Here is a 121,896-nt window from a genome sequence, read left to right as displayed (position 1 = left end):
TTGAGAATTTTAGGCACAATTTTTTGTTAAAGAGATCAATCATCAGCCTAAATTTTTTTTATAATGTTGTATTGTTTATGTGGCCCACTTTTGCACACTACCTTGTAGAATATCTTTGCTTTTTGGCACCAAACCCTATGCTATAATACCAGCAATGTGAGGTTTATGGACAAAACACCAAATTTGACCTATTCTGAATTTGACCTTTGATTTGGGTCCTTCAAAAAAAATGGAGACATGTTTTTTTTTTACTCTTAAGAACCCCTAGAACAAAGATATAATACTCTCCAAAAATTAACATGCGAATCCCACAAGCCCCCAAATTAGACACATAGGCCCCCCTACTAAAAGATCCCTAATTCTCTGGTAAACAGTTGTAAAAACTAAAGCCTACATTAAGCCTAGTCAATGCTTTTGGCCTATTGCCAGCAAGATGGAACATCGCCTGTAATTTGTAATAATAATGTGAGTACAGTGTCGGCGATCAATAATGAAAGTAAACAAGTCAAAGACTGTATGAACAAGTAGTCTACTATAAGTATACAAATCATAAATCTTAAGAATTAATGAAGTTGTAAAAAAGTAAAAGACATTATTCTTTTGATTCTCTCTCAAAAATTAAAGTGTCAATTTTGTTGCCCAAAATTTCTACAGTTGGAGAATTTCTCATGCCATTGACTCTGATGGCAGTAGCTGACACGTATCCAACGAAAACACATCTTTGTCCACTTTCTGCACCTAGAACTTTTACTTTGAATTAGCGAGGATTTCCCCCGGAAACATTAATGTAAGTCACACATGTGTTGGATTCGATATGTTATGATAGTAATTTGAACAGCAGTAGAGGCATAAAGGAGTAGGCTGACTGACGAAATAAACTCACGGAATTATGCTTTTACTATGCCTACTCTCCACAGACTGCTCTTTTAGATGACTGCTGTCCTGTCAGATGGGATAGGCAGTAGCAATTAGCTTTTATTTCCTGAACGTATCAACTCAAGTCATTCGGCAACTGTTCAGTGTTGGTCATGTTCACCGCTCTCTCCACGCAGAGATATCTGAAACACATGCGCTCTCATCGTTATCTGTATTACATTTTGTTGGGAAATTGTAGACGCTGGCCTCTAACCTACTCGCAGTTTGATAACGCAACAATGGCAACAAGCGCAACCAAGCGTTGCCTCTCGACTTCGCCCATCCGTGAGCCTAGCGTCGGCCAAATGGACGTGGGTAGCCGGATCAAGCGTGTGTCCATAGAGGGAAACATTGGTAAATAAAGTTCTACTTCCGGCTCTTATGTGATTGTATAAGTAAATTGTATATTGACAGCGCAACGTCATCTTGTGAAATTGTAAGTGCCACATTTTTACCGGTACACCCATTTAGTACTTGTGACTGATTTTTTCTAAAGCAGTGGGGAAATCCACGTTTGCACGGCTGCTACAAAAGGCAGGCCAGGACTGGGAGGTGATCCCTGAACCAGTCAGCAAATGGCAGAATGTTGAGGGCACGTCACAGGTGAGCCATATAATTTCTGCCAAACGTTTAGGCTAAGTTTAGTTTAAAAAGCAGTTGTACATAAACAGTGCATGTTTACAAGGCATAAAAAACAAAATTCTTGGGTTCCGGTTTCCGACCGACCCTGTCAATTTATGTGCGACCCAAATTTATTTTATGAGCTTGGGGAAGAAATAACACTAAATAGTCTAGGCTACATTAAATAAATCCACAAATAAAAGGCGAACAAAAATTACATTAACTAGATGTACCGCATAGCGGTACAAAATATGACCGCCGCTCAGTCCTGTACATCCGTTCCGCGAAAATAAATCACACTTCAATTTGTCTCCATATTTTACTCCATCCCCCACTCTTGAAACTTTTGTGTATGCTTGTTTGGCATGCCTGAGTGTGTGTGTGCGACTGCACAGAAAGTAGCCTACTGGTGCTGAAAAGGTGAATAGATTGTAGAATAGCCAAAGAAGATGTAGCATTGTTATAAAACCTAAAATCTCTAAACAATCACAAGTAGGGCAGTTCATCACAGTTCATCCATTGCAGCTGGATTGATGAAAGGTCACTTACACCTGTAGGCTACATTGTATTTGGGAAAAGCAAAAGGTATCAGCATAATGTTATTTATTTATTTATTTATTTTTTGTGAATGTTTCTTCTACATAAGATTTTAGTCATCTTTAGTTCATGTAATACTTTATTGTCAATGCACAACTTAAGTAACAGTAGTCTGAAACGTTATTGTTAATGCACAAATTAAGTAACAGTAGTCTGAAACGAAATGCTGTTTTACATCTAACCAGTGGTGCAAATAACTGACATGTCCAAATGGGCCTTGATGAAATGCGTCGCTAGACTGTTCATACACATTTTAACGGGCCAAAGTTGAAGAGCTTTTGTCCGTTATTGTTCGTGCAAATATAGGCTGATTCATGTTCCCTTGCATTGTGTAACTGAGGTCCATGGCTAGTCTGGCTTTCATCAGACCAAGCTCAATCTTTTAAGAAATCAAAAAATAAATAGCGGGCAGATCAGGCTGGGTTCACCCAGCCTAGTCCATAGGCACCCGATATTGTTTAATTTTCCGATTGAGATATACACGCTCTGGCTATTCTAAATGCAAAAATGCATCAGGGAGTTATGACAAAACGGTAGCTAACAAACTAGATCCTAATAGAAAGCTGTTAGCTTCCCTAAGCTACAGGTAGGATTATAAGGTAGGCCTATTTACAACATAAATTGTCAATAGGCTATGCTGGCGACACAAATAAAATCTCCTTTGGAAACCAATGGCTCATAATTACCCCTTGCGTTATGTATAGGGATGAGCGTATTCTCTCTTTTACAAAGTAGCCTATGCACAGCTCACAGTTCACGAAGACGATTGTTTTCGTCACTTACCAAGGCACTCGCAATTTTGTCCAATCACCGCAACTTTTTCGCAAATTTGACCAATCATCGTAGTTTCACTGTGAAATTTCACCTACCACAACAGTCCCTCGCGCAGAATATTGAGCCAGATGGCACACTTACTTCTGCACCTTCTGCATATGACACCAAGGACTGCCCTAACGTGTTCGTTCCTCTGCAGTTTTGATGACAATAAATAGAAGGCTAACGTTAATGATCTGCTTACTTGCATCTCTCAACCTGGTGTTGCTAACCTACCTAGGCTATGAAAGTAAGTTAATTAAGGCCTACTTGGTTTACTGACATTTGAGTAGGCTATGCAACCCATTGGCAAACGTTTACCTGGATATGTCCTTTTAGCTTATGTCATGTTTGCTAGCTTGTGGGCTTAGTTTGAGTAGTGCTACCAAAATCATAGAAATTAATAAAATTACAAGACATTTACAGTACCTCTATGATCCAAGAATGATTTCATTCGAGTTGTTTTTTTTTACATTTATTTTAACTAATGACATAGAAGACATTCCCAATTGCATCCACATATCGTAATGCACTATGCAAAATGTGATTTACACTCCTAGCCGAACACAGTGAGATGCAAGCCTTCCAATCCACTCAGAAATGTAATTAGGCTACTCTCACGTCCTTAAAGGGGCAGGCAGTCAATTAGACGATCCATTTGACTACACTTCTGTTTAATGTCATTACATTAGTCCAATGTAATGACATTAAACAGAAGTGTAGTCAAATAGTTTACATCAATATGAAATTACTAGATACTTACTTGGCTATTAGTAATTATGCAGGCCACAGACTATGAATTATTAAAAAGATATGAACCTAATATGAATTACAAAATATATGAATGTATTGAAACATATGACATGATGCCATCTCTTTAGGTGACTGTCTTTTTTGGACAGTTCTACGAAAGGTTATACTGCTTTGTGAATTACCTCAGTCAAAGCATTTTCACAAATAAAGTAGGCCTACTTTGATTTTCTGTAATCCTTACTGTTTACCTTTGATTATCCTTTTTTAATAAGCATCAAGATTATCAGTGTGATTTTGGTCAATTGCCCTAAATTAAAAAATAAAAAAAAATCGCAACTATTTTTGCAATTTTCACTTCCTCCCGCAATTTCTCCACAAGAAACAGCTAAAAACACTGCAACTTCCATCCAGGCATTTTAGGTCGAAACAGTCTCAAAAAACCTCGTGAAATCTTGGAGGGACTGATTTTCTACCTATCCCTTACTGCCACTGGGGAAAAAAAAAAAAAAAAATTCCCTACCGACCCATGGCCTCAACTGACAACCAACAGGAACCAAACCTTTTTTTTTTTTTTATGCCTAAGTGTCAAATTGCACAATATGACCTGAACTCCTTGAACATTTTGAAATGTTTGATTAAATGCAGCAACACTGTGGATGCTTTTTGTTACAATGGGAAGTGGCTTAGTTGCAAAGATCTTATTATATGTTATCCTTCGGATGAGACGTTAAACCGAGGTCCTGACTCACTGTGGTCATTAAAGATCCCATGGCACTTATCGTAAAGAGTAGGGGGTTCCCCGGTGTCCTGGCTAAATTCCCAATCTGGCTCATTCAATCTGGCCCCCTAATCATTCCCCACTGTAATTGGCTCATTCACTCCCTCACTCTCCACCTCAAGCTGGTGTGTGGTGAGCGTTCTGGCGCATAATGGCTGCCGTGCATCACCCAGGTGGGTGCTACACATTGGTGGTGGTTACTAGTGAGGACCCCTAACCCCCTCATTGTAAAGCGACCATGGGTATCTTGAAAGGCGCTATATAAATTTAAATTATTATTATTATTATTATTATTGTTATTATATGATATGTTCCAAGCTCCCATAGGGTGCCTGTCCTCTCCCTCACCGTGACTTAAACACCTCTGTCATTAAAGCTGTTCTTCTGCTGAATTTCTCCTCTTTTTTTAACCCTGGCTTGTTGTGTGGTGAATCTGCTTCTTTACTCTGTTAGTGTGCAGTGCTGTTGTACTGTAGCCTCGTTGACACCAGACCCTTCTCAATTGAGATTGAGAGTGGGTCTTGCAGAGGTTCATTGACATATGACTTCCAGCAGGGGCGTAATTAGCAGTGATTAAACTCTCATTTCGAAAGTGCAGCAGTCTTGTAAACGAAGGTTTTAAACCCAGTTGTTGACGAATTCTTGGCCAGACGAACCTGCAGAGCAAATCCCAAATTTGCCAAAGGTTCGAATGGGTAGGCTATTCCCAGGCTAGTTGTAATGGACTTTTTCTATGCATTTTCCAAAGGAAGAGTTTGCGACCATCATCTTTAGATAACTACAATTGCTTAGTCTTTAGTTTGCTCTTTTGTAAGTGTGATCTGAAGGTCCCTGAAAAAAACCCTGATTGATCTTTGAGTCTTGCCTCCCCTGTTTGTCCAAGCAGACTTCAGCGAGTAACCTGCTGGACATGATGTATGCGGACACACCACGTTGGTCCTACACATTCCAGACGTTCAGCCTCCTGAGCCGCCTGCGCACTCAGCTCCAGCCACCCCCTGCACAGCTGCTGCACTCCTCAGACACACCTGTGCAGGTGTATGAGCGCTCCGTTTACAGTGACCGGTCAGCACCAACTTTCATGTGTGACTGTTTTGTTTTGCTCATAGAATTACCACGCTCTGTATACACATTAGAGGTATCCAATGCAGTTTTGGTACTGGGCTCCTACAGTTCCTACAGTGGAAGAGGTTACGCTGTCAGTGATATGGGGCCCTATTTAGCTCAACCTGTGTACCGCCTTTTCACGTCTGTGCCCTGGGCCCCATTGGCTCATAATCTGTCTTGATGTGGGCCGATACAGTGCAATTCAATACACTGTTTCAGTGTTTTCATGTTTGGTTCAAAATATGTAGTGTAAAAAGCATAATTTGGTTATGGTGATTCTTGAGGTGTTTATGATGTTGTGTATGTGGTGTCATTGAAATCCTTGACCATCAAAACATAGGAGTAAACAGGGATGGGCAGAAATACATGAACATTTATTTTCAAATAAAATATAAAATACCCTAATTTTAAGTGTATGAAATTAAACTACAACTGTACAACTACAGTAGCCACGCCATGTATCAAAATAAAATACTGTAATTTTGTATTTTGAAAATACTAAAAAATAGGCTACTCTTAAAGGGAGCATGGAATCACTTTGACCTTATATATCTGTCTATTTAATCTGTTCCTTCATCACTGCACTGACTCTGTTGATAAAGTGGGCAGTGTTTGAGTGCAACTTCTTTTCTCTGCCTATGAAAAATGCCCTAAATCTGCAAACAGTCAACAGATCAAGTATGCTGACCTGCCTGTTAAAGCCTTCCTACTGTATTAGAGATGTACTCAAGAAGTCACAACTGAACTTGTCAAGTGGCACAGACTAACCACCGAATCTAGTGAGAGCCACAGAATATGGACTTAAAGCAACCCAATGCAGTTCTATTACCTTAAAATAATAGCTTCAAACTCATGGTACACTGACATATAATACAGAGAATGAAGTCTCTGACATCAATGAAGTCTGTCAATGCGAGTCACAATATTTTGAGACCCTCAATATTACTTTTTGTTGCATGTTTTTTTTCTGAAACTAGGGACTTTTATAAAACCAATGAGACTGTGGTACAAACTTTTAATGATTGAATCGTATTGAGAACATGTTTGTCTTCCATTCTACAAAGTTTGTTGAGGCTAGGGATAATACGTTTTAAGATATGAATGTCCAAACATGGCCTCCAAAATAAGGCCTTTTAGAGAGTGTAAACAATCAAGGGCAAAAAGTCTATGAAAACAATAGAATTGAACAAAAATATTTTGCAGGTTTTAGTTATGGAACCTAAACATTGTGCAGACAAACTTTAAGAAAAATCGGAGTCGGTGCTGCAACCGTTTTCCTGGATTTTGTCTAATTTGACACAGAATGACCCAATACACATACACACAATAGACATGCAGGCATACGTACACATGCACACACACAGACACACGCACAGACTCTCAAACACACATACACACAGGCCCGTACATAAGCACACACACGCCACACACAGACACACGCGCACAGACTCTCACACACACATACACACTATGGCGCGGGAATCGTGCCTAAAACCTTCCGACCGTCCATCTGATCAACCAACCGATCGACCAACCGAACGTCATACCACCCGCCTTACTTATGTTGGATTCACGATCGTTTTGCGTTGTGTTTTAGTTCTGATGTCTGTACTGAAGATGGTCAATAAAGCTTGACGGCTGGATCAGGATCGGTGATTAAAAGAATTTATTGTAGATGGTACAACACTCACTAACCGAGCACAGGCTAAGTCTCAAACAGTAAAACTGCACAGAGTCTAACAGGTGTGGTAGTTAGTAGAAGCGGGCTGCTGCTGAGCGTCTTGGCATAAGATGCTCCCCGAGTCGCTTCCTCGATCCGTCTCGAAGTCCAAACCTGAGACAAAGCCTGTTATACTAAAATCATATCAACGTAAATCATGCCAACGTGGAAGGTACCAGCCATAGCTCAAAAATAATAGGAAAAGTACTAGCCCTGAAAACAGAATAACAAGGTGATATCTCATTCTGCCCGTGCTATGACTACGGCCAGGAACATGGCAGTCTGACCTGTTGATGGTAAATCCTATGTGCAGACACAAACAATGGCATGTACCTCTCCACGTCTCTACTACACACAAAAAGTAACACAAAAGTAACATAGATGAACACATCAGAATACATACAGAAATACCCCAGATTTCTACAGTCCCCCCTCTTGATCAATTAAAAAACACAGATTTTTATAGATCATACAAAACAAATAAAAGGAGTCTGATGTGGTCTAAAGGACAGAGGACAAACCAAGACAAGATTACTTCTCTAGCACTTCGAAAAAGGAGGAAGTGCGGTGTCTTAAAAAGAAAAACATAATAACTGATTTCGTTCGAGGATTGTCTCACACATAAAAAAAAAAAAATTAAAAGGAAAGGAATCAAACCCACATCCTCGGTTCATCCCGAGGCTGGGCAGGAGGTACTCTAACAGGGGCCAATCTTGGATTGGTAGTGGTGGCACGCTTAATGATACACAACACCACTTGGATTGCTAAGTAGATGACAAAGATGGGAATGAGCAGGGGCATAATGAACTGGACAATCTGAGCAAACAGGGGCCCACCCCAGCTACTCAACCAACCTCCCAGGGACCAGCTACCATTATCCCTTAAGCTGCTGCTGCACGGGTAAATATCTTTGATGTAATTGGAGACATTACGGGTCGAAGTCAGGCACATAAGTACAGCATTCCTGTCCAATCAGAGCACAAGCACCTCCCTTACTGGCCAAAACCACGTCCAGGCAGAGTCTATTCTGAAGGGCAACCTGTCTTACTGCATACAGTTCTCGGTTAATGTCTGAAAGAGCACGTGCAGTGTCATTAGCTACTACATCAACAATGTGTACCAGATCTCTAATCTCATCAAAGCCACAGTTAGGCCATAAGCTGGAATTAAAGCGGCAAAGAATCTCTGTGTCGGGTTGCAACAGTACTGTGACCCCCCAAAAGCGTCCACGCTTTAGTCCTAGGGTGTATGGATGTTGACTCACCCACCAAATGTTCCCTCCCCACAATCCTCACAGCTGGAACAACATAAGATAAATAACAAGAGCCTTGCCAATTAGGGGAAGATAGGAATATGCATACTGTCCACACACAAACATGGAACCGTGCAGGGGCTAGTGCATTAGTGACGACCGTGCTTCCTGGCGCCCCACCTGGAACACGATCATCGGGGAAGGGGAATAAGGACCACTTCACCTGACTGTTCAATGGAAACCTCAGTCTGTCCAACCTGAACTTCATATGGGCAGATGCTCTGACCTACCACCGACCCGTCCACTCTTGTCGGCCACCCAACAGACCACACCACGTGGGGGCATAACTCAATTTAAGCTTAGTAGGGGGCCCTCTGGCCCATGGAGGATTGGGAAAGATGTCATCAGGGGAACCATTTGTAGTACTGTTAAAGGCTGCTACATACTCTGGGATGGTAAAGGGGATGGCTATGTAAGGATACACTTCAGAGGCAGATGGCATTAACCCGCATACCCAACACGAATGCTTACGCTTGGCCTGGGCTTACCCATGAGCCGTCTTCAGAAAAGTGTTGTCCTTGTGCACATCATGATGGCTGTCATACAGAGTATCAGTAACAAAAACCAGGTGACACAGGATAACAGCACAACAAAACAACATTCTCGGTGACATTTTTCAGTTGATAAAGAAGGCACACAACAACAGTTACACAACACAGAATTCAGTGAGCTGATCGCTGTTAGAGAACGATGGAGTTGAGGATTCCTTTGGGAAACAGAGTCTTTTTGGGGAGAAGTGAAGGAGACCGGCAGGCAACAGTTCAGTTCAAAGGCAAAAGTCTCTGTCCTGGATGATGTCCGTGGCTTCAAGCAACTTCATGGGTACATGTGGAGTGAAAGTAAAGAGCAGTATCAGTTGGAGGATAGTCATGGTTGCAGTGAGAACAATCATATAATGATTAAATGTAATATATAATCAAGTTATAGTATTGATTAACAATATAACATGCAAGCACATAATGATTAAACATTTCACAGGTATATGTAATCACTCCTGAATTAGATAATGGCTAATGCCAGTAATAAAAAAAACAGGTAAGACTTGTCCAAGTCTATCACCTTTCTGAGCATGAGTTTGTTTCACCAAGAGTCAACTAGCACAACACTCCAAGCAGGCTCGGTTTTACAGGGAAAGATTCTACACTGGTGTCCCTACCCTTTTCATTTTTTCCTCTGACCTCCCGTGAAAACAACAAATCCACCGTCAAAATGAAAGTCTTCCGTGAATCTTCCTCCCTGGTCTACACCCTATTTCTAAAAAGAAGACGGGCGGAAAATCAGATATAATTCGTACCCTGCTCGGCGTGTCATGTTTCCGGGCGGATCAACTAGTTTGCAGTGGCTGGCGTGTATCCATTTGGTTTTGCCCTGGACCTTTACTGCCGACTGTGTTATCAACAAGATCTGATACGCCCATCGCATTTCGCTTCTAGCTAACCTTTGGGGCTTGTGAATCATCACCCACTGACCTGGCACTAGAGAGTGCCCACCTTCCGGGGGGTCTCCCCAGGCCTCTTTCACTTGGTTAGCCGCTGTCTGGACCGCTTCTGTCAATTGCACACAGTAGTTCAGCATTGCATCTGATGTCAGGTGGATGTCGGCTTTCCTCAGATCGATCGTGCCTGGTGCTGAGAAAGGCCTGCCAGTCACGATCTCAAATGGGCTGAATCCTGTGTCCCTGTTGCTTGTAGCACGCATGCTACACAGGACTGTTGGTAAAAGGCGTCAACCCAAGGAATGCCTTCTTGATGTTTCTTGGCCAGTCGTTCCTTCAGCGTCCGGTTGGCTCTCTCCACCTGCCCAGAGGATTCTGGGTGGTAAGGGCAGTTCAGGGACCATTGCACATTCAGCATGCGGGCCACCTCTCCGCAGACTGCTCCAGTGAAGTGTGTTCCGTTGTCTGAGCAGATCTGTTCGGCAATCCGTATCGTGGAATGATGTCTTTCACGAGGACTTTGGCAGTGTGTAGTGCAGTTCCGGATCGTGCAGGGAACGCCTCGATCCACCTAGAGAACTTGCACAGGACAATCAGAACGTCGCGATAGCCTTTGCACTTTGGAAGGGTGATGTAATCTATCTGAAGAACTCTGAAAGGCCCTGGTGGAGCAGGTGTTTTCAATGTTGGCAGCTTGACCTTTCTGTCGTGGTTGTTTTGCCGACAGGTGGCACACCGCTTGACGATGTCCCTGGCCGTTGCTGTGAACTTTGGGGCCCACCAGACCTGTATGAATCTGTTCCTCATTTTTTCCACTCCCACGTGTCCAAGCGAATGAATTTGCGTCGCCAGGTATGGCAGAAGACTTTCTGGAGCCACTGTTCTTGTTCCAAACCTCCACAGGTTGTCGTCATGGAGCTTCGCCGCATTTTCAATCCAAGTCCACTTCTCTTCTCGGCTTGCGCTGTTCTGCATGTCTTTGATGTTGGCCAAACTTTCCCGTTTTCCCTCTTCAGAGGTTTCCTTGATCTTCTTGGTCACATTGTGTTTTAGTTCTGATGTCTGTACTGAAGATGGTCAATAAAGCTTGACGGCTGGATCAGGATCGGTGATTAAAAGAATTTATTGTAGATGGTACAACACTCACTAACCGAGCACAGGCTAAGTCTCAAACAGTAAAACTGCACAGAGTCTAACAGGTGTGGTAGTTAGTAGAAGCGGCTGCTGCTGAGCCGTCTTGGCATAAGATGCTCCCGGAAGCTCGCCTCGATCCGTCTCGAAGTCCAAACCTGAGACAAAGCCTGTTATACTAAAATCATATCAACGTAAATCATGCCAACGTGGAAGGTACCAGCCATAGCTCAAAAATAATAGGAAAAGTACTAGCCCTGAAAACAGAATAACAAGGTGATATCTCATTCTGCCCGTGCTATGACTACGGCCAGGAACATGGCAGTCTGACCTGTTGATGGTAAATCCTATGTGCAGACACAAACAATGGCATGTACCTCTCCACGTCTCTACTACACACAAAAAGTAACACAAAAGTAACACAGATGAACACATCAGAATACATACAGAAATACCCCAGATTTCTACACTTACATGTATCAGAATAATTTCCTTTTTATAAGCAGCCTACATGAACTTACACATATCCAACATGTGCCCAGAATTGTTGCAACATGTACTTATTCTGTTGGAACATGATGGATACATGTAGGCTTGTGTTGGAACATGAATACATGTAGGAACACTGCACAATGTTGAAACTTCATTAAATGAACATTCATTAGTCTATTTGTGTCGTTATTAGTGACAAGCTATTGCTATTGTTGCTCAAACTATTATGCTTTATAACCATCGGCAAAACTGGACAACCAATTATCTGCGAGATATGAGAAATGCCATAGGCTAGCCTTACCACATTTTCTCTTTCTTACATCAATACGTTATGGAAGCATATGAGCCCACTTCAAATCTCCAAATATGTGATTATGTATCCTAGCCTATAGGCTAAGTTTAACAACGTTTTATGGACAATATCCCTCGGACTAGCCCTCGGACTGCAATTTGAATAGATTTTGCTGTGCTTTACTCTAAAAGTAGACCTACGGCCATTTCTTAGAGTGGCTTGAGATTAACATAGCCTAAATACTGTAATGTTGACACTAATAAAGATACGTTTATAATAGGCTAACAAATGAAAAGTGTTTTCAGCTGGAATGGCATGAAGGCTATATGTGGACCGCCTGGACCTTTGAGCAAAACATCAGCAGACAGAGAAGCCCTCAGTGTAGCAATGCAGACTGTTCGGGGGACCTACTATCCAACTGTGGGTCGCCAGTCGAACTGACAGGCTTATCATAAATTCGCATTTATTTCAATTTGGCTATAGGCTACGATTAAAGTTCACAACTAGGCCTACTCAAGAATATGCTGTCGACAACTTCGACTAGTTAACCACAATTTGTAGCCCTATTGGTCATGTTAAGCATTACTTGCAATGTGAAACTAAAATCTAAGACAGTAGAAAATTATGTTTTTAATTTAATTAAGTCTTTAAACATAATTTTCTACTGTCTTAGATTTTAGACAAAATGCACCAAAAACAAAACCTCCGGAGAGGTAGCTTCACATTTGTTGTTGCATGAGAAAGCAATGAACGTGCTGGTAGGCGTTTGACATGACGTTTGATGGATCCACCGGATGGTAGGAAGGGAGGTTTTTGGCATCATTCCCGCGCTATAACACACAGGCCCGTACATAAGCACACACACGCCACGCACACACACATAAACACAAGCATGTACACGCATGCATGCACAGTAGAGTGTGGCTACCGGACAAATATTTAGAAATTGTCGGGTTCGGTCCGGGTTCGGACACATGGGGGCGATATGCATTGGAAGCTTTGCACGCATGCACAAACACACCCACACACGCTGACACACATGCACACACACATAAAAACACACACATGCAGGCAAACAGGCACACGTGCACACCCACACACATAAAAGCACACACATGCAGGCAAACAGGCACACACATGCATACACACACACACACACACACAGGCAAACATGCACACAAACACACACATGCAGGCAAACAGGCACACACATACATACACACACAGACACATAAAGCACACACACACATGCAGGCATGCAGACACACACACGAACACACACACACCCCATTAACTCACACACTCACAAGTGAAAACGCACACACAGAGAAGCACACCTACACAAAAGCAAGTGCACACATGCACACACTAATTTTAATACACAAAAATTGCAAGCGTAGGAGATGGAGACAAATTGACATGTGATTTATTTTTGCGGAGAGACGGTACATCTAGTTTGGTACATCTAGTTTGTATAATGTTAGCCTTAAAAAGTGTCTCAGCAAGTTTATTTGTTATCTTATTTGTTCAAACAAATTATTTGTATCTTATCATGCTTACTCTAGTAGGCTTTGCTAATAAGTGTCCCTAAGGCCTATGACATCTTTCAAAATGGCTGATAATTCAGGCTCTGAAATTGTCTTTGTTTAAAGGGCTGAACCATGTCCAAATAATAAAAATAAAAAAACTCATGTAGATTGCACACACCCAAATTATATTTTATGTGAAGAGTAGTCTTTATATGTAATTTGTATGATATTCTTCACTCCTTAAGCACCTTCCCCCTGGACACGCCACTGTGAAGAGCCTGTAAAAAGTATTCACCCCGTTGGATATTTTCCCCTTTTTTGCTTTTATAAATGGAATCTTGGTCAATTTAATTTAATAAAATCATTTTCAATGAAAACAGTCAAAAGTGAAAGCAGATTTCTGCTATTAATTAATTAAATTGGTTCTCTGTAGACTGTATCGCTGGGAAAGCGTACCATTCTTGCTATTTCAGGTTAATTTACCATCAAAATGGCTTTTAAACTGTTATATTAAAAAAACACTTGCATTAGGATGCCTTTAAGGTCTGTGTATGTCTGTGAGTGTCTATTGCACTTAGCTTGTTGCAGCAAATCCTTTTTATAGGCACACTTTACATCTAAGTTATGTCGGATGGTATTGAGTGGACGTAACTTTGTGTGTACTTGTGGGTCTGTGTCCCGGCAGGTACATTTTTGCGCTCACCATGTTCCAGTTGGGCTGCATCAATGCTACAGAGTGGGCGGTTTACCAGGACTGGCACTCTTTCCTTTTAGAGCAGTTTGGCAGGCTTGTACAGCTAGAGGGCATCATCTACCTCAGAGCTCCACCAGAGGTGCGTTCAAAACACACAGGAACACACATACTACGGAAATACACAAAGACTTGTTGGTGTGTAACTGGAAACACTACTACATACTGAAACACATCCACGTGTGCACCTACTAATGTGTGCTTTGTCTGTTCCAGACCTGTATGACACGGTTAGGGATGAGGGGGAGAGAGGAGGAAAAAGGGGTCAAGCTGGACTACTTACAGAAACTCCACTCGCAGCATGAGAGCTGGCTAATAGACAAGACTACTGTGTGAGTATGTGCGTGCTTATAGTGTGTCTTTGCGTATGTTATTCATTGTACATGCACAACTGGGGCCTGTACTATGAAGCAAGTTCATTATTCTTCTCATTAGCTAGTTGAACAAAACTTAACAACTGCAGTTGCAAGTCAACCCAGGTTTTCCTGAGCTGGTTGTGAGCGTGTTCACTTAAAAGGTACAGTGTTAGATTTTGTTGAAACCAGATGGCTAATCGCGAATAAGAGAGGTCTATTTCACAACAGAAAAACAAACGACAAATTACTTAAAAAATTAGGAATTTAAATTGGTAGTTCAGGCTGAGAGCACTACAGTGTTGCAATTCAAAGTCAGAGGAGAAAGTTGGCCATGGGCTGTGTCTTTCCTGTCTTCTAAAGACACCCTCCCACAATCTCCACACAGTGGGCCACCGGATCTTCTAAGCATGTAGTTTTAAGAAGACACTGTTTTCCTTGGAAATTATGCTTTATGTTTTGGTCTCTTTATCGAGCATAACCTGCTCCAGAGATTAAAAGAGAACCTCCTTTGTATTACTGAAAAACCAGGGTAAAACCTGATAGGTAGTTCAGCCCTCTAGATTTGCATTAGTTTCTTTTGTTTTGTTAAGTTTTGTGTGCACAGAAATGAAACACAACACCAATGAAACATGTTTCATGTGTGCACACTGAAACTTACTTAAAACCTGCTGTTCAATCTGGTCTGAGCCACTATGGTTCCCATTTACAGAGTCAAAGGGCTGTTGTACGAAGCAAGGTAACTGCCTTTTCCAGGTAACTTTTGGATAAAATTTGTGACGTCGTATGTAACTTCCTGATTAATTCAATAATACAAAAAGGTTTACCAGATGTATGCCATCATGGCGATTTACACAGCTTGTTTAAAAGCTCTAGCAGATTATCTTCATGTTTAACTTGATATATAATTACACTTTTGACCACAGTCTTACAGACCTAATTGACATTGATGATTAGATTATAACAGGCCCACTCAGCAAGGCGAGGGTGTTTTGGACTCCATCAAAATCCTTTAGCTTATCCCAATGGTGTTTTCAATGAAGGATATCAATTGTAATCTTGGGGGCAGCCGTGGCCTATTGGTTAGCGCTTCGGACTTGTAACCCCGACCAGTAGGTATGGCTGAAGTGCCCTTGAGCAAGGCACCCAACCCCTCACTGCTCCCCGAGCGCCTGTTGTAGCAGGCAGCTCACTGCGTCGGGATTAGTGTGTACTTCACCTCACTGTGGGCCAGATGTACTAACGCTTTTGCGCCCATTTCAGGCGTATTTGTTTCGCAATGTGCGTGTAAAATCATTGCGAGGTATGTACAAACAGGCCGCAATGATGTAAAAGTGCAAACTGCCTGTCGCGGGAGCTGAAAGTGGCAGATTGCGATTGTCATGTCATGCATATGCATTCATGGGAGGATCCAGGGGAAAGTGGGAGTTTAGCGTAAAAAGATGGGAGGGGAAGAGTAAAGAGCACCTAGTTATGTATTTCGCGGTATGTACAAAGACTGCTCCTGAAAGCGCACGTCTATTCTGCGCCTAAATACTTCCGCCTTGTAAAAGCAGGTGTTAATCCACATTGCAGTTCAATCGTCAATAAGAGAACCTTTCAAAGACAACAGAATCGCTATTTAGAACACCAGTTTTGTGGTGAAAGTATTTGTACTACCAAAAGCAACTTTAACTTTTCGTTGGCCTTTTCGATGTCTTACTTTCACTTTCACGTCATTCACTTAAACTTTCCTACTTGCTAGATTTGACCAATCTTCCATAGCCTACGTGCACAAGTAGTTTGAGTAGAACTACTGATCTTCATTATCTCCCTGCTTGTTGACATCTTATCATGTATGGTATTAGTTCATGATCGCTAAACATTTGATTCTTTTTAATGTTGTCATCAGTTAACTTCATTCAACTGCGCTTGTAGGCGCTGCCATTCAGTTGTGGATGTTCGTAAATTGCGTTTATGGGCGGAGAAGGGCAGAGAAAGGCGCAGTTTACACTAAGGATTGAACGATTGATAAATACGACGGAAACTTGGATCTGACAGCGTTCGCAATCTGCGGTGTGTCCATGGCGCTGATAACGCTACGTTCACAAATGTACGTACATCTGGCCCTGTGTGTTCACTGTGTGCTGAGTGTGTTTCACTAATTCACGGAGTGGGATAAATGCAGAGACCAAATTTCCCTCACGGGATCAAAAGAGTGTATATATACTATACTATCTGAGAATTCTCGAGAATTTAATTTCTTTGCCACTGCTAGGGGCACATGCCCCCAGTGCCACTGGCTGCAATGATCCACTCACAGCTACGCAAGAACACAAAGTGCTTTTCAGTTCATAAGGTGATACAAGGTTCTCATTGAAGTTTTGGATGTATTCGTTGTTTTCCCTGGTCATTTGAGCATTCAAAAGATAAAAACGTTTTTAATCCAATCACAGGTAATTCACAACATAAAAATACTCAGTCTGATATGCATAGGCAACGCCTATACAGTTCCAGCCATTTTTTGTATGGGGTAAGCCTATACCGCTCCACATTTGCCTTAGGAATCCCTAGGGTAATTGGTGTGATCGACTACACATATATCACCATTGGAACGCTGTCAGATGAGACCATAGATACATTGTTGTATGAGAGTGTGAAATATAGACAAAACTGACTAAATAGATCATATAGCCTAGCCTACAACAGGAAAACTTATCAACTTCGTTGATGTCAATGCACTGCCATCAAACGTCGCTGGCCTTTTTTGGTGTTATGGTGTTTATTTAGATCCATGAATGACCATAATGCATTTTGCTAGTATGCAAACTATTGTCATAACCGCAGCATCCACTGGGGAACATGCACAAACACAAGTTAGGTGAAACCAAGTCATAGTACTACTTTGGGCAATCGGAGTTTATCAATCCTAGATTTTCCTTGATAACCCTGAGTTAGTGAGTGGGTTGGACTCACCTAATAGGACAGCCCTCAGTACTGTGTGTACAGAGGAAGGCGGGAGGTTTTCTTCCTTTTTGACAGTTAGAATACTGAATATGTTCTTCTGCAAAGTCACAATGTTCTGTTCTGTTGTGTTGTTTTTCAGGCTTCATTCAGAGAAGCTGAAGCAGCTTCCTGTGTTGGTGCTTGATGCAGGGGTGGGGTTTGAGAAGGACCCAAAAGTCCAGGAAATGCTTATCACACAGGTGCGAACACACACACACACACACACACATTTAATTCCATTATTAGTCATTAGCATTTTATTATTCATACGATTAGCATTTTAAAATTTAAATGATTTGTTTCCTCATCTGTGTCGTTTGAGATGATTGTCTGAAGGGGTCTTTCAACTGTGGCAGCTCGCAAGCCGCATGCAGCTCTTTGCCTCCTCTTGTGCGGCTCGCGGCTGCTACTGTTACAATCAGGAAAACGTAGCCTAAAGCTAAGCACAAATCGAGGAACACAGGACATTCAAAAATTAACGGAACACGGGTTACATTGGCATCATATCAGTCGTAAATTGAAGCATTGCTCATGCTAATGTCATTCAGTTAGAGGGAGTTTGTGATGTGTCTCAGATATTTTTGTTGCTTGCTACTCATTCCTGAAAATGAATATTTGTAGCATCTGCTAAGTGTCTCACTTTAAATGAAAAGGAGAAGAGCTATTTAAACTGTAACCCTGTGTCTCATTAGGCGTAGGTCTATAAGTCACTGTTGCTGTTGTAGTGTTGGCATCTTTTTTGTTGTGCGGCTCTTTTGAGTGGTGTGGAATTTATTTTTGCCTCTTCATGCTGGTCTGGTTAGCCACCCCTGTTGTACACTGACAGATTTTTTTTTTCAGGTCAAGGGATTCTTCAAATCAATATGACCTCCCTCCAAAAAAAATGGTCCAGAATGGTTGAATTGTTATGCAGTGCTGAGAGCAAAAAGTGAACTTTCTCCTACCTCTAATACAAAGGCAGTGACAATAAAGCGGCTAGTTACACCGTGTCAAAGGCCACCGAGTCAAAGGCCATTACAAATGTGTGTTTTTAATGACATTGAGTATGTTTTTGTTCTACAATAATACTGTGTATTACTCACTGTTTCTGGCATTACATTGCTTGTAACAAGTCAGTAATTTGCATCTGGGACCTTTTGTAATGACTCAGTATCTGATAATCTGCATGTTGACTCTGGTAATGTGATTGTTTCTGTTTACATAGAGTACATAAAATGTGTATTCTATGTAATCTTCAATGTTTCACCATACACACATTGATAGAGCGTGACTAGACCATGACAAGAGCAAGACTAGACCATGTCTGTGTCATAACTAGGCCTGACTCCATACATGCACCAAAAATGGTTATTAATCATGTTGAGGTTTGGATTAAAGGGAGTTTGAATGCATGAAAAATAACTTGATAAAGGTCCAGTAATTGGTATGTGTTTTAGCAGATTTATATATTTATATTATACAGTTTTGTATAGTAATGATGACATTTACAGACTCTGTGTTCCATTTACATAGACAATGTTTTATTTATTTTAGGTCAAACTTTTCGTCTTGTATTATGCTTGAGTTCATCAAAATCAGATGTGCATCACACTTGAGAATTCCATTAAAAACGTTAATATAAACTGATGTTTCTTTTCCTCTCAAATGAAAATGGTTCCCTACAGAGAAATATTCTATTTAACTGAGATTTTTAGTGATTCTCTCAACTGTGGATAAACTTGAATACAGGTTTTAAACACATTGAGAATGCAAATGTGGGTGGTGTTAATTACCGGACAAAAAAAAAAAATCTTTGTCGACATGCAGTTATCTTGGTCAGATACAGTACTGCAGACAGAATGATGCTGACCTGTCAGTTTTAGCCAGTCCTGAAGACAAAGAAGGTAGCGTATTGGTTAAGGAGCTGGGCTAGCAGCAGTAGACTGAAAAGTTGTGGGTTCAATTCCCAGCTCCCACCGTTGTGCTCTTGAGCAAGGCACTTAACACCAAGTTGTTCCGGAAGTCCCTTGTAATAGCCTACAATTGACATGTAAGTCACTTTGGATGAAAAGTGTCTGCTAAATAAATAAATGTAAATGTAATGTAAATTGATAAGGGTTGAAAGAATTGAAGACCCTCCAGGCTGGTATAATGAAAGTGGTAGCCCTTTATTTTGCTTTGAGTGAGAGCAAGAGCTCATCCTCGGAAAAGAAAAGGATTGGGAGGAGGCTCTGGTGCACAACAGGTGCACTAGAGGGGCAACAATGAGACGACCCCCAAAACAGGAATGGTTTTACAGGTGGTGGCAACTGATAATTTTCGCATTTGGCTAGGGTCAGTGTCACTACTGGTAGCATAAGCCAGTACCTGGAGCCTACAAAAGTTGCACAGGTAGTCCAACTCTTCCAGAATGGCACACCAATACGTTCCATTGCCAGGACCTCTGTGTCTCCCAGCGCAGTCTCAAAAGGAGATTCCTAGAGACAGGCAGTTGCTCTAAGAGAGCTGGGCAGTGTGGTAGAAGACCTTTACCCAGCAGCAGAACCAGCTCCTTTGTGCAAGGAGAAACAGTAGGAGCCCTACAAAATGACCTCCAGCAGGCCACTGGTGTCAATTTCTGTGAACCACACTGTCAGAAACAGACTTCATGAGGATGGCCTAAGGGGCCCATTAGCCTCTGGAGAGATCTGTGCTCACTGCCCAGCACTGTGGAGCTCAATTGCCATTTGCCATAGAATACAAAATTGGCAGGTCCGCCATTGGCGCCCTGTGCTTTTCACAAATGAGAGCAGGTTCACCCTGAGCACATGTGACAGACGTGAAAGGGTCTGGACATGTGGAGAACGTTATGCTGCCTGCATTATCATTCAGCATGACCGATTTGGTGGTGGGTCAGTGATGGTCTGGGGAGACATACCCTTGGAGGGACGCACAGACCTGTATGGGCAAGACAACGGCACCCTCACTGCTCTTAGGTATCGGGATGAATCTTCAGACCCATTGTCTGACCCTGTACTGGTGCAGAGGCCCCTGGGTTCCCCCTGGTGCACAACAATGGCCGGCCACATGTGGCGAGAGTGTGCAGGCAGTTCCTGGAGGATGAAGGCATTGATACCATTGACTGTCCCCCACACTCCCCTGACTTAAATCCAGTAGAACACCTCTTGGACATTGTGTTTTGGTCCATCCAACACCGGCAGGTTGCACCACGGACTGTCAAGGAGCTCAATGATGGCCGTGTCCACATCTGGAAGCAGACCCCCAGGACACCATCCGCCGTCTCATTGTCAAGCATGTGGGGTCCATACGAACTACTGAGTACCATTTGGAGTTGCTACAATGAAATTTAGGCAAAATGGACTAGCTTGTCGCATCATGTTTTCACTTTTTTCATTGATTTTCGTGGGGGTCTTTGAATTCAACCCTCTCTAGGTTGATAATTTTCATTACCAAAAAATAATGTGGCATCCTTTACCCAGTACACATTACCCAGTGCATATCCAGATATAGATATCCAGCGTGAGTTTTTTTCCCATTGAGATCTGATGTTTTCAAAGTGTTCCTTTATTTTTTTGAGCAGTGTATTCAGCTCGTTCAGTTTAACATCTGCTCGTGGATGACATCTACTGGTGATGTTGAGCAGTCGTATTCTGTGTTCTTTTAGAAATCGGCATTTTGAACAGGTCTACAAACGTCAAAGCCCTCCTAGTTGGGTCGTCACAGTAGGCTACTCAAAAAGCCCCAGTAAATTTCACCTCCATACAGTTTTAACAGTCGTATTGTAGTACAACCAGTCAAAGATGCAGACTGAGCGAACTTCAGTTCTGTTGGGAGCACTGCCACTGAATATCGAAGGCGTTGAACCACTAATATGAGGTTTGTCCATCTGAGCCACCGTATACATCTACCAACACAGCCATAACGCTTGCTGAAAACAGTGCACGTAAAAAGTTTGGGACGATGTAAGTAACGCATTTTGATTTTGATATTTAAACAACTCTCAATACTTACACCATGTTGCAATTGCATATATATGGTGGGTTTGGTTGACTCAGACCAATCTATCTGTACTAGCTAAGTGTTAGCTCTACGAGCGTCCCAGATCAAAATGTGAACGTTAACGTTAAGTTTATAGATAGCAAGTCTCGACTGAGACCCATCTAGTTATCACAATGGAAATTACACGTAGTGTTAGCTAGGTGTGATACAATATATTAAGTTAACGGTTTTCGAATCAAGGCAAAATTAACGTCTCACCATTTTTAACACATTAAGTGAATCGTGAAAGATCGGTTTTAACGTAACATCATTTAGCTTGCTTGTTGGTAACGTTAGTTAGCTAGCTAATGTTAGCATTGTTGTGGCTATTCATGTATTCATAGCCGGGGTGCACAAGTTACCTAGCGATAATTTAAGGGATGGTTAAGACGGCCACCATTACCTTTCCCCCTGCCAGACACCCCTTGGAAAATAACGTAAGTTACCTAACTTTACGCTATCTGATTTTAAAAACAGTGGATAGACGTTATAGACGGGTAACGATATTTAAAAGTCAGTTAACGTTACCCATAGCTGACTAGCCGAATCAATGGTTGTACATAGCTGCATGCATGGTTACATTAAGCCAGCTTTAATTGAGTTAGACTAGCCTTTTGGAAATTAAAGCCTATCGTCCTAGGATTATTTATTAGAATTTGTTAGGAAACAGTTAGAAGCTAACAGTTATGAAACGTTTCCCTATCGCTGCCATCCAACATCAACGGAACGAACACAGATCTGGCAATGAAAACGACGGAGACAACGCACTGATGCAGTTTTACTGAAATTGCAGGCTAATCTTTTCAGAGGCAGTTGAGAATGAGGAGATACGTCATGGAGCAAAAACTACAGTACTGTTGTTGGTGGCGCGCACACCTCGCCTGCTGTCTCATGCCACCTGCCTGTCCCACGCCAATCGCCTGCCGTCCTGTCACTGTGACACTGTCTGGGCCACTTACCAATTATTCCGACCCTAACTCTACCCCTACCTACCGATGGCAGTTTGGGACAGTTTGCAAGTAGCACAGCACATAAGCGACATTTGCTTTACCTAAATGGCAGTCTACAGTTCATATGTTGTAAGCTTAGTGACCGACAGGTCTTGCAGGTATATCTTTACACCACTTTAGGACCTCTTGTCTCTCTGCACCCAATAGAACAGTCAGCTGTTGTATTTTATGTTTGTAATGTATACGTGTCTTCCCACAGATGTGAGATGGCTTCAGCGGTAATTTCGGTGCCTACCACAGCCTCGCGCTTCGCTCTGCTCCAGGTTGACTCTGATTCGGACTCCGACTCAGAACCAGGAAAGAAGGACGGAAGGAGTGGAAAGGCGGGAGCGGGGAAGTTGGTGGGTGGAAAGACAAATCAGAATTCTGATAAGAAGAAGGAGAAAAAGAAACGCAAAAAGGGCCAACAGCAGAATGAAGCTAATGAGGTGAGCTAGGTAGAATACAATATATGGTCTATATTATGATAAAATATCTAGAAATTATGTTTCACATACAGCTCTGGAAAAAATTAAGAGACGACTGCAAATTTGAATATGACTGTCAACTCATTGAATGTCACTCAGCAACCGTAGGATGACATCAGAAAAATGTGCAGTGGTCTCTTAATTTTTTCCAGAGTTGTATATAGAAATTATGTTTCACCTACAGATTGCCATGATTGTGTTTACATACTAAAAGTCATTCTAAATGCCCCACCAAGCACTATATAGTATCACATATTGACGAAGAAAAGGGGAAATTAAAATGTCTCAGACTGATATGTTCATGTTGACTGACGTGCGTTTATAAATGTCCAATCATTCACTTGTTAAGGCGTTACGGCGTTAATTCACCGCACCACACACTTTTCCCAGCTCAGGAACCTTGCCTTTAAGAAACTCCCACAGAAGACTGGAGCTGCGGTGCCGACGCCAACCCTGCAGGGGCTGGCCAGTGAGCTGCTGCAGCCCGGCACTCTGAGCGGAAGTGGAGATCAAGCTCGCGCGCCGGAGGGCTGGCAGCAGTGGAAGCAGAGGGATGAGCAGGTAACCCCGGGCCTCCTGAGTGCACCCTGGACACGCAACCGAAGACTTTAACTGAACAAACTAGCAGGGCAGGCTTTTTGTAGCCTCTGTTTCTCAAAACGGATCAAATCATAATATGCTGGCGTGACCAACTGGGAATGTTGATAACACCACTGCTACCAGTGGAAAAGTTAGTCTGTTGCCTTGCTGTTATGTTTATAGCTTTGTTGTGTATGCACAGTCATTATGTTTATTTTCTAGCTTACCAGTGAACTTTACGAAGCTGACCTGGAGAAGGCACTAATTCTCAGCAAGCTTGACTTTGAGCAGCACAAAAAGGTAGCCCAAACAGACATTGACATGCATGTGTCTATACACTAATGCTCAGTCACAGTCATTCACCGTCATTTCAACATGTACGTGTCCATATAGATTTAAGAGGGCCGGTGTGTTTGTGGGGATCATGGATCGTTGTATTGAGCTGAGCTGGTCTGAGACATTCCTTCATCCCACAGGATCCTGTGAGCTCAGAGCAGGCGTCACCCAAGGCCAAGGGCTCAGGGAGCAAGAAGGAGAAGAAGAAGAAGAACCAGCAGGGCAAAGACAAGTGCCTCACTGTCTCCCTCAAGGATTTCCAGACAGAAGCCAACATTGGTGAGAGCCACATGCTCATTATTTCTTCAGAAAAGCATTTCTGTAATTACTTTCTCCCTGGCTTTCCCTCTCTTCGCTCATTCTGTCTTAGTTTAGTCTGGTTCTGCCTTTAAATATCTTTGTCTTTTAGTTTGCCATCCAGCTAACTCTCTCTTTCTATCTCTCTCTCACTCTCTCTTTCTTTCTTTCTCTCTCTCTCTCTTTCTCTCTCTCTCACACACACACAGATCAGCTGAGCAAACGGGCAGAGAAAGAGGTTGGCACGTTTTCTCATGGCTTGCCCTGAAGTTGGTTTTACAGTATATTGAAATATGATACATGAACTTTGATCAGGATTCATTCAATTTGTCATTGTTGTTAATGCGTCTTTACAGTTTGCATCTTGGTTCAGATTCAGAGCTCACTTGTCCGGTTTTATGTGTTGTGAGCAATGTATGCTCCCTCACAGGAGTAAAAATGTCCTCTGTCTGATTCCACTTGTGCGGTTATTCAGCTATTTGTATCGACTGTTTCTTAGGAGTCCAAAGCAGTAAACGTACCTGCGCATGATGACAAGTTCTTTGACAAGTTAGAGAATGAAGTGAGCAGAATTGTCCAGAGAGACAAGCGACGGGAGCAGTTCTCTAACAGTGCCGGCCAGGAGGTCAACACGTCCTCAGAATATGAACAGGTGAGATTTCAATCTCAAAGAAACAAGCAGATGAGATTTAACACAATCTCAGAGTAGATTGTGTTAAATATTGTGGTTGTTGAACACGGGTGTCTAGAAATCGTGTAATTATGAGGACAATGCTTTTAAATATTTGTGAAAGGACAATGCTTTTAAATATTAGTGAAAGGTGAATTTCATGTATAAATCATCTTAAATTACTTTTTGAATGCAGTGTATGTCTGGGTTGATGCATTCTTCTGTGAAATGATCCCTTCTCTTCAGGATGTGAGAACTGAACAATTGAAGTTCGAAATGGAGAAGAAAGATGAAGAGATCGCCCAGCTTAAAAAGACTATATCTCAGTGGGAGGTCAGATGAACACCTTGCCAAAGGCAGACTATATACCCATCAGTTTGATCCATATATTATTTATTTTCAGACACAATTATATTCATCCTATATGAAGGTCCTCCCTCGGCTTGGAAAAGCAGGCCTTATGCACATGCCACAGCACCAAATAGGTTGAGCTAAAATACTGTAAACTCTTGTTTAAACTTTACTACACTAAAAATACACACCTGAATATCACAACTCTTAGCATAGGTATAGTAATCTGTTTACTTTCTTAATAGTGAAAGTGACTACTGGTCTAATTTATATAAAGGCTTCAAGTTAATGTTTTCATATGGTTTGCATATCCTCTGTAGATTCGAGCCACATACCTTACAGTGAAACCTGTCAAATCTTTCAAACTCCGAGGGACCATTTCCATTCATTGCTGCAGATAATGTTTATATTTAACATGCTGATATGCCTTTCAATTGGATGTATTCCGAAGTCACACATCTGTGCTCCCTCAGGTGAAGTATAAGGAAGTGAAGGCCAGAAATGCCCAGCTTCTCAAGATGCTCCAACAGGGCGAGAGTGAGTACAGCAGGAGCACACACACAAACTTATAAGAAGTTCATTCAAAGAATGACAACTTTGTTTCAAGTGTTTTAAGGTCGTGCCATTCTCTAATGCAGGGGTGGCCAAACTACGGCCCGCGGGCCAGATCCGGCCCGCCGAGCATTTAATTAGGTTATCATAGGCTGCTTGCTATTTTTCATTTTTCCAGTGACGACGTTGTGGACTACAGCAAACTGCTTTTCACTCGTGCACTGTGCACACAAATTGAGGCTGAGACACCACCTTTCATTTCATTATACACTACATGAGCAAGACAATTTGATTACCATATATGACACATGCTTTGTGAAAGCATTGCTGTGGGAATTGAAAAGTAAATAGTCGTTATATTTAGTAGTTAGTATAAAAAATGAAAAAGTGTTATTTGTTGTTTTTACCGGTATTTATTTATTCTAAAATACATTAATGCTTTGTAAAATAGTGGAATTTATTTTATTAAAACAAATAATTATAATATTTTTCATTTAAAAATATCATAAATGATAAAATATATAGTGGTCATTTAAATTCTATTATTACACGGCTCTTCACAAGACAAGTAGAACGCTCCATTGGCTTGAATGGGATTTCCCAAAGTTCTACGGTAAAATATATTCATGTAATTACCGCTGCAAACATATAATTACCGCTGTCAATGGCAAAGGGTTTTGTGCTTCTGATACGTCTTCCATATCACTACGCAAGGACTGGAACTTTATTCAAAAGTGAAAGCAGACGGTTGATCAGCTGTGTTCTAAAGAATGTTTGATTCAAGTTCAGCGTGTGTTGATGCAAACTATTTGTTTCTCAGCAAATGCCACGATGAACGGTAACAAATAGGCTAGGCTATGTAGGCTAAAGTCATATCGTGGGGAGTTTATTATTTCGTTTTGGCAAGTAGCCGTGTAATAAGCGGGATAATGTATAGAGCGCCCGGTCATTACTGGGAAAATAAGTCCCTTCAGGGCGGAACAAGACCGGTTCGCCCTGTAGGGACTTATTTTCCCAGTAATGACCGGCGTTCTATACATTATCCCTTACTTATATTTTACACCTGCAGATATGATGGAAAAAGCACAAACAAGTCAGTTCTCAAATGTGCGTAAGAGTGATCTTGAGTGTTCGTAGATTCTGTTCTTACCTAAGAACAAGAAAAAAATGGTGAATGCCAGAATCTTCGTAAAAACTGCGTCAGTGGGTTTTTAAAACAAATTTCTTCGTAAGAACGGTTGGTGAATGAGGCCCATTGTTTGTGTACAGAGTTTACTAAAAAGAAAGGTTTTGGACAACTCCCTTCCTTACTGGCAAGATGGTGGCGAGCAGAAAAACCAAGTGAGTTGTTCAAAACCTTTCTTTTAGTAAACTCTTGTGTACACAAACAATGTTCTCAATGCTCGAGTTCATGTATATACACTGGTGATACTTCGATCAAAGTTTCATGTTGTGTCGAGCCTTCTTAGTGTTATAAAAAAAAAAGCAATTTTGATGCGATTTTCAAAACCCAAAACCCAATGCAAAAAAGTTTGGCCACCCCTGCTCTAATGATTTTGTTTTGGTTTATAGACCCTTTCAACAATAAAAACAAAAACAATGCTTGAACATTCTATTTGGTTCCCAATCTACTTCCTCTGCATTAAGATAACATATGGAATGTTAAAACGGAAGTCTTGTGGGGCCAACTATGATGCTGTTAATGGAACTCTCTTGAAAGGGTCCATACTGCTGCCTTTGTAGATCGTGTGTTCGCTTCCTTTCCTCATTCTTCCTTATTTGTCCACAGTGAAGGACAAAGCAGAAATATTACTGCAAGTAGATGAATTGCTAAACATCAAAGAAGAATTGTCATCACAGGTAGGTGTGTGTGTGTGTGTGTGTGTGTGTGTGTGTGTGTGTGTGTGTGTGTGTGTGTGTGTGTGTGTGTGTGTGTGTGTGTGTGAGAGAGAGAGAGAGAGAAAGAAGTGTGTGTGTCTCAGGATCCTTATATTATTTTTCTCAGCTTAGTGACTTTGGTGCCTCTACTGTTACCTTATTTAGTTCTCCATCTTTCTCTCCTTTTCCACGTCATAGGTGTCGATATTACATGGTTCTTTAGAACAAGAACGGTCAAAAGTGAAAGAGTTGCAGTCAGACCAACCTAGGCATCAGGTAAGTTGATATAAATGCTTTTATGAACCTGCTCACATATCAATAGAATGAGACTGTCCCGGTATCCTTTTCATGGATGTGTGTACATTTACGACATCACACCTCAGTGTATCTACATGTAGACATGAATAAGTCCAGTGGCACAAGACTATATAATGACATTTGGCCTATTTTAGTCAGTGAAAAGGGTATGAAAATCAGTTACAGCACTTCCACCAACGTTTTGTGTTTTTAGAGAGAATGTTTGTGGGTATATGGTTCGCAAATGAATGCATAAAGTCCACTTTTTACATGCAAGCTACAATACTTCAGAAATAAGTAAGGTAGCATATAAGCGTTTGATTGTCACGTGCAGTAAAAAAATGTCGTCTCCAGACATTGTGCTCTCTCATACCATGAAGAGCCCTGTGTCTCATCTGGCTCCACAAAATAAGCAGGAATCCTGAAGCTTTGATCGCCTTTGCTGGAGTTATGCCAATTTGGAAAAAAGATTTCTAATGAGGAGACACAGCACTCAAAGAATCTCCCAACATACACTACAATATGTAGCTTATGTCATTGTGTATGCATAAATTAATGTAAAGCACTTCCATATCACAAATTTAACGTTTGCCGCATCCTTTTGTATAGCTCAACCTATAGTAATCTGCTTAGAGTAAAAATTGTTTACACAAATTATTTTTTACTCTAAGCAGATCACAAAACAGGATTCTAATTATGAACTGAAAAGACAAGTCAGGAGCTTGATTTTACATGCAGATTTTCAGTGATGTTATGGATTGTGATAAGAATTGCGATCTTTGGTACATGATGACGCATGATAACTTTAGACTAAAAGTGGAAATAGTGTGATAGCGTGATTGTGTGATTGTGTGTGTGTGTGTGTCAACTGTGCTTTTCTTTCATTAGATGAAGCAGGGAGGCAGGGTGAAGATCAGCAAGGTATCAGAGCTCAGTCAGATCAGCAGGCAACCCTTATGAGTTTCTAATCAAACACAGTTCCACTTGACCACTGTTATTGTTGTCTTAAAATGATCTCAAAACCTATCTGAAGAAATAGTGAGTGTGAATACCCCAGGTGTAGGTCTGTGGTGCACCATGACATGTCAGTGTGCCAGAACTAAGATGTGCAGTAAGGTCTGCATCATAACTGTTGCTTTCTTTTGGCCTTCTTGACACAATTATTTTTTTCCCCTTCAACTTGTATAAACTCTAGGGCAACCGTAAGGCGAAAAAAGGCTTGGAGGGCGATTAAAGAAGACTCTTGAATCTCAAAGAGCTACGCAACAAGCAAACAAAACAAGTGCACATTCTTCCTCCTCTTCAGGGTCTCCTCATTCTCATGGATGAATTGCAATTTGTCCATCCCCCTGCATTATCTTTCACCCTCTGCCTTCCTACTCCTCTGTCCTGTGTGCTTTTCACCCTTGAAATGTTGGCATGTTTATCAACATCTGTTACTGCACTGAATGGGTTTGTGGCTTATGTCATGTTCAATCCCACAATGCCTTGTAAAACTACAATAAATTGTAATTTAAAAGAGATGATCTTTGACTGAAGTGAAACGCAAGTTCAGAAGATGTACAATGTCCCCTGCTGGCAAAGGGATGCCATCACACTCTCTGACCACAGAGGATGCTCTTCACTGGTGTCATGTAGAGGGGGATCATTCACAATTTTAATAAAAGGAACTTTTTTCAGTCAAACCGCCTGTAGTTCTCTCTGTGGGTTGTGGAGTTAAATCAGGTCAGGCCTATCCTAAATACAAAATTGATTTGTAAAATTGAAATGTATTTGCCTGTTGTCACCCCGTGTCAGTATATGTAGCACCATATTATGTCATTAGGATTTTTTTTCTTGACGTTATAAGCTCCATCTTAACAGACTTGCAGATTGGTGCTTGGCCATGCATTTTAAGTGCCTTAAAGGACATGGAGGCCATTGAAATAATGCATAAAAATGATACTCCAACAAATGGCTAAGGCTACGTGTATGTATTATGCCAGGGCAAAGCCCCCATTTATCAAAGATTTTTTTTTTCCAGCATGGGAAGTGTTTCGTCATTTGTTTCGGTCACAGTTCTGTAACGTAATTGCGTGTGCAGCGCTTGCGATCACTGATTGCCGAGCGAGGAAGCAAGCTATGTGAGACAAGGGGGAGGTAGGGGGTGGGGGGGGTCGTTATCCAATTCCTGTGACACCACAGCCCTCACACTGGCGACAAATGCTGGCTCTTCGCGCTCTACCATTTTCACCACTAGCCAGACGCATCGTTTCACGTGTTATTCACACTAAAGGATTTGATATGCGTAGTCGGAGACCATGAAAATGCTTCGATTTCGTAGTCCAAGCATCCCTTCCCTCAACCAGGAGATCCAATGCACGGTGCGTCTTCTGGACGACTCCGAGGTCTCCTGTAATATCCAGGTAGGCTGTGCGACCTTGCTTGCTCTCCTGTTGGGCTACAATTGCCAAGGTGCCCCAATGTGATCGGCATTCACTAATACTAGTGGGCGCATTAGGCTAATGAAATGGACGACCTGATAATTTCTAATGCTCAATTTTAGCTGCCGTGTGTACGCATGGTTATTCAACTTTGCCGCTCAGGAAGATGCAATAGGGAAGCCTAGGCTATTTTTTTTTTTTACCAATTTACTGTTTACTGTTCCATTGTACGACATAGCTCTCCCGATGGTGAGTTGTCTGTGATCACTGATGAAAGGGCAGTGAACTTTCCTGCTTTTACACATTTTGGCGTATAGAACTACATAAAGCACACCAGCTTAACATAATAATAAAAATGGAAGTGTTTAACATGAATCAGAGCGGATGAAAATTCGTTGTAGCCTAGGCTACTAGGTTTTTTGGCTGATAAATAATAGGCTTGGCTATAGTGACTAGTCAACATCGTTAAGGGAAATTAAGTAGCCTAAATGTAGAGGCTCACCTTAATCAGAAGGTTCTGAATAAGTTCAATCAATATTTCCTCTATTTTGGGCATTTATTGATACACAGGGTGTGTTTTGAGGAAGTGATCAGACCTTGCACCTCGTTCAGTAGCCTATCATGCTCATGGCGCTATTGGCAAATGGGAACACCATCCACACTGTTCTACAACTGTAGTGACAAGTAGCCTAGTGTGGTCTGATGTGATTGATCACTGTGATCACTAGTCTGTGTTACCATTTTAGTAGCCTAAAATCCCAGAGACCTTTTAAATGATTTTCATCTGTCTGTAGGCTAATGTATGTGCGCTAATGTGTCACGTCATAAAAATAACAAAAACCTCAAGCAGTGTAGGTGAGTTGTGTGTGTGAGAGAGCGAGAGAAAGAAAGAAAAAAGGAGAAAGAGCGGCCCGTTCTCAGTTTTTCAGGCTGAAGAGGGTCAGCCTGGAGCAGTTGCATGCTTGTATGTCCTAGGCTACAGTGTGTTTGTCTGTGTGTTAGGGTTGACTTGAAAGGGGCAAAGATTTGTTTTGTCGTATAAATTTTGCAGTTCATCATTTATCCTTAATGGACTCTTGTTCTGTGATGGAGTTCTGATGCATCTTTCATGAGCGACCGTTGAGACACTTTTCCACCTTACATCAGCGCTCTCTCTTCTCTCTCTCCTCTCTCTCTTGCTTTCTCACTCTTTCACTCTATCCACTTTCAACCTTTTCCATGACCCTCTGTTTCTCACTCCTACCCCCTCCTCCTCCTCTCTCTCGCCTTGTGCATTTACCCTCCTTGTGTCTTGCACCAGCAGGCTATGTAAGCCATGAGGAAAACATGCATATCCATGTCCGAAGTGGTGTTCAGACAGCTTGTCAGACAACTGCCAATCAAACCACTGCTTATATACTCTGTGTACAGATCAGACACATCAAGAGTTGCTTCAGACAGTCACAGTGATGGTGAGACAGTTTCACCTTGCGTTCCTCTCCATGATCACTGTAAACGGACACTTAAATTCTAAACAAATTGCCCATGAGTATAGTGCATTTAAAAGATTCCTTCCTGCTGGAACACAAAGTGGTTTAAAATTGATTTGTCATATCTGAGGCTACAGTCTCTACCATATGCATTCCCATTCAAGACCATATTTCCTGCCACATAGAGCAGGTTGGGGTTCAGTGTCTGGTTCGGTGGTATTTTGGCATGTAGCCAGGAGGAGCTGGAGTCCTGCCAGGGGTGCTCTGATTCCCGGACGCCTTCCCTACCTCCAGAGCCTCTTCACTCCAAGTATGTCTGTGAAGGCTTCGCTTGTTCACTGTATCAAACACTCGATTGTTACATGTGGGGAGTGGATGGCATTGATATTTTCTACAACTTTGTAAGCTTTTACCTCTCTAAAGAACTAACTAAACAAATCACAGCCACATTAGCTTTGTTATAGTTTGGAGCGTGTTTTATTTGTGTTTGTCTGTATTTAAATATCCATATAGGTTCTGGTGGTTTATCTGTTGAGATCTCTCTTTGAGAGCTATTCCATGTCTGTCAGTTTAACTTAAAATCTCTCTATTGTATTTGGTGGCTTAGCTAAGTCCAGACGCACAGATAACACCACACAGCTCATAAATGATGAAAGGACACACATGCGCTCACATGAGACTGGCAGTGAAACAAAAAACACTGTTCTACTAAAAATAATAATTTTCTTTGTTTGAATCTAACATTCTCCATGAGAGATTTGTAAAAAGAGAGAGAGCGCGAGAGAGAGAGAGAGATATCTGTCACACACATACACACACACACACACAGAGGTTTCTTTTTGTTATTGCAGTACACCAAGCCTTGACTTCTTCCTCTGAAACTGTTTTGATTGTCTTAATTAGTTGAAAATGTGTTAAATAAAGCCATTGCTCAGATGCTTGGCTCCTCCACTGTGTGTTTGATCAGGATTTGCACTCCAAGCACGATACAATACAATGCTGTGTGTGTGTGTGTTGTATGTGAAAGCAAGGCTTTTGGCAACACTTACTACTGCATACTGAAAGCACAGACTTGGCATGAAAGGCTGGCCCTGTAAGCTACAGTTGATGCGCACATATTTAGGCGTGAAGAGCAAATGAGAGAGGAAGGTTTATGCTTTGTGGTGTTTGGGTAAGAAGAAGCGCTGGTGTGTCCCCAACTCTCCGTGTGAGGTTTGTGTGTCTGAAGCCAGTGAGGTGCAGCAGCTCTTGTTTCCGTGATAGCTGGTTTGCTGAAAGGCAGAGGAGAGAGACTCACATGGAGAAAGTGTGTGTGTGTGTGTGTGTGTGTGTGTGTGTGTGTGTGTGTGAGATTGAGGGTGTTTGCATGTGTACGCTAGGGGCAGAGCGACAGATTCTTATGCAAACGTTCTTCACCACCTGAGGTTCCCAAAGAACAGAAACATTTACTAAAGCACAGGTGTTACCTTCCAGCTGAGTTACAGTATTAGCCTAGGTCAGTAGTTTAAATCCTGAGGGAGCCCAGTCATTGAAAAAAGCATACGCTATAACTGCACTGTAAGAGGCTTGGCTGTGTGTGGCTGCTGACTGGCTGGCTGAGTGTTAATGTGGATGGCGGATGCGCTGTCCGTGGTGCTGAAGTGAGCAGGAGTCCTCACTCAGCCATTAAAGCTACTGAGGCCTTCAAATCAGCACACACAAGCACAAAGGCCTAATTAGAATCACATTTAAAAACAGAATGCATTTAACTATTGATTAGGGACTGAGGCCATAGATTTTGCTCCCTGTATGTGTGTGTGTGTGCGCACGTACAAACACAATAGTGCATGTAGCGCATTATCTGCATGCAGTAGATATGGTTTGATGTCTGTGTTCAAGTGCTGGACATAGATGAGGATGTTGTTGTTGGATGCAGTTTGAAAGAAGGGCTAGCTTAGACTTGGCAAACATCGAGAGAGTTCAGTTTAAGGCCCAATCAAAACAAGTCAGTTTCTCTCTCTCTCTCTCTCTCTTCGTCTGCATGTGTGCGTGCGTGCGTGCGTGCGTGCGTGTGTGTGTGTGTGTGTGTGTTTTCTAAATGGAAGATATTTGTGCGTCCACCATCTTCTGAGAGCAGGACAGGGCTCCGGCTTTTTTTTAGGTTGAGAGGTTTTTAGCCTGTGATATGCTGGAAGAAGCTGAAAGTGGTTATTCCTCTGGTAAGGCCATGTGTTTGTCTCTCTCTCTCTCTCTCTCTCTATGTGTGTGTGTGTGTTTGAACAGGAAGCTGAGACATTCTCTTCTCTGTGACAGAGCTGGAAGAGGTTGAAAGTGGGTTCTTCATGTTCGACTGTGTTGTGTGTGTGTGTGTGTGTGTGTGTTTAATTACTGCTGTGATTTGTATAATCAGGTGCGATGTAGGTCATCAGACACACATTGGACTCCTAGTCTGATCAGAGGGGGTCTGTGTTAACATTTGACCATCAGATCAAGCATGACACTGAGGTATAAGGATCATGCTTGTCCCTGGGGTTTGGCCTGGGCGGCTGACGGGAGATGACTGAGCATCGGTGTCTGAAAGTGACAGAGCCGGGAAGCGTGTCTTCTGTAAGAGTTAATAATTGATAGGAGATGAGCATCAGCTGGCGACCGCTGGAACAGTCCTTCACAGGAGGCCAGCTTTCATACACACACCAAGGAGGGCTGCACCTGCTCATGTAGTCCGTGAAATACAGTACTATTCTATATATTATATAGCATCTGATCAATGAAATAAGAAAAAGTGTGTGAGTGTGTGTGGATGTGTTGGGGAGCATCTAGAAGCCTATAATCTAATGCTGAGATACGTCCATATTTCTGTTTTGAGAAATGTATGTATAGCAGATATCACACACCATATTTGTCAAAATCCTTGACGTGGTCTGCCTAGTGTCAGGGGCAGTGCTGATACTGAGCTCATGTCTCTTGGGCACTGACGCTGTCTCTGACAATGAGCTGAGGGGGTTCACAGCCTCAGCAAATCAATAGAGCTCTGCAGGTCTGTGTGTAGTTCTCATAGGAAGACTGGGAGGGAGAGCTGTGAAGCGCATATTCACCCTCCTGTGGTTTAGTCCAAACTATAGGACCACATGGCTAACATGTTTGGGCTGTGCATGATGTCATATATGATGCCATATACATCTCTTCCCTAGACACCATCAATATGTGTATGTGTGAGAGAGAGAGAAGAGAGAGAGAAAGAGAGAGAGAGAAATGCTGTCGCTCTCTGACAGCTCATGTATAGTTAATCCAGATCATCTTCCTCCAGGTGGCCGGAGCATAAGTCGTTTAGATACCAGTGCTCTCTTTTTCTCTCTCTGTCTCTCTCTCTCTCGCTCTCTTTTTCTCTCACTCTCTTTTTCTCTCTCTCTCTCTCTCTCTCTCGCTCTCTTTTTTCTCTCTGTCTCTCTCTCTCTCTCTTTTTCTCTCACTCTCTTTTCTCTCTCTCTCTCTCTCTCGCTCTCTTTTTCTCTCACTCTCTTTTTCTCTCTCTTTCTCTCGCTCTCTCCCTCCCACTCTAATCCCCCACTCCTACACGGTTGTTCTGTCTTTCATTTCTAGATCCCTGTGTCCATATTCCCCCTCTCTGTCCATTCCCTTTCCCTTCTATTCTCTCTAGGTCTCTCTCCCTCCGACTCATGGTCTGTAATTACAGATGCTCACTGCAGTCGCAGCCTTAAATAGCGTGATGGACGTGCTTCTGTTTCATTATTCCAGCACGTGGTCACCTGATCCACTGAGACGCCTTCTGTCTCTCCCCTTCTAAAAGAGATATAGCAAGCAGCTATACACTGCTCATATGTGAACGAGTGTGTGTGTGTGTGTGTGTGTGTGTGTGTGTGTGTGTGTGTGAGAGCCTCCTCTCAGCTGGGGTAAAAATAGCTTTGCTTCTATTCTTGTTCCATCCCGCCATGTCCTTTGATGTTTTTTTTTCTTCCCTGGGATGATGGAGCGAAGGAAGAAAAGTGATGGAGAGGGAAGAGAGGAAGAAAGGAATCAATCCGTAAGATGGGAGCGGGGAGTGGGAAGCCGGGCGGTGCCAGACGGATGCTGATGACTGGCCATTGGCTGAGGCTGACGTTTTCATGGGGTGCTGGGAGGAGAGCTCAGCCCCAGTGCGGGTTGTAAACGGACACATTCAGAGTCGTATGATACAATAGATAGATTTTCGCTGATAGAACTGAGCTTCTTTTTGGTGGAAATAACACTGGTCATGTAGTCTGAGAGAGAGAGTGAGAGAGTTAACCTTTTGTAATGTAAAGGGTTCTCTGTGTGATATCACTGAGTTATCATGGAGAGGTGTTTGCTTATTTAGTCAGAGCCCCCAATAGCCTGAGTAATTAGCCTGACGTAGCTAGACTCCTTTCTATTCAGAATTTAAGTCTGGTACCGCACCATGGGGACGTGATTATGGGGCGCGTTTCAACCGATACAGGGGAAAAAATGCCTCTGCACGCAATTGGATAATCAGAGCAATGAAATATGTGAATAATTGTCTTCTCAAAAAATGCTCCAATCCCTGTTTTCTGTTTGTTTGTTTTTTAAGTTATTACACTGAATTTCCTTGAATTTCCCCTGGGGATCAATAAAGTATCTATCTATCTATCTATCTATCTATCTGTCACTATCTTACACACAGTAGCACAACAGCCATGATGGCAAAATCTAAACATCTAGCTTAAAAAGCAACAGGCCTTTTCAAACTAAAGCGTGCTCAGGTGACATGAGGCTGCACTGCTCTGGTGCAGGCTTAGAAGCCTCTCAAGGGAGCCAGATTTAATTTTCCGACGTTAAATTTTGTGGGCAGGGTAAATTCGGGCTGGCTTCCAGGCTACTGAGTAATCCCACTTAACCTAAAGTATAGGTGAGGGAGATTAGTATGCACAATCTCTTATTTCTTTGTATGTCTGGAACATGTGAAGAAATTGACAATAAAGCTGACTTTGACTTTGACTTTGACTTTGATTACAGTAGTTATTGTCTGTTGGCTGTAGGCAGTAATCCATATAATGCAGTGTTTTGTGCGTGCCCTTTGTGGATATTGTGAAGCTGTTTTCTGTGGGATGTGAACTGTACATCTGTGTGTGAAGTTAGCTCAGGTTTCTGATACAACCATAGTGTTGTTTTGGTGTTTTGAGGTTGAGACACTATCAAAATAAAAGTAAGTGGACGTGAAACTCTCCATGGCTGTTTTTGCTTAGAAAGCATTATTTGTTTTATAAATACGTGCGTGCGTGTTTCGGTTGGGAAAGCGCGAGCATGTGTCTGTGGGTTTGTGTCTTTAAAAGTGTCCTGGTCCGCTTTTGTGAATCAGTAGCCTGGGGCTGCTCAGTGACAGCGTGTTAGATAAATACTTGAAAGGACGACTGCATGTCTGCCCCCCTGGGATGACAGGCCAAACACACACACACACACACACACACACACACACACACAGACACACACACACACACAGAGAGAGAGAGAGAGAGAGAGAGATTTTCTTTCCATCACTTTGGTACTTTGGTACTCTCTGTCTCTCATTTCAGTGTAATTACAGCGGGCAGATTAGCAGTGCATTGGGAGCGGGTTAAATGGGATAATCTGTAATGAATCTCCATTATTTTCAGAGGCCGAGCCCAACACGCATAATAACCACTCCACTCAGTGGCCAGATCAATACTTTTCCACTGTTTCTCACATAGTTATTATTGGACAACACAGCTGTCCGTCATCTGAAATCAACTAGGATTGGAGCAGCACCTTTACACTTTAGCCATTACTGTTCATCAGACCCACCATTCAAACACAGATGAGATTAAAGATCAGTGCATTGTAGGTCACTCACTCCCGATCATGGCAATTGACTCCCGATCAAGGCAGAGTTTTTCCACTTTGTTTTCCAGTCACCTGAATAGACACCACTGATACACACTATAGGATAGCCTGTGGCTGTTCTGTGTTTCTAACTAGCCAGCAAATAAATGGGCAAACTGAAACGGCTTCAAAACAAGGATTCTTTTACTTGCAGAAATCACGCATGTAACAGGCATAGCATCTCAAAACGCTCTCTCAACTTTACGTCATTCACGTCAGCTCTAACGTAACCTGCACTGCGTTATGGGTAATGTAGCATTACTGTATTCTTTTAAACAACTAATTACACAAATAAGAAATAATGCATTTATGTATCTTATATTCAAATCAGTAACTCAAATACAAATTCAAACGTAAAGTGTTCAACAACAATAAACATTAAGTTGCAACAATGGCAAAGGCAATCAAGGGTGCAGCATGTGTTGCACCAGTTATTTTATTGGAATAAACTTGAAACAAGCAACACCATGGCCAGAGACCAGTAAGCAGCAGTACTGTATTACACAACATTGCTTACAGAAGAACTCTACAGTTAGTTGCATGTTCAGAGACCCTCTCCAGTAGCCCAGAACATTTCTGTGACTGGCCTACGGTTCAACGCACTTGTAAATATATAATAAAAATAAAAAAACAGAGGTGCTTGCAAACACAACTTGGAGACCAGTGCTGGAATCATCCATCACGTTTGTGCTGGGACAGGTGGGAAGGGTGCGTGGAGGTGAAGTCAGCGGTAGCAACCCTCAGCACTTAGCCCAACACAGATGGATGACCCGAATCAATACACCTGCCAGCTGAGTTTCCAGGTTGACATCTTGTACAGTATTGTACAGGTCACTGCATGCCAGGGTGAGGAGTGGGTGCAGTTCAGTTCATTTTTTTCTATCAAACCACAGACTCAGGAGCAATTTTCCTGACCTTCTTCATTTTGAGTCAGACATTTACCGAAGCTTTCTGCGCAAGACTGTGCTGGACCTATTTATTGACCACCAGCTGTAAACCTTTGCACTGAATTTGAAATATATTGTCATCATTTTAGACGTACACAGAGGAGAGTAGGCATTAGCATGACATTGATGCTGTCCCTCTCATTCAGATCAATCAAATCAGTGTTTAGCTTGTAGCCTGTTAAGCCAGATACCGTCCTGTGTGCGTACTGGCATTTAAACTTGCTATTGAAACCAGTCTTCCTCATTTGTGCCACATAAATCCAGCCTCCATTTAGATGTTCCTTATATTTACCTGAAGCATGAAATAAAGACAAACATGGGAGTTTCCTGAAGAAGCACCATGGCATGGAACAGTTTTGTGCATTTGAGCTTTGTGCATTGAACCCTAAAGTTCTCTGTAAAATACTCATGAAGAATGTGTTGTTTATCTCATTCAAGAGTTCTTCAGAATCAGAATCATTTATTTGTCATTGTAAAACATTGTCACAACGACCTTTAAAGTGCTACTCCTGGTGCATAGAAGAATACATTCATACACTCCCTCACATCATACTCCCACACAGAGCCATACCAACACATACAGTACACATAATAGGACAGGTCACATAGAGGCAGTATAAAAATAGATATTTAAAAAAAAAGAGTCACAGTGCTGGAAAGTGCAAATGCACTGGTCCATAATTAGAACATGTGAACTGGCTTCAGATAACTGAGATCTTCTCCTCCATCACTCTACCTCATGTTCTTTACCACCACCCACTCCATCCCACCCCACCCCCACAACTGACACACCCCTGGGTGGATGCCATTGACAGACCACCATTATGTAACTAGGACAAGGACAGAGCAATCTATTCAAACAGAATGACAGACTGTGTGCGTGCGTGGTGTGTGTGTGTGTGTGCATGTGTGTGTGTGTGGTGTGTGTGTGTGTGTGTGTGTTGTGAGAGGAAGAGGAGCATGGTGGTGTGTGTATGTGTGTGTGTTGTGAGAGGAAAAGGAGCATGGTGTGTGTGTGTGTGTGTGTGTTTGTTGTGAGAGGAAAAGGAGCATGGTGGTGTGTGTGTATGTGTGTGTGTTGTGAGAGGAAAAGGAGCATGGTGGTGTTTGTGTATGTGTGTGTGTGCGTGCGTGGTGTGTGTGTATGTGTGTGTGTTGTGAGAGGAAAAGGAGCATGGTGGTGTTTGTAAGAAGGTAGTGGATTACAAGATACAGGAAGAAAGAGAGAGAGAAGGAAATCTAATCCTGACAGATGAAAAGCGTTGGGATTGAGGAAAAATGTAATTCAGCAGTCCCAATTTAAAGCAAATGTGCAAAGTTAGTCAGAGAATGGAAGAGGAAAAGAGGACAGGAAGATGGTAAAAAAATGGAATGTGTGTGTGTGTGTTGTGAGAGGAAGAGGAGCATGGTGGTGTGTGTGTGTGTTGTGAGAGGAAAAGGAGCATGGTGGTGTGTGTGTGTGTGTCTGAGATGTTTAGGCCCTGTTAGATCTATTTGCTGGTCAAGGCCGTGCTGTCGTGCTGCACACGTCATTTAGAGGTGTCAGCAGCAGCAAGGACATGAATCTGATTACTGCCTGAAATCAATCAGGCTACACACACACACACATTTTGAGCTCTTTTCAAGCGGAGGATTATGTGTTTGAAATTCAGATGCTAGTTGGCCAACCTCACATTCATGTGGTAAAACACACACACACACATTTTGAGCTCTTTTCAAACGGAGGATTATGTGTTTGAAATTCAGATGCTAGTTGGCCAACCTCACATTCATGTGGTAAAAATGCGTCATCAGAACTTGTTACGGTCTCTGACTAATTTGTGTTTGGGAGAAGGTGCCGTTCTACCAAACTGACTTATCCACATCTCTTAGTGTCCCAGTTTGACAAAGAAGGTAGTGGATTACAAGATAAAGGAAGAAAGAGAGAGAGAAGGAAATCTAATCCTGACAGATGAAAAGCGTTGGGATTGAGGAAAAAATGTAATTCAGCAGTCCCAATTTAAAGCAAATGTGCAAAGTTAGTCAGAGAATGGAAGAGGGAAAAGAGGACAGGGAAGATGGTAAAAAAAATGGAATGTGTGTGTGTGTGTGTGTGTGTGTGTGTGAGCAAGCTAGACAGAGCGAACTTAAGGGTCATTAGAGAGGATTGAGAGGCGACATGGTGGGGTTGTTAATATTTGATGCGCAGCACCAAGAAGGAAGCACTCATCTCCATTTAACATGACCGGACGTCTGCTCCCCTTTGTTCACTCTGGCTCTGTCTCTCGGAGGCACACCAGCGCTCCACATAAAAGCATATGTTTGCTCCAGCACTAAGTGCATTGAAGCTCAAGCATTTGTGCAAGCACTTGTGTGTGTGTGTGTGTGTGTGTGTGTGTGTGTGTGTGTCTGAGATGTTTAGGCCCTGTTAGATCTATTTGCTGGTCAAGGCCGTGCTGTCGTGCTGCACACGTCATTTAGAGGTGTCAGCAGCAGCAAGGACATGAATCTGATTACTGCCTGAAATCAATCAGGCTACACACACACACACACGCACGCTCTCATGTGTACACACGCACACACGCACACACACACACACACACATAAGCATACGTGCAGGCACACCTTTTCGCCCTTGACTGCTGTGGGTGTGACATATTTATGAAGTTTGCTGACATTTTGTACAAATTTATTGCCGTCGTTGGAGTGTGAAGGTGGAAGTGGCCCGTTAGGAGCTCCACTGATACGCTCCTACACTACACACTACACACTCTTCCCCATTGATACACTCACACACTACACAAGCTTCCCCATTGATACACTCACACACTACACACTACACACTCTTCCCCATTGATACACTCACACACTACACACTACACACTCTTCCCCATTGATACACTCACACACTACACAAGCTTCCCCATTGATACACTCACACACTTTTCCCCCCATTGATACTTCCACACACTACACACTACACACTACCCCCCACACACTCACTACTCACACATTCTTCCCATTGATACACCTTCACACACCACACACTACACAAGCTTCCCCATTGATACACTCACACACTACACACTTCACACTCTTCCCCATTGATACACTCACACACTACACACTACACACTCTTCCCCATTGATACACTCACACACTACACACTTCCTTTCCCATTGATACACTCACACACTATACCTTACACACTAAACACTCTCCCACTGATACACTCACACACTACACACACACTCTTCCCCATTGATACACTCACACACTATACCTTACACACTAAACACTCTCCCACTGACACACTACACACTCTTTCCCATTGATACACTCACACACTATACCTTACACACTAAACACTCTCCCACTGATACACTACACACTACACACTCTTCCCCATTGATACACTCACACACTATACCTTACACACTAAACACTCTCCCACTGATACACTACACACTACACACTCTTCCCCATTGATACACTCACACACTATACCTTACACACTAAACACTCTCCCACTGATACACTACACACTACACACTCTTCCCCATTGATACACTCACACACTATACCTTACACACTAAACACTCTCCCACTGATACTACAAACTACGCACACTCCAAACACTCCCATTAACACTCACACTACAATCTACACACTCCAAACACTTCCAGTACAGTAACGTGCATGCTACAAAGTACACACTCCTATTAACACACACTACAAACTACACACTCCAAACACTTCCATTAACACTCACACTACAAACACTCCCACTGTCACTCATGTGGACTCATGTGAGTAAGTATGTGATTGTACACCATTTGCCATCCAACTGTTTGTACTCGTTCTGTGATAATGATGGCAAAAGGGATGATGATCATGATGATAACAATATTGCTGCTGCTGCTGCTGCTGATGATGATGATGGCGATGATGGCAATGCTACTGGTGATGAAGAGTCACATTGGATAGAGTAATAATGAGAATCTTGATGTGAGTGAAGATGTTGGAACAAGATGTGTTTTTCTTTTCTTTCAGAGGGAAACTAAAGGGCAGTTCCTACTGGACCATGTCTGCAACCACTACAATCTCATGGAGAGGGACTACTTCGGCATCAGATATGTGGATCCAGAGAAACAGAGAGTATGTCATATCTACTGATCTGTCTGTCCTTCACACTTAAACACAGACCTAGTACCTATATCTCACATAAAGACGCATGAAGAGAACATGCGCTGATACACATGATACCATCATGTGTGTGACGCATGTGTTAGATTTCCTTGGGCATTCTCACCCACTGCCCTCCACAACAACTTGTGTTCCAGCAATGTGAATCCTGGGGTCTGTGTGCTGATGGCTACTGGCCTGTGTTTGGGGGTCTGGTGGTTCTCTATAAAATATAGCTTGCATTCTATATTCTGACAGTTCTTGCTTTTCATATAACAGGTTACCATGACAACCACTCCTTGTGTACTGCGGTGGGTGTGTGTGTGTGTGTGTGTGTGTGTGTGTGTGTGTGTAAGATGTCTCTGCACTTAGAATGTTAGAGTAGAATGTTACCCAGCAGCTCAGCAGTGAATTATTATGCAATGCAGTGAATGCAAGTATGTTGTCATATTCATATTTGTATGAATCTGCGCGATTAGTGAACACACACATACATACACACACACACGCACACACGCATGCACACATGCAAACACACACACACACACACACACACACACACACACACACACACACACACACACACACACACACACACACACTCACATTTGCATACATGTGTTTTAAGTGTACCTCACGCTGGCCACATGTTTTTACATAATTGTGTGTCCTGCTATTTCTCCTCTCATCTTTTCCTTTCTCTGTGTGCGCTGTTGCTCGTGTGTGTGTGTGTGTGTGTGTGTGTGTGTGTGTGTGTGTGTGTGTGTGTGTGTGTGTGTGTGTGTGTGTGTGTATGTCTGTGTGTGTGTTTGCATGTGTGCATGCGTGTGTGTTTCTCTCTTTTGCAGCACTGGCTGGATCCCAGTAAACCGGTAGTGAGGCAAATGAAATGTAAGTGTCCTCCTGACATCACCCGTTCATGACTCTGTCTCTCGGTTTTTGTTATGGTCTCTTCCCACACACATACACACTCTCTCAATCTTTAAATATATTTTTATTCAGCTCTTGAGAATGATTGCATCTTGAAATTCTTGTGTAATATTGAACACATCTGAATATTCTGACGATGTAGGACAGGTCCTGGACATCTTATGGTCTCAGCTTTGCTTTCACTATCTCTTTATTGGCTGTTTTTGTTTTTTTACCTCTGCTGTTGATATGGTGACAGTGATGATGGAGAATTGTGACTTGAGTAGATTAGCATGTCTCATTCTCTCTTATGTTCCATGAGGCTCCATCTCTCCACCCTGAGCTGAAATGAAGAGCCCATTAAGGCCCTCGGTGTGAGAGTGGCAGAGATGATGGGAGAGAGAGAATAGGAGAGAGAGGAGAAAGAGATGGAGATTGGAAGAGAATGTTTTAGTTGGTATGGGGGCTTTAGGCATTGAAGAATCACCCTGTCATTTGAAGATAAGATGAGTGGTGTGTGTTTGTGTGTGTTTTGTGTGTGTGTGTGTGTGTGTGTGTGTGTGTGTGTGTGTGTGTGTGTGAGAGAGAGAGAGAGAGAGAGAGAGAGTTCATGTGCTGGGTTGTGTTTATGTAGTGTCTCAGAGAGAATGTTAATGTGATAGAGGGCCTGGGGGCTTAGATGTAAGCTTCTCAGCTTGTTTATTATAAAGTACTGTGACTTTGTGTGTGTGTGTGTGTGTGAGAGAGAGAGAGAGAGAGAGAGAGAGAGAGAGAGAGAGAGAGAGACACACACACACACCATGACTCCTTCCCTCTGGTGGGGTTGGGCCTGCTGGGTCTCAGTTTTAATGTCACTCCGTTTTATCTCAAACACACTCATCTGTCTCTCCTCAGTCCCACGCTCTCTGGAAGATTTCAGTGTATTATGCCAAAACTTTTTATCTTTTTCCTCTTCATTTTTGTCCTATATTCTGACATTGTGTGTGTGTGTGTGTGTGTGTGTGTGTGTATGTGTGTGTGTGTGTGTGTGTGTGCGTGTGTCCGTGTGTGTGCATATGTATGTGTTTCTGTGTGTGTGGGTGTGTATTTGATGTGCAGCTCAGCAGCCATATACCATGTGCTTCAGAGTAAAGTTCTACCCCCAGGAGCCAATCAAGATCAAGGAGGAGCTGACGAGGTAAAGTCTGAATGATTCCTATTGGCTGACCTGACAGAGCATTTCCTTATGTAATCCAATGTCTTTGAGACGCTGGCGGCAACTTCTCGTCAGACAGGACTTCTCTCATCGCTCGTGTGAAATCTTTGCCTTTGCTGACAAACAAGAGTAGCTATCTTCTGTAAACACTGATCTTGGTCTTTGCTCGCTCTGAAGGGGATTCATGTCCATTTCTCCCATCTCTTGTTTTTGTCACCTCAGGTAGTCCACAGGCACAATGTGATTAGAGGACAAGTATGGGTTCATTTAGTTATATATGGATGAGCAATGACTCTATATCTACAGTCATTGTGTATGAGTGAATGATGGATTAAAGGTGCTATGTGTAGTTTTTTGTCAGTTTAAAACATTCAAAGAAATGACCAAGAAATAGCAATAGAATGTGAAGCAAGTAATCGTTTTGACATAATGTACAAAACGCCTGTTAGGTTGTGGGCCTGCCCGCCTTCTATATGCTCTGTGTTGCCCAGATGTCCTCATAAGTTCGCATGCAAACCAGCTAGTGCTGGGCCAGCTCTCTTAAAACAGCACTTGTGTTGCGTTGTGTTGTGTGGTGCTATATTGAATGCAATGCAAGTCAGTGGAAGAGTACCATGTGGCTGCGTTCAAGACAAATCAAATCCTACAGCATTGCACATAGCCCCTTTAAGTTTGTCAGCTTACAAGTAAATTAGGCAGGTAGTACACTGATGAATGAAGGGCTAACTTCACCAGTGACTTCAAATTAAAAACAGATAAATCATCAATCAGAGAGTGACATACACTACCATTGAATTTGCCAAGACATTAAGCAAATGTCACTTTTGAGTAAAGCTGTTATTATACTGAAATAATGACCCAAATAGCACTATTCAGAAAAATAATTAGCTTTTTGTATGCATGGAAAGATTATGGACTCTTCAACCACATCCACATGCCCTGGTCATGCCAGTAATATGGATCTGCTCTCTCTCGTCCCTCAGCAGTATTTATTCAGTACCTCAGCACAGCAGTATATTCACTTTATCTGTGCCTGAGCTCATCTGCTAAATCTCCTCTCATCCAGCATTCATACATATCAGTAGTATATCTCATCCTGCTGTGTGGATTGTGTGCATTTATGAGTGTGTGTGTGTGTGTGTGTGTGTGTGTGAGAGAGAGAGAGAGAGAGAGAGAGAATGTTTTAAAAACTTAAATCTCCCCATGTGCTATTTTTCTGTGTTGTACGTACACATACACACACACACACACACACACACACACACACACACACACACACGCACTCTGTTGGTTGGATCATCCCTTCTTCTGACTCAAGGCAGCCTCTTTCATCTTGCTGTAATTGGAATTTTGATATGCACTTTTGAAAGCTTCTGCTGAAGTGCATGAAACTATTTTTACAGTTTTGCATCAAAGATACTTTGCTGTTTGAGTTCACATTTTTCTATTGACTTTGTGGCTTTGACATGTGAAGGAAAGTACTGCCACTAAAGGCCTGAGACTTTTAGCACTTAAGTTTCTCACTAAACCTAGTTGAGGTTATTGATTTTGGGTGAAAGGAAATGTGAAATTGCATAGATATTGTGCATATTGTGAAGCACAATGGTCTTTGCTGTGAGTAGAGAATAACTCTTCAAAAACTCTTGAAATATGTCAGGAAGGAGGTTAGGACAGATGTATGGTATGGGTAGGTTAGGATACATGTCAGTACCAGAGCACCAGATATGTATGGCCTCTAAAGGTATATCTGTCTCCCGTTGATGCAGACTGTACATACTGTATACCATCTTCAGTGCAGACTCCTCTGGACTCACCAATAGAGACAGCATGGTGGACTCTCCTTTTTAAGAGGAAAGAAACTTCTCAGAGAAGTGCCATATCTATGTAGTTTACAATTTAGCATTGTAGCAATCTGGACGTAATCTGATACTAAGTTTTTAAACAAAGGCCTCCATTTTATTGTTGTTGCCCTTCTACTATTACTTCTTCAACATCATCATCATCTTTCTCCTCCTCCTCCTCCTCATTCAGTTCTTTATTTGCATTGCTGTGAATTCATACAGTGAATTGGGAATGCATGTGTACACACAGCAGCTTTCCTTCTCTCCCTCAGTGCTGAAGTATCATTGGGTCATTTTCAGTTGTTTCCTTGGTGACCAAGGCAGAGGAGTAGCATTGCCGTGTATATCAATCCAATGAAGACTCGTTCTCTCACGGGTAGAATATGGGGATACAGAATTATAGCCTGCACCCTAAAGCCACCATTGCACACTTAAGTGCTGATGCCTGGCCTCTGTGTGTGCCCATTCCCCCAGTGGTTATGTTTCTATGTGCCCCCCTCTCGCCCCTATTCCAAATGCCAGGACACTGTGTGACTAAGTCATCCGGCCCACTCTCCCAGCGGGAGGTGTGTTTGCCAGAAAAACTGAGAACGCTCACATTCCTTTTTTCATCTCAGCTCCACCCTCTTCTTATTTATCAATACAGTATATCCATCCATCAATCCATAAATATATCTATCTATCTATTTATCTTTTTATCTATCTATCAACCTTCTGTAGAAAGAGAGGGGTAAACTGGATGAAATGTTCAGTGGATGTATTTTAAGTGCTAACATCCTGTAAGGCAGGTGAAAGCAAGGCATGATATAGCTGAGCAGCAGAGAGAGGGAAGAGCTTTTCCTGTAAAAGCCGTCTGGCGATGTTGTGGGAGAACAAGGGAAGCAGGGCAACTCTCTCCCTCTATAATTTATGCCCAGAACAGCGAAAACAGGAGACTGCACCAGGAGAAGCAGGGATCATTCTCTATTTAAGTGCACAGCATTAGCAGACATTTTTTGGTCGAAACAGCTATTATTCTTTAAACTGTTCTCATATAAGAAACTATTTCATACACATTTCAGACGTTGGTATTTTTTTGGAGAGAAAGACCAAATAAAAAATAATAGAATATAGACAAATATATACTTGTAAATGCTGCATTGTTTGGATTTCTTTGATTATATATTGAGTAAATTATCTCATGACTCTCAATTAGTCATGTCATCTCTATGGATATACAGTCTACACATTTCCCCTTGATTTTAGCTTCTAATTTACTGGGGCTTTTAAACAGTTTACTTATCAGCATTATGTAACAGATGCGTTAAAAAAAAAAAAAAACACTAGCCCATCACTGGTCTTATAAGTGTAGTCTGCAGCTGAAGGAGCAAATTATAGTATTATCTCTGTCAACGTAACTCTGTAATACCATCACCATAGAAACAGATCTTTGTGGTAGCTGTCACCACGGTAACAGTTCTCTCTGTGGTTGAAGTCATCGCTATGGTAACCTCCTGAGCAGACTCAAAGACTCTTATTTGCTGATGGATGAAAACATGTTTTATATTTTTGGGGAAAATATTGATGATGATCACACTTACAAGGACAACAACACACAATGTGTTCATAGTGTTTTTTTTTTGTTTGTTTGTTTTTTCAAATAAGATTAAACTGTTTTGGGGAAAAGCCTTTTATTAATGTATCATATCAGCATGTTGGTGCCATCTGTCTCTTTTCTGAAGGCAAGAAGGTGTATCTACTATGTTACAGTGTATCTTGACAATATTAATTAATTAAATGTTCGGCTTATCACAAATAAGAAATGTTTTCATGCTCAGATCCTGTTTATTGTAACCTCAACTGTGTATGCTTAGGTACCTCCTGTACCTGCAGACCAAGAGGGATATTTACCATGGTCGTTTGCTGTGTCCGTTTGCTGATGCGGCATACCTTGGAGCATGTATTGTGCAGGGTGAGTGTGTGTTTGTGTTTTTGTGAATGTGTTTGTGTTTTTGTATGTCCACATTGATGTACATGAGTGTGGGGGCTAATGTATTGCACATTTGGAAATAAGAGCTATGGATTCCTCTAGATGTATAGAAAAATGTGAATTCACACAGATTTCACTCAGTTGTTCTATACACAAGGTCAAATGAAGTCAGTTTAGATAAGAGTGTAAAGTGGACATCAAGTTATATATAAGAATAGTTTGCTTAATTTTTAATGTAATCTTGCTTAATTTTTTAATGTAATCTTAACAAAACCTCAATGCACTTAGTCATTTACATCAGCTTGTATCACATCACTTGTATCAGCATATTTATTGACATTCATAGACTTATCACACTAACAATCAGGGCCTGAAAACAGAATGATTTTCATTTTGGTTCGTTCTGAGCGAAAACATTATTTTCCAGTGTTCCAAGGCCTCTCCTCTAAATGGTAACTGGTTAGAATGTTCTAGAAGAACAGTTAATAATGTTCCTTTAAAAATGACATTGTCTTTACAAATTGATTTATGGCCGGTGGCACAATAATACATAACCTTTTTTTGCCCAACAGCCTTCAATCTTAAATCAAAGCACATTCAATATCAAAGCTAACTGTTAAAAACACTGTGCTTGAATTCAGGTGTGGGGCAAGATTTGAAAGTAGGCAAGTAGGCCTATGCTATTACTGTAGATCTTAAAAAATGTCTGATAGCTTAACTTCAGGCACAGAAAATGTCCTTGCTTTAAGCCCTTTAGTAGCCTAACCAATGTGTGGTGCTACCAACTGCATGGCAAGCCTATAGATATTTTCCTAGCGTCTCTGGTAGCCTATGCTATTTTACACAATGTTTCAGTAATTTAGGCTACATACTTGGAAAAGGCAGTTAGATAGTATTGGATATGAAAATCCTTTTTATCAACTAGTATACAAGGGAGACGCTGATTCATAAAATCTGACTAAATTCACCCTATAAGGCAGTGGTTCTTAAACCATTTGTCTGGCGATCCCCCCAAAAAACATGGACCAAGTCTCGCGACCCCCTTCTCTCTAACCGGTGGAATTTGGTTTCGAAATGTTATGAGATGGGCATTGGAAGCAGAGACAGAAAATGTCTTATCTCATAGGTAGGCTACATGTATGTCAACATCAAAGGCATTATGTCAATGGCAGCCTTTGACTAAAAACCTTTACAAAAATGTCTTTAATCCAGACTGCAAAGGATTTCGCGACCACTCCAATATTTTTGGCGACCACCATGGGGGTCCCGACCCCCAGTTTGAGAACCACTGCTATAAGGGGTCTGGGGAACGCTGTGTGGGCAGGTGACTTTCCAAGCCTATGGAGTTTTGAATAATATTCAAACAAAGGTTAATCTGAAAGATAAATACCATTATTAACCAGTTATTTAAAATTGAAAATAACATTTTCACTCCGGAACAAGTGAAATTGGTTTTGTTCCCGTTTTTTAGATACGTTCATCCAAAAATTGTGTTTGTGTCCGGTTTTTGTTCTTTGAAACGTTTCTAAATGGTGACAATTATATTTTATCTTATTTTTCCCTTTGTTTATTTATTTGTCTACATTAATATTAATACTACACAGTCCTTTAAGTCAGAGGACTAAGCATTTCCCTACATGATATTGTACTATTATTATTTGGAGTCATCTGTCATTTTTACAGTAGTGTGTTTAAATTGGTATTAGGTCATTTGAATTCCTCTGATTGGAGGTTGGTAGGTTTGCTGGCACTCAGTCTTAAGACAGATCTCAGAATGTCAAACTATTAGAAAATCACTCAGAACCGATGAGTTACAGTATGAGGTAGAGTGGTTCTTTGTGTCCCAGAGACAGGATGGGGCTGTAATTCGGTCTGTGACTCATCGCTGCTGTCCACTCATGGCCAAGTCTTATCCATTATCAGTTTGACCACTCAGATGAGCATGACGGGACAAATTTCCCTTGTTAGGTTGCTAATTAAGTGAGCATTTAGAGTGGCTCATTACTGAGCGGTAACCAGGCTAATTATGAAACGCTAGCAAGGGGCACACCTCTCTCCCTCTCTCTCTACTCTCTCTCCCTTTCTGTCTCTAATCTCTCTCCCTCTCTCTGTCTAATCTCTCTCTCTTTCTCTCCTTTCCCACCTCTCTTTTCTTCCATCCTTTTCTCCTCTCCACACAGCTGAGTTGGGTGACCATGACGCAGATGAGCACCCAGAGGACTACATCAGTGACTTCAAGCTCTTCCCCAAACAGACCCTGAAGCTGGAGAGGAAAATCATGGAGCTCCACAGGAATGAGTTGAGGTGAGGGAACCCAGCAGTTAGAGCCACACCCAACGAGCCGGTAAACAACTAAGACACAGGGCCCTAACTATAAAGGTGAGACACAGTCATCCCCACAGGCCTAACTCCTGACCAAAGGTGACTTGTAAGTGCAACAAATGATCTGTTTCCTTCTACAAACTTTAACCATGACCTCAACTGAGACCAGATTTGAGACTGATTTGTAAGTTGGCACATTCTAAATACTGCAGGCCTGACAGCCCATGCATATACAGCTTGATAGCTGGCAGGTATGTGTAGATTAAAGACAAATACTATGTTTTGTTTGTGTGTGTGTGTGTGTGTTTGTATGAGAGAGAGAGAGAGAGAGAGAGAGAGATAGAGAGAGAGAGAGAGAGAGGGAGAGAGAGAGAGAGAGAGAGAGAGAGAGAGAGGGAGGGAGAGGGAGAGAGGGAGAGAGAGAGAGAGAGAGAGAGAGAGAGGGAGAGAGAGAGGGAGAGAGGGAGAGAGAGAGAAGAGAGAGAGAGAAGTAGAGAGAGAGAGGGAGAGGGGAGAGAGAGAAAGAGAGAGAGAGAGGGAGAGAGGAGAGAGAGAGAGAGAGAGAGAGAGGGAGAGAGAGAGAGAGAGAGGGATCATTATGATATTGGGTTTCAGAGCCGGTTTACGTCACCATGGCTTATCCAGTGTCACTTTGGGAGTGTGCTTTGGGAGTGTGCTTTGGGAGTGTGCTTTGGGAGTGTGCTTTGGGAGTGTGCTTTGGGAGTGTGCTTCTTTGGGAGGTGCTTTGGGAGTGTGCTTTGGGAGTGTGCTTTGGGAGTGTGCTTTGGGAGTGTGCTTTGGGAGTGTGCTTTGGGAGTGTGCTTTGGGAGTGTCACTTTGGGAGTGTGCTTTGGGAGTGTGCTTTGGGAGTGTGCTTTGGGAGTGTGCTTGACAGCTCTTTAAATAACATCAGTAAATACTGTGAGAACAGGAGTGCAGAGCAGCCTGACGCTCCAGAGTAGTCACTATCATTTCCATCTTCTGTGCATCTCTGTGTTGCACCAAAAGGAAATATTGCTGACTTAAAGACACCCTCGAGATACTTAGTCAATTCTTTGTTCCATTTTAGTTTGTTAAAGAATGTATTTCCAGTTAGCTCACCATGCATATTTATGTAGACTTTATGATCCTAAGAGTTGTTCTGGTTCCTCCTCTTGAGTATGGTCTTAAGACGCTGTGTTTGTCACGTGTGTGTGTGTGTATGTGTCCCCCCCCGAGCAGAGGACTTAGTGCTGCCATGGCTGAGCTCAACCTCCTCCAGAGGGCACACACACTTGACACATACGGAGTGGATCCACACCCCTGCAAGGTACGCCACACCTGCTCCAGCGTGAGGAGAGTGTGCCTGGAGGGGATAAATTGTGAATTTTCCGTACATGGATTAAGCCTAGTCCGAAACCTTCAATGGAAATCTCATTTAGTCTAGTACTAGGCTCAATCCATGTGCGTGAAACTGGCTGTTTTAGCATTTAGTAGAAAACTGTAATACTGCCTGTGCCATGACTGCACCAGCCCAAAGACATATTTTCCTCAAGGGAACCCAAAACACCAACGAACAATGCACTAATGGTTGACCATACCATAAATTGTTGCACTATATCATGAACATGAGCGTGAACCATTTTAAAGCTCCTCATCCAGTAGTTGTTATTGATCCACTGCTGGTGAGATTGGCCTGACCACACATTCTTTCTGTCGTCCGTTCTGTCTCAGACTGGGTTTGCATGACCACATAAAGCTGAGAGAGAACCAAATCACTTGTGAGTGTTAACATACTTGGCCAAAAAACTGCTATTCTGATTCTGATTAAGATGATCCGAGCGAATACTTAATCTGTTATGTTAGCACACACCCATATCTGTGCCTCAAAGGCCTGTCCTTATTTGAGGGACTCGTTAGAGACGCGATCCCTGTGTCTTGCCAGAGACTGCCTGGCCCTGTGTCTCAACTCTCAGGCATATTTAAGATGAGTGTGAAAAGGGAGCTCTTCTGGGAATTTGATAGACTGCGTTCTACTTTTTGGCCAGCATACACAGCAATGCTTAGTACCCTTGCACCTGCCAAGTATCCAACACTTAGTGTGATTGTGTCCGGCTGCCTCTTTTATTTGAAGTGTGTAAACAACATAGGTATTGTAATGAGTTTGCTCATTATAGACCGTTTCAATCTGTTCCTAGAGGGTTTCCATTCAAAACCAACGCAGATACTTTGAAATGAAAATGAATCAGACGTTTGCGTAATGCCGTACAAAATGTTGACTCTAAAACTTGTTTTTTACATTTTTGTTTGTCCCCAAGTTACCTTTAGCTCAATGTTCTGTCAGTGCCACCTGTTTATGCAGTTGAATAGATCTATAGATGTCTTTGCATCTCTGACACATGTTTGCGCATGTACACACACACACACACACACAGACTATTCTTTACTCCCTGTCAGTTCCTTCCCCACCTTTCTCAAGTAGACTATTGTTTAGTCCTCACTTGGTTCCTGTCTCTCCCACATGCATCTCACTTCATCTCCCAGAGGCCCTCAGATGCACATGAAGTAGTCCATCCCCATTTATACTCCACCTTTTGTCTCCACATATCCTTGAACACCCATGCACATCCTCTTGTTCCCCTATGCTCTCTATTTTGCTCTCCTTCTCTCCTCCTTTTTCTCTCTCACCATCTCTTTCTCTCCATCCCCATCTCTCTCTCTCTCACACTCTCTCTCACTCTCTCACAGACACACACACACACACACAAAACTGTTTTGTTCAGGCTTTTGACTTCTGAAGTTTACAAGCTTCAGCAATCCCCACATTCTCTTGTCTTCACAAATGACCCTCTGCTAAAGGTTCTGTTTGTCCTCACACATCTCTCCCCCGCCACACCATGTCCGTCTTTGTGCTTTAGGATTTCACAGGAGCCACTGCCTTCCTTGGATTCACTGCCCGAGGCTTTGTGGTCTTTCAGGGGAACAAGCGCATTCACCTGCTCAAATGGTAACCTCCCAACTCAATCCTCCAAATGTGTGTGTGTGTATGTGTGTGTTTGTGTTTGTGTTTGTGTGCGTGTGTCTGTTTCTGTGTCTGTGTCTGTGTGTGTATATGTGTGTGTGTGAACTTGTTCATGTGTATGTGTGGCAGAACGTGATGATTTTTTTTGTGTGTTTGTGCGGTATATTTCAGGGCTGATGTCAACAAACTCAAGTTTGAGGGGAAGACGTTTTATGTGATTGGTCTGCAAAAAGAGGTAGGCTGTGTATTGATGCCGATAGTCTCATGCACAATAACTGAGAATGTTTGCATTCTCCAACCAAGTTGTAAGAACAGAACAATACTTGAACAATACTTGCTTATATTCTGTGAAATATTTTAGATTTACTGTACTTTGGCTTTATCTGAGCATGTGTTTTTCAGTGTGCATCCATATGTGTGTGTATTCTTTTATATCCTCCTGATTATGAAAGATTATACACTGCGGTGTGAGTGAGTGAGTGAGTGAGTGAGTGAATGAGTGAGTGTGTGTGTGTGATTTTGAAATGGATCTGTCCTCAGCCCTGTGTGCGTATGTGGGTGTGTGAGGAAAGGCACAGATGTCTCTCCATGGTAACTGCTTATAACTGTTGAATGGCTTTGGTTGCGTCAGTATGCATCCGCGCGCACACACACACACACACACACACACACACACACACACAGACACGCACTGGCCTTCAGAGATCCACTAGCATCAGTGCTCACTAGGCAATTAACTGTTTTACATAAAAAAAAATGTTGGTAGGTTTGACTGATGCCAACCAACATCACAATGCTAACGAGGGCATGGACAGTATCTCCCTGGTGTAAAGCATCCACACAGAGGCCAGTGGTTTCTACAGGAGTTTAAAACGTTATTCTGTCCATTTTGGCAGCAGGACCATGTTTTAGTCAGACCTGTTTGCAGACGCTTCCGTCATGTTCTGCACCATCTCTTCTCTCATTGTCACTGTGGCTGATGGGCGTCAGTGTGCTTCTTACTCAATGTCACATCTGCTTCTGTCTGCTCTCTCTCTCTCCCTTTATTTCTGTTCATCCTTTGTTTACTCTTTCCATCTGTACATCTTCTGTCTCTGGTGAGTAAATGCATATTCTCTCCATATTGCACACATGCTCTTTTCTTTCAGCTTTTCTCTTTCTGTCAAAAATGCTCACATTCAATCAGTCACACACATGCATGCACATACTCAAACTCACACACACACACACACACACACACACACACACAAACCTTCTGTATGTTACAATTCTTTACACACACACACACACACACACACACACACACACACACACACACACACACACACACACACACACACACACACACACACACACACACACACACACACACACATACACACACACATACACCTTCTATATGTTACAATTCTTCACCCCTTTCCTTTCCTCACATGCTGTTCCCCTCTGTTCCCACTGTTCAACTTGTGCCTTGTGTTGTGGCTCCCTGCATCTGATTGGTCAATTTTGCTCTCAATCGTGTTAAATATGTGAGTGTTAATCTGAAATGCTAAAAGCCAGGACTCCCAACCATGAGCACCTCACAAACCCACAGAGGCCTCACAATGCTCCATAAAGCAGCCATAAGACTGCCCGAGACCTCCCATTACCCTCCTGTAGTCAACAGCAACAACATGTTATGCACATCACCATCACATGGCGTCAGAATGACCAGAGGTCTGGGCCATTCACACCAAGAACGATAACTATAACGATAACTATAAGCATAACGATAAAAGGGTCCACACTGACCAACGATAAGCAAAGCCTCTCCTTGTGTTAATGAATGTGATGGCTAAAATGTGATGGGTTCTGATTGGCTGTTAGCTTTTTATCATTCTCAAAATCGCTCTGAAAGGGATCCACAACGATATCGTTCTTCATGACGTTATCGTTATAGTTCATGTGTGAACGCCGCCATTCATATTAACGAGAACGATATTTGTTTAAAGATATCGTTATAGTTATCGTTCTTGGTGTGAACAGCCCTTAACGTGTAAAAAGTAATCATGGAAACCCATATGTGGGGAATATTACAGGAGGGTTTCAGAGCTTTTTGACTTATCTAATTGGTGACCAAGCTGTAAAAACAAAAGGTAAACAATCTATTCTTGTTGGGTATGTGGTGATATTCAAAGATTTTTGCCATCTACAGCTAATGTACTGTGCTGGGACTGAAATTGGTTACAGCAGTAAGTAATACAGGTTATCCTTATATATGAGTTCAACATATGAACACTAACAACATTGGAACATTCCAGTGTATCTGAGATGGTGTGATGTGAATGACGGCATTAACATGTGCTTGTGCAGTGTGTAACACTGTGCTGTGTGACGGTTCTGAAGCTCTCATGGGTACAGCTTCTCTCCCTTGTGAATTTCGCAGAGCTCTGTGTGTGTGTGTGTATGTGCGTGCGTGCGTGGGTGTGTGTATGTGTGTGTGAGAGCGAGAGAGTGATTCTTTTCCCATTGAGTTTTTTAATCTGCTACTGATTAAAAGGATTTCAACCATCTGTTGAGTAGATACAGCAACCGTCTTGGTGTTGGAGGGAGAGCACAATGTTAGCTGTGTGTCAGTAGTTGAGAGAGAGTTAGAGAGAGTTTGTTCTTTATTAGAGAGTTAACATTTATCATCTCAGGTGTCTGTATGATAACAATTTGGTCCTTTAAAACACATAGACTCTCTTTCACACACACACAAACACACACAAACAAACAAACAAACACAGAAACAAACGAACACGCACACAGACACACACATGTATTTTATATATTTGCACTATATGCATTCATTTTCATAGCCCCACGCATCTTTGTAGCTCCCATGTGTCTGTGGTGGAATTGTTGTGAGTGAGTGTTAACACCTCACTGTGTCCAACCATACCATCCTGCAGGAAAGATTTCTCCTCCTCTGCCTCCTCCCATCCCTCTCTCCTCCTCTCTTCCTCTTCCACTCCCTCTATCTCTTGATATCTGTGATATCTGCTCACTTATATATTAGACTCCCCAACCCCACCCCATTCCTATCTCCAAGCTCCTCTGAACCCTGTTAGGCTGCTCTTGTCTGTTATGGTGTAATGGTTTCATGGAAGCGCCCCTCTCGTTTCCAGCTCTGTAATGACATTATGATATCCTGTTGCACTGACCTCAGACCAGCGTGCTGGGAGGCAGCCAGATGTAGCGCTGCCCTCTGCAGGTCAGACAGAGCACTGCATGTCTGTCGGCACGGTATTGATCCCGCAGGGCACTACATGATCTGGGTGGTGAGCGGTAAATGGAACAGAGCCTGGCTCAAGTTTTAGATCTGGATAGATTTCAAGGGTTGCGCACTATTTAGCTAGTAGTGACAGAACAGTAAGTGTGTTCTGTGTGGATTTAGAACATAGTACCAATTTATCTGTTACATGTCTGTGCTCATTTGCATCTGTCAGCACAATATAAGTGAACATCAAAGCGATAGCTGGTCTGAGTATTGTACGTCTTACACTGCCTTACAAATCCACATCTTACACTGCCTTACAAATCCACATCTTACACTGCCTTACAAATCCACATCCTACACTGCCTTACAAATCCACATCTTACACTGCCTTACAAATCCCAATAGCTTAAATTCTATGGATTCACAGAATAATATTAGAAGCAACAAAGCCCATTACAGGCGTGTGCCTTGCCTGGTACAGGCCAAAGAGTGAAAGCTGCTGTTATTCTCTCATCGATCAACTCTCTCCTTCACCATCCATCTCCCATAAATGGCTGGATATCCTCTTGCTCTCCTCTCGTCTCGTCTCGTCTCGTCTCTGGAGACCCATTTCTCCTTTTCTGCCTCCATGTCTCCCTCTGCTCACTATTGCCTGTCTCTCTCCTATCCTTCTCCATCTGAAATTCATCCATCCATCCAGCTCTCCCAATCCTTTCTCCCTCCCTTCTGTGTACCCATCTTTGTATATGTGATGGGAAAGGTGTCAGATCAGCGTTTTCTTTGCACCCTCACACCATTTTACTGTTCCTGCTCCACTGTGTGATTCATGGTCAGCACGGTCCATCTCTGTCAGCCCGTTACTCCTCTCTAGTGCTGGGTTGTGCCTTCTGTCCCAATGTGGAATTGATCTCACCCACCCTCTCTCTCTCTCTCTCTCTCTCTGCAGAAGAAACTGGTGTTGACCTTCCACACCTCCACGCCAGCAGCATGCAAACATTTGTGGAAATGTGGAGTTGAAAATCAGGCCTTTTACAAGTGAGCCTTTCTTCATATGTGCCCCCACAGCCTCTCCTCCTTCCTTTGTCCTCGGTTGACTTTCTGCCTCTTTTTTCTTTTTCTCCCATTCTTTCTTTCTTTCTTCTCCTCTTTGTCCCTCTCCTTCCTGCCTATAACAGTTGTGTGTCTCTTGTTTCCTGGCGATGTAAGATGGAACGAGAAAGTAGAGAGGAACAGAGGGGAGGATTGGGTTTTTCATAAGAAATGTCTATGATTTGACCCCTACTGTAATTCTCTCAAAATAATGAAATGTCATGTTTAGAGAATCAGTCTTAAAGACCAAGCCCAAACAGCAGCTTTAGACTCATCAGAAGCTGTCTGTACATAATCTGTATGGTTATAATAATGACTGGAAATCTCTGATGTCTGTACACAATCTGTATGGTTATAATAATGACTGGAAATCTCTGATGTTTTCAATCAGATGTGCCAAGTCGAGCCAGATAAAGACCGTCTCCAGTAGCAACATCTTCTTCAAAGGGTGCCGGTTCCGATACAGGTGAGTGTGTGCTTATCTGTCGTGCACGCCAACTCCGCAGCGATCACAGCTCATCGCTGCTGTAGACAGCCAAACCACAGTCATTAGCAATATCAGTCAGTCTGTCTGAGCTGGTGATCTAAGGCTAAACCAGTTCATCCATTCTCCACACAGCTCCTGTGGTCCACCCGGCCATCTGTATCCCTTTAAGTGTTTTTTAGGGGGAGCTGTGGCCTACTGGTTAGCGCTTCGGACTTGTAACCGAAGGGTTGCCGGTTCGAACCCCCGACCAGGCACGGCTGAATTAGTGGGATTAGTGTGTGCTTCACCTCACTGTGTGTGTGTGTGTGTGTGTGTGTTTTCACTAATTCACGGATTGGGATAAATGCAGAGACCAAATTTCCCTCACGGGATCAAAAGAGTATATATACTTATACTTACTTACTTTTAAGTCCAGTACCCTCCAGGTTTCAGTCAATGCTGATGCCCAGTCAAGCTATGTCCTAATAAGCTGTAACTCACTGACACCTTTGTTTCTTGTACTGTTTTTATGTCATTGATTTATCGAGCTATTTGCAAGCTTGTAAGCTTGTCCTAGCTTCTCCAATCAGTTTCCTCTGTAATATGAGTAATGTAATTTGTTGGTGTTTGTGTCTCCCCCATATGGGTCTGTAAAGCCACACCTCAACAAAGAGTAGATTTAAGTGGCACAATAAATCATTCATGTTGGACATTTATTTATGTGCCAAGTGCCCTAAATTGTAGCTTTCGGGTGTGTGCCAGAGCTTGTAATCTTGGAATGAAAATTCGTTCCCTCACAGTGTCTGGGTGGGCCCTATCATGACAGTCTAAAACGCATCGTCACTCGTCAAAAGCTTATTCAAATTTAGTAGGATGTCCAATTCACATATCAAATGTCGAGCGCATGGCGCAACAAGGTGTTCCTAGGTTTCTTAATCAGTCATGGGTGTGTTTGGGGCGTAACATCATTTAAACGTTCATGGATGATAGAAGGATGGTGCGTGCACCCGCCAATATGACTGTTGACAAAGCGCTCTTAAAATGACATATAAACAACTCGCCATAGAATTCTGACCAGGTGTACAATAGCGATTTAGACAATGCGCTAGGCCACTCCCTAAGTTGTTAATTGCCACACCCCTGGGCGCATTGTTAAATAAACAAAATAACAAATAAAAAAAAATAAACAAAATTGCAAAATAAACGTGCAAAAAAACTAAATACACTGCGCCGGGTGGAAAACGAGTTTTACGTCATGTGCCAGGGTGCAAAATATGGCCCTTAAAATAACATAAACAACTCGCCATAGACTTCTGACCAGGTTTCTCTTGGTCAGTGGCGTAATGCGTTTTAGGTGGTGTACAATAGCGATTTTTAGACAGTGCGCTAGGCCACTCCCTAGGTTGTTAATTGCCACATCCCTGGGCGCATTGTTTAAAAAATAAACGGAAATGACAAAAAACGAAAAATAACCTTTGCGCCGGGTGGAAAATGAGTTTTACGCTATGCGCCAGGGTGCAAGATAGGGCCCGGTGTCTCAGAACAGCGCCCCCCTCAATATTTAGCTGCTGGTACACAATATCTGAGAGGAAAGTTGTGCAGCTGTTGTTTCATCCATTATGATCAGAAAATGCAGGTTATCATGTAACTGATTACTGTAGCAGCTTACTGAACTGGTTCAAACTGGTTGATTCTTTGTTGAATGGTAAGTTTGTGGAATCTGTTTATGAATTGTTTAGTTAAAGTGAGCATGCTCTTGGAAACTTGGAAGTTTGAGAACTCTCATGTTCCATGGAACCACTTCGAGATTGATGATGATAGTATTGTGTGTGATTCTGTACACGTGACTCTCTCTGTGTTTGTAGTGGGCGGGTAGCTAAAGAGGTGATTGAGGCCAGCTCTAAGATCCAGAGGGAACCTCCGGAAGTTCACAGGTTAGCACCATACACTCATATGTGTCCAAACCAATGACTGTATGTACGGTCCATACCGATCCATACCAAAATGTTCTAAATCTATTGTGTAAAGTTTGTGTGTGCATGAGTGAGGCCCTCTCTCAGAAGTGTGTGTGTGATTTTCAGGGCTGGATTTTGTCAGAGTAAAAGTTTCAGCTCACTCAGTCACAAGCAACTGATTATGAACATGGAGCCTCTACTGCCTGCAGACAACAGACACACTGTTGCAGACAATGGTAGGAACTCTCTCAGATGCACATTCACTCTTTCTCTCTATCTTTCTCTCTCTCTCTCTCTCTCTCTCTCTCTCTAACTCTCTCTCTAACTCTCTCTCCCTCTCTCTCTCTAACTATTGTGTGTTCATTTGGGACATCCATACATGCATTACACAAACACACACACAAACACTCAAAATGATGCAGTTGTTTTCACAAAAATGTCTTTACTTTCCCTCACATTTTGGGAAACTTGTAACAACTCTCGAACCTTGTCAAGAATTAGGCTGGAGATTGCACACTGATCATTGCTATTGTTTCTAGAAAAAACCTTCATGGTCTCTCTACCATCCACCCTGAACTCTTTAAAACATGATTAGTTTAGATAAGTAAAAAGCCAGCAGTAGACAAGATAAAAGTAATACATCTCTGCCTTCAAGAAAACATATTCAGGCAAATTATTTGAAGTTATTTAATGAAATACACACACGCACACACTCACACACAAAGGCCCTATAGGGTTAGAATTAGGTTGGTTGTGAAAATTGAGCAGCCAATGGGGCTGTCAGGTCCTGTTTCCCCAGAGACCCCAATCAGTGTGCCAAAAATACCATGCCCATTATCTCTGTTGACGCCATGCTGACAGCATACGTGTGTGTCTGTCTGTGTGTGTGTGTGTGTGTGTGTGTGTGTCTGTCTGTCTGTCTGTCTGTCTGTCTGTGTGTGTGCAGAGGTCTCTCTCACACAAGTGTGTGTACTGTATGTGTATGTGTGTGTCTGCAGCTGTGTCTGTGTCTTTGTGTGTACAGAGATCTAACATGCGTGTGTGTGTGTGCACATTCTAAGATCAAATTTCTCGACTGCTTGACAGAAGGCAGGAGGGACTATCGGCTTTTAAAGAAAGGGTACAGCTTAGACTTGTGCCTGCCCTTCTGAGTTTGGCCTCGTTAGCCCCCTCAGGTGCCTTCATCTCCTCATCTCCTAGTCCTGTCCTCGCGTCCTTCCAGCATGCAAACACATTGTTTTGTAGCATTACACCATCACATCTTCACTGCCAAGTTCACACTCTATTCATAGCCAAGCTACTTGACTGCCACCGTGCCTGAGGCATATATGTGACCTTAAAAAATCAATTTAATCTTGGCTATGTTTCAAAGACCTGACAGCTCCAGTGATTGCTAACAGTCTCCCAGACAAGGTGTGTGTCTCTGTGTATGTGTGTGTGTGTGTGTGTGTGTGTGTGTTTGTGTGTTTCTGTGTCTGTCATATTTGATGCAGCAATCTTCTCTCTCACACACACACACTGGCTGTAAGGTACACTCCTCAGAGGTGATGATTTGGAAAATAATTTGCCAGTAGTTGTTGCCAAGCAAAAACAGGACCCTGACTGTGAGTGAAAAGGTTTGATCTGAGGAAATCTAAAGAGCTGTGAGAGCACTGCAGCAGCACCCAAAACTTCATGGATGTTCGTGCCAAAGAGAGATTTTTTTTCCATCAACACCACAGAATGAGAGCTGTGAAGATGCCTCCAGGTCCAGTGAGCCACTCACTAATAAGAGCTTTTGCTCTTTGAGGAATTAGACGAGTTGAACATTTCCATGATATCCTCACTGAAGTCTCACATCAGCTGTATGATCATTTGACCCTGTTGAATAGAGATTGTTAGGCTTTGATCTTTTTGTCATTGTTATTGTTGTGTAAAGTGATTGAGGAGCAAACAGAGGCCCAGCCATCCCTGAACATGTGTTGAATTAGTACTACTATATGTCACTATTTTAAATGCTTCATTGCTCTCTATTAATGTTACAAATGTATGCGTTTCCAGACTCTGCTGTTGTCCAGTAGCCCTGCTCATCCTGAGGCTGGGGTGATTAGACTGTGACATTAATTTGAAATGTCAGATCAGATGTTGCCACGTTTTCCTCATAGCGGTGTTTTACATGAGCTTGCATGCTCTCTGATGGATTATTGATTCCAGCTGACAGGATAGGTAGAGCCATGAGCCATCAAGTGTGTAGCCATGGAGACCACCAGTGAGGCCTCACAGTGACGTCAGGTTTTGCACTGGGTATGGAAGTTCCGCTGAGGTCTCAAATAACCCCAGTTATGACTCAGCAGTAACAGAGCCAGTGTTTTAGGTGCTTGAGTTAGAGTAGTGACGTCTATTCTCTGTTGCAGTCTTTAATGAAGGCACTAGTGGTGGAGTAACATAACTAAAATGTTAATCTCTGTTCCTCGTGGACTAGTGAGCACTGTCATGCGATTATGTTGATCCCAACTCATCCTCAAGCAAAAAATAATGCGGTGAACAAAGGAAATAGGCCATCATCTCAGAAACGAAAGAGATAAAAGATTATAATAGGTTGTTTAATACTATATGGAATCCAAGAGTAGTACTCTATATTTGCTCCCATGTTAAAGAAATTAGTCATGCCTCAGCTTGCCATGCCAAATGTTATTATCACTTATGGGCAACATGTCTGCTATATTTAGTTTGAGCATAAAATAATCCCCTGGAACTCTGTGCTGAAAGACAAAGTACATGCTCTTAATTAGGTAAAATGGTTGTGCCTTCGTGCATGTGTGTCACACCGAATGAAGACAAGTAGAGATGGATCGTAGAACATGTAACGAAGCTGCATAATATAATGCACAGTATTATCATTTTCCATGTTATGTATTCATTTATGTGTTATTTTTCCATTTGCTTTCTTTTCCCACATAGTCCAAAGCCTGTTAAGCTGTCTCAGGGCCGTGGCTACAGTCAGGCCTCACACTGCAGCTCGTCGGATCAAACCGCAGCGTGAGAATACTTTCATTCCCCGATGAGTGGCTTACACAGTAATGCACTTAAATGAGCTTTTGTTATCAAAAGGTGTGATACATACATGGGTATATGTGTGTGTGTGTGTGTGTGTGTGTGTGTGTGTGTGTGTGTGTGTGAGTTAGAGAAAGAGTGACAAAGACATAGAGTGAAATAGACAGATGCAGTGAGTGAGTGTGTGTGTGTGTGTGTGTGTGTGTGTGTGTGTGTGTGTGTGTGTGTGTGTGTGTGTGGGTGTGTGTGTGTGTGTGGTTAGTGGAGAGTGTAATGCTCTCCCCGGTGTTCCTGTGTAATCAGCACAGAGATTAGCCCAGTCTTGTGTTCCGAGTGCCTTGGGTATAAATAGCTGTGCTCTCCCTTTGGCCTGATCCAGTCCCTAAACCCCCTGTCTTTAGGAACACTGCTGACATTTGAGTGTGTGTGTGTGTGTGTGTGTGTGTGTGTGTGTGTGTGTGTGTGTGTGTGTGTGTGAGAGAGAAAGACAGAGAGAGAGAGAGAGAGAGAGAGACAAAATGAGGGAGAGGGGCAACCAGCAGGACACTCCCACATTTGAGCGTTGTGCCGTGTTAAACCCAGCGCTCATCCCCCTCAGAAGGTCAGAGCGAGCCGGAGGTCCGAGTGAAGGGCAGGGCAGGGCAGGGCAGGCAAGCGGGCAACAGCGAGAGATCCGGCGGGCGGATGGAGGTGCTGGAGGAGAAGAGTGCGCATGGGGGCGTGGGGGGCGTGGGGGAGGCCCTGGAGGGGTGCATGGATCCCCTGGAGGAGCAGCGGAGGGTGGACCAGGCGTTGGCCGAGGTCTTGTGCTTGGAGGGTTTGGAGGAGCGGTCAGACGGGATGCGCTGCCAGGTGAAAATCACCGTCCGCCACAACCTGCAGCTGCGCATGGCCAACCACACCGCCCGAGACGTCTACGTCAGGCTGCTTGGACATGGGGGACGCATTTCTGGAGCCGGTACCTCTGTGTGTGTGTGTGAGAGTGTGTATGTGTGTGTGTGTGTGTGTGTCACATCCATCAGATGTTATTATGCAACAGTGTGTTTACACAGTGTATGCAATGGCAATCACAATAATGAATGTGTAATGGAATTGGAGAGTGTCAGTATGGATAATGGTGATATGATTTTCAGTATATATATACTATACCTATGTACTGTATATAGGCTGTTGGGAGGAGGGTAAAGCAATGGTGTCTAAACTTTGCAAGGTGAGGTGATGTACTGATTAGGAGTCTGGAGTATCAAAGTAAATAGTAGCTTGGGTGCAATAAAAGTGCAGTACTATTTGACGGGGTTGGATGGCAGTTGCAGTTATATCATTGACTTAGGATGCCACAAGGTTTGAGGATACCTTAGGTATGGAAGGCATTCCCACCCACTTGGGTGGGTTGGACAATAATGTCAACATCTGAGCTTTAAAAGCTCTGAGCTTTTAAATTAAACACTCACTGAGCCATTAGATAGGAGGATCAGAACAAAGGTCTTCACTATGTGTCTATGAATGTATTTACATAACTTAAAAAAAGGATTTAGTTGGCATTGATAACCTTAAGCACAGCTGGTGTTGTTTTCCAGTCCTATCACATTCTTTTAATCATCAGTGTGGTCAGGTCGATTCGTCAGTTCTCAACGGCGTTCTCCACGCTAACATCAGCTGAATTCTCCATCTCACAGCAGCAGCGCACACTACAGTGGACGCTGGGTGTATTGTAGTTGAGCATTCGCTGGGTGTACTGCAGGTAAGGACTGGGTTGGGTGGAGGCTGAGGTCCCCTTTAGATCAGGAGAAAGGAGATCAGTGGTCAGGATTAGTTACAGTTTGACCAAACTAGACCAAACCATGTACGCTCAATGGTGTTTTATGCCCCCAACGTCGTCTTCCAGGCAGCGCTGCCACCACTGACTTAAAGGCACCTAATCCTAAACCTAACCCCAACCCTAACCCTAACCTTAACCCATGGCTAACCCTAGTGCCTTCCAGGTTGCGCTGCCTTGAAGACAATGTTGGGGGCATAAAACACCAAGAAACTACCAGGTGCTCGTGTACACTCAATGTTAAGATAATTGCTGTGGAATGTTTGTATTTCAAACTTTAAATTTCATCTGACATTGAGCATTATAAAAATCAAACATAAGAGTTATGTGTATTAAAATTGGAATGACACGAAGCTTCAAGACTTTTTTGGCCAGTTCCTGTATGTTGAAGCCTGTTGAATGGGCCTCCTACCTCCAGCTGCCTGTGAGGGCTTTTCAGTTGGATTACTGTTCACTAGGATACGCTACTGTACTCGGGACATAGATCTCCATTTCTCAACGTGTACCTGGGGTCACCTGAGCAAGTGATACCTCCCTTTCGGCGGCCATATTAACTTACTTTTGGGCCTTATGGTGATGTGCTGAGGCTAGAGTGTCGGGTAGGATGTGAGGCTAGATATCGATACTGTGGGATAACACCCAGCAAAGGAGGGGTCAGGCAGCTCACATGGTGACATCTGATCTGGGATCAGTTCTAATCCAGAGCTGTTGGGACAGAAACTCATCATCAGGGAGAGGACAGGATGGACCAGGAATGACAGGAAGAGGAAAGCAAAACAAAACAAAAATGAGATCAAAAAGAAAGAAATGGAAAAGATAGATAGATAGAAAGATAGATAATGGATAGATAGATAGATAGATAGATAGATAGATAGATGGATGGATGGATAGATAGATAGATAGATGGAGGAGTGGGAGAGTTACATGAGGTTTCCCCATTTAAAACAGCACAGTGTGCTACTCTGTAATGATTTAATTGAATTAGACTTGTGATAATGTGCTCCTGAAATATAGACATCACCTGCTAAAGAGCCCACAGAAGGGAAACTCTACCCTCTACTGTATCACATCTCCCTGAAGGGAAATTCAACCTCACACAACAAGTACACCAGTAAGAGTAGCCAACCTCCTGATGTCAGTAAGCCCAGCCGTATCAGGCATCTTAACACTGCACACAGTTTTTAAAAAATCACAACTCCTTCTGTGGATTAGGGATTCCAACAGACTAATGAACACAAATGGTATCCTAACCTATATCAAGTGTTGTGAAGGTTTGGGTAGTTCATCACTAAAGCCAAGGGTTCACATACTTTGTTTCAACATAGATTGAATGTATTTCATTGACACAAAACCATGGAATTGTTTTGACCATATTTGGCCATTAATTAATGTCTGAATGACTGGTAGTTGGTAGCATGGCTATATGTAATCATTATTTCATACAGCAGTGATGTGTATCCGGAAGTCTATTACTACCACAATTCACACATGCAGTTGCACATTTTTAACATACCAGGAATCTCACCAAAGTGAAAAGAAAATTCGTAAAATGATGAGTCTGACTGACTCAAACTTCATCTCATTCAGTTTTATGAATCGAATCGATCAAAAGTTTCTGCTATTGTTTGAAATGATGGCCTGAATGCTATACACTGCTGTGAAGCAATACACGAATCTCTGGGGCTTTCCTCTGGTAATTTTAGATATGAGAGAGAGAGAGAAAGAACGAAGTGTGTGTGTGTGTGTGTGTGTGTGTGTGTGTGTGTGTGTATGTGTGGCTTACATGGGTATGAGAATAGAAGTGTAGTCTTGTGCAGACGTCACTGACAACTTAGCCATGAGACATGTCTTAATCCACACCAGCCTGGCAGCTGGGGCTATATTTAGTTCGCTTTTAACCCAGCGCACATATTCAGACAAACGCTTGCACAAACACACACACACACACACACATGCACACACACACACATGCACAGGTCTCTCTTCACTCAGTTCTCAATCACATTAAAACTTATATATTTAATTAATCTACACATACAAGAAATACACATGGATGTAATATGGATACATAAAACAGCCAAATTTTCAATAATGTCATTCCTTTTCCTCACATTTCTCTCTATCTGTTTCTGTGTGTAACCTCTGCAGGTCTTCTGGCCCTGAAGGATTCTGTTCATCTCTCTCCTCTGAAGCCATCCATCAACGCAGCGGAGGCGGTGCCTGATGAGCGAACAGGCTCCGCCCACACAGAGGCGGGGCCTGCAGAAGCCAGCGTCCCGGCCGAGGGCTCAGGGTCACGGGAGCGACCCGAGGAGAAAGAGGGAGGAGTGAACCGCGAGGCGGAGGAGCCCGAGGCGGAAGAAGAGGAGGCCGACTCAGGCGCCCTGACCATCTCCGACATGGTGTACAGCCCGTGCGCCAGCATGCTGCCCACGCCGGTGGACGACGGTGGCGGCGGTGGCAGTGGCGAGGGGGGAGTGGCCGCCCTCTTCCAGAGCCCAGCCCGCATGCTGCGCGAGCTCCACGCCGACCCCGAGGTGCAGTGCGAGCTGCGGGCGGAGCGGGAGCGCGAGGTGGCCATGGAGGCCGCACGGCTGGCCATGCGCCGGCCCCAGCGCTCCCGCTGGCAGCAGCTCAGGGCGTGCGCGTGCGTGGCTGCCCGGCTGGCGGCGGCCGCCGGTGGCCTGCTGCTGCTGCTGCTGCCCACCATGCTGCTGCTGCTGGAGTCCGAACTGGACGTGGCCTTCCTGCACGACATCCGCCAGACGCCCGAGTTCCAGCAGTTCCACTACGACTACTACTGCCCCATGCGCCGCTGGCTGCTGTGCGAGCTGGACATGCTGCTGGAGGCCATTGTGGGAGACTGAGCACCAGTGGGCGCCACAGACTCTCGTCAACATCACTGGACTACTGTGGGAGATGTGGGAGAGGCACAGGGAAGAAGGATTGTTTTCACACTCTCAGGCGCTGATGGGGACAGAGTTGGGTGATGTGGTGGTTGGGAGAGGAATGCTTCAGCAGCAGATTGGAGTGAGAGAAGTGACAGAGCGGGAGAGAGAGAAAGAAAGAAAGTGTGAATAAGAAAGAGAGAGTCAGCTGACATCAACCCTTTCTCCCTGACAGTTTCAGGCTTTTAGATATGTATACTTACAAACGAAAAAATACAAGAATAATGTTAATATCACAAAAGATATTCAAATCAGTTTTTAAATGTTTTGTACATTTTTATGTAAAGAGCTGCTGTTGACAGGATTTTTTTCAGCAAGAAGCATCTACAAATTTATTTATTGACACAGGGGGAGGAAAGTGAGCTATTTTTACTGTCTGCCGTCATGTTAACTTGACCAGCAGTTCTCTGAGTTTTCTTATGGAAATACAATAGCACAATATTTTGAAATGGAGACTTTTTGCAGATTACCTGATGTCATTCTGAGCGGACACAACAGGTGGTCCAAATTTTAAGGTGTTTGTTCTTCAACCGAGATCAAATATCAGGTCAGACCAGGCTGTTTGCTGGTCCACTCATGCTGATGACCAATTATGCAGTTCAGTGTTCTCCATCATGTGGCAGTGTGAGTGGTTTTGGAGGGGAAGTGCATTGTATTGGTAGGAGCTACTAAAAACTGATTTGGAATAAATGCAGGCAATGATATATAGAACATATAATCATATGTCAAAAGATCCTTTTGTCCAGCAACCATTCTTGTTAGATCTGTGGGAAATGAAAATTAAGTTGGTCAGGTATAAGTCAGGTCAGACTGCATACTCAGGAAAGACGGTGGAGAACTGATGGGATGTATCTCTGTGCAAAATGAAAAAAAAATCTTAACTGCTAATACTGTATCTACTCATACACATGGTTGTCATCATAGTGTGTTTGTGACTCCATATATGTCTTCAAACTTGTATGTGCATCTGCTCATTAATCTAAGTGCTTGAATGGTTTAGAGTCAATTTCATTTGTTTCCGTGACCTAGCTAATGGGATCATGATTACCTAATAATAAAAAAAACACTCAACATATAGCCATGTTGTAATTTTAAACTCATATTCTAGTCTCACTGAGGACATAAATAACACAGACATATAAGGTAGTGCACCCAGCAGTCTGATCCAGGAACATCATTGGAAAAGCTCAGTCATGATGAGTTGAATTTTGCAATGCAACCAGTAAGTTGCCACCCTTTGTTCTCTGATGCAAGCTTGTATTGACACCAGTCTCACAAATATTCAGGTGTTAAAAGCATAGAGCATATTGTACCATCTCTGCATCTGTTTCACTAGGCTAGCTGCCATTTTCCCAACGGACACACGAGGAAAAGACCTGCATGAGCTATTCTGTAAATACCGCAGTGATGTTAGTGATCAGGCCATCGTATCATACACTGCATGACTCACCATAATCCCATGGATCTGCCACAGCACCGATCAACATTGTGCTGCTTGCATGATATGTGCAGAGCAAACTAGAGCAGCGCCTCGTCCCTTACAACCATTGTTAGAGAGCCTATGTGTGTGTGAGAGAGAGAGTATTCCAAATATGTCTCTCTCTCTGCCATTTTGTGATGTTTGGGACAACACACTCAACCACAGCATCTGTTTATTGTCACTAAACAAAGCATTGCTTACATTGCTTAACTTTTCTGTTTTTCAATTGTGACCTCGTCCTTGTCTGACTTTCCCAAATTTCCCTTTTCACAATCATTTCTGGAAAAAAAAAATGTTTAGAGTCATGCTGTAGGAAATATTGTGCTTTTGTGTGTGTATATTCATGTACAAAGATAAGCTAACCTCACTCCCCATCCAAAATATCGTCTGCACATGTACATCTTAACCGTCATAGCTACATCGATATTAACAACTATAGATAGCATTTTGTAAATGGCAGACCGAAATGTTTTACCCAATGACATTGTAGCATTATTTATATTTGTAGCCTTACTTTCTTGTTGCATGGGGGGAAAAAACAGCCACACCGCAATGATACTATATAATTTGAGTGACAGTGACTGTCATTGTTTCAATGGCCATGTGTGTTTGTTTGTTTATGTATTTATTTAACTTATTTATTTATTGCTATTTAAGGAATATGAGAGTGTTGGCTAGTGCTCTGTTGTTTCATGTGATCTCCCATAAAACCATTGAACCATTACAGCTCAGTGAAGGGGAGAAGTCGGAGTCCTCTTCTACTAATGGCTGTAGCTGATGGATAATTATTGGTGCACCACAGCCACAGAGGTTTGAGTGACATCTAAAAGGTTTCTGTTGTTGTTTTCACTTGATGTTGCTATGTACTTCAGAATCCACCAGGTGCAGCCAGACATCCAGCTCAGAGTTCTATTCAAGTTTCTATTCATTTGTTTAAATGGCATCATTGTAATGACCACAGTCACAAGGCAATTCATTAAGAGTGAGTCCTCCAGAGCAAGCACAAGGCAGCAGTAGCAAAGAAAAACCTTTTATTGGGAAGAAAGCTTGAAACGGGCTCGATTCCTGAGTCCTGCTTGAGAGAGGTAAACGTATGAGGATAAATGGAGAGCGCGAGGGCGAAGAGGAGAGGGACAGGAAGAGGAGATGACAGAGGGAAGTGAGGTGAGCATAGCCTACAGAGGTAATCCAGATTAGTTCTGGATTGTAAACAAGGCATACAACTTCCCTATGTTAGACACATCAACTCAAGGTAAATGTTAATTAATCAGATTTTATTAACAACTCTTGTTTTAAAGGTAACATATGTGATTTTGCAAAAAGGTTATTGATGTTGAGCTCAACGGCTAATCAAATTACCTGACTCCAAGTCACTATGTTTCCCATTCACACAGCCTGTTTTTGAACATCCTTTGTTGCAAACACACAGAACAGCTACAGCATGGAGGGGAACAACTGGTTGAATTTCTTAAATACTGGATTAAAATAGTAGACACTGCTTTTAATTAGATGTCTGCTACATTAACAATGTCTCATAACGAGGTTTCTTGAGAAAAATTGGTCCTTGGAATTCAAAGTTTATTTAGAAGCCCGTTTCTCAGTCACATGCGGTCTGGTTTAGTTAGCATGCATATCAGCCTGTCTTCAATGTTTTTTTGCTACGTTGCTTTGTTTTCAGTCTTTCGGAACTGTAGTTTGAACTCTGGGAGTAACAAGGAAAAATTGAAATAAAAAAAACTCTTTGGTGGTTCAGTGACCACTAGAACACAAAGCCTTATGAAATTTGTAAAGTGAACTTTGAATGTTTATATGTTAAAACAAATTATGGATTGTTTTATATGATTGTACTGCCACAAAGAAAAACTCATGAATTAAATAAATCTATATTAAACTATGCCTATGTATTCCTTTTATTTTTCACAAGTGATTGTCTGGAGACTTTCATTTCACTTACATTCTTTAATTCAAATGGAATTCCAAATTGTCATGGGGAAAGAAGGATGAACTAGGTTCACTAATGGGCACCCAGTAGGAATGAGATATTATCTCATACAAATAAATACATTTTTGTCCTATTGTTGTAGTCCTATTGGTCTGGTGGGGACAGCAGCTTTATTACCCAATATGTGGACTCATTTGTTAGTGCAACTAACTAGTTCCGGTTGATCAGTAGTCAAAAGCTGAAGTTGAATTAGTTTTGTAAAGCCTCCTAACAGTAAGAACTCCTCTTTTGAAGACTAAGACACTTTATTTGGAAGGGGAACAAACAAACCAGACTGGTGAGCATTGAAGTCTTAATTAGTGTGTGTGCGTGCATTTGTGTGTGTGTGTGTGTACAAATGGCACTATAGGCAACCCTACTGTAGGCTACATATTGTATTTATTGACCTGGTTTAACAGTTAACACAATTCTAAATATGTAGGGCCCTGTGTATCTGCCAATGGGGTCTACAATACAACAGATTGTAATTTGTACCTGTTGTACCTTTTGCGCCCATTTAGTTTTTTTTAAGTTGTCGCCCCCAAAATGCCCACCCAAAGATCACCTCTTGGCAGCCCCTCTGATGCTTACAGGAAGGTTGAGGTTTGCAGAGACACCATGTCTTGACTGCTTTGTTCTGAGAAATGTTGTAATTAGAAGACTAACTCATATGGACTTGAGAGACTGAGAAAACAGGTATTAGGTATTAGGAAAGAGTTTAAAGCACTCAAGACACTGAAACACCGGGGCAAATGAAATTTGGTGGGCACACACACACACACACAAACACACATGCGCACGCACACATGTACACACAATCATATTCTGATTTCCAGTATTGGCGTTACGTAGTTTGTCCACCAGATGGCGCAGCAAGACAGAGCCGTTTGGGCTGAGCTCAACCAGAGAATGTCTAATAAGTTTTCTACAGGAATAGCATGTTAGCATGTCTTGGGGCCCCCCTAGTGTCTTGGGGCTCCAAGCAGTTTCCTGCCTTGCCTGTTGACAAGGTGCTCCTCTGCTGTTGTTTACTGTATGTCTTTATTATTCTTAAAAAAACTCTCCCTTTACTCCCCTTCCCTTCTCCCCTCTGTTCCACTCAGAGTGTTTCCCTCACAGGGTGCAGTGGGTGTCTGTGGGTCATTAGGAGCGCTCGGTCCTTACTGGTCCATTGGGTTGCAAAATTATATTTGAATTATATTTATTGGCAGCTTTTGTAGTTCCTTTTTGGTCTTCTTTTTGTTTTTCTTTTTAGTTTCATCCACGTCCTCATCAGTGTTAACTCCGTAAGGTTATATTCTCCATTCTAGCGGAGGAATTTGGTTAAGGTGATGTTCAGTAATAGTTCAACAACATTTTTGCATACTGAACTTGAATCTTAACAGATAATATGTACATTTTATAAAACAAATAAAAGTATAGAGGTATCATACATTCCCATCTGGTCCTTACTGGTCCTACAAGTCATTAGGTTGCAGAATTATATTTGAGAAATGAATAGAGGAGAAGCACTGAAGATCACCAGAAGTCTGGCTGGTTTTGGTTTTATTAATTGTTGATGATGGTCCTTTCCTTGTCCTTGTCCGTCCCATCTGCTGCTGCATCCTACCACACAAAACCTCCTCCTAGGGACGGAGCGTTTGTGAATCTGTAGGGCACTCCAGAAACAGGCCTCCCACTTCGCCTCCTCTTTCCAGTCTCCAGCGTCTGGTCTCCATGTACTCTCTTTCTCTGCCTTTTTATTCGTCCTTCTGAAGCGAAACAAATTGGAGGAGCATTTTATTAAAATGAACTGATGAACCATTTTGATGTTTTAAATGTGCGCTTTTACATAGCCCACTTATTGGTCCCAATCAAGTTGGGTTTTGGTGATGCAAGGCTACTTCTTACACCCAATGTGAGCAGATGTTTTCTACTCACCCAGAGTCGAGTCCACTTTTAAACAGGAGACTGTCGAGCAGGGCATCTTTCGTTCATATCTCTCTGATACTTCCATCTCTATGTCCAAGAATGTGTCCAGATCATCTAGGACATTTAGGACATCTTCAGGGATATCCATGGCCATATTGATTAGTGATTTCTCTTCGTAAACTTTGTTGTTTAGGTCAGTTTTGCCGTGCTCAACCTCCTTCAGCTCATTTATTAGGAACCTTTGTAGTTCAATTTTTCTCTTCATTTTGTTTTTCTTTGTAGTTTCATCCACGTCCTCATCACTGTAAACTTTCAAAGCCTCCAGTTCATTCAGAGCAGATAGGACATGTTCGGGGATGTCCATGGGCATAGTGAACCCATCTTCGTAAGCCCTGTGTATCTGCCAATGGGGTCTACAATACAACAGATTGTAATTTGTACCTGTTGTACCTTTTGCGCCCATTTAGTTTTTTTTAAGTTGTCGCCCCCAAAATGCCCACCCAAAGATCACCTCTTGGCAGCCCCTCTGATGCTTACAGGAAGGTTGAGGTTTGCAGAGACACCATGTCTTGACTGCTTTGTTCTGAGAAATGTTGTAATTAGAAGACTAACTCATATGGACTTGAGAGACTGAGAAAACAGGTATTAGGTATTAGGAAAGAGTTTAAAGCACTCAAGACACTGAAACACCGGGGCAAATGAAATTTGGTGGGCACACACACACACACACACACAAACACACATGCGCACGCACACATGTACACACAATCATATTCTGATTTCCAGTATTGGCGTTACGTAGTTTGTCCACCAGATGGCGCAGCAAGACAGAGCCGTTTGGGCTGAGCTCAACCAGTGAATGTCTAATAAGTTTTCTACAGGAATAGCATGTTAGCATGTCTTGGGGCCCCCCTAGTGTCTTGGGGCTCCAAGCAGTTTCCTGCCTTGCCTGTTGACAAGGTGCTCCTCTGCTGTTGTTTACTGTATGTCTTTATTATTCTTAAAAAAACTCTCCCTTTACTCCCCTTCCCTTCTCCCCTCTGTTCCACTCAGAGTGTTTCCCTCACAGGGTGCAGTGGGTGTCTGTGGGTCATTAGGAGCGCTCGGTCCTTACTGGTCCATTGGGTTGCAAAATTATATTTGAATTATATTTATTGGCAGCTTTTGTAGTTCCTTTTTGGTCTTCTTTTTGTTTTTCTTTTTAGTTTCATCCACGTCCTCATCAGTGTTAACTCCGTAAGGTTATATTCTCCATTCTAGCGGAGGAATTTGGTTAAGGTGATGTTCAGTAATAGTTCAACAACATTTTTGCATACTGAACTTGAATCTTAACAGATAATATGTACATTTTATAAAACAAATAAAAGTATAGAGGTATCATACATTCCCATCTGGTCCTTACTGGTCCTACAAGTCATTAGGTTGCAGAATTATATTTGAGAAATGAATAGAGGAGAAGCACTGAAGATCACCAGAAGTCTGGCTGGTTTTGGTTTTATTAATTGTTGATGATGGTCCTTTCCTTGTCCTTGTCCGTCCCATCTGCTGCTGCATCCTACCACACAAAACCTCCTCCTAGGGACGGAGCGTTTGTGAATCTGTAGGGCACTCCAGAAACAGGCCTCCCACTTCGCCTCCTCTTTCCAGTCTCCAGCGTCTGGTCTCCATGTACTCTCTTTCTCTGCCTTTTTATTCGTCCTTCTGAAGCGAAACAAATTGGAGGAGCATTTTATTAAAATGAACTGATGAACCATTTTGATGTTTTAAAGGTGCGCTTTTACATAGCCCACTTATTGGTCCCAATCAAGTTGGGTTTTGGTGATGCAAGGCTACTTCTTACACCCAATGTGAGCAGATGTTTTCTACTCACCCAGAGTCGAGTCCACTTTAAACAGGAGACTGTCGAGCAGGGCATCTTCTCGTTCATATCTCTCTGATACTTCCATCTCTATGTCCAAGAATGTGTCCAGATCATCTAGGACATTTAGGACATCTTCAGGGATATCCATGGCCATATTGATTAGTGATTTCTCTTCGTAAACTTTGTTGTTTAGGTCAGTTTTGCCGTGCTCAACCTCCTTCAGCTCATTTATTAGGAACCTTTGTAGTTCAATTTTTCTCTTCATTTTGTTTTTCTTTGTAGTTTCATCCACGTCCTCATCACTGTAAACTTTCAAAGCCTCCAGTTCATTCAGAGCAGATAGGACATGTTCGGGGATGTCCATGGGCATAGTGAACCCATCTTCGTAAGCCCTGTTGTCCAGTCCATTTTTGTCGTGCTCGATCTTCTTCAGCTCCTTTATGAGGAGCTTTTGTAATTCCTTTTTGATCTTCTTTTTGTTTATCTTTTTAGTCTCATCCACGTGCCCATCAATGTTCACTCCCAAAGCTTCCAGTTCTCTTTTTAGCTCCACCAGTCCGTATTTTTTGACGCATCTCTTACCTCATATCCATTTATTTACTAGACCGGTTTATTTTTTAATTTTATTTATTTATTTATTTATTTATTTATTTATTTATTTATTTATTTATTTATTTAGCTAGCATCTTTCATACAAAGTGCTTTATTATATATAAGAAAATAAAAAGATAATTCAAATTTGAATAAAAAATATAGGCGAATGATGCATTGTCATCTGAACCTTACTGGAACGGTTAGTTGGAAGTCAATAGGTTGCAGAATTATGTTTATTTGTGGATCTATGAAAGGTGGTAAATAATAACAACCCCCATAACACCCACAAACACACTTATCAGTCTGCATAAACCATGTTAGGGGGCCATATATATATATATATATATATTTACAGCTCTGGAAAAAAATTAAGAGACCACTTCACATTTTTCTGATGTCATCCTATGGTTAGGGATCAGGGATGGGCAGTCAGGGATGGGCAGTATTTCTATACATATTTAAAATATGAATACAAACTATTATTTTGTCATTTATATTTGATTGGGATGATGAAAATTCCTTCATATTTAGTATCAAAATACTTCAGTGTTTTGTATTTTTGTATTTTTAAAATACTGCAAAATACTTTCTGAAACATAGCGTGATGAGATCATGCACTGTAAAAAATGAAAAGTCAGGGCTGTCCAATTTGTTTACAATTACATAAAACAGTCTTGTTTTGAACGAAACGCAACCTTATTGTATTGAAATTGAAATTTCAATTGAGTAACCTATGTCAGTAACAGGGGGGTCAGCATATTTGATTATGGAATGCCTTGTCATGTAGAAGTCTGTTGCTGTCAGACATTTTCTACTTAATCATCTCACCCAGTGGACCTGCATTTTGACAGTCATATTCAAATTTGCAGTGGTCTCTTAATTTTGAATATGACCGTCAACCCATTTGAATGTCACTCAGCAACCATAGGATGACATCAGAAAACTGTGCAGTGGTCTCTTCATTCTGTTTGTGCACATATATCATATCCAAACACAGTCAATATCATCTGCCCGAGGTCCTGGCTCTCTTCTCTTAATTCTGTGACTAATCGATTGGAAGGAAAATATGACCGTACTGAGAAATCCTGCCAGGGGTATAAAGGAATATGTCCAGTTCGCTCAGCAACACAATGATATCCTTCCCATGACACAGAATCAGATGGTGTCCTACGCAAACTCAACAGAGGTACCAGAAAATGTCTCTGTTTTTCTAATATAACAACAAGGAGGATCAAGGTGAGCAAGTGTCAGTGTAGCCTATGAGACAAAGTCTCAATCCTTATTCTTCTGGATTTGAGTGCGGCATTTGACACCATTGATCATAGCATCCTAATTCACCGCCTTGCAAAGTGGGTGGGTCTCTCTGATAATGCTTTAAACTGGTTTCAAACCTACATTACTGGCAGAGATTTTTATATCAGTCTAGGAGATCATGTATCTGAAAAACATGACTTGCCTTTTGGTGTGGCCCAGGGGAGCTGCCTTGGTCCCCTGCTATTTTCTCTATATATGCTCCCATTGGGAAACGTCATAAGTCAGCATAATGTAAACTTCCACAGCTACAGATGATACCCAATTGTATCTTTCTGTGGAGCCAACTAACCCAGATGGCCTTTGCTCCCTCACTGCATGCCTAACCTCCATTAATCAGTGGATGAGCAAAACTTTTTGAAACTAAATGATGACAAAACAGAGGTACTTCTGGTTGGACCAAAACTAAGTTTAGATATTATTCTTAGTAATCTGGGGAACTTGGCACACCAGGTCAAACCAAAAGTAACAAGCCTCGGTGTCATCTTAGATGCAGAGTTAAGTTTTAAGCCCCATATCAGTAAAGTTACTCAGACAGCCTATTTCCACTTGAGAAACATTGCCAAAGTCGCGGCCCTTTTAACTCAACAAGATGCAGAAAAGCTAATTCACGCCTTTATCACTAGCAGGTTAGACTACTGCAATGCACTTTTCACTGGTCTTCCCAAAAACATCTAAAGAAATTGGCACTCATACAGAACTCTGCGGCTAGACTTTTAACTAAGACTAAGAAGAGAGAACACATCACCCCTGTGTTGGCTGAACTGCACTGGCTCCTATTTCCTATAGAATTGATTTTAAGGTTATGTTAATTACTTACAAAGCTCTGAATGGCATAGCACCTTCATATATCTCTGAGCTTTTAATATCTTATCAACCACAAAGGAAACTTAGATCATCCAATTCTAATCTTTTAATCGTACCCAAAGTGCTCCACAAACAAAGTGGAGAAGCTGCTTTATCCATTATGCCCCAAACTATGGAACACCCTGCCTCTGTACATCAAGCAGGCGAGTTCAGTAAATATTTTAAAAAGATCTGAAAACATACCTGTACAGGAAAGCTTTTAGTTAACTCATCTTATCCTGTAGACTACATTTAGAAGCGGATGGGCTCCCCCTATTAAGTCAGGTTCTGCTCAAGGTTTCTTCCTGGAATATGGGAGTTTTTCCTTGCCACAGTTGCCATATGGCGTGCTTGTGGGGGGTAAGAGGGTTAAGGCTGCCAGTCTTATGACGTCATTTTCTATATTTTTGATATGTTGCTGAGTATAACATAAACAGCAAAGAAAAGTGATTGATAATGACTGACTGACTATTATTGTGTTACATGCTTCAAATGTAAAGCACTTTGAGCTGCATTCTGTGTATGAAAGGTGCTATACAAATAAAGCTTTATTATTATTATTATGGCATGATCGCTTGTAGTCTTGTCTTAAGCAACATAACCCTGTCTTTCAGGGAAAGCAAAGGAAGCTGCAGATTCAGTGCTAGAGGGTATTGGTACCCACAAAGATACCCTGCCATATTGGTATCTTCCAATTAAGGTTAATTGGATGGCTTTATTTAATTTGCCCTCAGGGAGACTGTAGTGCGTTGACTCGATGAAAGGTCATATGAGTGTTCGAGTTGGACTTGAGAATTGTGCTATTTGGTTTAAGAAACAGGTTGGTTGATTTTTGTTTGTAAAAGTCTTTTTTACAAAGGCCTTGGGAACTTAATTAAGGTCCATGGTACTATGAACCCCAAGAAAAACCTGAACATTTTCACAGGAAATCTGCCAAGACAAACAAAATAAATAAGATTTGCTTTGGTGCCCTCTCGTGGCACTGACTTCTCCACTGGATCATGGACTAAATAAGTGCATGTGTGTTTGCTTTTGTGAATACTGTAGGTGTACTTCTGTGTAGTGTGTGCGTGTTTGCTTGTGAGTGTGTGTGTGGGTGTAATGGTGTGTGTGTGTGTGTGTGTGTTTTCATGCGTGTGTAAGCACCTGTAAAATTTACGTTTTTCAGTATGCTTAATATGCCTTTTGTTTCTGTATGAATTTACTCCATGTACCAGAATGCTTTGTAATTTACTTGCTTCTGTGATTTACAACATTCTATACATGTGCACCAATCAAATGTCTTTGTTTGTTTTGCTTTTATTTGAATTGTTTGAGCAGCCAATGATTATTTATTATTTGTTTATGCCCGCGAAATTGCGGTGAAACTGAGGGTTCCATCGCCTCAGTGAGGAGAAGGCTCGTCAGTCCCAGTTGCCCTGATAAGAAAGAGGTCGTCGAAAGAGGACATTTGTTGGAGACCACTTGCACTGTTCGGTGTGTTTAGGCCCACATGCATGAGCATCAGTGCGGAGGTGTGGGATGATCTGTCACGGGACTGATTGATTGATTTTATCTTGTTTATATCATCAGTGTAACCAGTTAGTTAGCTGCCAGTTTAGCTAGCTAACTAGGAGACGCTAAATGTGCAGGCTGTGGGATAAGGACAGAGCTAGATAACGCTGCTGTTTTTTCACCTCTGGACCTGCTGCTCTTTTTGGAGACGGACTCGATTGCGCTCCGGTGCTGGGCCCACCAGAGCAACACGACCTCCCGAGTGCGACTGACCTTTAACTTTACCGCCGGTGCTGAGCCCACCGGAGGACCAACCACTCTGCAGGCGGCGCCTCACCCAAGTAGCTACCTTGGCTAGCTCAGGGAAGCTGCTTGCCTCCCGTCTGCGCCTGGACAACGGTCATGGTTTGTTTGACCGAGTGGAATGGAAACCTGTCGTGAGTAGCTGCTAAACTTATAGAACTACTGACACACACACACACACTGGGTTTTGCCCTGCCTTCAGCTCAAGCTGGATTCCGGTGAGTCGGACGTTCATCATTATATGATTAATACTATTTTGTGATTTTGCTGCCCTGCCTTCAGCTCAAGCTCAAGCTAACTGTGTTGGCTAACCATTAGCTAACGTCATCCCTCAGAGTGAATTGTTCACTCGCTAGTCTAGCTACTTGTCAGGGTTTTGGTCCACGCTTGCTTCTGGTTGAAGTCTTTATGAATGTCACCTTTTTTATTATTATTGGTGAATAAATTCTGTATTGTTATATTTCATTATACTTCGGGTGTATTGGCAATTCATTTAACTGCATTCACCACTAGTGTATTTACATTGATATTTACATTCTGTAGGAATACATAACACTAGCCTAAGGTAAGTGTAGTATTTTTACAGTGGAGGCACCGCGCTATTATTTATTGTCCTTCATTTTAGCCTACTGGTATTCAGGAATCTCAGCCAGCTCACCATTCCACCGCTGAGATCTTCAGGATCCTGTTTGCGCCATTGTTTTATGTATTGTAACTAGTGCCTATGCACACACCCGTTAAGAAGGGGTTACACGTGTGTGTACGGTATGTGTGTTAATTTTCATGCGTGTGTGTATGTGTGTTAATGTGTGCGTGTGTGTGTACTGTATGTGTGTTATCACTGAAGTTCCTCGGATGTTCCTAAACACCAGGCTGTATGACCTTCCTGCTGGTAGAGGAATATCCATACAGTCTTTGGGGGCAGCCGTGGCCTACTGGTTAGCACTTGGGCCCTGTAACCGGAGGGTTGTCGGTTCGAACCCCGACCAGTAGGCACGGCTGAAGTGCCCTTGAGCAAGGCACCTAACCCCTCACTGCTCCCCGAGCGCTGCTGTTGATGCAGCTCACTGCGCCGGGATTAGTGTGTGCTTCACCTCACTGTGTGTACACTGTGTGCTGTGTGTGTTTCACTAATTCACGGATTGGGATAAATGCAGAGACCAAATTTCCCTCGCAGGATCAAAAGAGTATATATACTTACTTACTCATACATACTGGTACACAGGCCTAAGGCACAGTTATGTACAATGGTATGGACCTCTCCCTGTTGCATACTACACACAGAACATATGAACACATCAGAATACAGTGAGAATACCCCAGAATTCTACACTATTAATGTTTTGGCAGTAAGCTGTTTGTTTGCTTTTGCTTGGATAAGCTATTATGGTTGGTTTGTGTTGACACCGCAGCAGGATAGAATGACAAGAACGGACAAAGTAGCCTAATGGTAGGCGTGAAAGACGAACATATTGTAGGTGTGCCAGTCTGATGATTGGGTGTCTGGGTGGCTACGCACTGACACACACACACACAAAAACACACACACCTGCACACACACACAAAACACACACACACACATATAAACACACATACACAGTACACATGCACACACACACACACACAGGCATGCACATACACACACTCACACATGCATGTACTACCACAGAAACCAAAGATTCTCAGGACAGCATCATGTGTCCAAATTCTTCTTCAACGTTCTATTTAATCATAAACTATCTGAAAACAGGGCTTTAAGTGTAAAATACCGAACTTGTCCTTTAAGCCCGCCCACCGACTATACACGATGTGATTGGCCTGACTAGAGTATGGTTTTCCCTGCTTGCAAGCCAACGTTGAGAGTTGCTAGACTACCCTGGCAGCAAATTACATTTGCTGCCGCTAGGGTGCGTCTAGATTTCTAGGCTACTATAGATGATGATATCCCCAAATTCTTTGCCATTTTATGTTTAGGAGCATATTTTGCATTATTTGCCCACTCAGTTTTTCACAGAGTGATAAATATCTCCACATCTGAGAGACTTCACCTGTTCAATCTTTGTTCCTGTTAACGTGATTCGTTGTGAGATGTTCCTCTTTTTTCGTTATTATAATAGGTATATTATTCATATAATAGCACAGTCAGTTTCAATATTTGATATGCTGTCTATGTTCCTTTTGCACCTAAATATAGGTTTCCACGATTTACAGATTATCATATTCTGGTTTTATTTACATGACACGTCTAAGCTTTTTTGGAAATGGCTGTGTATAAAAGAATGTTTATCTAGATCAATTGACCTGAACTGGAACTCTGGAACTGCCAAGGAATGTTTGTTACAAATTGTTAAGAAAATATACACATAGAAAAATATGCTTACCATGATCTGTGGCAATTACTTTTTTTTTTATCTAGGACCGAATAACTTTATGTGCTATGAAATTAACAAAGGAAATGCATAAGGTTGTTGATTGACTACACAACTCCTGTCTTACATTGAATGTTGAAAAGACATGTCTTACTAACAGGCACAAACTATGAGATGTGTGTGCATGCTCTGTGAGAGCTGGGGTTGGGGTAATCTAGTTTTAGTTTTAGATGAGATGAGATGGGATATCATGACACTGACACAAATAGACGTGATACTGGCTTGCCATAGCTTTAGGTGTCATCATAGAGCTTCCTGATAAGATGCAGCACACAGAAGAGGAACTGAATATACAGTACCACCTGATGTTCAGGGCTGATCTTCAAAAGCACAGTCGTGTTGCAGCTGTGATCTGAGAGCCCTGGGTTGTGTCATCATCTCTTAAGGTTTTTCACCAAAAGAAATTTTGGTAATGTAATGTTTCATTTATTCATTTATTTTGTGTTCTTTTTGTGTAATCTTTGTATATGTTGTGAGAAATGTTTTTTTTTTGTTCTTTAGTTGACAGCATTACACCTTTTGAAAGTTTTGAAGCATTTTAAGAAATTAATTTGTATCAAATCCTTTCTTCCTCATATCTCATTAGGTTGAGTCCACCATGGGCTTGAACACTGAGAAGAGAGGAGAAAACGTCACTTTGGCTGTGTTCTACACCATTGTTTTCCTCCTCTCAGTGCCTGCCAATGCCATGGCACTGTGGGTGTTCTGCCATCCAAAGAATGGAACGTCTGTGGCCAGAGTGTACCTTACTCACCTGGCAATGGCTGATATGTGTTATGTTCTGCTCCTGCCCATGCGTGTGGTCTATCATGCCTCTGCGGGGGACTGGATCCTTGGGGAGGTGGCCTGTCGTCTGTCCGGCTTCCTTTTCTACCTTAACCTTTACTGCAGCCTCTACTTCATGACCTGTATCAGCTTCGATCGCTTCTTGGCAGTGGTGTTTCCCATCAGATCTCTGTCCTGGCGGAAGACGGCCTATGCCAAGGTGGTGTGTGCCATTCTCTGGGTGACGGTGACGGTGTCTATGGCCCCGGTGCTGTTCTCAAAGCAAACCATAGCCAGCCAGCTTGACCGGAACAATGTGACCGTGTGCCAGCAGCTCTATCTGGAGAGTCCTTCCCCGCGAGCGCTGCTCTCCACCACCGTGGCCTTCACAGTTCCCCTTGTCGTGCTCAGCTTGTCTTACATCCTCATTTTATTCAAGCTCAGGTCCGCAAAACAGCAAACACAATCACCAGTGCACTTGAAAGCTAAGAGAATGGTTGTTCTCACTTTGGTCAACTTTCTAGTGGCCTTTCTTCCGTACCACGTACATCGCTTCATTTACATTGTGCGTTACAATCAGGAGGATTTAAGTGATGTGGAAGTTACCTCATTAACCCTTGGGAACCGAGTGACATCAGCTTTGACTTGTGTCAATGGGGTCATTGATCCCCTTATGTACTTTTTCCTGACTGAGACTTACCAGAGGACACTGTTAAAGTTGCTGGGGCGGAGTAAAAGTCCTAGGGCTGATCAGTACACTAGCCCAGGGGTTGATTTGTCTTCAGCTTTTTAATATGTCTTCAGTCTTTTGGAGGTGGAATCCAGGTGAATGCCGATATTGTATTTGTACTCTTCAGTGTGTATGTGCATTGTCTTTCCTGGTACAGCAATGCAGAGTTGATACATTAGTAAGAAAGAAATAGCATCATTGAGAAAAAAAGTTCAATGAAAAGTTCAATGAATCAGAGCTTGTTGAATCGGAAACCTGTGGGATTAGATTAGATTAGATTCAACTTCATTGTCATTGTGCAGATTACAAAGCCAACGAAATTAAATCTAGATTAGACCTGTCACATTGTGGATCAAAACATGATGATTTTTATTTAAAAGTGCAGTCAGCGTTTGTGCATATCACATTTGTTCATGTTACATTTCTTAGCAGACGCCTTTGTCCGAAACAAAGTACAAGATATTTTAATCAAGGACCAAACAAAACACACCAGAGAGGTAGCTCACCCCTCCCTTCAGCATTCCCAGAGAAACTCACAGAAATTCTTGTGCTGCCTACAGAGACGTTGTTCTGGGCAGTTATGTTCGCTGAATGTGATAAAAAAATGTTTTAGGCTTGAAATTGTGTATGATTGTACGATTACCAGAAGTTGTGACAGAATGCACAAATTTCCACAATAAAGGAGTTTTTAGGACCAATGCATTTCAATTCACATTATTTATCTTACAGTAAAGTGAATGTGGAGACTGTGTAACACTTATAATAACTACACACAATTCATAATTTGTTAAGCCTTTGTTACTTATTAGTTAATGGTTTGTTCATCATTAGTAATTTCTTGTTCATACATAATTTATCATCAGTAAAGCACTTGTTCACACAGTTATAAATGGTTTGTTCATAGTAAATAAGCCTATCCAAAATGTGTTTGTAAGTACATGATTTATACTTAATAAATAATGAAACAACCACTTATAAATAAAATGCTTTGTTCATCATTTGTAAAGCATTGCTCTTATGTTAATTCTCATAAATAAAGTATTTGTACACACAGTTATAAATGGTTTGTTCATATAAATAAGACTATCTAAAATATGTTTATAATTATTGTTAATACTTAATAAATGATGCAATAATATTTTTTGATGAAGTAATATTTCCATTATTTAACAGTTGTTACATACGAATGCACTAATGATTAGTTAGGGTGAGGATACATATTTTATAAACCACTTCCTAATATTATAATTCATGATTAACTCAGGAGTACAAGTGGTTAGTTAATTATATTTTGTGAGCTTATCTAATGTGAGGACTTTCTATGCCTTGCAACACATTTTCAAATGAGTTGTAAAGATTGCATTCACACACAAAAGTCACCGGTACAATTCTCACAAAACTTTCCATAGCCTCTTGCAATGGTGGCGAAAGTGAAACATAGTGACCGTAGTGCCCTTTTATTTTAAATGATGAATTTGTGCAATCCTGTGTCATTCATTTCTTTCACGACTTACAACATAAATAATGCATTCATGTGTAGTAATGTCAGAAATTAACCTGTTTATAGGCCTCTTAGAAATGGTTGTTGCATCTTGCATGTTATTTAGATGCGCTCTCAATCTAAATGCATAATTATTAAAAACACAACACTGCATTCATAGATTGTGTTTACTTCATACTGTTTGTGATGAGAATGAGTTTGTTTTTCATGCAGGAATATAGAGGATAGAGGAAAATAATACAGTGAAACAGTGGTTTGTTTAATAACAAGTTTAATGTGTTGAGGCAATGAATAACAAGATGAGATCAGCACATATAATAAGGCTAGAAAGAAAAGGTAAACAGCAGATCTGTTTACAGAATGAACAGACTAAAAGGCACTTTCCACTTGCTATGACCCATCTTAAAGAGTAAAACAGACACTCAGGGGAAGATTACCTACTGTAAGTCAGATGGCCTCAGGAAGCATGAGGATGGGTGTTTATGGGCCTTGACACACAGAGTTGATCAGGTCACATCATAGAATTAACACTGCACACTGAACAGAGACAACAGCTGATGGCAACTTGCACATCTTGTCTGAGCTTGGGAGAAGTAAGCTACTTTCACACTGAGTGTGACCCACTAGACATAGACGTCCAGACATTAATCTCCAAACAAGACCCTCAGATGCACAAACAGTCCTTCATCATTAGTTACACTCTCAGTGAAGAATTACAGTGATTGCAAATTATCCTCTGATTCTGCACATTTTCTTTGTGCTAAAAATTGATACAGACTCATACCATACCTCATTCCTTGGAGCATTTCAACAAATATGGGGCTTTTAAAAAACATAACTTCAAATTTTTAAAGATATATAATAAATTCATTGATTGGTTGATTCTTTTCTTTAACTATAACTGTGTGTTAAAGCGATGGTTCGGAGTAATTTCACCCTAGGGTCCTTTGCACCATGACCCCGAGCCAAACACCCTCCCAGAACCTATTTTCCCTTGGTCGATGGATGCTACCTGCCGCTGCGTCGACGTTACTTCCGTGATTTGGGAAAAGCCTGTAAAAGTCCTGGCAGGAAGCGATTACATCAAAGTTTTTGGTATTTCCAGTTTTTAATATTTTTTTCCGAAGTGTTTACAACTTAGTGTTAACTAATAATTGTTGCAAACTGGTACTATGAACATAATATTAGTGCATTCCTGGATCTACATCCTTATGCATGCTTTCTAATGTATATGCGGTTAGGCACTTTATGTATTTTACTCATTATTATTTATATCTTTTAACTCTTCTCTGGAGCAAACTGGACTGATTTCATAGATTTTACCTATATATTATGTTTATCTATTGATTGTGCATAGTGTTGTCTGTGATGTGTGTGTGTGTGTGTGTGCTTCTTGTATGTCTTATGCCACTGTCAAAGACAATTTTCCATTTTATGTAAGTTTTATGGACATTAAAGAAGTCTAAGTCTAAGTTCTGCCAGGACTTTTTCGGGCTTTTCCCAAATCACGGAAGTAACATTGACGCAGTGGTAGTTAGTAGCAGATAGTAGCATCCATCAGGCAAGTGTTATTTAAATAAACTCCTGGTGTACTTACAAACTTTTCAATGCCTCGTATTACGAGTAAAGAACATACTGTAGAAGTTTCGTACCATTCAGGGCATTATTAGTGGGGTAATTTACGAGATACTAAGTTGGTTCCATTATGCCTGCAGAAAGTCATTCGTTTCTGACAGTGCTACTCGACCAGGGTTCGACCAAGGGAAAACTGGGAGGGTGTTTGGCTTGGGGTCATGGTGCAAAGTGCCCTAGAGTGAAATTACTCCGAACCATTGCTTTAACTGATGACAGAAATACATTCATTGTTGTTCAGATGAAAACTCCCTCTTTAGTGCTCAGGAATCCATTGGACCATTACTTGTGTCAGAGCTAGGCTATATTGTGATATTCAAGCAATATTGTAATCCAACAAAACATGTGAATTGTTGTTAACTTTGGTAGCTCTTTGAACATGAGTGAAGGGTTTCCATTTGTGACTCTGAAGACCCCAACAGAGGGATCTCATTAAATTATAAAGTTCTATTGCAGACGGAGTGCCCTTTTACATGCTGCTTCCCAATCTCAAAATCCTCTGGCAGCTGTTCATTAAGCCACACATGCAAAGTGCATTAGAAACAATGGTCCATTGAGAGGCTGTCCTTCGACCTCTTCTCAAATATGACAAAGTTTAGAAGTTAGAAAATGTCTAAGTCAGCTTTGACATTATCACATCTCAACTTGACCTTCTATTCATTGAACTTTCACACCATTTCAAACAGACACATTAGATATGTTTCCCCTGTACATTTAGAAAGAGAGCAGACTGTGTAAAACATGCACACAGACATAGAGAGAGAAGGTCCTCTAACATAGTCAGCAATACATCAATTAGCTATACCACAAACCTCAAGGTTTGTTAGGCTACATTAATAATTTAGAAAAAAAAAAGAACTTTGGACTTAAATAATCACTTAAATGACATATGACCACTTAGAAACTCTATTCTTTGGCTGTTTGTCATCTCTGAGAAGCTACTGCCACATCCTCATAATGCACAGGGTCCAGGCTGATAATGGTCCAGCTTTGAGGGCAGTGTGGTGGTGGAAAGTGCTCAGCAGGTAGCAAGGGGGGGCTGCTGTGTGTACAGGAGGAACTCGTCAAATACAGCAGTTAAAGTTAGACTTCTTGTTGTGGCTTCCAGTGAGAGTGGTCACACTTGAGATGTTCTTCTTCTCCTGGTGAGTATGTTTGGTCACCTCTCTGCAGAAAAAAAGCAAAATGGCTTAAGTCATTAAAGTTCAGTGCCAGCTCCTGAACTTCTGGTTTGTTTGCCAGGTGAGTAATAAAGTGCTTAATATTATCAGTCAGAAACTGCTATCTTTATTTCAGAGATGCAGGATTTCACACACCATTCACCATCAGTTGAGGAGACACTTTATTATCAATATAATATCAAAACAACAGCAAGGAAAACATTGCTCTCATTTCATTTGAGAAAATGTTGGATGGGACTGTACAGGAATGTATTCATCTCCAGTGCCACTTTCTTAACAATAAAAGGAGGGTCCTTAAATGCACAGTGCTGAGTTTACAAGGATCATTTATTTACCTGACCCTGACCCTGGCATTGATGCAACATCTAATAAAGAAAACATGTGCATATGTACTGTGCAGCAAATAAAATGTATTAGTACAAACTTTGTGACCACTGCATAAAAACAAGAGAGACCTCTGAGCGTGTCACAACAGGAAACCTTTACATCTACCATGCCACCAATATGCTTCCATAATCAGTGGCAGTTTTAGCAATTTTGTAAATAGCCTACTGTCATGCTACAGTGCTACAATGCAGATATGGGAAATTATGGTAGGCCAACTTGGAGTGAATATACACACAATATAAGTTATTTCTCTACTCGTAGCTGAGTAGCCTGATGGTAAGTACAGTGCGTTAGGTCATAGGCTATGGCCCACCTTGCTAAATGAAGAACAGCCTCGATGATGTTAGAACCATCCTTGGCACTTGTCTCACAGAACAGGGCACTGTAGGTCTGCAAGGGGGAAGGACAATCACATCACATCAGAGCCAACTACCCAAACTACACTGCACACATATACTATAAACAAATAGCAGCCAGTTTTAAAATTAGAAACAAATGGTTTTGCATCCATGACTATTAAAGATGAGATACTCGTAAACTCATACACACCCAATATCATAAACACAGTGCACACGTGTGTGTGTGTGTGTGTGTGTGTGTGTGTGTGTGTGTGTGGGCGTGCCTCACCATGGCCAGCTTCTCTCCGTAACTGGTGGGGATGCAGGTGATGCCATCCTGGATTGCCTCTGGCCGCAGGTCACATTTATTCCCCACAAGCATGATGGGAATGTCATCCTGAGACACATCCTATAAAAAGGAGCAGCACTGTGGTTTGGACTCCCTTTACCTTTCTGTAAAAGTTTGGATTACGGTCTGGATTACGGTCCTCTGATCGCACACAACTTTAAATTTGGTCTGTCAAAAGAAACCATGCTAAGATCCTATTTTACTGGGGCAGCCGTGGCCTACTGGTTAGCGCTTCGGATTTGTAACCAGAGGGTTGCTGGTTCGAACCCCCGACCAGTAGGCACGGCTGAAGTGCCCTTGAGCAAGGCACCTAACCCCTCACTGCTCCCCGAGCGCTGTTGTTGCAGGCAGCTCACTGCGCCGGGATTAGTGTGTGCTTCACCTCACTGTGTGTTTCACTAATTCACGGATTGGGTTAAATGCAGAGACCAAATTTCCCTCACGGGATCAAAAGAGTATATATACTTATATACAAGCCCATTTACAACCCTATAATTAGCCCCCTCATGGTTATCTGGCACCTACGTGTATAATTATGACCATTGCTAGGGATTGTCAAAGATTGTGAATGACACAATTTTTATGGTATGTTGGTCTCAAGGCCCCGCATCAACCAAGCCCATGACCACTCATTTGTGATTTGCACCCCTCTGGTAAGAGGCAATATTATACCGTTTTAATCGCCCCTACATGTATCTTCAGTTGAGATGTCCTGAACTGCACCAAATTTCATGTGTATGATTAACCTGACATCCTCTGCAGGTATGCCAAGTTTTGTGGAAATCTGTCCATATATAGGGGGACATACAATAAATGTATAATCAGATATTAACCCCTTCATTTATCTCACATTTTGCTTATATATTCCTATGGCTACTACTTCCACAATAGTCAAAGTGTGTGTGTGTGTGTGTGTGTGTGCGTACGTTACCTCAATCATGTCTACCCATTCCCGCACATTCAGGAAGCTCCTCTCACATGTAACATCATACAGCAGGAGAACACCATCCGCTCTTCTGAAGTATGACTTAGCAATGCTCCTAAACCTGCATGAAAAAAGAGTGCATGACACACACACACACACACACACACACACACACACACACACACACACATTTAAAAGCTCTCTTCTGAAGTATGACTTAGCAATGTTCCTAAACCTACATGAAAGAATACATGACACATAGACACACACACACATTTAAAAGATCTTGCAAAGAACATCAACACCACATAGACACAGAAACACATCTCTGATTCACATTCATTTACTAAAAATGTTTTAGACAAAGTTGCACCTGACACACACACACTCACCTCTCCTGTCCAGCTGTGTCCCATAGCTGCAATACTGTTGGCTCACCATCTACAACCAAGGTCTTCATCTGGAAATCCACCCCTGAGCACACAAAGATAGGCATTCTGTGTTGTCTGACATACCGCAATGTGTAATAACCATGCTCGGTAAGACCATTATTGAATACACATACAGACAGACAGGAAGGTAGACAGACAGACAGTAAATAATAACACCTCAACAGTGGTGCGCTGGAGACATGACTGCCAGTATTTTGTAACCCTACCCAGAGTAGCTTTGGTGTTATCGATGAACTCATTCTTGCACAGGCGCAGCAGGAAGCTGGACTTGCCAACAGCAGCGTCTCCTGCTAGTACAACCCTGTAGGCTCGGTCAGTTGGCTGCTGACTCCTGTCCAGCTCTATCTCAGGCTGTAGTCAAACACAGGCATTAGCAACATTACTGTAGCATCAGCAAATATGGTAGACATGTATGGCATGGTACCAAGCCTATATTGTTACATGTTACTGTTAAAAAAACAGAACTATTTACAATATGTGCATAAATTACACTGAAATAGAAATACTGAAAGTGGATAACACAACTTTAGAATTACATTTCTTATTAAGGTCTAGATCAAAGTCTGAGGAAGAGCCAAACGTTACATAATATAAAGATTATAGTCTCTATTTTGTCGATCAGACACATACATGACAGACACGCACATGAGCTCCTGTGCTCTCCAGAACCAGAACAGAACTATTTACATTATGTGCATAAATTACACTGAAATAGAAATACTGAAAGTGGATAACACAACTTTAGAATTACATTTCTTATTAAGGTCTAGATCAAAGTCTGAGGAAGAGCCAAACGTTACATAACATAAAGATTATAGTCTCTATTTTGTCGATCAGACACATACATGACAGACACGCACATGAGCTCCTGTGCTCTCCCCTGTGTTACCTCGGAGAAGATGGCTGACAGACACTTCCTGCCAGGTGCTGGGGCCGCCGCTGTCTTCTTCTCCACCTTCTTCACCTTCTCTGCCTCCAGAGGCTTCCAGTCCAGCACAGACTCACTGTCCGACTCATCTCTCAAATCAGTAGTCTGGGAAGGCATGCCAGCATCACACATCAATACAGATATGTGTGTGCCTGCATGCATGTGTGTGTATGCGCATGTGTGTGCGTGCATGCTTGTGTGTGTGTGTGTGTGTGTGTATGCACATGCATGTTTTCATGTCAGCATGTGTGTTTTATTTTGTGAGTGCTTACCTATTGCTTGTATGTGTTTTCTTGTGTGTGTGTGTATATGATTGTTGTTCCTTGTATTTTTTGTATGAATGTATATATATTTAAGAGACCACCGCACATCCTACACCGCGTCATCCTACAGTTGCTGAGTGACATTTGACTGAGTTGACCGTCATATTCAAAATTAAGAGGCCACTGCAAATTTGAATATGACCATCAAGTCATCTTAAATGTCACTCAACAACTGTAGGATGACATCAATGTATGTGTGTGTGTGTGTGTGTGTGTGCGCCTCACCTCTGTATCAGACGTGTCTCCTGCGAGGCTGTCCGTGTTGTGGCCGAGCGGCTGGCTTTGTTTGTATCCCTCCTGCTCGGAGTCGTAGCCGTAGGAGCCGCGCAGAGTGGAGCGGCCACTGTCCAGGCAGCTTTCGGCCAGGCTGTCCACCTCGCAGCTGCGTCTGCGCATGCGCATGGGGTCACACAGTGCCAGGGCCAGCACATCACAACTCGGTCTGCACAGGTAGTCGCTAAGTTGCAGCGGGTCAAAGGCCTCATCTGGACCTTGAACCTGGCAGCACCTGAGAGAAGGATCAGTATGTAGGTTAGGAGGACAGAGCTTACCAGCGCATGGTAACCTATGGCACACCAGTCAGTCAAACAAATGAATGACTCGAGGCAACTAGTCAAACAGAAGCTAATGGCTAATAAGACAGTTCCACTAGCCAGTGGGCCAGCTCAGAATGGCTTACTCTATGGCTATGTCACACTTGCAAGGCTAGTACTGAAGCCATGGATTGGACTGGTAGTTGGCCACTGGTGAGAGAGATTAAGTTATACCAGAAAGTGTTCATAAACACATACATATACTGTAGTATAAAAAGGCATATCAGACATACATCAGGGGTGGGAGAGTGAATTAGGCCAAAGGAGCTGTGACAAAACTACTCCTGTCTCCATTCAGGTATCTCCTCACCTGTTGACATACGGCGAACAGAAGCTCTTGCGTCGGTCAGTGGTGCCACCAGGAGAGAGACCTGTTTGCTGCTGATCACAGGAGAGAAGTGTCACCTTCAGGGCCACATAAACTCCCCTCATGACGCATGCATGCGTACATAGGCTAATCTACTAATGTGGATTGTTGACTTTCCCATGTCTATAAATATTGTCTCTATTGGTTATATACAGTACATTGGGTAAAATGACTGCGAGCAATATAGCTATGGCAATCCAGCTGCCAACTCAGATGGATACTTGATTGATTCGACAGGCTCATGTGAAGTGAAGAGAGAACTGTCAAACTGTCAGCAGCAGGTTTTTCCACCATCTCCTATCAGGTTATCCCTACGCTGTGTGCTCTAAACCCACTGCAAAGCCCATGTTATGCGGTTTTGGGTTGGCATGTAGGTGGTTGCTCAAAGGGCTACCACTAGTGATGAAACTACAAATCCCATAATGCAGACACACATTATAGCCTCTGGAAACGGTAGTTACAGTATAGCGATGCTGACCTGTGTTTTGTTGCTCTCCTTTAGACTGTTTTCCAGCGCAGACCGAAGGGTGTCATTTGTATCATGCAGTTTCCTGTTAGCTGACCTGACATCAGAAACAAACCAGACCCACGGTTGTTTAAATCCAAAGTGACTCTGAATGCAACTAGCTATGTAGTTGTAAAAATAAATGATTTGGACTCACTGCATCATCTCGATCTGTCTCTCTAAGTTTCCCCTTTCCTCTGCGAAACACTCCATGAGAGCCTCATCCCTGCACAAGAAGAAGGCAGCCATAGCCTACTGGTTAGTGCTTCGGACTTCTAACCGGAGGGTTGCCGGTTTGAACCCTGACCAGTAGGCACGGCTGAAGTGCCTTTGAGCAAGGCACCTAACCCCTCACTGCTTCCCGAGCATCGCTGTTGTAGCAGGCAGCTCACTGCGCCGGGATTAGTGTGTGCTTTACCTCACTGTGCTGAGTGTGTTTCACTAATTCACGGATTGGGATAAATGCAGAGACCAAATTTCCCTCACGGGATCAAAAGAATATATACTTATACTGAAAACAAATGGAGATAACTGCAATAGGGCAAAACAGTATAACATGTAGATCATGTTTATAATACTGGTACTTGTTATCATAGGACATAGAACAAGTAACACAGAGAAAACAGAAACCAAACCAACCAAAACAAATATTGGTATTGATTGGTTGAGGTTTCTTTATGGTTTTCTTTGGGGGTTTTCTTATTCTGTCATTGTTTGGATTGAATGGCCTTTGTATGCCATTTATGACGCACACTTCCTTAAATGTCCACAGAATTTTTCCCAACTGTTAAATTATATCTCACAAGGGTCATAAATTCATGGATGACTCCCTTTGCAAATAATCATTCTGGATCTGCATGTCATGTTTCGGTTTAATGAGTAAAACTATCTCAAAATGTTCCCTCCCCCTCGTTCACAGTGTTTAAGGTCTGGGCAACCAATTGTGGTGAAGGTGTGGTTATAACACAGATTTATAGCAGTCATTGCCATACTACAAAGCAGCCATCTCCAACCACATCGCAGTCACTGCAAAACCACATTGAGTTACATTTAAAGTAAGACGGAGTAGAACTCGATGAGGGTTTTCTATAAATATTAGCTTTGAGTGTGTCAGTGAGTCTGGTCACACACACTCAGACTGCAAAACAGGCTTTAAGTAGGCAATCCCGAAACATTTCTGTCAAAGCTGTTTGTGTTGCCAGGAGACAAGGACGAGGAATTCTTTAGGGGAGTGAGGTCACATCAGGATATCCTGTTCCCTGTGATAGTGAAGTGCAAACAGCCAAGCCTCCCAACAAGCATGTGCATTACCTTACCCATCAAATGATCATTATAAAACAATAACATATACTATTCTGTATATTCCCACCTTTCACACTTAATATGAGGTTATCTCTACACCCACACAGTGTTACATAACTAGTCCTTTTTTTCCTTTTTTTCCCTCTGTGTGTATCAGTCATTTATTCCATTACATTAAATTACACAGCTCAGCATGGAGACAAGCCAAGTGTAAGTCAGGGCATTATAGAGAGCCACAGCTCACCTCTCGGAGTTGATGCTGTGGTCAGTTAAGTCACTCTTGAGGGTGTCCAGCTCACTATGCAGGAAGGCGATGTTGGTGTGAGACTCCAGCACCTCCTGCTTTAGCCGCTGATTCTCCTACAGGACACAAGCAGTACACAAGTGCTACTCAATAGAACTAATCAGTGATGGGCACCAGCTTAAATGAAGCTTAAAGGAATCCAGCAATTCTTCACATAGATTCTTATTTCTTGTGGTCACTAAGTACTGTTTGTACTGTACAAAAACAACTAGAATTCCAATTCCAAGGAATTACCAGTGCATAATAATGCAAAAAAGGTGAAGTAAAATATCATTGAGTTAAAACAGACAATGCAGAGATACATACTATGGTGTTGCTAAGGTTGCTATGCTGGTTGCTATGGTAATCATATTAATTGACAATATCAAAGTGGTTGCTAGGTTGCTGTTAGGCTAATTGAGATGGTTGCTAGGGTGTTGCTAGGGCAGATATAGTGGTTGCTGTAATAAATAAAGTGGTTGTTATGCTGGTTGCTAGGGTAGTCATATTGGTTGCTATGGTAATTGCTAGGTTGACATTATAGTGAAGGTTGCTAGGTTGTTGCTAGGGTAATTGAGATGGTTGCTAGGGTGTTGCTAGGGTATATATGATGGTTGCTATGCTAAATAAGTGTTTGCTATGCTAGTTGCTAGGATCATTATGTTGGTTGCTATGTTGGTTGCTACGCAAACATAATATTAGTGGTTGCTAGATTGTTGTTAGGGTAACTGATATGGTTGCTAGGGTAGATATGGTGGTTGCTAAGCTAAATAAAGTGGTTGCTATGCTGGTTGCTAGAGTTATCGTGTTGGTTGCTATAGTGGTTGCTAGGTTGACATTATGGAGGTGGCTGTTAGATTGTTGCAAGGGTAATTGAGATGGTTGCCAGGGTATATATGGTGGTTGCTATGCTGGTTGCTAGGGTCATCATGTTGGTTGCTATGTCGGTTGCTAGGTTGACATAATATTTGTTGTTGCTAGATTGTTGCTAGGGTAATTTATATGGTTTCTGGGGTGTTGCTAGGATAGATATGGTGGTTGCTTTGCTATATGAAATGTTTGTTGCCATAGTGGTTGCTAGGTTGACATTTTGGAAATGGTTGTTAGGCTGTTGCTAGGGTAATTATGTTGGTTGTTATGGAGGTTGCTAGGTAGGAATTGAAGACATGTTGAAAGACAGATAGTTTAATGGATCTAGAGTTTAATGGATGTTGATACAGTTTAATGGATGTTGATAGGCAGATATCTCAAGTATAACATTTACAAAAATGAAAAATACATTGCTCACTAGTCCTTTACAAGACGTACGCAACAACGTTTTAATGAAGTTTTTATGTTAAACTGTTCAAGCTGAATTAGAAGCAGAAAAACTGGTTGGCGGATAATATATCTTATTATATAAGAATGAGTAGCAGCTACAGCGCTACTCTGGAGGCATGAACTTGGGTGCTCATGAACATGCCCCAGAGTGTAGCACTGAAGCTGCCTGGAAGCTCTAACTGTTGGCTAAAGCAACTTCAGCTAGGTAAAACCGATTGTTTTCGCTTTGTTTTTCGTACCGTCAGTACTCATGACCTCAAAAAAAACAGAGATCTATATGAAAAATTGCTGGATTTCTCCTGTAAGAGTAGCTCACTACATTTTGAGCATTACTGGAACTAATGATAGGAATTGAATGAATAGAATTAGGGCTTCAGATAGATTTTCAAACTGTCACAAAGTTTATGTTCCCAGTTACGTATCAACATAGTGTTAACCTGTAAGAAGCCTAAAAGAAGCCTATCCATACCCAGAAGGCTCAGAGTGAATGTTTACCAAATGTTTACCAAAGTCAGTTCAGTGTTTTTCTTCTTTAGTGCTGAAGCCTCATCTTTCAGACTGCTGGTCCTGTTCTGATCCTCAACCTGTGAATCAGGAGTATTTCAGTGGAGGTGGATGAGAGTTAGAACAGCAATATTTAACAGGACGTTAATGTTCAATATTGCAAAGGAATCATTAACTAAAGCATAATGTGAATAAAATAAGCCTAGAGTATATTGAAGTGTGTAGATAAAGGTTGGATTAATGGTTGATAAAAGAGAGAAAAGAAGAAAGACAAGAAAAGAAAGCAGCTCTTGCTTGAGAATGTGTCACTCAGTGTGTGGGTGTGGGTGTACATGTGTGTGTGTGTACATGGGCGTTTGTGTAAGTGGGCATGTGTGTGTGTGTGTGTGTGTGTGTGTGTGTGTGTGTGTGTGTGTGTGTGTGTGTGTGTGTGTGTGTGTGTGTTTGTGTGAACTCACCACCTGCATCTTGAAAATCTTCTGCTGTAGTTCATACACCTGTGCCTCATACTGGTTCTTGAGTTCATTCAGTGCAGCCTCTGCTCTCTTCACCTCCTACATACGGACAGACACACAGAAATGTTGTACATAAAATACAAAAGTACATACATACATCCACTTTTATAAAACAAAACTGTTTTTCTGCAATGTGAACATGCAACCAAGCAAACACATGTAAGTGTATTTTATGCCACATTCAAACCCACCCTCCCTTGTTTATCTACGTACAGGCTGTATTGAAATGTGCTTGTGTGTGTGTGTGTGTGTGTGTGTGTGTGTGTGTGTGTGTGTGTGTGCATTGGATGTTATTAGAGTTTGACTTTCATTCTTTTTTTCATTTTATCTTAGTATCTTCTATGTTATGAGGAGACATAAACGAGTGGTATTAACAATACAACTAATTTCTGATTATGTTAAAGTACAATGGCACTTAATGTCCTGTGACCGTCTAAACAAATATCTCTAGCTGCATACAACATCCTTGAAGCCCTCCACTTCACCAAAAGTCATTCTAACTCTCATGCAATAGTTTTAAATAGGTAGGAGCTCCCTTTGATTCTCAGAGCCAAATGGATATTTCCCAAACAGTTGTTGCTAAGCAAGTTGTTGCTATACCAAAGAACAGTTGTATATTAATTATTTCTTTGACTTGTCCACACATGATTGAATAACGTTAACTCTCATGATAACTTCCTACTTCTAAGGCTTTATCAGTAGTGCAGTTCAAATGCATCTGTTACTTTTAGCTGTTCAAGAGCTTTAGCTAACAAACAATGCCTGAATTTGTTTCAATCTGGTGTATTATCTAGTATACACAAAAGAACACTTGCTGCTTTTAAAACCATGGTCAACTCTAAAGAACACAAAACAACCCTCTAAGATAACACACTCAGTGCAAAGTGGCTCTAGGGGTAACTACTTTTCCATGAAAGAAGTCAACAATTGCTGCTAAGCAAACAGTATGGGCCCTGTCACCTTATGTAAGGTAACAGATAAGCCGCAGCTGGGAACAGGTACACTCCTTCACAGAGAGCCTTGGGATAGAGAGAGACTGCGCACAGCACAGGAATCAGCCACCGAGCAGTTTGATGTCATGTCTAGTCAAAAAGCTGAGTGAGCTCAGCCAGTCAATCAATCGATCAGTGTGTGTGTGTGTGTGTGTGTGTGTGTGTGTCTGTCTGTGTGTTGTGTGTATGGGTGATAACCTGTACCAACATGTATGACCTCTCAGTGGCAGTGCCTTCATCCCATGTATGAAAGACAAGGAGAAGTCTTTTAGACTTATATATGGCATAGACTGCTGACTGTGTTTGCCAGCAACTGCATGATGAAACTTGGACATCCATGAGATCAAAATGGCAAAAAGGGGGACTAGACAAAGATGCCCACTCTCACCTCAATTATTCACTATTTTCATTGAACCTTTAGCCACAGCCATACGCCATGATACGCTCATCATAAGCATTGGGACCAGCCTCTATGCAGATGACATTCTACTGTTCCTGAAAAAACCCTTTAATTTCATGGCAAAAACATCTTTAGCCATTGACGGACTTCCTACTGCAACTTGTCTCCATGTCCTGTTCACAAGAGATGCATCCAGTATGTCCACTGCTATAAAGTAACAAAAAATGTAGGAATTCCCCTTTTCGTCAAGGAGGTACCAATTTGTCAAAAGCCAATGAAAACGGTCGTGCTCTTATCTGTGACAACAACATTAGATATTGCAATATAAGGCAATATAAGGCATTCACAACAGAAACATCAAAGACTCAGTTTTCCTTTTTGTCAGTTTGGCACCAAAATGTATTCATTTAAGGTAAAAGAACTATACATTGTGCTGCTTTGTGACAGTTTTCCCTATTGATTCAAAACACAAACTCAAATATGTGTATGTGTGAATGTGTATGTGTCCATGTGTGCGTGTGTGTGTGTGTCTGCGTGTGTGTGTGTGTGCGTGTGTGTGTGCGTGTGTGTGTGCGTGCGTGTGTTTTGTGCGTGTTTGTGTGCGAGCATGCGAGTGTGCATGAGAGCATGTACCTGAGTACTTGTGTTGCGCTCTGCTGCATGGATGCGCTGGTCCATCTCCTCCTCCATTTCACTCAGTTGCATTGCAGCCTGGTCATGAGCTCTGTGAGAGACAAATATATACAAACATTTAGTACACATCTGTGTGTGTGTAATGTTTGTGTGTGTGTGCGTGTGTGTGAGTTTGTGTGTCTGTGTTTGTGTGTGTGTGTGTGTGTGTCTGTGTGTGTGAATGCATGCGTGCATGTGTGCGTGCATGTGTGTGTGAAATGACGTGTGTGTCTACCTTTTGACAGCCAGAGCCAGGTGCTCCATCTCTGTGTTCTGGAGTTTGATCTCTCTGGTGAAGTTCATGATGACCCTCTCATATTGCGCGACCATCCGAGGCTCCATTAGACTGATGTTCTGGTAAAGAATGGCAACCTGCTCTCTCCTAACACAGACAAAGAGAGGTGACCATGCAGGGCACAGAGCTAAGGCATTACATGCTGGTCACATGAACTGTGACACTGGACGTAAGTCACCATGTCCACAAAGCATCAACATCAACAGCCCTGGGACAAAGACACACATCAGGGTGCAGGTGTACTTGAAGCTGGTTATGTTGCACAAGAGTCAAGGCAAAGGTACAGACACCACACTGTAGCCATCCACTGCCATGATCATCAGGGATGAGCGTTAGCAAACATCATTAATAGGCCTATAATATAAACATTACACAATATGAATTTTTATATTTTATGTTTTTCCCATATAGAGCTCAAGTCACGTAAGTCATGCGATCTCAATGATTTTGAGTTTTGTATCATGGTCTTTATTGGAAAAACATCACACACAATACAGTTTGGATTGAATATCATGTAGCTGAGGAGCGGTGGTAGCATAGAGGTTAAGGAGCTGGGCTAGCATGCAGTAGACAGAAAAGTGGGTTCAATTCCACCCTTGTGCCTTTGAGCAAGGCACTTAACCCTGAGATGCTCCGGGACAACAATGCCCTTGTAATACAAATGACATAAGTCAGTCACTTAGGAAAAAGCATTGGTAACACTTTACTTTAACACTTTACTGTAGGTTTCTACATAAGAGTGACATTTACACTGTCATAACCCTAGCACTAACCCTAACCCGAATGGCACTTGACAGAAGTAAGTGACAGAAGCATTATGTCATAAACGTTTTAGGAGTTGTTCATAATGTTTATGACACATTCATGACCGTGTCATGTCATTCTTATGTAGATACCTTCAAGTAAAGTGTAACCAAAGCATCTGCTAAATGTAAATAAATATACTCTCACACCCTAATCTTCTCGACTCATATGTAACTTTGAATGATATAAATTTGACTTATTATCACAGACAAATCACAAGATCAAACAAAAAGAGGCCAACTGCTTTAAGACAGAAGAGGTCTATTCAGTTATGATTATCTCAGCATATTAGATATGGTGAATTGGAGATAAGCATAATCAATTTGTACATCTGCCTGTATACAATGCTGTGTATTGAGACATAATTAATGATATCACTCTCCCTGTATGTGTGAAAGAGGGGAAAAAACATGTGACTTCTTAATCAATTATGTTAAATAGCAATAGCACATTACTGTAAACCACTGATGTCATATATTTTCAAAGATTTTCATTTGCACAAATTTTAACTCATTATGTCCAAACTGCTGACTTGAATTGACCTTGAATTTCCCCTTGGGGATCAATAAAGTATCTATCTATCTATCTATCTATCTATCTATCTATCTATCTATCTATCTATCTATCTATCTATCTATCTATCTATGACTTTGACATCTACTAGCAACATATTACTTAACATATGTACTTAATTGATAAATACGGTGATGAAGTTCTTACATCACACAATAACTTCAGCAACGTCAGCATCAACAACATCAGCTATCTTGCTATACTGTACATATAATATAAACACTAACTTGCACTATTTTGCCTTTAAACTGGATATGCTTTAAGAATCTGTTGTCTGATCTAAAGGGTGTTTGTGTGTGTGTACTAGTGTGTGCGTGTGTGTGTGTGTGATAACAACCTGTACCAACATCTATGACCTCTCAGTGGCAGTGCCTTTATCCCATTCCTGATTTCTGGTCTTAGTTTAGTTTTATTCAACTATGCAATGGATTCAAACCCTCTTAATTCAGACTTCACTATCTGGAGCAGGGGAAACCCTAACATGCTTGAGTCCTCCTTTCAACACACCACACGCACCCATGTTCTGATGCCAAAGGAGTCTTCTGTTTCTCCTCTTGATCTGAATGTGTACTGGTGATTAGTTCTCACTTGAGGCTGTTGTCACTGATTTAGAGAAGAGCAGCAGCAATCTCTTTCTCTCTCTCACACACACACACACACACATACAGGCAGATATTGGGTCCATTGATTAGCCATGTTAATGGATGCCCTGCTGTTAATGTCCATTCAAATTGTGGCTAGTCTTATGCTAACCCTTAGGGTATATGTGACCTCATACCTAAACACATCACAGAAGCCCAGAGACACACACACACTCTCTCTCTCTCTCCCTCTCTCTCTCCCTCACACAAAACACACACACACACACACACACACACACCATTGCCTAGAGGATGGGAGGGTGGTGAGATGTAGCCTACATGGGTAAGTTTTGCTTCACAATTCATCCACTGTCATGGCAAGTGTTAATTCATTATAACATGTAGGCCATGCCTTTTTTAAACTTAAATTCAAATATTTGGAACCACACCATAGCATCTCTCAGGTGGCTCCTTTCTCTTTTCCCATCTCTGTTTATAGGATAAGATCGAATGATGGATGATAGGATAGAATAAATGAAAAACCTCTCAAGGAATTTAGAATTTAACATTAGTTTTGTTGTAGGTTAATAGGGCCAGCATGTTCATATCCAGCCAGCATTTTTTAGGGCAGTATGGGTTCTCGTTTTTTGACAGTGTTCGGCAAAAAGACATGTAATTCGTGTTGTTGAAATTCATTTCAACAAATCTGTGTAGCCTACTGCATAGGCTTACTTTTTTTGCAATTTGGAAGCCATTTAGCCTATATTATATATCTGTTAGTTTGATGTAAACAGTGTTTCATAGCACATATCAATCCATCCTCACTGCATGTGGTGGGCTGTTGTTGACATGGTCTTACAACTTAACACATAACTGTTTCATCCACTGCTAATACAATAAGGCCTACAATGCTGATGTAATCCAAAGTAGCCTAAATCCATTAAAAATACGTTACTCACTTTGAGTAATCTATCGGAATACGTTTCAAAATACATTTTTGGGCATGTATTGAGTAATCTGTTGTAGAATACATTTTTAATAGTAACCTTCCCAACACTGATAGTCAGGCCTACTGTGTACTGCTTGGATATCTTCATAATTAAATGTAGTAGGCTATATTACATTTTGAGTGCATGAGTCATGACATTAGTGATATGGTTAGCTGTGAGCTTGTTTGACCATCACCTGACTGTAACCTGTTTACATAATAACTTATGTTTATGTAAGGGTTGATAAAGTCTCATACCAAATAAAATGAAACATAATAGGCTGTTTCTTACAATTTTTATAAATTATTATAAATCAGTATTCACAAATATTGCTTTTCAATAGATCGTTTGAACTAAACAAGAAATATGAAACTGCAAATATGTGCCAAATACCTCAGATTTTTAAATTAAGTTACTGCTTCCTAACGATTATACTCACTTGGGAATATACTTGGCCTGATCTACCATTCGGGTTTGAAAGTCCTCCCAGGCGGGAGAATAGATATCATCACTCTCCATAGTCTCATCAGACAGGAAATCTGACACCCGCTGAAATCCACGCAGGAACTCTTGCAAATTGATTGTACCGTCCCGATCAGTGTCGAGCTTAGCGAATATCGCGTCTCTCTCCGTGGACTTAACATTAAGTTCAGCGCATATTTGTAAAAACTCATCTTTTTCAATGAGTCCGGAATTATCAACGTCATATGCACGAAAAAGTGAGAAAAGCCGGTCGTGTTGATTGTCATGCTCCATTTGTGTTTCTTGAGTCTGAAAAGGCATAAAACGTATTGGTCCCCTCTGAAACGTATTTTACCAGTGAAATGGTTTCATCGGCCAGTGTCCTGCGCCATGGCATCCATATGTGTGCTCTGTAGGAATGCACCTTGTAGACTGTCCCGGTAAGAGGGCTGAACTGCTGACACGTCACATGTGGCCTGTGCGCCACCTCCCAGAGTTCCAACTTAGTGGAGAACAAATACTGACCATGTAGTTTGGCGACGGTCCAGTACATGGTGACCGAATTACTTCTAATCAGAAAAACAAACATCAACATCAGTGACTTGAGACTTAACCTTTATGATCCTTAAGCCTAAGTTTCCATCACTGTATGTATATTCCCCAGTGGTGTCCTTACTTAGAATAAACTAAATCAGAAAGACAAACGGGGCAGAGAAAAATATCTACACTAATATCTTACTGTATACTTAGAGGTGTAGAGATACAAATTAAAATACTGCGCTTGTGTTGGTGATGTGATGATGGTGAGACTCGAGAGCTATATGTCCAACAGCATAACGAGTATACTTTGGAGACTCAGTTACGCACGACAATGTCCATACTGCGTAACGCCGTTAAGTGTACTTTGGCGCCACCGAGGTGACAAGTCAGTGAAGCTTTCTGTTATGTTGAATAACTAAATGGCTGGGCTACTGATTAATAAAGCACTGAATGGCACCAGTTTTCCCAAAGCTGTAAACATGAAAATAGGCCTTTTCTAACTCATGTATACTATTCTGCATGGACAGCTCAGATAGCCTTAAATGAATCACTGTCCATTAGGCATGGGCAGTTCGCGACTGATTCGGTCAGAAAGAACGAATCCCAAAGGTGAACGACGAGAACTGATTCCCAAAACAAGAGAACTGGTTCTTTTTAACATACAAAAATATGGTCACCTAATAAAAGATACAAACGAACAGAGCTTCATCTCCCTCGACCGTATATCGCGATTGAGTCTAAAACGTGAATGAGAGTACTACAGCAGGTAGCAACCGCGTTGCTATGGGTAAACAAATGACAGGCCTGGCTTTACTTACGTGCCTGCCTGCCAGCGCTAGAACTTGGAAAAACGCCATATGATTCTTACTGAATTCCATTCAGTATATTTATGAAAAAAGGCACTTTTGTGCTTAATATTAAGCTTGATATTTACATAAATGATGTAACACACCATATGAGACGGTGTTTTAAAGGATATTTGACTTTAGACAACCAAGACGGTGCTCTAAAGCATATTTTGACTTAAGGAACTGAAAGAACTGAAAGAACGAATCAAACGAACGATTTGTGAAGGTGAAGGGAACTGAAAGAACTGATTCCTGGAATAGAATCATTTTACCCATGCCTACTGTCCATGTAGTAAATCACTTGGGATATGCAGGCCATTACCAAACAACTGTCAGGAAAGTTAATCTGTTTCTCTTCTGTTACTCTGTCCTTCACTCCTATAGACCTCTGAAGTTCGCCTATAAAAGAGCTGCCATCTTTGACATCCGTTATCTGGCGATTTTTCCTATGGGAAAATAACTTTTACTGTCTATGGAAAAGAACATGGGATTTTGAATAATTCGAATGATGGATGATAGGATAGAATAAATGAAAAACCTCTCAAGGAATTTAGAATTTAACATTAGTTTTGTTGTAGGTTAATAGGGCCAGCATGTTCATATCCAGCCAGCATGTTTTAGGGCAGTATGGGTTCTCGTTTTTTTGACAGTGTTCGGCAAAAAGACATGTAATTCCCCTCGTGTTGTTTAAATTCATTTTATCGCACCCGTTAAATTAATAATTATTATCGCACCTGTTAAACTCTCGCGGGGATGAAAAAATCTGAAATGCAGACGTTTTCCTGAACACACTTTTGTCCTCTGCCTTCGAGTGGATACTGTAGGCCTAATCTCCGGTAAGTGAAGGCGGCACACTTACATTTTTGTTACCCCAGAGCTAACTTGCAATGCAACTCGCTATAAGTAGGTAGGCCTACTAGTTAGCTTCAATTAACAACCGGATCTCCTTATATGGGCAAAGATGGCAGTTTTGGTTATTTTTTGTAGGCGAACTTCAGAGGTCTATTATGCAGTTGCAAACCCCTTTACAGCTGCAGTTGCACAAAGAACCCACAAGATGGCCCTATTTCAACAAATATGGCTTAAGCTGTGTTCAACTTATCTGGCAGGTATACCACATTAAATGTGCTCTAAGCGATGCTTAGCCTACTTCCAAAACTCCAAAGCTGCTTGCTGTCAGATTTGGTTCCGAGGGAACAAGTTCAGTGCATCAACAACACTCAATAACAGTTTATGTGATGTGTTAATCAATTAAATTCAACAATTTCACAACAGCTAGTTCTGGAGTAGGCCATTCATCTAGCCCGCTTGCTTACGACGAGACTCAGGCTGCGCAGTTGGCACCCGCTTCTTATTTGGGTTTTGGGTTGCCAGGTTTTAGCCTATGACAAAACGATTGAAATTGAAACTAAGTGATCGTGTATGTGTAGGGTGTATTTCATACACAATCTGGCAACCTTAATGCATCAATCATTTTAAAATGAAATTTGATGGCCATGCAAATTATGGGAGTTTTCCGGGAGAAATAACAAAACGGGAGGGTGCTGGGAGATGACCTTGAAATACGGGAGAAACCCGGGAAAAACGGGAGTGTTGACAGGTATGGATTTGCTGGAACAGTTTGTTATGTTTTTATGGGCTAGGTTTGCCCAGGTTGTTTTTGGAGCCGTTTTTGGGCCTTGGCAGACCACAGAGACCACATTTTTCTACAGTGTATTCAGGACGCAGGCAGCTAGCGGATGGTTAGGTGATGTTTGCAGTAAGTGACATAAAATGTTTTAGCCTAAAAAACGCGTGGCATCGCTTAGAGCACCTTTAATGCCTGAGACTGTTTAGGATCCTGCAGAGAAGACTACAGGACATGTTGAATTGACAATTAGACTTTTAATGGAATGTCAGCATCATATTTCATACACAGATTAAAAGTTGTATCTATATACACATTAAGGCACAAACATGACACAAACTGTATCTATTTCCTACAATTCCCATAGCAGCCTGACAATGAAAAGCCCGTCAGGACTCCCTAAGAATGTGTATGTTACAAAGCATTATAAGGTTGTATTAACAGCATACTGTGACATTTGTAACATCTCAGGTTAGTGTTCTAACTGTAAACAATCTGGTCAATGATTGGTCACTGGCATAGGCCACTGGTAAACAAGACATCCTGTTGGCAGTGATGTGTAACTATCTTGACTGGTGTTCCTGTAGGAAGCGAGTCATGTAGTTGGCAAGAGCCTGTGCATCCTCCACAGTCACAGCATTATACAAGGATGCCCGAATGCCTCCAACTGACCTGATAGAGAGCGGGATAGAGGAAAAGAGAGAAGGAGAAAAAAAATGAGCAATCAAAATAATGACAGGAGAAGGGAAAATAAAGTATTAGTAGACTAATAACAAACGCAAAACATTGAAACAGAAAACTCAAACACAGAGCTCCAGCTATTTCAGCAAAACACACACAGTTTTCCATGGTAGGTGTACCTGTGTCCCTTAAGAGAGATCATGCCAAGCTTGGCAGCTCCATCCAGAAACTTCTTCTCCAATGCTTCGTCGCCCTGGCTGCTACCCACACGGAACGGCACATTCATCCGACTGCGACAGTCTGGATCCACAGGGCACCTAGTAAAACAGTAAGGCAGTAACCAGGGTAACAGTGTGGGCATTCTGAAGCCAAACACGTTGAAAGCTCGGTTGTAACCATGACTACTGGCTGAAAGGACACATAATGGCACACAAGTCCTGACAGCAAGTGAGCATCTTACTATCGCAAAGCATTGATCGCTCTCTGTCCATACTGAATCCACTTCTCTTACGTCATGTTCAATATCTCATTTCAATGCAAGAGACATAAAACATAAACAGGGAGATTGCAAAGACATTCTAATTCAAAATAAAGCAATTAAACTGAGTTGTGTCACTGACAGCCACTCGCATCACATTCAGTTAGGATAGGAACCGTCAGAGTGTAAGTAATAATCGTGTCTCTTACGAGTAGAAGCCATTGGAGGTACTAATGACATCATAGATGAGAGAGGACTTCTGCTTGTTGAGATGTTCCATGGCTTCTGTTCCACCGTTGTTCTTGATCCACTCCAGAACCAGGCCCATAATGTAGATACTGAGATAAGGGAGATGGATTGGTAAGGATTTTGTGTGTGTGTTCAATTAAAAAAAGTGATTGATGTTTAGAGCTTTGAGCTTTGTTTTAAGCTTTGATTTCTTGGGACTAGTGGGTAGCAATACCTAACTAGTTTATTAGCAATACCATAGTGTTATTATATTATTACTTAATATGTATCAGTATGATTGGTTAGAGGATATTGTGTCAGTTCATGGCTCTCTGTGGTACTGTTTTTGCTGTGATTGATCGGTGCAGACGGCTACCTGAAGCAGGGTGGGGTATTGTAGAGAGAGCTGTTGCCAGCCTGAACCTGGTAGTCCAGGACAATAGGACACTCCTTCAGAGCCTTTCCCAGAAGGTCCTCACGCACGATCACCACCGTAACTCCTGCACACCCCACATTCTTCTGTGCACCAGCAAAGATCAACCCAAACTGGACAAACACACACATACACACACTTCAGCCAAACATTCAGTATGGTAACAGCCAACAAATGTCTGAAAATCTGAAAAATTAATATAGTTAACAATGAAGAGGAAAAGAATAATGATTAGTAACAAAGTCATTAACAAATCTTAAAAAAAAGGCAAGTTTTTTTTTAATCACAAACATCAACATTATGTTCCTTACAAACAAGAATGGGAAATTTGGTTGGAGGCAAATGTCCTCCATTATTTTGCTTTGCTATAAAAAGCATTTCAAGTCACCCAAACAATAAATTAAATTGTCCAATCTAGGAGGCCTTTGAACCATCAGGTGCAGTTAGATCCTATGCTTCTCACCTTGGACACGTCCACGGGGCGGGACAGGAAGTTGGAGGACATATCGCTGACCAGCACTGGCCCCTTGGGGTCCGGGGTGAAGTTGAACTCCACGCCATGCACCGTCTCATTGCAGCAGTAGTACAGGTAGGAGGCGTTGGGGTCCACCGCCCAGCTGCTGCTGTCTGGGACCTCTGGAGAAACAGTGAAGAGGGCACTGAGCTCTGGGGGGAGACTGTCTCTTCCACACATACACACTGAGGCATGTCTGGCAGAACAAGAAATTGAGTCGTCAAGCACATGCTTTGTTAAATGAAGCGAACCCAAGAGCTGCTTTTCTGTTTTGAATTGTAGCATTTATTCAAAGCAGCAAATACATAAAGGATAAAATGCACCCATACGTTTGTCTTATACATTTAATTCCTGATGGGGAAGCAAAGGAAGACACTGTAGACTGAAAGTGCCATTGACAGAAATCTCCTTTCACATGGAAAAACTGATACAACGTTACAGCTAACTGATATTCGCTACAAGGAACTGTGATATACAGGAGCCAAGAATGAACTCGTATGCACGTACGCACGCACCCTGCAAGGAACAAGGTCATATATAACAATGGATAATGTGTCAGTACAAACGTTCATTCTAAAACATGTACCAACACGACAGGATAACAACTTCCTCCTACGCAATCTACATCACTGAGAACACTGTGAATGATGGAAAAGGTTTGTATGCACACATACATTACACTTATATATACAAAACACACTTCAAAATTCCACAGCCCCATACAGGCTTTTGGACCATACAGGAAACTGACTATGTTACAATTAATTCAACCTTGCCATTTTGTTAGTAGGGAACACTTCTCTGTTCTGAAGCTAGTCTTTCTATTTCTATGCAAACTGGGTCACAGTAAGAAGATATGCTGTTCTTTCACATACATGCACATACTTACTGGTGTAAGAGTCAAGCTTGGGGTGCACCACGTTGACCTTGCCATATTTCTCAGCTTCTTTGGCAGCTTTGGCCGACCAGGTTCCTGTCACTATGTAATCGGCCCGCCTCTCCTCCTTCAGACCAATCAGGTTAAGAGGGACAGCACTGAACTGGCCAGACCCGCCCCCTTGCAAAAAAAGGACTTTGTAGTTGTCTGGAATCTTGCTGTGGACACAGAGGGAAAGGAATTCCTTGACTGATGAAATGAGCATGTGGCACACATCAGTTTCCAATTTGACAAAAAATAAATCTCTTCTCTTTCTGCGTAAATTAAGTATTTGAACAAACATCTCAATCCCTCTGTTGTGTACGTAGAAATGCCCCACTACACTCCTCAGTCCTTTAGCAGAGCTCAGATCATTGTAACAATTTCCGCCGCACAGAAATACGCCTTCTGTGATTGACATGAGGACTGTGATTAGAGGACACTATGCTGCAGAGAGCACTGTGAGGAGAGAGCTGCAGAACCCTGTGGAGGCCACTTACAGAAGCTCCCTCAGCAGGTTTTCAGTGGTGTTGATGATCTTGGTGAAATCTGCAGACCTGTGGCTCATCTCTAAAAGAGAAGACAATGTGGGCCAAGCATGAAACCACTAATTAAACGGCACTAATGGCTTCCATATCAATTAATCTAAACCAGACCTCATAATGTAGCCCTTTACTCACCAAGGACACTGATGCCAATGCCATTGTAGTTTGTTAACTCTTTCTGAGCTTGAAGCAAAACCTACAAAATGGATCAGATGTGGTGGGTTATGCATAATTCACACATTCAGTCCTATATCAAAGCTTTAGCTTCAGTTCAGCCTCAACTCTCATGCACACCTTCATAAAAAAAAATAATGCAATGTAAAAATGCAATTCCATTGCATGTGCTCTTTGCAACAGAACTCTATGAGAAGAGTAATTACAACATTTTAATCGAATCGTGTTATATGGATCACAATATCATTACGGAGATATCGCCCCAATTATGCGGAGTCAGAGAAAGCATTCAAAAAGCACTGGGCCATGGAAAACTGGGAATTGCGACCTCCTGTGTTCAGACAGCAACATTACAACATAAGATTTCTGAGAAAATCAAAGGATGATGCAATTTACAACATGTCGGAAGAAGCTACTTTCCTCGACCTGAATGCGTAACCTGACTACAACACAATTTCAGCAAAACATTTACTGTCGAGCATTGGGTTTCTTGCTGTACCGAACACGAATTAAATTTTCATTGAAGCACACTGTAACAAATAACATATTGCTATCGACACAAGATAGCCTACATCCATCCATCCCGGTGTTTCACATGTCAAAAAGCAGCAGGTTTGCATTAGAAAATATCTGCATGAATAGTGGGCCTAAACTCTCTTTGACACTTAATCAAAATAGTACTTTGTATTTTGTAAGCTTGTGTGTTGCTGTGCATCAACTAACTAGGCTAGCCGATTCATTCATTCACTGAATAATAAACTTACAGATTGTGGTAGTTTTGCAGGTCCAGCTCCAAAGTTAATAGTTTGCTTGCTTTCCATGATCAATTTAGATGTGTAGATTGGGGTTTTCACAAAAGTTAGCAGAGTTTCAGACTGGGACACAAACCGACTGGCGTGCCCTACCTTATAAGATCCCCAATGTTCGGTCCAGTGAGTTTATGCATGCTCGGTCTCCTCTCTGACAACAATTATTCCTTATAGTTCTGTGATTGGTCGTTTTCACATGCCAACTTTTGATTGGATAACAGGGATTTTTGAGCATTTGATTGGTCTCACTCTTCACGCCACTAGAACGTGATCATTGCTTTCAACTTTTCTATGCAATCTTGACTAGACAATTCTTGGCATAATAAACTACGTAATACAGCAGCCTCCTGCCTTTTAGATAATACTCAAAATAGCCTACTTTTTCAAGGGAGCATGGAATCATGTGCAAACCCCTCCATGCATCAGCTTTTTAAAATCTAAAACAGCCTAAAACTCCAATAAAGCTATAGAGAATAAATAAGCTACCACACATCAGACATTTCAAAACAGTTCAAAAGTGCCACCAAAAATAGACAATTGAGTAGACTATGGGTGAGCAAGTAACTGGGATTAGCCTAAATAAGTATGGAGGTGTGAGAGATGCTGTGTGTGTGTGTGTGTGTGTGTGTTTAGCTTGATGCCTTTGAGCACAATTAAACTTTTGACAAGTTTTGACCAAGACGCCGTCGATGAAGCCTGTTGATCAATCCAGACAGGAAAGTAAATGGTAATGGAGCAGAAAATGGGAGGATTGTGTTTGTTATGACACGCAAATTCGTGAAGCATTCCATATTTTGGGGGGCAGCCATGGCCTACTGGTTAGGGCTTCGGACTTGTAACTGGAGGGTTGCCGGTTCGAACCCCAACCAGTAGGAACGGCTGAAGTGCCCTTAAGCAAGGCACCTAACCCCTCACTGCCCCCCGAGCACTGCTGTAGCAGGCAACTCACTGCATCGGGATTAGTGTGTGCTTCACCTCACTGTGTGTTTACTGTGTGCTGAGTGTGTTTCACTAATTCACGGATTGGGATAAATGCAGAGACCAAATTTCCCTCAAGGGATCAAAAGAGTATACTATACTTAAATATCACAAAAAGGTGTTTGATTAGGGATACTGTTTAAAAGAAACCAAGTCCCACCTAAGCCAGGCAAACACGGTTTTCTGACATGGTAACTCACAATATGTGTTTCAACTAGAGTCCGATTGTTGTTGTTCAGTGTTCTGGATCTGAAACATTACTGTATCTTGAGCCAGTATTTTGCCCACAGGACAAACTGGACAGACCAGGTTCAACATTTTGCCACTTTGTCGGATTCATCTGATTCTGGCCTAAAATGGGTCAAAATGGAACAGTGTCAGCTCTAATCAGAGGCTGCATGCATAATTTTGCAGTATTTTTAAAATACAACCTAGCAAACAAACCTTTCCCGTAAACATATAACAAAACTATTCCAGCCAATCAATGGTAAAATGGAGGGGGAGTTTAGGTATAGGGGATTGGTGAGTTCGCTCTCCAGTGTTTTGTCAGTGTTTGCCTGCATTATTCAAATATCAACAGACATAGTTAGGGAAAGTCCGCCAATCTGCAAAATAAATTCATACCAATAGCTTTTTTTACTATGTGTTCCTAGGTGTCTAGTAACACCTCCCAATTTATCCATGGCCAAATGCCAGAAGTCACATGTTCAGAGTTGAGATTCTGTTTTTTCAAGAGTTTTTTGAATAGAATAGCTTCTTGAATTTAGCTTGAATCTATCAAGCTAAATTCTGACTTCAAGTCGAGATCCCCTCTCTTTGTAGCTGGTGGTTCCAGATTTTGGGTTAGTTGTTGACAAAATATGCTACCACACATAGGCTGTGAAAGACATGATGGACATTATCATATCAAAAAAAAAATAATACGTTACTGTATGCAGCAAGACCCGACAGCCACATAGGTGCAGCACAAACATGCCCTTAGTAGGCTGAGTAATATTAGTTTACACCACATCAGTGAATTAGTCCATAAACACTGTACTGTTAACCCAAACGAAAGTAATCACAAAACTCGGATAAGGAAATAATTAGTTGCAATTTGAACCATTTACTTGTTATTTGTAAGCCACCAACACAACAAGTGGAATAAGTCCATGTCACTAGATGCAGGGAATACAGGATGCTTAAAGGTTGTATCAGCGATTTCAGGCCCAAAAAAGGCCAACATAAATAATCACAGCTTTTGCTAGCTGCCCGCCCCATAAGCAGGTCGTCAAAAAAACGCTACCAACAAGGGTTGGCAACCCCTCAAAGGCAAAATAAAGTGTTTCAACAAATAACCGACGAGATGCGCGTTCAGGAGGGGGAGGGAGTAGCTCGCTCGCTCTCTGTTTTGTTTGAACATCAACAGAAGTGGCGTATCCCTGTTATCGCTGATACAGCCTTTAAGTTGACATTTGCGTTTTGTTGGATGTTTTGTGTGTCCATCTCTCCTTTTGCGTTGCCCATAATGTGTCTCATGTGATGAATTAAGTACAGAGTGGACGGTATGCATGAGGTAACACGCGGCAACAAACTCAGTGAAACAGTCGTGAGCCAGCAAAGACATGTGACACCACCGAGAGAGAAAAGGTCACATGGCAAAAATTAGCCTCTGATTAAAGGCTATATGCAGAGGAGTCGTGTGAGTATGTCTGTCAAAGTGAGTGTGTGTCAGTGTGCATTAGATATCTCTCTTACCACACATTTCACAAAATCACTGTTTTTATATGGGAGCATGAGAGGGACAGTGAGAGAGAGTGAGAGAGAGCTAGAGAGAGAAAGAGAGAGAGTCTCAGGGTCCAGATGAAAGGAAGTTCAGCTCAGCGTGTGTGGGGTCAGTGAGTGGCTGTGTCCGGCGGCGAGCGCGTTTGAACGCAGCAGGGAAGGCGCCCCTGAAAGCCCGTCTGAAGTTGGCCCCCATGAAGGCATAGAGTAGCGGGTTGAGGGCCGAGCTGGCGTAAGACATGCAGTGAGCCCAGATCTTCAGCTTGTAGAGGGTGTAGCTGCGTAGTGGGGCAGCCGGGTGCAGAGACTGCAGGAGCAGCAGCACTTGGATGGGCCCCCAACAAATGGTGAAGAGCAACACCATCACCACCACCATGCGGGAGACCCGCGAACGCACCGCCTCTGAGTGCTCATACTGCACATGGACCTGAAATTAAAGGTATGGCACACGTACATACATACATACACACACACACACACACACACACACACACACGCACACATACATACGCACACACACACACACACATCAGCAGGTGGTGAAGAAGGCAAGATGACACAGGAAACCATGAACAAGCAGCTCAATTGTAGATGTATAGAGTGATACAAATAAAGTCTCAAACACAGTCTGATACACTACAAATCTGAAATCCCACCCATATGACTCGCCATGTGTGACACCGTAAAATACACACAAACATGGATACGCAAAAACAAGACAACACCATCATGTGGGACACTTCAAACCTATCACATCATCATGTGGATCGCAATCACAAAGATCCCATCATATGTACAGCACACCATAATCCTCTAGCACTCTGCTACAACATCAACACTTGACAAGAGTTGAATCAGATCATCATCTGGAAACTAATACCTCCATCATGATGATGATGATGATGATGAAGATTATACATATTTTGATGTTTGATGTTAAAACTGATACTGGAACGGCTCAGACCTGGTAGTTGTTGTCCGTTGGCTCCACACTGGGGCGGCCCATACGTTTAAGCATGCAGGCATAGCAGAAACAAATGGTGACCAGCGGCAGCAGGTAGACCGCCAGGAAGGTGTAGAGGATGAAGGTCCTTTGGAGGCTTGGGGAAGGGAAGGCTTCAGTGCAGTACGTCTGTGGGCCAAACCAGTAGCCTGGCTCTAGACGCTGGTACACAGCCACTGGCACAGACAGCAGCAGGGAACCTGACGGGGCCACAGCATGAGGCCACATCACTATAGACCCTTTCAAGGGAGTTCCATTATCAGCATCATAGTTGGCCCCACAAGGCTTCCGTTTTAACATTCCATATGTTATGTAAGGGATAATGTATTGTCCGCCGGTAATTATCCGCTGCGTGTCGGGGTTCTGTTCTCCCTGTCGGGACTTATTATGACCGCCGCGCAGCGAAGCGGCGGTCATATAGGTTTAGTCAGATTTTTTTTCTTTTTTCTTTTTCGCATGCCCAAATTTCCGTCAATGATTCCCGGGACACTGAAAGACCTGGGTACACGAAACTTGGTGGACATGTAACCCCACATGGATAGCATGGAACCATAATTTTTCGTTTTGATCTGTAGCCCCCCCGCTGGACTGGACACCCCGAAAGGAGGGTAGGGCAGACACAGTTTTCTGTGAATATCTCGAAAACCGTAGGGTTTAGGAGGACCATTTTTTTTGTATGTTGATCTCAAGGGGCCATGTCAACCCATTCCATAACCACTCATTTCATGTATAAGCCAACTAGTTAAACAAAAAAAGTAAAAATGAGGTGTTGTAATTGAAGGTATCTGTGACCTAACATAGTCAAAACTGCACAAAATTGGAAGTGTAGGATCATTATGACACCCTCTGTATGCACGCCAAGTTTTGTGGAATTCCGTTCATGGGGGGCCACACAATAAATTAATTTATGTTACTATACACCAACTGGCCTGTAGGTGGCCGGAGAGAGTTTTCTGTGAATATCTCGAGAACCGTGGGGCCTAGGAGGTCCACCTTTTTTTATGTATGTTGGTCTTAAGGGGGCATGTCAACCCATCCCATTACCACTTATTTCATGTATAGCCACCTAGTTAAAAATTAAAAGCAAAAAATTAGGTGTTTTCATCACAATATCTCTGGCTGACAAGGTCAAAACTGCACGAAATTAAAAGTGTAGGATCATTATGACACCCTCCGAATGCGTGGCAAGTTTTGTGTACTTTCGTTCATGGGGGGCCTTACAATAAAATAATTTATGTGTACATTTAGTGACCGTACACCAACAAGGATTCCCGGGACACTGAAAGACCGGGGTACACAAAACTTGGTGGGCATGTACCCCCACATGGATAGCATGGAACCGTCATTTTTCGTTTTGATCTGTAGCCCCCCCGCTGGACTGGACCCCCCGAAAGGAGGGTAGGGCAGACACGGTTCTCTGCGAATATCTTGAGAACCGTAGGGCATAGGATGACCATTTCTTTCCGTATGTTTGCCTCCAGTGGTCATGTTAACCCATTTCATGTGCACACATGTGCACAAACAGATACACACACACACACACACATACATTCACAGTAATCATACGTATGACACATACTCACACAGTAGACATATGTACGCTTGCATGCACAGGCACATTCGCAGGTACACACAAGCACGCACACACACACACACACACACACTCACACACTCACACACGTAACATAAACATAACACAAACAATCAAGAATTTCTCAGAATTATGAACAGGCAAGATGGAGGTGGGGTTGTATAAAATGAATTTTACATGTGAAATCTATGAACTAATCATGTTTTGGTACTTGTTGTCTAGCAGATACCAGTGAGAATTGAGTGTGGATAATGCAATTTAGTGAGACAATTAGAATCATATATGCCTTTCAGCGTGATTTCTTTTTGTGGAAAAAATGTGCTGGACTGGGCGGCGGTCATATTTTGTACCGCTCTGCGGTACATCTAGTTTTCTGATAATTACCGGCGGACAATACATTATCCCGCTTATTACACGGCTACTTGCCAAAACGAGAAAAGAAACCTAACACAATGGGTCTTTAAAATTATTTTGCTACCGTTTCGTGTCTTCTGCTGACAAAATAAATAGTTCGCCACACAGATAGAACTTGACAGTTTCAGGTGTTAGCGGGCAACGTCTTACTAGCTTACTTTCCTTTCAATGAAATTCCATTGCAATGTTTTAACAGACGCCTTTATGGAGGGATATGAAAGACGTTAATCAACCCGTTGCCATGGACAGCGGTGATTATATACTTTGCCGGTGATTTATGTAGATTTAACATAGGCCCGAACGTTGGGAAGGCCCATTCATGTGAATGGAACTTTCTGCAGCACCGTGTAATAACTTACTGTAATGCAGAGGAAGTAGTTTGGGAACCAAATAGAACGTTCCAGCATTGTTTTTGTTTTTATTGTTGAAAAGGTCTATAACACGAGATCCATTAATGCCTTATACTGTACAACATGGTAGAAAGTCTAGAAGTTCATTAATTGTGTGTGTGTGTGTGTGTACATTTGCTTACCTATCCATATGGAGATGCTGACAGCCATGGCTAACTGTGGAGTCCTGTGGTGGAGGGACTGGAGAGGGTACACTGTCACATAAAAGCGATCCACACTCATTGCAGAAAGAGTGATGCAGGTTGCCTGAGCTGTCACCTATCAGACACAGATGTAGTATGTGTTCATGTGTAATAAAGACACATAACAACAGCTAAACTTCCAGTGCTTGGACTGGTTAAGTATAAAGGGCGAAAAGAGCATTTTGTATGAAGGTGTTTGGACCTATCCAAGGTGTTTGGGTTTGGCTGACCTGCTGTAGATAGTTGACCAACCGACACATGAAGTCTCCAAATACCCAGCTGGGCAGAGGGTAAAGAGTGGCCGTGAAAGGCACACAACAAACTAGGAACAGAATGTCTGTTGTGGCCAGATTCACTGCAACCAAAACATAACAGAACAGAGCTGAGAAACTCTCCGCAACCATGCAAAAATGTAATATGTTGTCTTGCTCTTTAGATTAAAAATAAGGACTTCACCAAAAACACTATGGATAACATTACATTCGGATTTTGTTTGCTGATCTCTCAAGAATCTATTATAAATCAGCATTTATAATTAGATGAGCTCCTATGTTACAGCGACTACAGAGATGTACTGTACATGCATTAGTGTCTCAGATGACTATACCTATGTAAATATTGGTGACAGTCTTCATCTGTTGTTGCTTAGCGACTACATAGATGACAAGGGAGTTACCCAGGAGTCCAAGGAGCATGATGAGAGCAAAGAACAGGGGCACCAACCAGGCATCCACCAACAAAGGTGGGTGCAAAGGGACATCATCACATCCAGCACCCCCATTACCTCTGCTGCACAGTGCGCCAGTTGTGCTGGTGACCTTCAAGCTTTCAGCCATGCTACACTCATGCACATTACACAAACATATACAGTACACACACACACATACACACGTGCACACACACACACACACACACAATAACATGGAGTAGGCTACTAACATTTCAGACATAGCCTATTCTTTGGAACACTTTCAATGTAAATTAATGACAGTCTCAATTATGTCTCATGGAACTCATGGAATTTTAACTCCACAGAACTATAAAAATGAACTGCAATTTTAGTTACACATTTTATATACATTATTAATCTGGATGATTCTACTCAATACTCACAATTCATTGTTCCTATTAGCCTATCTATCACTGACCCACATTGCTTTTGAGCAAAAAGTGCTAGCCTATCAATCTAACTTGGACTTCAGCCCATTGCCATACACTGATTAATCTTCCCAACATGAAGTTGGTAAATTCACATGTTAAACATAGGATTATTTTACCTATTAATGTGTCCAGTTAAAGTCCTTACATTCATCCAGACGTATCTGCGGATTTTCCAGTTCATGGAGGTGCCATCGCTCTGTCACCTGTTGACTGAACGGGGGAGAGTGGCAGCCGCATCAGGCTGCACATCAGGCAAAAAAGGAGGGGTGTGTAGACTATGTCTGAGTATGTACTTGTGTGTGAGCAAGAGGGAGGGAGAGAGATATGACTACCCCCCCACACACACACACACACACACACACGCACACAAACTACTACCAAGAGTTTAAGAAAAATCATGAAATCATGTTAACAAGAAATTAACTCATTCCCACTGTACCTGGTAGACCACTTTCTGACCGGTACTCCAGTGGTGGAAAAGTACCGATTGAGAAATGAGAGGTGAGATGACTACTAGGCTACAAAAAAACAACAAAGTGGGATATGGTCAATTAGCCTACTGCCCACCTGTTGACCTGTGTGCTAGGCTACAAGGCTTTTGACTTCATAAAGTAAGCAAGATAGCCTAACACGGGATAATGCTTCGTTTAGACACCAAAATCCTACCATTAAAAGGTCCCTCTGTAACCAAGAATTAAATTTTCTTTGAATATTGATTATCAGGTGGTCAAAATTTACTGACGTCTCCTTTTTTGATCTTGTATACCGTTATGCCCAGATACTTTAGCTCTTTAGTTTTTACAGGAATATTATATAATGATCTGTTGAAGAACCTAAGGAAAAAAGTTGTTAGGCCTACTGGACCCATGTGTCAACCTGGATGATGAAATCTATGTAGGTCAATCAGTAGGCTAAAACAATACCATTGGAGGCAGGTGGTTTTCCGGTAGGAGGGTGGGATGTCTCGTCGCAGCACAGACCATCGGGAGCGGAGTCGGTCTCCTCGGGAAAGGGGAGAGAGTAGTAGCGCAAATGGCGAGCTCTTGGATGAGGGTAATGGAGTGGAGACGGAGGGAAGTGATGGTAGTTTTCTTGGAAGTGATGTAGATTCTGTGGTAGAGATAGAAGCAGTAGACGAGGGAAATTCAAAACAGGAATGGCAGGTAAAAACGAATGGAAAGAAGAAAGACAACAAACGAGGGCAAATGTGGTCAAATGTAGAAGGCTGATGTACACCCGAGAACAAGTTAAAAAGGAGAGTCTTTCCATTCTGTTGTTTTTTGATGAGAAGGTACTGCCAATTAGGATTAGAGTTGGGTATATGAGCTTTCAGGTTCGTCCATACATCCCACCGCCACTGCGATGTTTTAAATGCCAGAAGTTTGGGCACGTGGCAGCCATTTGTAGGGGGAAAAAGCGATGTGGCAAATGCGGGAGGAGATCATGAGTACGGTCAATGTCAGGAAAGCGTTACCCACACAGCAGTAGACTCCTAGGCGGATCCGCCTGGTCATATAGGTTTAGTCAGATTTTTTTTTTTTTTTTTTTTTTTTCTTCAAATTTCCGTCAAGGATTCCCGGGACACTGTAAGACCGGGGTACACTAAACTTGGTGGGCATGTAACCCCATATGGATAGCATGGAACCTCCTGTTTTCGTTTTGATCTGTAGCCCCCCCGCTGGACTGGACCCCCGAAAGGAGGGTAGGGCAGACACAGTTTTCTGTGAATATCTCGAGAAGCGTAGGGTTTAGGAGGACCATTTATCTTTTTTGTATGTTGATCTCAAAGGGCCATGTCAACCCATTCCATAACCACTCATTTCATGTATAGCGCCACCTAGTTAAACACAAAAAAGTAAAAATGAGGTGTTGTAATCGCAGGTATCTGTGACCTAACATAGTCAAAACTGCACGAAATTGGAAGTGTAGGATCATTATGACACCCTCTGAATGCACACCAAGTTTCGTGGAATTCCGTTCATGGGGGGCCACACAATAAATTAATTTATGTTACTATACACCAACTGGCCTGTAGGTGGCCGGAGACTGTAAATATCTCGAGAACCGTAGGGCCTAGGAGGTCCACCTTTTTTTTTGTATGTTGGTCTCAAGGGGGCATGTCAACCTATCCCATTACCACTTATTTCATGTATAGCGCCACCTAGTTAAAAATTAAAAAGCAAAACATTAGATGTTTTCATCACAATATCTCTGGCTGACATGGTCAAAACTGCACGAAATTGAAAGTGTAGGATCATTATGACACCCTCCGAATGCATGCCAAGTTTTGTGTAATTGTGTGGGCCCAATAAAAAATTATTTCATGTATAAGCGCCACCAAGTTAAAAAATAAAAATGAAAGAATTGTTGTAATCGCGGGTATCTGTGACCTAACATGGTCAGAAACTGCACGGAATTGGAATTAGCCAGGATCATTATGACACCCTCTGAATGCACCAAGTTTCATTGGAATTCCGTTCATGGGGGCCACTAATGTGAGTATTTTATGTTACTAGCACCAACTGAGCCTGTGGGTGGCCGGAGACTGTAATATCTCGAGAACCCGTGGGGCCTAGGAGGTCCACCTTTTTTTTGTATGTTGGTCTTAAGGGGGCTGTGAATATGTCGAGAACCTAGGGTTTCCATTTATTTTTGTATGTTGATCTCAAACTTCAACCCATTTTATTTCCATGTATAGCGCCGGAATGCACCAAGTTTTGTGTAATTGTGTGGGGCCTTACAATAAAATAATGTATGTGTACATTTAGTGACCGTACACCAACAAGGATTCCCGGGACACTGAAAGACCGGGGTACACGAAACTTGGTGGGCATGTAACCCCACATGGCAGGCACATACGCAGGCACACACACAAGCACGCACACACACACACACACACACACACACACACACACACAACATAAACATGTACATGCACACAATTCAAGAATTTCTCAGAATTATGAACAGGCAAGATGGAGGTGGGGTTGTATAAAATGAATTTTACATGTGAAATCTATGA

The 121,896-nt window shown here is 42.1% G+C and overlaps 7 protein-coding genes and 1 long non-coding RNA gene across 17 annotated transcripts; 4 read left to right on the top strand and 4 right to left on the bottom strand.

Annotated features, from left to right (window-relative positions):
- Positions 1-792: 792 nt before the first annotated feature.
- Positions 793-19,181, top strand: dguok (deoxyguanosine kinase). Of its 2 annotated transcripts, none has more exons than XM_048243271.1 (7): positions 793-1,269; positions 1,415-1,518; positions 5,364-5,542; positions 14,181-14,328; positions 14,463-14,578; positions 17,685-17,784; positions 18,425-19,181. In XM_048243271.1, the coding sequence occupies exons 1-7, from the start codon at positions 1,029-1,031 to the stop codon at positions 18,449-18,451; spliced, it is 915 nt and encodes a 304-aa protein (XP_048099228.1). In that variant the 5' UTR covers positions 793-1,028; the 3' UTR covers positions 18,452-19,181. The 2 variants fall into 2 exon arrangements, with proteins under 2 accessions (XP_048099228.1, XP_048099227.1); XM_048243270.1 differs by having other exon boundaries at positions 1,412-1,518.
- LOC125294478 lies at positions 7,234-11,405 on the bottom strand. The gene is made up of 2 exons (XR_007193533.1): positions 11,341-11,405; positions 7,234-7,418 (listed from the first exon to the last, which is right to left on the bottom strand). It is a non-coding gene; the product is annotated as an uncharacterized LOC125294478 (long non-coding RNA).
- A 2,112-nt stretch (positions 19,182-21,293) lies between the features above and the next one.
- Positions 21,294-29,723, top strand: gkap1 (G kinase anchoring protein 1). Of its 4 annotated transcripts, none has more exons than XM_048243267.1 (13): positions 21,294-21,525; positions 22,811-23,039; positions 23,469-23,639; positions 23,880-23,957; positions 24,134-24,272; positions 24,500-24,528; positions 24,790-24,942; positions 25,207-25,293; positions 25,785-25,848; positions 27,653-27,723; positions 27,940-28,017; positions 28,927-28,959; positions 29,234-29,723. In XM_048243267.1, exons 2-13 carry the CDS (start codon positions 22,818-22,820, stop codon positions 29,270-29,272), a joined length of 1,164 nt encoding a protein of 387 aa, XP_048099224.1. In that variant the 5' UTR covers positions 21,294-21,525; positions 22,811-22,817; the 3' UTR covers positions 29,273-29,723. The 4 variants fall into 4 exon arrangements, with proteins under 4 accessions (XP_048099224.1, XP_048099225.1, XP_048099222.1 ...); XM_048243268.1 differs by lacking the exon at positions 21,294-21,525 and adding an exon at positions 21,747-22,038; XM_048243265.1 differs by lacking the exon at positions 21,294-21,525 and adding an exon at positions 22,314-22,709.
- Positions 29,724-30,189: 466 nt separating this feature from the next.
- On the top strand, positions 30,190-70,111 carry frmd3 (FERM domain containing 3). Of its 2 annotated transcripts, none has more exons than XM_048243862.1 (14): positions 30,190-30,443; positions 42,784-42,888; positions 43,764-43,806; positions 44,923-45,001; positions 48,714-48,811; positions 51,010-51,133; positions 52,373-52,460; positions 54,049-54,137; positions 54,324-54,387; positions 58,343-58,428; positions 58,874-58,948; positions 60,814-60,882; positions 61,030-61,139; positions 67,901-70,111. In XM_048243862.1, exons 1-14 carry the CDS (start codon positions 30,339-30,341, stop codon positions 68,617-68,619), a joined length of 1,854 nt encoding a protein of 617 aa, XP_048099819.1. In that variant the 5' UTR covers positions 30,190-30,338; the 3' UTR covers positions 68,620-70,111. The 2 variants fall into 2 exon arrangements, with proteins under 2 accessions (XP_048099819.1, XP_048099818.1); XM_048243861.1 differs by having other exon boundaries at positions 58,340-58,428.
- A 13,157-nt stretch (positions 70,112-83,268) lies between these two features.
- si:dkey-96n2.3 (uracil nucleotide/cysteinyl leukotriene receptor) lies at positions 83,269-84,698 on the top strand. The gene is made up of 2 exons (XM_048244511.1): positions 83,269-83,319; positions 83,497-84,698. The coding sequence occupies exon 2, from the start codon at positions 83,509-83,511 to the stop codon at positions 84,466-84,468; it is 960 nt and encodes a 319-aa protein (XP_048100468.1). The 5' UTR covers positions 83,269-83,319; positions 83,497-83,508; the 3' UTR covers positions 84,469-84,698.
- Positions 84,699-88,576: 3,878 nt separating this feature from the next.
- rasef (RAS and EF-hand domain containing) lies at positions 88,577-103,965 on the bottom strand. 3 transcript variants are annotated; one of them, XM_048244508.1, is made up of 17 exons: positions 103,556-103,965; positions 100,110-100,256; positions 99,836-99,926; positions 97,754-97,849; positions 97,298-97,375; positions 95,433-95,548; positions 94,044-94,112; positions 93,860-93,944; positions 93,325-93,395; positions 92,647-92,929; positions 92,060-92,203; positions 91,377-91,521; positions 91,111-91,192; positions 90,725-90,839; positions 89,734-89,853; positions 89,420-89,496; positions 88,577-88,705 (listed from the first exon to the last, which is right to left on the bottom strand). In XM_048244508.1, exons 1-17 carry the CDS (start codon positions 103,897-103,899, stop codon positions 88,603-88,605), a joined length of 2,166 nt encoding a protein of 721 aa, XP_048100465.1. In that variant the 5' UTR covers positions 103,900-103,965; the 3' UTR covers positions 88,577-88,602. The 3 variants fall into 3 exon arrangements, with proteins under 3 accessions (XP_048100465.1, XP_048100466.1, XP_048100467.1); XM_048244509.1 differs by having other exon boundaries at positions 93,325-93,392; XM_048244510.1 differs by lacking the exon at positions 103,556-103,965 and adding an exon at positions 102,063-102,349.
- Positions 103,966-106,835: 2,870 nt separating this feature from the next.
- psat1 (phosphoserine aminotransferase 1) lies at positions 106,836-111,511 on the bottom strand. The gene is made up of 9 exons (XM_048243710.1): positions 111,327-111,511; positions 110,524-110,584; positions 110,344-110,413; positions 109,817-110,022; positions 108,877-109,049; positions 108,357-108,526; positions 107,962-108,090; positions 107,454-107,591; positions 106,836-107,265 (listed from the first exon to the last, which is right to left on the bottom strand). Exons 1-9 carry the CDS (start codon positions 111,381-111,383, stop codon positions 107,157-107,159), a joined length of 1,113 nt encoding a protein of 370 aa, XP_048099667.1. The 5' UTR covers positions 111,384-111,511; the 3' UTR covers positions 106,836-107,156.
- Positions 111,512-113,479: 1,968 nt separating this feature from the next.
- On the bottom strand, positions 113,480-120,016 carry kiss1rb (KISS1 receptor b). 3 transcript variants are annotated; one of them, XM_048243471.1, is made up of 7 exons: positions 119,798-120,016; positions 118,991-119,084; positions 118,321-118,550; positions 117,944-118,068; positions 117,654-117,789; positions 115,078-115,316; positions 113,480-114,540 (listed from the first exon to the last, which is right to left on the bottom strand). In XM_048243471.1, exons 2-7 carry the CDS (start codon positions 119,053-119,055, stop codon positions 114,181-114,183), a joined length of 1,155 nt encoding a protein of 384 aa, XP_048099428.1. In that variant the 5' UTR covers positions 119,056-119,084; positions 119,798-120,016; the 3' UTR covers positions 113,480-114,180. The 3 variants fall into 3 exon arrangements, with proteins under 3 accessions (XP_048099428.1, XP_048099429.1, XP_048099427.1); XM_048243472.1 differs by having other exon boundaries at positions 119,020-119,084; positions 119,798-119,817; XM_048243470.1 differs by lacking the exon at positions 119,798-120,016 and having other exon boundaries at positions 118,991-119,113.
- Positions 120,017-121,896: the final 1,880 nt, after the last annotated feature.

The sequence above is a fragment of the Alosa alosa genome, chromosome 5 (genome assembly GCF_017589495.1).
Source record: "Alosa alosa isolate M-15738 ecotype Scorff River chromosome 5, AALO_Geno_1.1, whole genome shotgun sequence".
Classification (NCBI taxonomy): domain Eukaryota; kingdom Metazoa; phylum Chordata; class Actinopteri; order Clupeiformes; family Clupeidae; genus Alosa; species Alosa alosa.
This window is presented reverse-complemented; position numbering and strand designations above follow the sequence as displayed.

Bases quoted from the DNA above. Each gene is read 5' to 3' on its own strand.
- dguok (XM_048243270.1), top strand. From the start codon at position 1,029: ATGTTCACCGCTCTCTCCACGCAGAGATATCTGAAACACATGCGCTCT. The intron at 5,543-14,180 runs GTCAGCACCAAC...GTGTCCCGGCAG, and splicing joins CGCTCCGTTTACAGTGACCG to GTACATTTTTGCGCTCACCA. The intron at 17,785-18,424 runs GTGCGAACACAC...TTTTTTTTTCAG, and splicing joins AGGAAATGCTTATCACACAG to GTCAAGGGATTCTTCAAATC.
- gkap1 (XM_048243265.1), top strand. From the start codon at position 22,657: ATGGCAGTCTACAGTTCATATGTTGTAAGCTTAGTGACCGACAGGTCT. The intron at 24,529-24,789 runs GTTGGCACGTTT...ACTGTTTCTTAG, and splicing joins GCAAACGGGCAGAGAAAGAG to GAGTCCAAAGCAGTAAACGT. The intron at 25,294-25,784 runs GTCAGATGAACA...GTGCTCCCTCAG, and splicing joins AGACTATATCTCAGTGGGAG to GTGAAGTATAAGGAAGTGAA.
- frmd3 (XM_048243861.1), top strand. From the start codon at position 30,339: ATGAAAATGCTTCGATTTCGTAGTCCAAGCATCCCTTCCCTCAACCAG. The intron at 42,889-43,763 runs GTATGTCATATC...TCTCTTTTGCAG, and splicing joins TGGATCCAGAGAAACAGAGA to CACTGGCTGGATCCCAGTAA. The intron at 45,002-48,713 runs GTAAAGTCTGAA...GTGTATGCTTAG, and splicing joins ATCAAGGAGGAGCTGACGAG to GTACCTCCTGTACCTGCAGA.
- si:dkey-96n2.3 (XM_048244511.1), top strand. From the start codon at position 83,509: ATGGGCTTGAACACTGAGAAGAGAGGAGAAAACGTCACTTTGGCTGTG.
- rasef (XM_048244508.1), bottom strand. From the start codon at position 103,899: ATGCCTTTTCAGACTCAAGAAACACAAATGGAGCATGACAATCAACAC. The intron at 97,376-97,753 runs GTGAGTTCACAC...CCTGATTCACAG, and splicing joins AGATTTTCAAGATGCAGGTG to GTTGAGGATCAGAACAGGAC. The intron at 92,930-93,324 runs GTGAGGAGATAC...TCCTTCTCTCAG, and splicing joins TGTTCGCCGTATGTCAACAG to GTGCTGCCAGGTTCAAGGTC.
- psat1 (XM_048243710.1), bottom strand. From the start codon at position 111,383: ATGGAAAGCAAGCAAACTATTAACTTTGGAGCTGGACCTGCAAAACTA. The intron at 110,585-111,326 runs GTAAGTTTATTA...TCCATTTTGTAG, and splicing joins CTGCAAAACTACCACAATCT to GTTTTGCTTCAAGCTCAGAA. The intron at 110,023-110,343 runs GTAAGTGGCCTC...CTGTGTCCACAG, and splicing joins AACCTGCTGAGGGAGCTTCT to CAAGATTCCAGACAACTACA.
- kiss1rb (XM_048243471.1), bottom strand. From the start codon at position 119,055: ATGAACTGGAAAATCCGCAGATACGTCTGGATGAATGTAAGGACTTTA. The intron at 118,551-118,990 runs GTAAAATAATCC...GCATGAGTGTAG, and splicing joins TTAACTGGACACATTAATAG to CATGGCTGAAAGCTTGAAGG. The intron at 118,069-118,320 runs GTATAGTCATCT...TTTTGGTTGCAG, and splicing joins TGTCACCAATATTTACATAG to TGAATCTGGCCACAACAGAC.